At 40.6% G+C, this 142,613-nt stretch overlaps 10 protein-coding genes, 1 non-coding gene and 1 pseudogene across 15 annotated transcripts; 5 read left to right on the top strand and 7 right to left on the bottom strand.

Moving 5' to 3' along the window:
• Positions 1–15,132: 15,132 nt before the first annotated feature.
• Positions 15,133–20,827, bottom strand: LOC128450847 (glucosamine-6-phosphate isomerase 2). The gene is made up of 7 exons (XM_053434576.1): positions 20,716–20,827; positions 19,828–19,963; positions 19,614–19,715; positions 17,854–18,036; positions 17,545–17,729; positions 16,629–16,803; positions 15,133–15,625 (listed from the first exon to the last, which is right to left on the bottom strand). The coding sequence occupies exons 2-7, from the start codon at positions 19,949–19,951 to the stop codon at positions 15,567–15,569; spliced, it is 828 nt and encodes a 275-aa protein (XP_053290551.1). The 5' UTR covers positions 19,952–19,963; positions 20,716–20,827; the 3' UTR covers positions 15,133–15,566.
• A 3,047-nt stretch (positions 20,828–23,874) lies between these two features.
• On the bottom strand, positions 23,875–25,358 carry LOC128450716 (cytochrome c oxidase subunit 8A, mitochondrial). The gene is made up of 2 exons (XM_053434335.1): positions 25,161–25,358; positions 23,875–24,225 (listed from the first exon to the last, which is right to left on the bottom strand). The coding sequence occupies exons 1-2, from the start codon at positions 25,275–25,277 to the stop codon at positions 24,130–24,132; spliced, it is 213 nt and encodes a 70-aa protein (XP_053290310.1). The 5' UTR covers positions 25,278–25,358; the 3' UTR covers positions 23,875–24,129.
• A 1,158-nt stretch (positions 25,359–26,516) lies between these two features.
• On the top strand, positions 26,517–34,940 carry rrh (retinal pigment epithelium-derived rhodopsin homolog). The gene is made up of 7 exons (XM_053435170.1): positions 26,517–26,628; positions 28,763–28,953; positions 30,758–30,857; positions 31,542–31,695; positions 33,539–33,707; positions 34,511–34,689; positions 34,835–34,940. Exons 1-7 carry the CDS (start codon positions 26,517–26,519, stop codon positions 34,938–34,940), a joined length of 1,011 nt encoding a protein of 336 aa, XP_053291145.1.
• A 2,820-nt stretch (positions 34,941–37,760) lies between these two features.
• enpep (glutamyl aminopeptidase) lies at positions 37,761–57,247 on the bottom strand. The gene is made up of 20 exons (XM_053435438.1): positions 56,414–57,247; positions 52,129–52,270; positions 50,870–51,004; positions 50,653–50,773; positions 49,158–49,312; positions 47,507–47,620; positions 47,281–47,415; positions 46,754–46,819; positions 46,532–46,597; positions 45,759–45,919; positions 45,158–45,240; positions 44,902–45,038; positions 44,310–44,365; positions 44,080–44,230; positions 43,278–43,351; positions 42,955–43,059; positions 42,090–42,263; positions 41,407–41,547; positions 40,261–40,342; positions 37,761–38,654 (listed from the first exon to the last, which is right to left on the bottom strand). The coding sequence occupies exons 1-20, from the start codon at positions 57,046–57,048 to the stop codon at positions 38,508–38,510; spliced, it is 2,880 nt and encodes a 959-aa protein (XP_053291413.1). The 5' UTR covers positions 57,049–57,247; the 3' UTR covers positions 37,761–38,507.
• Positions 57,248–59,121: 1,874 nt separating this feature from the next.
• Positions 59,122–65,185, bottom strand: lrit3b (leucine-rich repeat, immunoglobulin-like and transmembrane domains 3b). The gene is made up of 7 exons (XM_053433789.1): positions 65,144–65,185; positions 64,102–64,283; positions 62,619–62,996; positions 62,309–62,394; positions 61,348–61,641; positions 61,192–61,251; positions 59,122–59,585 (listed from the first exon to the last, which is right to left on the bottom strand). Exons 1-7 carry the CDS (start codon positions 65,183–65,185, stop codon positions 59,122–59,124), a joined length of 1,506 nt encoding a protein of 501 aa, XP_053289764.1.
• A 923-nt stretch (positions 65,186–66,108) lies between these two features.
• fam241a (family with sequence similarity 241 member A) lies at positions 66,109–71,332 on the top strand. Its single transcript, XM_053434316.1, has 2 exons — positions 66,109–66,286; positions 68,008–71,332. The coding sequence occupies exons 1-2, from the start codon at positions 66,152–66,154 to the stop codon at positions 68,302–68,304; spliced, it is 432 nt and encodes a 143-aa protein (XP_053290291.1). The 5' UTR covers positions 66,109–66,151; the 3' UTR covers positions 68,305–71,332.
• A 555-nt stretch (positions 71,333–71,887) lies between these two features.
• jkamp (jnk1/mapk8 associated membrane protein) lies at positions 71,888–79,163 on the bottom strand. The gene is made up of 7 exons (XM_053434315.1): positions 79,041–79,163; positions 78,395–78,474; positions 76,527–76,681; positions 75,464–75,670; positions 74,610–74,791; positions 74,079–74,155; positions 71,888–73,407 (listed from the first exon to the last, which is right to left on the bottom strand). The coding sequence occupies exons 1-7, from the start codon at positions 79,042–79,044 to the stop codon at positions 73,189–73,191; spliced, it is 924 nt and encodes a 307-aa protein (XP_053290290.1). The 5' UTR covers positions 79,045–79,163; the 3' UTR covers positions 71,888–73,188.
• A 1,132-nt stretch (positions 79,164–80,295) lies between these two features.
• LOC128450778 (G-protein coupled receptor 135) lies at positions 80,296–86,949 on the top strand. 3 transcript variants are annotated; one of them, XM_053434440.1, is made up of 4 exons: positions 80,296–80,379; positions 81,483–81,779; positions 83,185–84,337; positions 84,448–86,949. In XM_053434440.1, exons 2-4 carry the CDS (start codon positions 81,673–81,675, stop codon positions 84,460–84,462), a joined length of 1,275 nt encoding a protein of 424 aa, XP_053290415.1. In that variant the 5' UTR covers positions 80,296–80,379; positions 81,483–81,672; the 3' UTR covers positions 84,463–86,949. The 3 variants fall into 3 exon arrangements, with proteins under 3 accessions (XP_053290415.1, XP_053290413.1, XP_053290414.1); XM_053434438.1 differs by having other exon boundaries at positions 83,185–86,949; XM_053434439.1 differs by lacking the exon at positions 80,296–80,379 and adding an exon at positions 80,401–80,833 and having other exon boundaries at positions 83,185–86,949.
• A 6,966-nt stretch (positions 86,950–93,915) lies between these two features.
• LOC128450378 (uncharacterized) lies at positions 93,916–95,057 on the bottom strand (annotated as a pseudogene).
• Positions 95,058–98,318: 3,261 nt separating this feature from the next.
• On the top strand, positions 98,319–127,220 carry daam1a (dishevelled associated activator of morphogenesis 1a). Of its 2 annotated transcripts, none has more exons than XM_053434643.1 (26): positions 98,319–98,919; positions 106,739–106,933; positions 107,063–107,152; positions 107,254–107,325; positions 107,641–107,735; positions 107,814–108,033; positions 108,603–108,716; positions 109,228–109,338; positions 111,090–111,193; positions 111,321–111,387; positions 111,783–111,900; positions 111,995–112,133; positions 115,362–115,420; positions 116,385–116,572; positions 116,663–116,920; positions 117,788–117,889; positions 118,057–118,154; positions 119,782–119,866; positions 120,249–120,355; positions 120,870–120,958; positions 121,097–121,265; positions 121,550–121,657; positions 122,177–122,237; positions 122,319–122,453; positions 125,403–125,573; positions 125,880–127,220. In XM_053434643.1, the coding sequence occupies exons 2-26, from the start codon at positions 106,754–106,756 to the stop codon at positions 126,072–126,074; spliced, it is 3,135 nt and encodes a 1,044-aa protein (XP_053290618.1). In that variant the 5' UTR covers positions 98,319–98,919; positions 106,739–106,753; the 3' UTR covers positions 126,075–127,220. The 2 variants fall into 2 exon arrangements, with proteins under 2 accessions (XP_053290618.1, XP_053290616.1); XM_053434641.1 differs by having other exon boundaries at positions 118,054–118,154.
• Positions 123,292–123,363, bottom strand: trnae-uuc (transfer RNA glutamic acid (anticodon UUC)). Its single transcript has one exon. It is a non-coding gene; the product is annotated as a tRNA-Glu (tRNA).
• Positions 127,221–129,479: 2,259 nt separating the features above from the next.
• Positions 129,480–141,833, top strand: LOC128451107 (mitogen-activated protein kinase kinase kinase 7). Of its 2 annotated transcripts, none has more exons than XM_053434877.1 (14): positions 129,480–129,913; positions 130,366–130,476; positions 131,482–131,547; positions 132,170–132,215; positions 132,423–132,561; positions 134,409–134,533; positions 134,814–134,942; positions 135,455–135,585; positions 137,746–137,824; positions 137,944–138,071; positions 138,147–138,285; positions 138,791–138,852; positions 139,261–139,376; positions 140,413–141,833. In XM_053434877.1, exons 1-14 carry the CDS (start codon positions 129,848–129,850, stop codon positions 140,582–140,584), a joined length of 1,509 nt encoding a protein of 502 aa, XP_053290852.1. In that variant the 5' UTR covers positions 129,480–129,847; the 3' UTR covers positions 140,585–141,833. The 2 variants fall into 2 exon arrangements, with proteins under 2 accessions (XP_053290852.1, XP_053290851.1); XM_053434876.1 differs by having other exon boundaries at positions 129,481–129,913; positions 137,941–138,071.
• Positions 141,834–142,613: the final 780 nt, after the last annotated feature.

Genomic DNA, 142,613 nt, shown 5'->3' with positions numbered 1-142,613 from the left:
GAGATTTGAGATATTCACAGATATTCCAGGGGACTAATTCAGGGATCTTGATGAGAAAAACAGGTATACACTGATCTGATTTATATCACATAGATTAATTGAATTTTCCTCTTAAAAGCTTGAGATAATATAGGATTCTTCTCATAATATTGGCTCATCATTAGATATTTTAAAGCTACACTTGGCAAGACTTTAGTGTAACCATATGTTCATAGTATCTATCACTTCAGATGGTGATTAGCCCTAGGACTTTGTTCTGGGCTAAAGGTTAAAGGTGTGGAGTTTAGTAATATCTAGCAGGGAAGTTGCATGCTGCAGCTGAATACACCTCACCCCACCCTCCCCTTCCAAACATAAAAGAGAACCTGTGGTAGCCTTCATTTGTCATAAAAACTCAAAAGTTGTTTAGCTTGTCAAGTTTGGGCTATAACACAAGTATTTATTATAAAAGCCGTTTCTAGGGTAAAGAAAACACCAATGTCTTACAATTTAGATGATCACACACGAACGAGACAACCACTAGGATTATTTTATATTCAATTACTGCAAATAATTCCCTTTCACCTAAGTCTTACACACTGGACCTTTAGTCTTATCTCTTGACTGGAACTTGTAACCCTAGGATTGAGGACCTAGGCTTGAAGTTTGCTGAAGTGTGAACTTCTTCCAAAATCTTTCATCGGGGCCTTGATTTAATCAGTTATTTGGATTGACTGTATTGATCACAACCCTCTGTTTGGGGACATCAACTTGGGGGAAATGATCCAGACACTCAGACAAACTCATCATAATGGATCCTGTTTAACTATACTTACACCAAATAGGAGCTGTTACATGTAAGATAATAATTTCAATAATGCCATTACTTTAGTGACATTAGAGACTCCAGCAGTGCTGTTCTACCATTGTCTTTCTTTGCAATGAAGTCAGAATAACAATTCTCAAATGAAGCCCAAGTCTTAAACTTGTGCCCTCACAAGTGTATGTATTTCAAATATATTTACAGAAATATTAAAGGTTTTTGAAAAGCTGTGTGTTATGGTCCACGATAGGGCTACATCCATCTGTCTCTCCTCTGTGTGTGAGAGTGTGCTTGTGTGTGTTGGCATGGCTTCCCCTGCAGGTTCCAGAGGACCCCTAGTGCTCATCATCTCATCAGCTGCTGCAGTAACAATACCCCAGGTCTTCCTCCACTCACTGTCAGTTTGTTCAATCAGTGTCAGTAGTAATATCTGCTCTGCTCTTGTGGTTTTTGGCTCCATTATTTATGATCTCTTGATGCAAGATCCTGTGTGAGATTTTGGCAATTTCTAACACCTGTTCTCCACTGCCCCAGGTTCCCTGCCTGCCTGCTCAAACATACTCTCCTTTGGATTCTTTCGGCTCACTGAGCGAATCACCATTGACACATGTCACGCTCTACAGCTCTTCAACTCAATTCACCTCTTCCCCATCTCATCGTTTCTTACCTCTGTCTGGTTTCCAGTAAACCTTTTCTTATTTCCGCGGTCTGCTTCACGGATCCTCATTCAAGACTAAATCACAACACTGTATTTAACTATTTTAAATTAACTTCTAAAATCAAGATGTCCAGGTGGTGTTTCATTCTGTTGAATACTCTTTGGACCACAGTACAGTCTTTGAGGTATCATTTTGTCTGAATACACCTTTTCCTGCTTGTGTGATATGAGTGGCTGCTCATATAATAATTGAAAGTATAAGAGTTAATTTGCTATACACTATTTTTCATAAAATAAAAGAAGTCACAAGTCATTGGTTTTGACTTTCAACTGTGTGTGGAAGTCATTTTGGATATTAGTCCAAGTGCAACTTTAATGGAATATTTAGCAACCAATCTCTGATGAATTAACAAAATAAAGTCAAAATCTTCATATATACCAATTCTGTCAGAATTAAGGCGGACATTTGAACTTTTATTAACAGATAAACACTCCCAATGTTTAATCCACTAATTGAAAGGCACATCCCTGACTCTATGGCATTTAAATGTTATTTAAATAAGAAGAAAGATTATTCAATGACAAATACAATGTCGTGGAATTTGATGAATATAAAATCTTTCTCAGCAGAAACAGGAACAGCTTTTTAAAACTAGTATTAAACTGTGGGAGTGCAAAACTCCCAGAAAATAAAAATGTTATCATAAAAAATGTGTTGTACTGTTTCTGTTGCACTTTTATTGGTAAATGACTGAATTCCATTCAGTACACTCATTATTTATAGTTATAATTTCTTTATGCTTTTGCCTCTTCCTTCAGGCTTACACAGCTTTTTACAAAGTTATACTGCTGAATTCTCCTGACCCATGGAATTTGTTTTCTAACTTTGTATCCTCTAGTAGCTCTTTGTGTGTGTGCTGGTGCAGTATTTGCATGCAGCCTCTGTTTTTAGCAGCATGAATTACACAGAACTGGGATGAAGGTGTCTCGTCCTGCACCAGATAATGAAAAGTGAGGATACTGACAGTACCTGGAAATGCCAATACAATTCAACTGACTGTTGACTGCACCTCCCACTGACGACACAAATCAATTATTACAGCCAGCCAAACTCACTTTCCAAGTTCAGTGAATTGAGCTGGAAATGAACTGAGGCTCATTGTCAGACTTCTAAAAGTCATCCTCTATGGCTGCTTCATATCAAAACCAAACTTCTGAAACCCCCTTGGAGACTGCAATAGTTATCATACTCCATTTATTCCATTATTTTGTATTATTCAGATTTTGGGATAGATGTGATACAAAGTTGGAGATGTGGGTGGAAGACAACCCACTCTAAAGATGAGAAGACATTTACAAAACAGCTGCTGTTTTTCTTGACATCCAGGAGATACAGTACATGATGTGTGAATTTACTCAGGGTTTGGTGCATAATGATATTGGCTTGTGTTGCAGGTGTAAATGAACATAATCACCATACCATCAACGACACTAACAGAATGAAAACTACAACCAGAAGAGAAACAAACCTGGTTTTAAGTTGCTATTTAAATAATTAACCTTTGAATCCTAGACTTTTTTCTTGGTTTTCTCTGAAAGGGATTTATTGCACAGATGCTTTAGCTAGGCATGTCAGATATGTATTAAAATCCTCAGGATTGGTTGGGCTGCTTGAAAGTATCAGCAAATGGCATGTTAGTATCACATATTGGATGTGTTCAGACCTCCTCACGTTTTGCACGCTATTGTGATATAATTTTACTACATTTGCCAAATGTTATTCAGAGTGAATAACAACTGTGGTCCAACACACCAACACAGAGTTTAAGCACAGTAGGAGATCTTGAATTAAGTACTAAGTGCAAAATGTATCCAATGAGACAACGACTAAAGAGATCAGGTGAAGAAGTGCCCTGTAAATGCTAGTTAGTATGTAAGGGATTTTAGGAGAGGACTTGCACTAGGAAGACATGAGTTTTATTAAAGATAGAAGGGTATATAGTTTGGTGATATCAATAAAGCCATGCAAGCGGATAATTGGATTAAAGGAAGTGGTGAATACTGCAAACGCGAGGGGGCCCCAGCAACGACCTCTGGGATTTAGGCATTCTGTGTCACAGTTCCTCTCAAGCTCCATCAGATTGGATGGGAAACACACTGTAAATATCCATCTTCAGGTGTTTCCACAGATTTTGTATGTGGTTTAAAGCTGGGCTTTGGTTGGAATGCTCAAGGACGACCAGAGACGTCCTGAAGCATTTTGTTGACTGGATACCTTCAGGTCATTGTCTTGTTTAAAGATATGCGCATTCTGTAGCATGATATCTTGAGGGAGCAATCTGTAATATTTGTTATTCTAACAGCTAGTTAGGAGGTCCCAGTCCGAAAGCTCAACTATGAGGATCAATTTAACAGAGTCTTTAATGTTATTATTTCTTTTGTTGTTAATGTGTAACGTTAGGTCCAAAACTGCTGGTTAAAAATAGGTGAATGGATTTCCAATTAATATTTGTGTAGAAAGTTATAAATTGCCAACAGTAATCAGGTCACATCACGGTAAAATTTTTCTCAGTTATAATAGTTTGATAGAAATGCATTGTAAGTGGACTGATTTGTGGCATTAGGAAAACGGTAATGACAGATTGTTGAAAATAATGAGGTCAATGTTTTCAAACCTATCAAATGTATGTAGAACCCATATTTGGAGAACTGATCATCTTATCAGGTTCATACTTGGCATGTGTATTGTTAGGGACCCAAGGAATCCCAGTGACATGCAATATGTTCAATATTAGTAAGCTTTGAATAAACAGGTGATCAGCACTCCGCGGTGGCTGGGACTCATCAACGTAAGTGACCTTGTCGATTACAATGACAGTTCAGTGTTCTGCCTACTGTGTTGTTTCACCAAACGTTAAGCAGCAGGTGAACAGCTCTTTGTGCAGCAGAGGTGTTGCAGCTTCAGGGTTCCGTGGACTGAGTCCTGTAGCTGCCCTTTACTTGTCACTGCTCAATTGCTGCAGGTCACTTTTACAGTTTCAGACAGAAGGCTGCAACCAGCATCACCACAGGCCAAGCAGACAATGCATTCCAGGTTTAGATTGGCCACCACATAGGTTCTCCAAAAACTATGAGATTTCTTCAGTGGGACCATAGGTGATAGATGGTAGTCCAAAGAAAATCCCAAAACATCTGTTTCCTCTTTATGTTGTGATGTTGTGGTAATAATATTCTGGTTAAACCTAATACCTATGATGAAAGGTGTGTGACTGAGCGAAGATGAGTCACTGCAAAATCTTAAGCTGATGAAGGTAGTTGCTGAAATCATAAACTGAAGTGTTGTGTTATGTTTCTCATTGAAATATAGTAGCTGAGGTTGATAGTGATGATAAAGTGTATGCTTTGCTGCTTAGAAAGTTTATCATCGTTGTGGATTTACAAAAGTAGTTGTAGGATAGTGTGTGTGTACGTTCAACACTATTACAGTATTTACAGTATGAATCCTAAAAGCGTATTATTATTACTTTTAATTAAATGTTCTTAACAAAAATTACTGTTATTTCCAAGCTGCCACTTCTCTATCACCTTTATTTTCCTGCTAGTTAATTTTTCTCCTGATCTCTAAATGGTCTTGTTTCTACAGAAATGTGTAAAGAGAGGGGTCCTCTTTTTATCGGATTCAATAGGGCATGTCTATGGCTCCGGGGGGAGACAGGGCTGAGGTGAGAGTGTGGTGCCCACTGTGAGTCATACTCACTCGCTGGATACTGCTGGATCACAAAACCTTTAAATAGAATATATACCAATGTGATGTCTGTGGTGTAGCCGCAGTGGGGGATACAGGTGAGCTGCTCCATAGGACATTATTCAGGTTCATACTATCAGTAAATGTGGCCCCTGGCTGTGCTGTTACAGGCAAATTATCTGCGACAGGCAAATTGCCCTCCGTGCCGATGAGCCGGATATTTAAAGACACCTATTCTGGTGATTTTAATCAGCTAAATAAACCGATGTATTCTTTCTGCTGCTCAGCCCTTGATGCTACGTGATTTGCCCAGCATGACTAGGTGAGATGTTTATGACGGCCAAAAGTGAGGGGTTGGATGACTGCTGGAGCTACACCAGGAAGCTTCTTTGCTTTTTTTTTTGCAAGATTAATTTCATTGATGAACGCCTGCCTCTTACTGCTTGAATTAAACTATATCATTGAAAGACAATTCCTAGCTTTATGTTAGGCCAATAGAAGTGCATTTCCCTGGAGATCCCAGAGTCAGTGTTGCCAACTCCTCAGTAAGGAAAGTAGCTATTGGCTCTCCTAAAAGTCACTAGATGTCGCTAAATCACCTAATTTGCATAATGTAATGGTCGCTATAGGACGTACAGAAAGTGAGAAAAAAACACTCTAAATATGTTTAGAAACTAAAATAAGCTTTCTTCTACAGAAGCGTATTACATTCACTTCACAAAAAAATTATTCTGTTTTTCTTGGATAATTATCTCGAAAATTCTGTTGATTCTTTTTTTTTTTTTTATCTTGCCATTGAAATAGGCCATCTCTTCTCAAAATAACTTTTGTCCAGTATTGTTAAATGTTAGAATATCAAATTTAATCAAAAGGCTGTTTTGTGGGGTGGAACTTCTAGCTCTAGGTCCAACCCTCCTCCTTTGATGTGCAACGCAGGACGATGTGCGCCACACGATGATGTGAGCCGCAGGATGAAGTGCGCCGATGTGCGCCGCAGGATGATGTGCGCCTCACGATAATGTGCGCTGCAGGATGATGTGCACCGCAGGATGATGTGCACCGCAGGATGATGTGCACCGCAGGATGATGTGCACCGCAGGATGATGTGCGGTGAAAGATGATGTTGCGCCACAGGATGATGTGCACAGCACGATGATGTGCGCCGCAGGGTGATGTGTGCCGCAGGGTGATGTGCGCCGCACTTAACAGTGCGGCGGCATTGCTAGCTCTACGTCCAACCCTCCTCCTTTATCCGGGCTTGGGACCAGCAAAATGAGCCAAAAGAGATACTCTGGCTGAGCAACTTTTGTTTTTCATAAGTTTTTTTTCAGGGTCCTGAAAGGGTTCAGTTTCACAACTTTCCAAACGGGAGATGTGGACTCTGCATCGATGAAGAGACTGATTTCAATGACTCATGACTGAAGATACATTGACACTTATATCCCGCTCTGTAAGCCAGGGCAGGATCAGCGGTGGCATTGCGCATGCGCGATTCATTTGCAGTCTGGAGGACGCGGAGCTTTGTCGCTAGTAGCTTTTGACAAAAAAAGTCGCCATGAGGGTTTGGAAAGTCGCCAGATTTAGCGACAAAGTCGCTAAATTGGCAACACTGCCCAGAGGACTGTTTATTTTACTACACATTGTAATTACAGAAGCAAAAAGCAGGGTTGTATCTTTAGAGAAAAAAAATAAACATAGGGTAGGGCGGGACTGCTGTCATTGGGCTGCCTGTTTAATCAGGCCTCACTGCATCATAATCATCATAATGAAGTAATTACTCAGTATTAACATATGCCATATTCAATCAGCAGAGTGGATTTCAGAGGTGCTGGAATGCAAACAGGAGTCTGTTTACCAGTCAGACTGCTACTTTGGGCCACTCTGAATTACCATCCTGAATCAACCAGGCAGAACTATCGTATATTCTATGTAGCCGAGAGGTCGATGATGTTGTAGAAGTTGTTGATGATGAAGAAAGGACTCCGAGGACCTAGTTCCTTCAGTATAACAAAGTTTATTACACAGAAGTTTCACAGGTCAGGACGGGCATCTAGAAACCCGGAGACATCACACAGCCAAATGGTGAAAATCTGACTTGCAGGGGTCTTACACACAGTTATATAGGAACATTGGTTCCGCCTTTGACTTCAGGTAAATGACGTCCCCTTATGGGATGTTTGACTAAATAAGGGCACGTTTTTGTGTCCGAACATGAAGACACATTGGTCAAAAAGATTCCATCCACCAGCTGGTCAAGACAACTCCCTAGGTCAAAGGTCATCCCAAAAAGGTAGAGAGTAAATAAGACAAACATCTGGTGGACTCTCTGAGAATTTCTGAGTGTCCAGAGGGCAAGCACCATAAGTGTAAGCCTATCATTATGTTTTAAGCACATGTCAACATGTTTTACTCTAACGAATACACGACAGAACAACACTTGCTGTTTGTCAAATGAAAATAAACTCTGAAGTAAAAGTTAAAGAGTGTGAGTCAAAAGTTTGGTTTCAACCAAAGTAACTGTAACTTTTTCAAGGAACTCAAAAGTTCCTGCAGACCTATTGTCCCCTGCAAAAGACCATGGGGGATATGGCAGGGAGTTGATGGGAAAAACGATGAGCACTTGAAACTCATTTCAAAACACCGGAAATAATCGACTTTAAACATTAAACCAATCAGGCATTTTCAGCTCTGCAAGCCCAACCCCTAAGAATCCCTGTAAAGTACTGAGCAGGGACTTTTTTGGAAGGTTAAAAGTTTTACCCTGAGATGAATTTAGAGCCTGATCTCTGTTGTAGAAACAGAGAGAGAGGAGGTGCTGCTCCCGGAGCCAGCATATGATGCCCTTGTGCAGTTCAACACTGACCTGAGCACATTCAAACATGTAGGCCAAATTACCACAGAGATGTGTTCCTCGAAGGGTCTTGTCCGAAAATGATTTTCCTTCCAAAAGTCAGATTTGGCTGGTTAACTAACAGCATTGTGTTGATTTTATTTCATATAAACTATCAAGCTACACTGTATATCATTGTATAATGATATATTGTAAATATATATATATACATATACTTGTAAATTCTAAAGCTAGTGCTATCCAAGTTTATCTTGTTTTGTTTAATTATATCCTTGTTTTAGTGAATTTATTTTCTCCAGAATGATACAACATTGTCATTTGTATAACATTCATTGTTTGCCATATTTTCTATTAAGTATAATTCTGTTTTCATTAATTGTTGCAACCAGTAGAAGATTGTGTGGAAAGTGTTTTCTTTCTGGTGTCAAACAAGTGATTTTACTGAATAAATCACTTAGAGTGTTAATCTGTTTTGTAAACTGGTAAAAACTGAATTATGTTTTATTTACATAACTGCTATTATTATATTTGACAAACTATATAAATTGAATAATGTGTCTTCAATAAGTACTATTCATGCAGTGTAGTGTACGGGGAAATATCTGATTATGTTAACATAGATTTTTGTAATTGATTAAAAATAATTTGTAGTATGTGTCACATTGTGTTACTTAAATAACATAGTCTGGATCCCCCACATTAAAAAAGTCTGATTGAATGGCGAATTAAACCATGACGGTCAATTCAACACATTGTATCTGAGAGTGCACATTCAAGTCTTAGCTATGACTGCCCCGCTGTGGGAAACGATGGAACTGCAACACGACGTGGCTGAAAGTTGTTTTCCCGGCACACATGATGTCAGGACTGAAAGTGACCCCGGACAAAGGACATGGTGGTCTTTGTATATTTTTTTCACAATAGATGAGACCTTTGAAGCAAAGGGTTCTTATCAAAGTTTTTATTGTCATCACAAATATGAGTAAAACACTAGAAACAGCCTGACAAAAAGGAGGAGAGACATAAAATATAAAAAGAAAACAAAAACGTAGGAAGGAATGCTGTGGCCAAACACAAAAGATAGAAATAAATCATACTATTAGACTGTAAACATTTCAAAGCGTTTGACATGGGTAAATAACATTTCATTTAGCTGACGCTTTTATCCAAAGCGACTAACAATAAATGTCATCGAACTGTTACTCATACATTTTTTTAACAACTCAATTGTCATTGAATTTTGTGAAGTCAAATCACAACTAACTAAATATGGTGTTTGTAACTCTGAGGTTCATTGGTGGCCGAGGGATCTGTCGATGAGACACACTAATCTCAAAGTTAAGTTTGATTAGTGGCTTTTTCAGACTTTTCAACCACATCTCGATCTTCAAGAGACTGGATAAACACTGCAAAATCTACAGGCTGCAAACACCAAAACTAAACCATTCACTGCATCCATTAGGAAAAAGTCAAAGGTCATCAACCAGGAGTTAGAAAACTGATAGCTGGGCCCCTGCCTGTTTGACTGAGGGCTCTGCTGCAGACAGATTTGTTTCCAGAGGATGTAGTGACTCCGCTCAAATCAATTCTAATCTTATCTAAAATTATTTTAGAATTGCATAAAGGCCCTCTGAATTGGAAATTAAATCACTTGAAGACTCACAGCCGTAGAAATAAAAAAATAGCAAAACCTTCAACTTATTTCAATCTCCTCAACCACCATCCCCCCAGAAATGAGACAGCATATCATATAGTGTGTATAGTACACACTGTGCTTGATTACTCTGGCCAGTCTAGAAAAAAACGTCATTACAGAGCCTGCAAGTCAGAGCTGTTGATTCCTCATACTGTATTTCCAAGTGTCTGGTAAAAACACAAAGCTTTATTATGCCCTTGTTCTAGAGTTGACAGTAACTAGCAGCTCAACATGTGATGACAGTGTTCTCTCCGTTTTCAAAGGCTTCCTCCTTCACTTGCTAATCGGTAAGCGTGCTGCGTCATTTCCTGTTTTCTTGCCACTGGTGGTGGTCGCTCTGCGAATTAGCTCCGCTGCTAAAACACAACTGTTTCTCTGTAGCACTACAGCTAAAATCACCGGTCTGTAGTTAAACACTCGCACATACCAACCCTTACTCTATCGTGCTTAGTGATTCTGTGTTCTGTTTGAGCTCACCCTCGCAGCTCTATAGCAGCGATGTCTTCTCTCTCTCCCTGTTGCTCCACTGCTCTCTCTTGCTCCGAGTGTCTAATGTTTACTTACTCCTCTGCCTCCCTTAACAGTAGTGGTACATGTAATAAATGTAGTGTGTTGATAGCGATGGAGGCTCGGCTTAGCGACTTAGAAGCTCGGCTCAGCAGCTTAGAAACTCCGTTAGCTGTAGTTAGCCGGCTCCCGCTAGCCGCGGAGCCACCTAGCTTATCACGTGGCTTAGCCTTAACTAGCAGTCCCCAGACTAGTCCCGTGCAGCCGGGAGCGCAGGGCAGCTGGGTGACAACCCGGAGGGGGCATAGTGCTAGACTTAAAAAGCCCACGATTAAAGAGCCACCAGCTCACGTCTCAAATAGATTCGCTCCACTCAGCGAGGCACCCGCTGATAAACAGACTCTGATTATTGGCGACTCGGTTCTGAGAAACGTCAGGTTAGCGACACCAGCGACTATAGTTAATTGTATCCCAGGGGCCAGAGCCGGCGACATCGAATCTAAACTTAAGTTAATGGCTAAAACTAAAAAAGGTAAATACAATAAAATCGTAATTCACGTCGGCAGCAACGACTCCCGGCTTCGCATGTCGGAGATCACTAAAGTTAATGTTGAGTCCGTGTGTGCTTTTGCTAAAACGATGTCGGACAAAGTAGTTTTCTCTGGCCCGCTCCCTAATACAACAGGTGATGACATGTTTAGCCGCATGTTGTCTTTTAACCGCTGGCTGTCGAAGTGGTGTCCTGTAAACGGCGTGGGCTTTATAGATAATTGGCTAACTTTTTCGACAAAACCTGGTCTTGTTAGGAGAGACGGCGTTCATCCCACTTGGGATGGAGCAGCTCTCTTATCTAGGAATATTACTCAGTCTATTACATGACAACCCATAGTTGGGACCAGGAAGCAGAGCTGCAGTGCTAAACACTTCTCTGCGCTCCCTCTGGATCAATCACAAAACCCCATAGAGATTGTGTCTGTTCACCGTCCGATTAAATTATTGAAATTAAACAATAACAGAGCGAGAACTCCACACAAAAATTTAATACAAATAAAAACAACCTCTGAAACAATACAGGAAACCCAGACTTTTAAATGTGGTCTTTTAAACATTAGATCACTGGAAAAAAAAGCTCTTTTAGTTAATGAAATAGTCTCCGATTACAACATAGATTTACTGTCCCTCACTGAGACGTGGCTACATCCTGATGAATATGTCAGTCTAAATGAATCTACTCCCCCCAGTCATATCAATTCACAGGTTCCTAGAGAAATTGGGCGAGGAGGTGGAGTTGCTGCTATTTTTAACTCCAGTCTATCAATTAATCCTAAACCTAAACTCAGCTACAAATCATTTGAATGTCTGGTTCTTAGTCTTCCACGCCAATCCAGGAACCACCAACAGCCAATCATATTTGCCGTAGTTTACCGTGCTCCGGTGGCTTATTCTGAATTTTTAAAGGAATTCCCTGAGTTTTTATCAAACTTAGTCCTAAAGACCGATAAAATTATTATTGTTGGTGACTTTAATATTCATGTTGATAATAATAAAGATTGCCTTAGCGTAGCATTTATTTCAATACTAGACTCTATTGGTTTCAGTCAGTGTGTGCACAAACCTACTCATTGTGGTAACCACACACTTGACCTTGTATTATCGTACGGTGTCGGAATTGAAAATTTAACAGTACTTCCGCGCAATCCAGTTCTATCAGACCATAATTTAATAACCTTTGATTTTTCAATAACTGAATATATGCCACTAATAAAAAATTCATTTTCTAGATGTCTACCTGATAGTGCTGTAGCTAAATTTAAGGAAATAATCCCAATTACATTTAAACCCGTATTAGCAGTAGATATAAACAACAAATTCTTTAAAACCCTGAGCTCCATTGAGATCGACCACCTCGTCGATAGCTCTGCAGACTCATTACGATTAACATTAGACTCAATAGCGCCTCTAAAAAAGAAAAATGTCAAACATAGTAAATTAGCTCCATGGTATAATTCCCAGACAAATGAGTTAAAACAATTATCAAGAAAACTAGAAAGGAAGTGGCGCTCCAGCAACCATGTTGAAAATCTAATAGACTGGAAGAATAGTGTTAAAGAATATAAAAAGGCTCTCCACAAAGCAAGAGCCGCCTACTATTCAAAACTAATAGAAGAGAATAAAAACAACCCCAGGTTTCTCTTCAGCACTGTAGCCAGGCTGACAGAGAGTCACACCTCCACCGAACCCAGTATTCCTCGATCCCTAAATAGCAATATCTTTATGACCTTTTTTAATGATAAAATTCAAACTATTAGAAATAAAATCAACCATCTCCTGCCCTCAATTGGCACTAATACCCTCCCAACAACAGAGATCTCAGAAACGGCTGAGAATCCTACCCATTACTTAGACAGCTTCTCTCTGATTACCCGTGATCAGTTTACCAAATTAATCTCAGGTTCTAAACCAACAACCTGTATCTTAGATCCCATTCCTACCAAATTACTTAAAGAAATTCTGCCCCTAATTGATAGTTCGTTACTTAACATCATCAATCTGTCATTATCATCAGGTTATGTACCACAGTCTTTTAAAATAGCTGTCATCAAACCCCTACTCAAAAAACCCACCCTAGACCCAGAGGTTTTAGCCAATTACAGACCAATATCTAATCTCCCCTTCGTCTCTAAAATCTTAGAAAAAGTTGTTGCCAATCAGCTGTGTGAGTTTCTCCGGGAAAATAATATATATGAAGACTTTCAATCGGGGTTTAGAGCCAATCACAGTACAGAGACAGCCTTGGCAAAAGTCACTAATGACCTTTTAATAGCCTCAGATCAGGGACTTGTGTCTGTCCTCGTTCTGTTAGATCTCAGTGCAGCATTCGACACAATTGACCATCAAATTTTATTACAAAGACTCAAACAGTTAATTAACATTAATGGAACCGCCCTTAACTGGTTTAAATCGTATTTTTCTGATCGCTCCCAATTTGTGCAAATTAATGATGAGTCATCTGTGCGCACCAAAGTTAACCATGGTGTTCCACAGGGCTCTGTGCTCGGCCCAATTTTATTCTCATTATATATGCTTCCACTAGGAAACATTATCAGGACACACTCGGTAAATTTCCACTGCTATGCGGATGACACCCAGTTATATTTGTCAATAAAACCTGAACAAAGTAATCAATTAACTAAACTTCGAACATGTCTCAAGGACATAAAAACCTGGATGACCCGTAATTTTCTCTTATTAAACTCAGACAAAACAGAGGTTATAATACTTGGCCCCAAACACCTTAGAGATGCATTATCTAATGATATAGCTGCGCTAGACGACATTGCCCTTGCTTCCAATGAAACCGTCAGGAGCTTGGGAGTGATCTTTGATCCTGATTTATCCTTTAATTCTCACTTAAAACAAATTTCTAGGACCGCTTTTTTCCACTTACGTAATATTTCCAAAATTAGACATGTCCTTTCCCAAAAAGATGCAGAAAAACTAGTCCACGCCTTTGTTACATCGAGACTGGACTATTGTAATTCATTATAATCAGGATCCAGCAGTAAGTCGTTAAAGACTCTACAGCTTGTCCAAAATGCCGCAGCACGTGTCCTGACGAGAACAAAGAGAAGAGAGCACATTTCTCCAGTATTAGCGTCGCTACACTGGCTTCCAGTTAAATCTAGAATAGAATTTAAAATTCTCCTCCTCACCTTCAAGGCCCTTAATAATATGGCGCCTTTTTACCTTAAAGAGCTGTTAGTACCTTATAAACCCGCTAGAGCACTCCGCTCCCAGAATTCAAGCCTACTTGTCGTCCCTAAATTCTCTAAAAAAAGAGTAGGAGCCAGAGCTTTTAGCCATCAAGCCCCTCGGCTGTGGAATAATCTACCACTTTCAGTTCGGGAGGCAGATACCATCTTTTCATTTAAGAGTAGACTCAAAACCTTCCTTTTTGATAAAGCTTATAGTTAGAGCTAATTAGTGCGCCAGAACGTTACTTGTTCTATTTTATGACACATGACACACGGAGCTTCTCTTTCCAGCTTCTCCTTCCTCTTCTCCATCCCTATCCCCCTTCCCCGGAATCCCTTTGCTTTATCACCCGCAGATCCAGGGCCTCTGTGGCCGCACCATGGATTGCGGTTTGTGGATCGTACACCGGGGGTCGCGGTGGTGGATCCAGTGTGGCGGATTCTGGGCTGATCGTGGTGCTGGTGGCGGACCCTGTGTCGCGTTGGCATTGGGCACGGGCGGTGGACCAGGACCGCGGTGGTGGCTTGTGATGGGTCCTGGTGGGCGGCGGTGGACGGTGACTGAGGACTGGAGTGGCGTCTGGTCTGGATGGTGGATCGTGGTCTAGATGGTTGCTGAGCATGGACTGTGCTTGCAGCGGGACTGCTTGGCATGTCATGTTGGGGTTGTCCTTCGGGATGTCTACCCTCATCAAATGCTGCTAGAGACTTTGATTATTGATGATGTTCTCCTACACGTGGCATCTATTGCACTTCTGTCCGTCCTGGGAGAGGGATCCCTCACATGTGGCTCTCTCTGAGGTTTCTACATATTTTTACCCTGTTAAAAGGGTTTTTAGTAGTTTTTCCTTACTCTTGCTGAGGGTTAAGGACAGAGGATGCCACACCCTGTTAAAGCCCTATGAGATGAATTGTAATTTGTGAATATGGGCTATACAAATAAAATTTGATTGATTGATTGATTGACTTGCGCCTGTAGTTTAATCACAAAGCGTAGGTAGGTCTACGCTTTTCAATTTACAGTTTCGGGAATGCTTTTTGATTTGGTGCAAACTGAGTGCAGGATGAGTCATCAAACAGTTCAAAGTGTTTTACAGGAAGAGAAAAGACCAAGATCATTTGTTTGATATTGTTTTTATAACAAGAGATAAATGAAAAGTTAACAAAATTAAAGCATTACATGGGCCCTTTAACATTCATCGTACATTATTTCAAACTGCAGTTTCATTCACAGACTGGGTTTATTTCCATACAAAACCAAGTGAACCAAACTTTAGAAGTTCCCTTTAAACACAAACTGCAGAACAAAGAACTTTAGAGGGAGAAGCGCCATTAATGTAAAAGGAACCTGATCATTTCCCCACTCACTGAGGATTGGAACTGTCTGGGGCTAACATTATCCGAAGTTCCTTAAAGTCCATGAATTGACAAAGTATATAGTCATAGTACAAAGCTGACCGGGAGTCAGCAGTTCCTCTGTATAGAACAGTACCAAAGTAATAATGTTGTCCATTCGTGTTGGATCCAGGAACCTTCAGCCATCTCCACTGTCTCATTGGTCCTTTATACTGAGCACCGGGTCCACCAGCTTGTTATGAACATGCATTAACCCTACAGGGCACATGAAAAGTAAAAAAAAGTAATTTAGATACACACAGAAAAAAAACAGACAATATTATTCCTTTTAAAATATTTTTGGACGTGTTGATGCTCAGTTTGACTTAAGACCACTCAGAATGACCTTTTTAGAGCTGTAGGGTACGTCCTTTAGTTTTTAGTTAATCATCAACTGTTTAGTTGCTAACAAACAGTATGAATTTTGACAGATAGTAAAATATCAACTAATAAACTCTTTAACATCTCTGCCCTTCTGAACACATAATCTCTACCTGCTTTCACAGTTAACAGACTGTCACTAACCCCACAGCACGAGGACATGTTCTTGTTTCTGAATAGTGTTGGTTATTGTGATAACCTAGAGTGCGCTCGTATGTGCACCAGTGACAAGCGAGGACAGGGGATACGCTATGTTCTGTCTGCCTGTTGCGGATGCTAAAAAACTGGATGGATGTTGATGTTGATATGAATTATGTGCTTTAATTTAATAACCTGTTTTTATATATCAACAATAACAATATGTGTATGTGTATGTGTATATATATATATATGTATTTATATATATATATTTTTATATACATACATGTTTATATACGTGCAGGATTTGGTAGAAGTCTCTCTTCTGATTTCTAAAATATCACAAAAGTATGAAGCTGCTTTGCTTGCACAGCAAAAACTAACTAACCCGTTTGGAACCTGACATTTCAGATGGTTTAGATCTGGTTATTCGCACAGCACCAGATCCAGGTTGGTATGAAAGCAGAGTTTGGTCCACCGAGTTGAAACCAGCATAGTTCTGCAAAAACGTCTACCTCCATAAAGGTGCTAATGTTGAGGTTTTGGTGAACCTGTTTCTAAGTGTTGATTCAACTTAATTCTAATTTTGGATGCTGTTGTTTGCCATTTACTGCCGTTGATTTGAATTGTGATTGTAACACTCATGTGTTATTGATATTTAGTCAACCCGATCTATAACCTATGGTTTAACATTTTGTACCTTTGAAGTACTTCACAGTCTTGACTCGCAGCTCCAGCGTGGCGTCCTCGTCACAGACAAAGATTGTGCGTGGATGCTGCTGGAAGGCTGATACTGTCCACATGTGGTTGACTCCCTCCTCTATGGCTTTATACAGAGCAAAGGCTTTGTGTGCTCCTGTGATCAGAATCATCACCTGAGAAGAGGACATCAACAGAGTTATACTCAGTGCAGCTACTACTTCCTGTAGATCCAGTTGAGTATGAACATGAAGCTGGTTAATATAAAGTGTGACACAGGAACTCTTAAGTAGTAACATCACTTGACAAGTGATCAGCGCTAAGCTCTGATCTGTGGAACAATCGCAAAAAGCCCAGAGTAAGTGAGTGAGAATGTTGACAATATATTTAATTATTGTTCTTGGACAAGTGCTACAGTAATAAAGCCAAACCAATAATAATAGTTATTGTTGTTATTACAACTGCGATCGTACATTGTCTGTTGCGGGTGTGTTTTCTGTTTTTCCCATGGTGAAAGTAGGCCTGACTTGGCGAGTACATGCCATTAAGACGAGGTGGTTATTTGTGGACAAAGGCAAATTTTGCCAAAAGATTGTGCAAGGGGACACTCATCTTCCAGTAGAGGGCAGTACTGCATTGCTAATGTACAAAAATACAGAGCTGAAGGCTCTTTCACCCTCAATGAGGTCCTTTCATACAGGTACATGTTTATACTTACATTATGTTAGCATGGAATAAGCCGGGAAGCTACACCTTACTGACATGCTTTTAAATATGATTTCTTATTGAATCTGACACAGGGTTTGATTTGTGTACATAAATAGTACATATATATATATATGTAGTACAGAATATGTTGCAGTGGTCAAGTAAGATGATGTTATGGGAGTAATGAATGAACTGCATTCCAATCTGACCTCTTTGGCTGCCATGACAGTTCCTACACCCACAGTGAGAGCCATGGTGGGAACCTTGGACAGGTCGTTTCCAAAGAAACGAGCGTTGGCCACAATGGTGTCCTTAGCCAGGGTTTTCACTCTGGTCCTGGAAACGAGGCTGGAGCCTGGCTCATTGAACGCAATGTGACCATCAGGGCCAATACCTATAGAAACACAGTGAGAAGGAACCAAAGCACTTTACATTACACAAGAGATTAAATCACCCTTATGTCATCTAGAATAGGCTCTGTTTTACTGATGAATTACAGCAGAAGAAACATGTCTGACCTCCAACAAACAACTCGATGCCTCCGGCCTTCGTGATCTGCTGCTCGAAGGCCTGACACTCGGCTTCCAGGTCGTCTACGTTTCCATCCAGGATGTGAGCGTTGGCTGGATCGATGTCGATGTGCTTGAAGAAGTTGTTCCACATGTAGGAGTGGTAACTCTCTGGATGAGCGCGTGGGAGACCTGAAGAACAAGAGGGTCGCCTCGTTAAACTAAGAGCTAAGAAGCCAAATAACAGCCTTCTTCTAAACCATGGGACCACAACTGAAATGATGCTAAAAATAAAACAGTCCAGAGCTAACCCATATAAACTGACCAGGAAACGTCATCATGCATAACACACATCTCTAGGACAGCCTTCTTCCAAATGCTTAATATAATGAAAATTTGAAAAAATCCTGTCTCAGAAGGATGCTGAGAAATTAGTCTATGTTTTATTACCCCTAAACTGGAATTGTTTAATTTCTGTATTATCAGGTTGTCCCAGTAAGTCAGTGAAAAGACTCCAGTTGGTCCAAAATTCTCTAGATGGAGAGATCATATTGCGCCTGTCTTAGCCTCTTTGCAATGGCTCCCTGTAAATCCTGCTCCTTACATATAAAAAGCCCTTAACAATCAAGTCCCATCACATATTAAAGCAGCATATTATCCAAATAGATCACTTTGGTCCCTAAACACAGGCTCTCTTGTGGTTCCTTCTTTCTCCTATCTCCTCCATTTCAACCCAACCTGTCGAGGCTCATGTCCCTGTCACACTGAGCCTGGTTCTGGTGGAGGTCTCTTCCTGTTAAAAGGGAGTTTTTTTCCTCTCCACTGTCACCAAGTGTTTGCTCATTGCGGGAACGGTTTCATGTCTGTCTAGAATATTGTAACGGTCTTTTCAAGATTGGATGAGCCTCTCAACACATTACTAAGAATTCTGTGTTTGCAAAGGTCAGTTTGCAGAGTTCCAGAGTAATGAAGTCAAAGTTACCTCTAAATGATGGAAGTGTGCAGTAAATTTGTCACCTAATCAAAATTGTATTTCATAATGTGCTGGCAACATTACCTCAAATGCACAACATCTATTATTTGTATGAGAAACAACATAATAAACTAAAATACATGCAGAAGGAAGTAAAGTGATGGTACCAAATATTTATCGGTGCATGTCTACGGAGACTGTTCACTTCCTATTGATGCCATTGGACTGAAATTAGCAGTAATTCACCTGCAGGCCAGTTGTGAAGTTGTCCTCAATGAATTGGTAGTGAATAGAGCTAATGGCTAAAATAATTATTTGCGCCTGCTACTGTACAAAAAGGATACATTGTATTTGAATTCTTGCAAATATACAATCGAGTACATAACAGAGTTGATATGAAAGAATAGTTGACGATTTACGATGTAAACTGTCATGTGGTGAGTCCGATTAAAAGTTGAAAATCTAAACAAAATTCTACCTCTCATATCACAATCATAAAGAGAATTGGCAGAACATTTGTTCACCCCATAAATGTAATGTGTGAGGGCAACAGCTCCATAGGGTTCCACTCAATCTTGACTACGCAACCTTGAGGTTGTTAGAGTGGAAGTTCTCAATATGTTAGCAATGCTCTATACCCTCTCTGAAGGTCTGACAGAAGACGTGAGTCATCAGCTCTGTTCAAATCTAATGCCACAGCATGTTCTCCCAAATATTTCAGAGCTGCTCACAAACTTAAGGATCCACCGGGAGATGAATAGGAGATTTGAGATGAATCAGTCAGCCTTTAACTCACCTACATATTCATCCATGTTGAAGGTTTTCACATATTTGAAAGAAATATCTCCATTTCTGTAGTATTCAATTAACTTCTGGTAGCAGCCGTAAGGAGTGCTCCCTGAAAGACATTAGACACATTAATGCACTCCACTTAGTTGTAGTGATGTTGCAGCGATACTTCACCCCTGAAAACCCTGGGGAACATCAGTGTGGGTGTGGACAGTGCCGACCTGTAGGCAGCCCCAGAGTGAAGCATCTGTCGGCGGACGGCTGGAACTGGATGATCTTGTTGCGGATGTATTTGGCTGCCCACTCACTGGACAGATCATAGTCGTCCAGAATGACCAGCCTCATTGTATCAGCTTTCTGAATGAATGAGAACAATAGAATTAATGATAAATAACAGCCTGGCTTTCCAATTATACAATGTCAATAGGATGGTCATTTATTTCATTTAATTTTCTAAGAGGCAAAATAAATCAGAGCACTTAAAAACATTTGTCAGCTTCGGTCCAGACTCGGTTTCAGACTGTTTCCCAGTGGGTTTACAGGACAGGATTAATACAAACATATAGTTTCATCTCACGCAGACTAAACTAGACATAGAGTAGAGAAGGAGTCAGAGGACCAAAGAGCAAGATGTTATGGCAACTGTGTGATTTGAGATCAAGAGCAACATAACCAACGTCTTATACACATCGATATATTGCTTAGATTGTGTAAAGTGTTGGGCCGTTAGAAACACGCCAAACTCCATTCAAAAAGTGCAAACTGGATGCGTGTCTGCTTGCCCATTTTCAAAGCTGTTAAGTGTCGCTTATTTAAAATATGATCGATAACATATCACTGCCTCAAAATGGCTGATTATGATCTGCTATCGATCTATGTATGAAGGTAGAAACGAATGCTCAGTGACGGAGAGCGACTCTCACAAACAGGACTCTGCTAAATTGTCAGATTTATCTATGGAGTTTGGTGAGGAGGTGGCTATTAGCATGTGCAATTTTAGCGACAAATTCGTCCTACGCACATTGAGTGAAACATGTCGCTGATCTGAAGTGAAACAACGAGGTAACTGTTTACAGGAAACAAACGCTTCAACAAGAGCAAGTTTTTACCTTTAGTCAGTGGAGAAAGACAGCTGACGAATCACGTCTGCTGTGTCACATGATCTGCTCCGGTCACATGATCCACTTACGGTCATGTGACGTCACCAAACTGCTTTGTTAAACCATAGACAAATAAAAAACAAACAAAAAACAATACTAATAATAACGATTGTTTTAAAATAATAACTATCATTGTTGTTGATTTTCTATTTGATTAGACCTTGAAGCAACAGTTACTCATGAGTTGGTTAGCATCATTTGAAGATTGAACATCTGGACAGTTCAGTGATTAAATAATATTATTAAGGACCAAGGGTGGAGGAAGTACTCAAAAAGGTAAAAGTACAAATAAATAGATCAAATGTACTCAAGCAAAAGTTCTACATCAACTTGTCTAACTGTGCTTGCAGTACGTTTTGTTTTCAGTAAAATGATGCAGGCTTTGTCATATTAAAAAAGAATGCTGCAAATGCTACTGCTGGAAACACATTGTCTATTAACAAATGGCTGAGTCTTGGCAGCAGCTTCTTCTGAATCTATTCCAGATGTTTATTTTTCACTATCCGCTGCTGCAGAAGGCGGAGTCTAATGTTAACTGTCTGATTTGATTGGATCGGTGAATAAATCCCACCCAAGGGTCAGGGTTACACAATGTGTCACATGTAACAACAATGCATTGTAAAAATGTAGTGGAGTAGAAAGTACTGATATTTGCTAATGCATGTGGTGCAGAAAAGTGATAAGTACCGAAAAATTTAAAAGAAATGCTGAAGTACAGATACATTAAAACAGTAACAAAGTAAAGCAATGTGTTAAATCCCATCACCATGTGTTTCATGGTTAGCTGGACGCATACTTTACATTCCTATGGTGCTTCAGTGATTTTCTTTTATAACTATACAGTGCCTTGCATAAGTATTCACCCCCCTTGGACTTTTTCCCATTATGTACTGTTACTAACTGGAATTCAAATAGACTTAAATAAACTTTTTCCCGTTTGATCAACAAAACATGCATAGTACTTTGGAGGTGCAAAATAAATTTTATTGTGACACAAACAATAATGAGAACAAAAAAGTTGACATCTGTTGGGTGCATAAGTATTCACCCCCCTGTGTCAATACTTGGTAGAACCCCCTTTCGCTGCAATTACAGCTGCAAGTCTTTTGGGGTATGTCTCTACCAGCTTTGCACATCTAGAGATGGAAAGGTTTGTCCATTCTTCTTGGCAAAAAAGATCAAGCTCAGTCAGATTGGATGGAGACCGTCTGTGAACCGCAATCTTCAAGTCTTGCCATAGATTCTCTATTGGATTGAGGTCTGGGCTTTGACTGGGCCATTTTAAGACATTAACATTCTTTAATCCAAACCATTCCTTTGTAGCTCTGGCTGTATGTTTAGGGTCATTGTCCTGCTGGAAGATGAACCTCCGCCCCAGTCTCAAGTCTTTTGCAGACTGCATCCGATTTTCTTCAAGGATTTCCCTGTATTTGGCTCCATCCATCTTTCCCTCTATTCTGACCAGTTTCCCTGTACCTGCTGAAGAGAAGCATCCCCACAGCATGATGCTACCACCACCATGTTTCACTGTTGGGATGGTGTGCTCAGGGTGATGGGCAGTGTTGGGTTTTCGCCACACATAGCGTTTTGCATTGAGGCCAAAAAGTTCAATTTTGGTCTCATCTGACCAGAGCACCTTCTTCCACATGTTTGCTGTGTCTCCCACATGGCTTCTGGCAAACTCCAAACGGGATTTTTTATGGATCCCTTTCAACAATGGCTTTCTTCTTCTTCCATAAAGGCCAGATTTGTGGAGTAGACGACTAATAGTTGTCCTGTGGACAGATTCTCCCACCTCAGCTGTGGATCTCTGCAACTCCTCCAGAGTAACCATGGGCCTCCTGGTTGCTTCTCTGATTAATTTTCTCCTTGTCCGACTCTTCAGTTTGGGTGGACGGCCTCCTCTTGGTAGGTTTGCGGTTGTGCCATATTCTTTCCATTTTCTTATGATGGATTTTATGGTGCTCAGAGAGATGTTCAAAGCTCTGGATATTTTTTTATAACCTAACCCTGCTTCATATTTCTCCACAACTTTATCCCTGACCTGTTTGGTGAGCTCCTTGGTCTTCATGATGCTGTTTGTTCAGTAATGATCTCCAACAAACTCTGAGTCCGTCACAGAACAGGTGTATTTATACTGAGATTAAATTGCAGACAGGTGGACCCTATTTACTAATTATGTGACTTGCAAATGTGACTTGTGAGTGCAATTGGTCGCACCAGATCTTTCTTAGGGGTTTCACAGTAAAGGGGGTGAATACATATGCACTCAACACTTTTCAGATTTTTATTTGTAAATAATTGTGAAATCCATGTAATATTTCCCCCCACTTCCAAATGATGCACTATGTTGTGTTGGTCCATTACATAAACTCACGATGAAATAAATTTTAATCTGTGGTTATACCATGACAAAATGTAGAAAAGTCCAAAGGGGGTGAATACTTATGCAAGGCACTGTACCTCCAAGTACCATCAGACAGACCAGACCTCATGTGAACATAAAGAAAAACAAGTGACCACAGCAAAGAATCAGTATCTTTACACAAACTCCATCTTGTACTGTTGACTTAAGTAACAGTTAATGGGCCTGTACTTTTTTTTTGACTTTGAGGGAATATTTTACTTTAGGCTGCACTATGTTCTGAAACCCCATTACACTGATATTTTATACATTAACCACAAACACTTATATTATGTATTGTAAGGAAATGACTAAAGAAATTATAATTACATTTTTCTGATCTCAGTTCAAATATTTGAACACTGCTATAAATAAACAAATGGACTATACACACATGTAGAGCTAGTCAGGTCATATGATCCACTCAAAGCAACAATTACTATAGTTCACTTGATCAACTGCCAGACCTTCGGGTTAGTGGATGACTCTTTCTAATCACTGAGACACAGCTGCCCTTAAGGAACATCCAAGAGGAGGCCTCCCAGTGTTTCTTCTGATAATCACAACTTGCTAATAATAGAGTTAGGCTTATCTTAGATGGAGTAGGGTTTATTCAAAGCGTGAGCTCAATTGAGCTCTCCTGACGACCAGCAAACCCCAAAAGCCTAATTCAAAGGAGCCAAAACACACAATACAAGCGTAGCTGGGTTTAAAATGTAATCTTGTAACATACTCCTTTATTAGGGAAATCATACAATAAAATTTTTAAAAGATCACATTCAATGTTTCATGAACAGTTGGTGTGTATCTGAGATTTGGAGTAGATAGGTTAGAAAGGTTGAGGAATGAGGTAAAACTATATTCTTGTCTGCAGCTGAACATCGATGGTTATGGTCCCAGGTGGTCACTGGAGACAGGAGGCTGTGGACACCAGGCAGCAATCTGTTAAAATGTTCTGTTCACGCTTTCTTCTTGTAGTCCTCCAGGTGGCACAGGATCCACCCAGATGGGCCCAGGATGGCCAAGGAGAACATGGTGAGTCCAATAACAGTCTCCTAGGTAACAGACAGAGTGTTCAGTCAACTTAATATAAGTGAAAATAAAGGTCAGCCAATTAATAAATGCATTAATGAATAGACTTTATCTACCATCTGTATTACTCTACAGGGTAGTAGGATTTGTAAAGCAGCCACAGGTACCTTGAAAGGTGCCATGTAAAACCAAATCATCATCATTATTACTATTATGTGACCTTGTTTTCATTGTTCTCTTTGCTGCCACTGGCTCAAACTAAGGCCTCTAAAGGATCTTCCCATTCAAACTGAATCCCGTTTCAGAACTGATATAGACTATAGAGTGTAGACTTCACTAAATGTTATTGAGTCAAGGGCGGTGCTTCTGTCTTAGTGCAAATGTACAAATCCTGCTGATAAAGTCATTGTCAACACTATAGGGTTCCATTTTGATGAATGTGGACAAAATAAACTCTGATACTAGTTTACACAATCCACGACAGAACGGTTGAATTAATAGGCAGCGTTAGCCTTAGCAAAGTTGAGTTTATAACTCAACTCTGAGTGTTAGGTTAGGAGATGTTGGACATGCTCATAGAGAAGCATTGTATATCTTAGTGGAGTCCTGCGGTAAAGGCGGAGGGACACTCCGGACTGACGAGTGTTTACGAATACAATAGTTTCATAAACAACTGTTAGCACAACGCTAACAGCTAGGGTGGCTAACCGTGTTAGCATTGGGCTCGCTAATGAAGGGAGAGGACAACACCGAGCTGCCGCTTAAAATTCGTACTCGCATACTCAGTCATTTGAAATACGTCACTTTAGTTAAATAGATACGTTAACGTTTAGCAATAAAACAGGCGCCCAGCACTGCCGACTGACTTTGACCTCGTCAGCCAAGGACAGCTAAAGCTTCTAGCTCGTCGTTCACTTAGCATGAAGCCAAGGTGGCTGAGAGAAAGCAGCACACTCACGAGGGGACCGATCTTTTCCTTGGCCGGTCTCGAGTAGAGAGTCGCCCGCTGAGTGACGGCATGTGACCGCAGGGCCGGAGCAGCACGGCTGGCGAGAGTCCTGAGGAAGCCCGGCATGTTTGTCTTGAGCGATAGAGTCTTCTCTTCTGAAAGAGCTGCTATGAAGTGAAGAGGAAGTGCTTCTGTGTCTCCAGCTTCAAATAGTGTCCAGTGAGCTCCACACTGCCACCTCCTGTCCGGGAAGGTCGATGACGCACCACCAGCGTCACAGTGATACAATATTTCACTAATTTATGGCTAAATGTGTCCTTGATATATTTGTTTACAAATTAATCTATTTTGCACTCAATTACACACTAATTCATGATTTGACTTTTGAATGGCCAAAAAACAGAGGACTTAAAGAAATTATTTACAATTTAAATAGTAATTCATCAATAAATTGTTTCGTATCAAAGAGGGGTTTGCAAAAACAACATGAAACGATCATAAGATATATTATTTATAATCACATTAGTAAAATCATAATTAGTGGAATTTAATTTAAAAATCTATTTTAAAAATACAGTTTAAAGGAAAAAATATTAACTCGATCAACAAACTGAATTTACAATAAATATATAAATTAAGAAATTAATAGCGCTGTTATCTTTTTCATTTTCATTCATGTTTTTGTGCAGTCTCGTTACCAAGAAACTTGGTGGGAGGATGATTTGGGTCAGGTACAAGCCCATATAAATTTGGTGCAGCAGTGGTTTCATGAGGGGACTGTTAGACCTTGGCGCAGATATATGTTCTCTGAGTGTCGCTCTAATTGTGACATGTTTTATAAAATCCATCACACGTTTTGTTATCTTTGGACCCTTTCCATTAGTATATTTAATATATTAAGCAACCTAATTTATACAGTGAATTAAGACCATGGGCCTTTCCCAGCTGGTAATCCAGAGTTGGTGTTGGCCACAGTGTGTTCATGCACTGAAGTGAATAGTCTTTAGGCATTTACACAACTTTAGTTCAGTTTGGTAATGATGCTCACTGGCCATAGCCCTACAGCTCCACGTGAGTGGTAATCCGTTCTTGTGCAGCCCTGTTGTTCACGTTACTTACACACAGCCTCCTGCTATCTGGGGACACGGGAGCATTGGTATGTAATAATCCCCCTCACGTTCACCCCCACCCAACCACCCAACAAGTCTCTTCAGATCTTAGATAGAAACAGCATTTTGCCATACTGGCTCTCTACATCTCCTCTGTTCCCATTTTGTTATCATTGTTTTTTAACTTCAATCCAAGACTGTCTGTTGGATTCTGCCGGCATTAACGAAGCGAACTCTTGTTCGAACAATTAAGAAAATGGGGATCGACTCTGGAGTTAATATTTCAGATGATGTTGCACCTTACGGAGGAAAAAGTGCCTTTACTCAAACGGAGCACAACATCGTGGCTGGATATCTTATTACTGCAGGTAACAGGTGGCATTTTAAGCATATTTTATTGTGACATATTATGTGAGTATTGTGTTTTCTGTAGAACCAAAGAATGTACCTCTCTGATGTAAGGGACGTGCCAAGAGAGTCGTTGTTTTAACATGAAGTACATTCAACACGGCTCATAATTTTCAAATGATCTGGAATTCAGAAATTGTTTGCAATGTTGGTGGTTTTACAATTTAAGACAAATAATCTCTATCGATGAACTATGAACACAGCAATGAGCTTATGTGATTTAATCAAAACTCACTGCTGCTTTCCCCAGTAGTGGGGGAAAAAAGAGGATAACATCAGTGAAAGATGGTGTTTTTGGTTACATTTAGGATAAAGATAATACTTCTAGTTTTGTAATTCTTGTCGTCATTGTTTTGTTCTTACCTAACACAACCTTAACATGGTCTTTTGAGTTGCTCACACTGACCACAAAACGAATTACTTGTGAGACAAAGAATTAAATACGTTGACAAAGACCATGTACAGTAATGTTAAGGATATTTTTCTAATTTAGTTATTAAGAAGACTGGCAGCAATAGTTGCTGTTGAAAATTTAAGTCAATGTGTTTGAATTGAATCTGTTATGATCTTGTGCTTTGTTTATTTTGTAACTGCTTTTACTAGGTATCTATTGGGTTTTACCTTTCCCAATTCACCTACTCTACTCTTATCTCTTGTGTGTGTGTGTGTGTGTGTGTGTGTGTGTGTGTGTGTGTGTGTGTGTGTGTGTGTGTGTGTGAGTGTGTGTGTGTGTGAGTGTGTGAGTGTGTGTGTGTGTGTGTGTGTGTGTGTGAGAGTGTGTGTGTGTGTGAGAGTGTGTGAGTGTGTGAGTGTGAGAGTGTGAGAGTGTGAGAGTGTGAGAGTGTGTGAGTGTGTGAGTGAGTGAGTGAGTGTGAGTGTGAGTGAGTGAGTGTGAGTGAGTGTGTGTGTGAGTGTGTGTGAGTGAGCGTGAGAGTGAGTGTGTGTGAGCGTGTGAGTGAGTGAGTGAGTGTGTGTGTGTGTGCGAGTCTTCCTGTTGCCTGCTTGCTTTCCTGGATACCTGTCGGTGAACCAGTCATCCTGTAAGGCTGTTAACATTATTGACAGTTTTGTCGACTTTTTCATAAATATTATGACCCATAGTTTATTAAAATGTTTTATTGAATATAGAAAATATTTATTGAAAAGCTTGATATTACAACATAGTTGTTTGTTTTATGAAATGCTTTACAGATTTCCAATAAAAAGTCTCAAAGAGCTCTATTCATGTTGATATCCTCAATATTTTACTGCTTTTCCAGTTTAGGAGGATTGTTTTCTTGGCATCATTGAAACAAGGAAAACTACTTTTATGATGTGATTCGGCAGCGTAACCGGTCAACTCACAAGCAGTGTGATGGAGAGAAGGGTCATATTGTTTATTTACCCCTTCCCTCTTCATGCTTCTTTTAAATTCCTGGTGATTCTTCATGTTTTTAAATTGTTTCCATTTTATTTCTACAAGACTTCAGAGTTTCTGTAAGCCTGATTTATGCATTTCAAAATATAAGCATTAAGTTCATCTTGCAACCTATATTTTAATATTCAAAATGCTTGTGGAATGCATGTTTAACATACTCAATAATCATTGTCAAGCAGTTACACACAGAACATAGAAGAAGTTAATGTTCTTTCTACATTAGACTGAGAAAAGTCTCTTTTAGAGCAGCTTAGAACAATTAAGTGCTTTTTCGTCCTCAGCCTCTGTGACTTCTGTCCAAATTCGGGATTCTATTCCATGTGCTGGCGAAATGATACGTCAAAATCTTTTTTGGTACATTTCAAGTGACGTTTGTTTTTATTAAAAAGAATATTGATTTTGTAAACATAGATGATTGTAAACTATTCTAGTCTTGAAATACCACTCAAAGCACTTCACATTATTTTTCTTTATGTTTGTATAAAACTGATCAATTATACATGCCTATATAATATTTTTATATATAACCCAAATAGGCAGATAGAGCCGGGGGAATAGAACATATTGAGTCACTTTATATAAGATAATCATATAAGTGCATTATAGTTCATTTGGAATTTTCTTTGTGTGTGTATACTTCAGTTCTCTGTTCTCCACATCTTCTCTTCTCTTCTCAGGAGTCATCAGTTTAACAAGCAACATCGTGGTGCTGCTCATGTTTGTGAAGTTCAAGGAGCTCCGCACGGCCACCAACTTCATTATAATCAACCTGGCATTAACTGATGTTGGAGTGGCTGGTATCGGCTATCCCATGTCAGCTGCCTCAGACATCCATGGCAGCTGGAAATTCGGCTACACTGGTTGTCAGGTGGGATACTAGTGTTCAATTGTAATGTTGCCGTGTTGGGTTATTCTGTACACACAATGTCTGTAACACATCTGAGGAAAATTGTCAATATATTAGGCTGTATGAATGAAACTGACTTATTTCAAATTTTGTAAATCACAGCAAATATAATGTTGAAATTAAGGTTTCAGTTGTTTTTTGGTGCATTGTTTTATTTCTATTTCTTTTACCAGATAAAATATATATAACTACATGTTATCTAAATGCCCTACATAGTCTCTGTTCTTCCAAAGCTTGAATACGACTGACTCGAAATCATGATCCCTTTGAGTCTTAACACGTGTCTGAGGTACACTAAGAAAGTCCTGGGAAAAGGAACTAAGTGCTCAGCTGGTCAACGGGGGAGTCAGTGGTGAGAAGTTAAAATAGGTGTAATATGTAAAATGTAGTCTGATTTGTCCTTTTAATGGACCTGGCAGCACCTGAGCTCTGCCTGGGTAATAAAAACTGGTTTACTGCTTGTTTCTCTGGATCCACAATTGGCAGGACCTGACAAGCGTCGTCCATCTTTATTTACAGTCTACGGTGTAAACCAGTGAGGTTGGACTTGGCGCCCTCCTCTGTTTATACCATCTGTATAATGGTTGCGTTTATGTTTGGAGGAGAATGTATGATATAAGGGATAAATAGTTATATTATCAGTTAAATAAGTATAGGCTATATACCAATGAGGAACCCTACGTGGCTACGCTAGTGACAAACTATCTCTGCCCGCCTGGGAAATTGGTACCACAGCAGTTGGTATCCTGTGCTGCCGGCCTCACAGCTAACAGCTAACCCCACAGCATGTAGAAATGATGTTACTGAGTAAAAAGCAGTAAAAAATGTGATTATGTTTGTTCATGCTGTTAACCCTGTTGTGAGTCACAAAACCATCCCCTGTACCACTGTAACCGTGGCCAGGACTTGGTTCTGTTGTATTTAAAAGGTGTTTGCTCTGTTAATTTGTTTATACATGAAGGTCTGCCACTATTTGCATTTAAACTCAGTAGAGTTTTCTCTTCTTTCAGTTTTTACTCTGTGATGATGTGAGAATCCTCGTGTTGTATAATGTTGCGGTCAATATATGTGAAAATTAGCATCTTGTTATAAAACTCTTTGCTATGACTTATGCTGAGCTGCCCATGAGACTAAACCTGTGAGCAGAGTGACGCACATTCACTCAGGCCACGTGTTTGGGTTATTTCAGCAGATTACGTTTTTCTTATGGTCAGACCTCGTTATTCAACATTGATAATGACCCATGTGATGCTAATCTAGAGGGAGAGAGAGCAGGCCCAGACCCAAACTATCCACCTGGACAGTGATGGCCTCCCTTTACATACAATATGACAGAGTAAAATAATTATTACTCACACCCAGCTCAGTGGATATGCCTCAACAGATCAATATGCTGCTGATACCAGCTGATTTACAGACTCACTGCCCTCAGCAATTACCATACAAGCCAATCTGTAGCCTGTGTACCAATGTTATTTGTCAGCCTGTAAGCTTGTTAGCCTCTAAATGTCACATCCAGCTGCTCAAGGACTTTGAAGAGATTTTCCTTACTTTACATGTTTTACTTTTTGGCTGTCCTGACTATATACATTGTTGGTAGATTGCTGTTTATTTATATGGGTTTTGTCTATTGATTGAGATTTTGTCCACAACTTTATTTGGCCCCAATATGCAGATTGTCAAACAGTTGCAAACTTAAAGGTAACATCAAAGCAGACCATTATCATGAACTCTCTGGTTATAACTTCTGTGTTTCCGTCTCCAGATCTATGCAGCTCTTAACATCTTCTTTGGCATGGCCAGTATCGGCCTGTTGACTGTGGTGGCCATCGACCGCTATCTCACCATCTGCAGACCAGACATAGGTATCCACTGACTGCTCCTTTGTGACTACAGAATACATTCACTTCACAGTGTGTTATGTACACTAAGCTAAAACAACGTAAAGATTAACACAAGAACATTCAGGTTTTGTTGAACCAGTTTTAGAGAGGTTTCATTTCAAATGGCTGCAGTTTGAACACCTTATCTCAAGAACCTTGACAGAACGTCGCAAATGCCGCGCAAATGTTCATTGAACTGTAAGAATGAACTGATTCGATTTTAGTGGTCACTAGTCAATGTTGCTGTGACCTCACGAAACACATTTATTGTCTTGTGAATGAAATATCTTGAGGACGCTTTGAGAGAACTCCATAGATGAATTGATTAGATTTGTTTGGTCAAAGGTCAAGGTCACAGGGGCCTAACAGAACATGTTATTGCCCTTATCTCAAGTCTCCCTTTTTTCTTGTTCTGACCAGTTGTCATTTGAACTCAGAGATAAACTGGTCAGATTTCATTGGTCAAAGGTCACGGTGGCCTTATGAGTGTGTAAAGTTTTTTTTAAACTGCACTTGTTGGCAGATATACACAAGCTCAAGGCGGTATTTTTAGGTTGAAACTAATCTGTTGCTGTTTAAACAAATAGACTTTCTTATTTCCACCAATGGTGTCAAACATGACAAGTTTTTCCTGACTTCCCTGATCTAAATGGTTTCTCTCTTCAGGGCAGAAAATGACGATGCAATCATACAACCTTCTCATTCTGGCAGCGTGGCTGAATGCTGTGTTCTGGTCCTCCATGCCCATAGTGGGATGGTCTGGATATGCTCCTGACCCCACTGGAGCTACATGCACCATCAACTGGAGACAGAATGATGCGTGAGTCATGTGTCAGTGCACACTTGAACATGGCTATAAAACGTGGCTTTAAAAACTATGAAGAACCAATAACAAGAAATAATGCCAAAATAACTCACTAATTCCAGGTCATGACCAGCTAAAGTCCATGACAAAAATAAAATAGGTGACGCAAAAACTTGGAATGGTCAAATTAATAATTTATTAAATAACTAATAAAAACAGCTTACAGTGCATTAAGTTATGAAGTGTGGCTATCAGTAAATCAGTAGAGTTGACATGTCTGCATACATGAAAGTGGCAGGATGGAGAAGCAGAGTTCTCTATTGAACCCCCCTCCAGAGAACCATTCATCTCCTCTACTTGACACTTGGTATGTCAATCATTCAATCAAATTTTATTTGTATAGCCCGTATTCACACATTACAATTCATCTCATAGGGTTTTAACAGGGTGTGACATCCTCTGTCCTTAACCCTCAGCAAGAGTAAGGAAAAACTACTAAAAACCCTTTTAACAGGGTAAAAATATGTAGAAACCTCAGAGAGAGCCACATGTGAGGGATCCCTCTCCCAGGACGGACAGAAGTGCAATAGATGCCACGTACAGGAAAACATCATCAAGATTAAAGTCTTCAAGATTAAAGATTAAAGTCTCTAGCAGCGTTTGATGAAGGTAGACATCCCGAAGGACAACCCCAACATGACATGCCAAGCAGTCCCGCTGCAATCACAGTCCATGGTCAGCAAACATCCAGACCACGATCCACCATCCAGACCAGACGCCACTCCAGTCCTCAGTCACCGTCCACCGCCGCCCACCAGGACCCATCACGAGCCACCACCGCGGTCCTGGTCCACCGCCCGTGCCCAATGCCAACGCGACACAGGGTCCGCCACCAGCACCACGATCAGCCCACATAACTCAGAATCCGCCACACTGGATCCAACACTGCGACCCCCGGTGCGCGATCCACAAACTGCAATCCATGGTGCGGCCACAGAGGCCCTGGATCTGCGGGTGATAAGGCAAAGGGATTCCGGGGAAGGGGGATAGGGATGGAGAAGAGGAAGGAGAAGCTGGAAAGTGAAGCTCCGTGTGTCATGTGTCATAAAATAGAAAAAGTTACGTTCTTCTGCACTAATTAGCTCTAACTATAAGCTTTATCAAAAAGGAAGGTTTTGAGCCTACTCTTAAATGAAAAGATGGTATCTGCCTCCCGAACTGAAAGTGGAAGATGATTCCACAGCCGAGGGGCTTGATGGCTGAAAGTTCTGGCTCCTACTCTACTTTTAGAGACTTTAGGGAACGACAAGTAGGCTTGAATTCTGGGAGCGGAGGTGTACTGTGTACTGTTAGGTGCCCAAAAAAGTGCAGTGTTGAATTTTGTGAGATTTGGGCCCATGATAAACAATATGTGTCATTAATCAGTGTTTCAGACTGCATGTAGCCACAACTTAACCACAGTGTGTTTCAATGGTGTTTCCCAATCCCCTATTTTGACAAATCTCCATGTACCCCAGATGCAGTGTCAATGAATGTTCCAGGGAACAACATCATCATTCATTGTAATCATCAAGTCATTGCAACTGGACTTTCTCGAAAACGTTTGTTTGAACTTTTACACCCAAGTAAAGAGTAGACTCTATTACATTTCTCAAAAATAACCATTTCACGACAGGTGTAGTGCACAGAAATCAAGAAGGCACAGTGACAATTGAGAAGTTGTTTGTATCAACACTTCTTGAAAAAGCTGGAAGCAACAATTCCAAAAATTGACCTGCACTGCACTAGTCTCAGTAAGGACAGGTACAAGCTATGTAATGATGTGTAAGCAGATACTGACTCTGCTTTTCCTCCACAGCTCCTTCATCTCCTATACCATGGCAGTGATCGTAGTGAACTTTGTGTTGCCTCTGTCTGTCATGTTTTACTGCTACTACAACGTGTCAGCCACTGTGAAGAGATACAAAGCCGGCAACTGCCTGGACAGCATCAACATCGACTGGTCGGATCAGATGGATGTCACCAAGGTGAGAACACATGAGCTCGCTCTCGTCGACTCTGCGGTCACTGAGATAGAGTTTGCCTCAGCAGCTTCAGTGTAGGTCATCATTTTAATGGCTGGACAAAGTCAAAATAGTCAATTACTAAAGGAGTGTTTTCTCTGTGTGTATCGCCAAGAAATGAGTGACTTGTGCAATGCTTCTGGGGTACATTAAGAAAATGGCAGAGAGAGTTTCCAGCCTGGATACAATTATGGTCACATTTTTGTGGTCATCCAGTTCACATGCTCCTGTAGTCAGTCTTTTCAACACTCTTTGCAAGTTGTGTATCAATAATGTTTCACATTCTGTGACCCCAATTTATTTTTTGGTGATAATTTGTGCCGTCCTTCCTATGTAACTTCATTTATTGTGTAGAGAAAAACTTCCAATGAGACTCAACAGATCCAGTCTAGACAATCTACAACAATGTTCATGTAGTGATTTGACTGAACAGCATGTGTCGATGAGTTGTAGGCCCGCTGCCAAGCTGATCTGACCTGTGTTGGAGAGTCTCATGAATACATTTGACACATGTAGCGTGTAAGTAGCCATTAGGTGTCCACAGATCCTCCAAGCAGACTCACATTAAAACCCCTGTGAATCTGCTTGACCAGGAAAACCAACACAGTTAAATAACTGAGCCCTTACCTCGAGATTTTTGTCTGGTTTGTTAAAATGGCCGTCTAAATGTCTGTCTCATATAATTATCTCAGCTCTCTGCTTTATTGTACATACATGTATTCAAGTGTGTAACATGAACGCTTAGTTGTCATATTGGTGGCCTGCAGATGTCCATGGTGATGATTGTCATGTTCCTGGTGGCCTGGTCTCCCTACTCCATGGTGTGCCTCTGGGCATCCTTTGGTGACCCCAAGACCATACCTGCCGCGATGGCCATCATCGCTCCACTCTTTGCCAAGTCCTCCACTTTTTACAACCCCTGCATTTATGTTATTGCCAACAAAAAGTAAGTGTTTTTCTTTACATTATTCTTTGATAACCACTTGATGTGCTTGTGATAGGTATTATTTGAAGTAGAGAGGGTGTACGTGTTGTAATAATATTTTAGTGGTTGGTGCACTAAAGGACATAAAAAGGGGCTTTTCTTTCAGGTTCAGAAGAGCCATAATAGGAATGGTCCGATGTCAATCCAGGCAGCGGATCACCATCAATACCCAGGTTCCACTGACAACCTCCCAACAACCTCTGACCCAGTGAGATGAAATTATTATGACTCTGTAATAACATACCCTGGCATTGAAGCCATGTATAGAAGATTGCTATGATGACATAACATCAATCACTGTATTTCTTTCTGTTGGAGCTATTTTTTGTGTTTTGATTACCTAATTGTGGTTTTTACTGTGTAAATTCCACTTTCTGTGGCATTGTAGTCATTGTTTGTGTTCCAGTTACTCAAATAACAAACTGACAATGAAAATCCTTTTGAGTATGGACTGAATTCTTCAACTATTTTTTAAATACTGTCCTATGCTTGAAAACAACCAAAGAAACATTAGGAACAATCTAATTTCTCCTTTTCATCATAACTAACATGCTGGTACAGAAGTACCAGCATCAGGAGAGAGGTGATCAGGTCAGAGGGAGGAAGTGCCAAGTAGAGGGTAAAGCAACAGGTCCTGTCACTCTATTTGCTACTAAAAGGTACCAAGATCTCCTGCTCTCTTGGCAGAGGACAGGGCTAAGAGGAGCGGCCTACATTGACCCAGGCCAGACTGGATTCAAAAGGCCCCAGGAGACCATCAAGGATAATCTACATTTTCCAGATTGGAAAAACACGGGGAGATCCAAGAAGTTACCAGGCTCAGGGGAAAAATAACTCCCCCTGTTATGTTTTCTGATCTCAGCAGAATTTTCTGGTAAGTGAGATGGGAAATTAACAGACCACTCTGTACTGCTGTGACTCAGAACGTCGGTGTGAGGAGACAATACCGATGTTTACCATAAGCTGCTCTCAGCTGTATTTGTCACCGTGAATGTCTGACTGAGAGTCTCAGGACTTTCTGCAGACACATCCTCCGGCCAGTACCCTAGAAAAAAGTCACAGCACGAGATCCTCAATCAATGTGAGTGAAAGGGTGTGTTGATGTTTTTTCACAGAACGATGCAAAGAATGAAAAAAATATATGTACAGTGCCTTGCATAAGTATTCACCCCCCTTGGACTTTTTCCCATTATGTACTGTTACTAACTGGAATTCAAATAGACTTAAATAAACTTTTTCCCGTTTGATCAACACAACATGCATAGTACTTTGGAGGTGCAAAATAAATTTTATTGTGACAAAAACAATAATGAGAACAAAAAAGTTGACATCTGTTGGGTGCATAAGTATTCACCCCCCTGTGTCAATACTTGGTAGAACCCCCTTTCGCTGCAATTACAGCTGCAAGTCTTTTGGGGTATGTCTCTACCAGCTTTGCACATCTAGAGATGGAAAGGTTTGTCCATTCTTCTTGGCAAAAAAGATGAAGCTCAGTCAGATTGGATGGAGACCGTCTGTGAACCGCAATCTTCAAGTCTTGCCATAGATTCTCTATTGGATTGAGGTCTGGGCTTTGACTGGGCCATTTTAAGACATTAACATTCTTTAATCCAAACCATTCCTTTGTAGCTCTGGCTGTATGTTTAGGGTCATTGTCCTGCTGGAAGATGAACCTCCGCCCCAGTCTCAAGTCTTTTGCAGACTGCATCAGATTTTCTTCAAGGATTTCCCTGTATTTGGCTCCATCCATCTTTCCCTCTATTCTGACCAGTTTCCCTGTACCTGCTGAAGAGAAGCATCCCCACAGCATGATGCTACCACCACCATGTTTCACTGTTGGGATATTGTGCTCAGGGTGATGGGCAGTGTTGGGTTTTCGCCACACATAGCGTTTTGCATTGAGGCCAAAAAGTTCAATTTTGGTCTCATCTGACCAGAGCACCTTCTTCCACATGTTTGCTGTGTCTCCCACATGCCTTCTGGCAAACTCCAAATGGGATTTTTTATGGATCCCTTTCAACAATGGCTTTCTTCTTGCCACTCTTCCATAAAGGCCAGATTGGTGGAGTAGACGACTAATAGTTGTCCTGTGGACAGATTCTCCCACCTCAGCTGTGGATCTCTGCAACTCCTCCAGAGTAACCATGGGCCTCCTGGTTGCTTCTCTGATTAATTTTCTCCTTGTCCGACTCTTCAGTTTGGGTGGACGGCCTCCTCTTGGTAGGTTTGCGGTTGTGCCATATTCTTTCCATTTTCTTATGATGGATTTTATGGTGCTCAGAGAGATGTTCAAAGCTCTGGATATGTTTTTATAACCTAACCCTGCTTCATATTTCTCCACAACTTTATCCCTGACCTGTTTGGTGAGCTCCTTGGTCTTCATGATGCTGTTTGTTCAGTAATGATCTCCAACAAACTCTGAGTCCGTCACAGAACAGGTGTATTTATACTGAGATTAAATTGCAGACAGGTGGGCCCTATTTACTAATTATGTGACTTGCAAATGTGACTTGTGAATGCAATTGGTCGCACCAGATCTTTGTTAGGGGTTTCACAGTAAAGGGGGTGAATACATATGCACTCAACACTTTTCAGATTTTTATTTGTAAATAATTGTGAAATCCATGTAATATTTCCCCCCACTTCCAAATGATGCACTATTTTGTGTTGGTCCATTACATAAACTCACGATGAAATAAATTTTAATCTGTGGTTATACCATGACAAAATGTAGAAAAGTCCAAAGGGGGTGAATACTTATGCAAGGCACTGTATATTTAATAATCTCAGGAGGAATAAGCGGAGCCATACACGTTGAAGACAAAGGTGAATATGTCAAGATAAAGGGATAACTCTGGATGACATCGGGCCCTGAGGCTCACCTGATACAGCACTTTTCTAAAATATATTACTAAAGAACTTTTTAAAACTACCCTGACACTTTAGGGTGTATCCTTTGGTTGGAATTGTTTTGCTCTGTGTCTCGCAAAGGTTGTGTGAAACACAGTAATAAAGCATAAGCATAAAACACGTGGGTTTTAAAGTCGTTTTAATTCAATTAAAAGAATACATCATACAAATATTTTGTCTCGTTGAAAACCAAATAATTCCGATTTTTTTACAAATTAAATTTACAAGAATTTTATAACAAGCAAACATAAATAGCCTTCTGGTGACAAGCAGAAACAAGAGCAGAAATGATTTATTATAAAAACTAAAGAGGAAAAGGATACAACGATAAACAAACAATGGCCTTTTATATTTTCCAACCAACATGATGAAAGAACAGTGGAGAGAGTGAGCTGCAAGACCACATAGTTTCACCTATCAATAACTATCACAGGTAATGTAAATGTAATACTCTTGTATTGCTTGTTTGTGACCCATGCCTCACCATGTTCAATAGTGGTGAAAGCAGTAGTACATTTGTTTTGCACACCTAAGAAAGGTTCATGACATTCTGGTCAATTACAGACTGTTGTGAAAAACAGCATCTACAAAAAGGGAATTTCACATATGAGATTAGGTTAAGTATGTATTTCGATATTGTGAAGTGCTAAAAACGTACATTTCTATTTCGAGACTTGATTTTTCATTATTGTTCCAGTGTTGATTCAGATCAGCAGTGCCCTCCTTATTCCATTCAAAAAGGAGACCCACACTCACCCTGTATGCGAATAGTCAAAGATCATATTTACTGTACTTGGGACAGTGCGTGCTCTGATTGTTAACAGTGACAATGTGCCTGTATCCCAGCAGTGATTTGCAATGTTGCTGTTTTAGGCCACATTGTTGTCCAGCCACCCTCTGATCTCATTCCCGTTCCTCCTGATCCATTCGATGTTGTTCCTCACTTTTTCCAGTGCCTGCTGCCTGGGCATCTCCCCCGCACCAGCATTCGGTGTTAGACTGAAGAAATGCTCCATCTACAAGAGAAGCATGGAAACATGTGTAATAAGACACGTGAACAAAAACGGAAGACCCTCTACTTGCTTTGACTCAAACTATACAAACACTCGCTAAACACTCTGTCCAAAACCTCATAGGACTTCTTTGAAAAGTATTGTATAATAAAAGTCAAAATGTCGATTGCAACATCTGAATCAACCGCTCTGAATCATAACCCCCTTCCCCACATGCATGAGTACAGTCATTTTCTCCAAATCATGACTGAGATCACTTCTGGCAGAACAGCACAAAAAATGTCCTGCTAGGTAATAAGTGTTTTATCCAAAGTGACTTACAACTGAAGAACAACCTTAAAGCTTACAGTGGAGACCATGAAGTAAGTACCACATGCACAAGTTCAGGTATAAAATACAGAGAAAGTACACAGTCAGTAAAAGTAAGGCATGTCAAGGTGTTAGAATGGGTGCTCTCAAAAGATCCAAGTCTTCAGGAAGTTCTTGATCGACATGGATGTCCCTGCTCTGACAGTATTTTAGAGAAACACAAATAGGAACAGTTTGTACTGTAAATGCCTTGTGTGCAGGAACGGCACTGCCCGACAATGTTCTGAAAGAGCGTAATGCTCTCTGGTTCTTTAAGGACTGGTTGGCTTGTATAAACAGCCCTTGTACATCATACTAGTGCAGGGACCACTAGAATACCCTTGACCCTTGAATTATCGTCAAATTCCACAAAACAGTAGAATGGTTGCAAGGTTCAACTTTTGTTCAAATGTTCTATGCCTACATAGGATTTCGCATTTCTCCTCGTAAATCTAAGGTTCGACAATTGTTCAAAGCCTCAATTCCAGATGGAGACTGAGCAGTTTGACATCCTGATAATTAAGGCGCACCCTACTGTCACCCCTTCGTGTTCAATAACCTGCAGTCTGATTCCCAAGTAGCATTGTTTTTCCTGTTACAGTCAATCAGCAGTTTATATTTTTGTAGTTTTATGATTGTAAGTTTGAAATTAGGTAATATTTGTGCTCTGTGAAAAGCATTCACCAGAGTGTCAATGAAATTACAAAAAGACAACACACCACACAGTAATGTTCTTACATGTACGGATACAAATTTACCCAAATGCACAAGTTTACTAAGTAAAGGTGCAACAGCAAAGGTACATTTTCAATTTAGGAAATGATATTAGGTCATATACGTAAATAAAAAAATATCATTTTTCTAACCCAGCCCCGTAATCCAAACCGACCCCGGCCAGTATCATCCATTACTGTTGAGGCCCACTGAGAGGATTGTTGTAAGAGATCAGTCTTTATTGAGGACTTTTCTAGTCTTGATTAGCACCAGCAGTGCTTTACAGTACAGTGTTTTGCCATTCATCCATTCACTCAGTGCAGTTATGTGCAGCACTCTCTCTATCAAACTGAACATGCCAGCAGTGATCTTCAGAGACTGAGATCGAACTGCCGACCTTCTGGTTAGAGGACGACCCGCTGAGCCCCAGCTGGCCCAGCCACAGCCATCTCAGAAGAAATGTTTTTAGTGGAATTCTTCTTGGAAAAATAAATATAATAACTATATAAGGTAGTGGAAGACAAAACGTATTAAGTACGGTGCTAACCTTCCACAGCTGCAGCTCTGTGTTGTAGTTGCTGCTGATTTGACTGAGTAGACGACCAAAGTTCCTGTCGTTGATGGTGTACCTGTCAGAAGGAAGACAAGTCGTTACCATGACCAGCTCAGTGTGCATGCTTTTCTTCTTCTTTTTACCACTCTACTCTTACCAAGTCACAAAGATCATTCAAGTGTAAAAAAAGGTAATCTCTGTAATGTCAGATACATATAGATACTGGTATTCACCATGTTCTTTGCATGGCCTTCATTTGTCAAACACTGGTACAATAGCACACCGTTCACATTACTGGATACATTTTTTAGTGAGATTCAGCTCATTCAGTGCCACATCTCTCCCTCCACCTCCTCCTCCTCACCTCCCCTTCAACTCTACCAGGCCCCCTGATGGAGCTTTTGGCTTCGTCATGTATGTCTACTACAGATCACACCCTGTGAGAGCCCAGTGATTAAAACACTGTTGACAAGAACTACCAAGGAACAAAGTATACGTTTTATCCCTGACTCCCCCTTTAATGTTAGTCCCATCCTGTTGGGGTTTGAGATGTTTTTAGGATAAAAATTACCAGCCGTGATCATGTGATCTACTGTAACAAGCCGGTTGGATTTAGTTCAGTGTAGCACAAGTCAAAGCTAACACTGTGTCAGGATACTTCTTAGTACACTGCCTTGTTGTACATGGTTTTCTGTTTGTTTGTGCACTTCACAAAAACAATAACAGCAAAATGTAAATGTAAAAGTCACTTGTCTTAATATTTGAAAATGGAGCCCTTTTTACATTAGTCAAAAAACGCACTACAACCCACCCCCTAACATGAACACTTGTGTTTTTTTAATCTGGAAAACAACATGCAACATTTTCTCTCACTGTGAAAAATGCAACATTGCCAAGACAGTGAGTTGAGAGAGATTCTCAGTTTCAAGCATGTTCTTGATGACATCAAATGTGACTTTTTCTATCAGATGATGACACTATGTGTGTCATCAATGAAGAATGCAAACTAAGTGTGTTGGTTTTGTTCTGGTGTCACCAAGGTGTAAAACATTGACTAACGCAGCCTAAAGATTATGTTTACTTTTGAGGTGCATTTAAACGTCTGTCGCTGTGAGCTGTTGTTGCCTCGTTGGCACTGACCTGTTGACCAGATAGTTCCAGTTCAGCGTGGTCCAGTCCCAGGCCATACTCTCTCCCAGTGGGTTAAAAGACACATATCGCACCACGGTGAAAAGATCCTGACTCCTTATCACATTCTCATCCTTAGTGGTCTCCAGGAGCCTGTGGGGCAGAAGAACAGTTTTCTCTCCATACACAGTTTTTACTCTTCATTTTAATTTTAAAGCAGTATTCAATTTTATGACAAATAAGCAGACTTAAACAGAGATGTTGTGACCTCCATTATACCTGAAGGTGGTTGAAGCAAACAGAGGATATTGATTTGAACTGTATCCCAAAGACCTGCATATGTCAGTGTTTCCTGTTGTGCTGTAAACTGAGCTGCTGAAACCGATGCTGTTGCTAATCTGTCACAATCACCTTAGGGGTCACATGGAGACAAAGACACCAGCAAGCTAGTAATATTTTCCTATTTTTATTGGTTTAGTTCATATTTAAAATCAATTTTTTTTAAATTTCTGACAAAACGGGCTAGTTGACCACATGTTTGCCGGGAGATGCTCACACAGTTGTGTTCTGGAGTGTGGTAACTGAGAATTTGTTGCTCATCACTGTTTCCACTATAATATTAAATATGTGGCTGAAATGATGTAAAAGAACTGGGTGATCAGGTCAGCCAAGTGAAGATGAGATGTTTTGATTACTTGTAAAGAAGTTTCACGTTGTCCACAGACGACAGTCCATACAGCAGCTTGTCCTTCTCTTGAGCCAAAGATGTATCTTTGTATCTCTGGAACATCGTGTTCCACTTGGCCTCTGTACCCGAGTTCTTCATCCCATATCGATAGACCAGTAGCCTCAGGTTCACTGCTACGCTGCTGCAGGTAAAAATGTCAAGAAATTTTCCAGCATGTTAAAAACTTGATTCTACAAAAAGAGCTGTATCTAAGTAATATTTCTCTTCACAACCAACTAAGTGGCTGTTTAGGACAACCAGAAAACTATGCATGTAATGCAGTCTGTGGGCGGGAGGCCTACCCACCTCCCTCAGTTAGAGAACTATTTGCACTCAAAGCAGGCCACCAAAATTTTGAGGGACAGAAACAACCACAAGATAATGTTAAGCAATGTCAAATTGACCTCGGCAAAAACATTGTTTTTGTTTTATATAAAATACAAAAAAAATGTATGAGACAATCTGAGAGTGTCAACAAAATGTACCGAGCTTTGTGCCCTGCCTTTGTCTTGTTTAAATGTTTACATGTGGCTCCGTGTGCGTATAATAATAATACAACAAATACGTGAGGAAAAAGCTGAAAAGGTGTTGCTTTTTATTACCTGGGTTTTAAATAGGTCAGTTTGTAAGGATCAGAGAACAATAGTTCATAAAAATCTGTATTTATGTTTTCATGTAGTTCTGACATCAATTGTTATGCAAATAAATAATACAAATACTACAGTACATTGAACTTGATGGTCTGTTACTTGAGAATACAGTGGAAATCACTTTTAAGATTGACACTGACAGAAATATATATAAATTACTGAAATGAAATGAATGAGTTATACCTGAGACTTCCATTAATCCAGCGGTCAAAAATACTGGAGGCTTCATTCAGAGCATCCTGATCCCCCATCTGACAAGCAATACTGAGCACGGTCTCCCTCAGTAACCTGCCAATCACATACAAGCCATTTGACATTGGGTGATAAACATCTGCATGGGTTAGCATAAAAGAACCAGAACATATTTTATTGAATGGTCCCAATATTGTTGCTGTTATCATGATCACAGACTGACTGTGAATAACACCAGGGAAAGACCTGAGGTGTTTACTTGAATGGGGATATATACAGTAAGTCTTGTTAAGTTTGCACTGCTCCCAGTGTACCTCTCTGTCTGAGTTCCTACATCGTTCCATCCAAGTCGTTGGGAGATCGCTCTGACGTGATCTCCAAAGAGTTTCTAAAGAGAAGAAACAAGGATGTGATTACACCAATTACTCCTCACTCATTGTCCTGTTCCCAGTACTGAGGCTGGTACTATGGTATAATGAAACCATCAAAGTCTCAAGGAAACACCTTGACAATGTAGATTGATCTGATCTGATGAGAGGATTAATACAAAGCATGACTCTTGATAAAAAAAAAAAAACACCTATAAAACTGACTGCTAACCACTGACTGTTTATTAAAAAGAATCATTGACTGTAAAAAAAGTTGGATGACACGTCTCCACTTCCTTCAACGGAATCTAAAAAAGGAGTGAAATATTCCGGGTACGGGTATAGCCATCTTGCACTAGTGACATCATTTGGATTCAGTCTGTGTAGTAGTGAACTTGAAGTCAAGGCACCGCAATGCATTGGCTCGACCCATCAAGAGTCTCAGCTGTCAATCATGATGTTTCAGGCCATTTCTGGCATCAAACAACTAATTCAAACTGATTAAACTAAACTTTACAGAAACATGAAGAATTGAACATACATCAGTTTGACGTGACCTCGCTAAAACTACAGAAAAGACCTTTGAGAGAAATGGGCACTTTTTAGTTTGTAGTATGTCCCACCCACTAACATAAGGGAGGCAGGGTTAATGACCTGTTCTTCCGTCAGCCACCAGGGGGCGATGGATGTGTGTATACTTCTTTGTTGGGAATGTGACAGCTACAGGACGGATTTGCAGCCTGCTTACCTGGAACTTTTTATAGAGAGCAGCATCGGCTACCAGCATGTCCCTCACATAGGCGATGGAGGAGGCCACGCGGTCCCACACTATGTAATCAGTCTCATTTGTCAGGTACATGGTCAGATTGAAGGCATTGCCGTAGTCTCTAATGTCCGCCCTAAACAATGAAATGAAAACAGTGTTTACAGTATGCACATGACTGGTAACACAAATGTGTGGTCGGGGAAAATTCTCACCGGGCAAGTGCAAAGACATCATCAATGTAGCTCGTACGATCAGCTGCATCAAACTCCTGTTGAACACAGTAAAGTCAGTCGAATGGAAGATTAACACATACAGTAAGATGATGATGCTGATGATGCTGATGATGATGATGATGATGATATGAAACCAAACTGTATCAGTTGTTTAAGATTTTTACATGGATTCATCATATTTGTATATCTCTACCGAATGTGAAAAAGGTACTAGCAAGGAAAAAATAAAAAAAACATGTAAGTTCAGTATGAAGAGGACTTATTTGCAGTAAATACTATGCCTACATAGTACAATAAATATTATGTTCATTGTAATTTAAATGTACAGATAGAGTAATAACTTCTTCCAGAATACAGTTATTAATGGTACACAATTTTTATAGTAAGAGTTGTGTGTTGTGTTTTGTTATTAGGAAAAGATTAAATATCACAAGACCATCTGCGATATTTCTATTTTAGAAGAAAAAGTCAAAAATTAAAATGTCAAAAGTCGTAGTTAAAATAGTTAATGTTATGAGTTTGAAAATATTTGATAATAATACATTTTTAGATTTTATTATTATTGAAATACCTTATGGTTGTTTTTAAGTTGTTCGCTGATCGTGCTCCACATTTGGACATCATGGTTGACTCTGTAGAATCCAATGTGATCATTGTTCACCTTAAGCAGACCATCCACTGAGGGCGTGTAGTCACTTATGACGTGCTCTGAAAATCAACACAGTCATAATAATGTTATTATTAATACAAATAATGATAATAATAATGATGTTATTGATTGATTTGAAAAGCTGATTATTTTAGTTTGAAAATCTTGTGATCTTTACCGTTGCTGTTCTTGTCAAACATTGTCAACATATTCTTGTCACTTTTCACAGAGTGCCATTTCACTGGGATAGTCCATTTGTACCTGTAACAAAGACACATTTTTGTAGTGACATAACAAACCTTATGGTGTAATTTTAAATCATTTTAGGACATTGCTACAAATACATTTTCATTTTATTGTTTAAAGCTGCACTCATTATCTCCTATTTGCTCTGCTATGGAAATAGATTTGGCACATAAGCATTTAAATACTACTTCTTCTGTGTCACCAGCTAGTTATTAATACTGGATTTATACTTGTGGTATCTACATGTGTAGGCTGTAAGGTTATACTGTAGTAAATGTGTTACTCCTCCACAAAAATGTCATACTTTGGGGCTGTGGTGTCCACACAGATACCACATGGGGGCTGCAACAACTGACTGGCTGCTTGTGCTTTACCCTACATATTCTGAATTTCCGTGGAGTTTGTTGACAATGAAGGCAACAATAAGGGAGATTGTCAGTGCTCTTCTTCATGTGCGACACGTGAAGTGTTGCAGAGGTGAACAGTTTTGGTGTAGGTATCTTAAGCAGCTCTATCCTCTTTGCGTCACTTACTCCAGCGGTGAAGGGGGCTGGCTGGGTTCAGCATTAGGATCCAGGAGGAAACGCTCCTGGCTCAGTTTGGTATTTGCTTCTGTGACAGACAGATTCAGTACAGGATAACCCATCTGATTGGTCCATGTGTCCATGACCTCTGCAACTGGCAATTTACTCACCTGCATAAATAACTTGTATTGGTTAATGTTCTGAAGCCAAAGTTTTGGAAAATCCGCATTGTTTATTTATTTCTGAGAGAGAGATGTTCAGATAGATATCAATTCCACATCTGTGTGCATATAAATTAGTACCTGGCATAAATACTGGAAACAGTGGGAAACAATTAGACTGGTTCTGTGCAATGTCAACAAAGCACTTGTTTTCATTACACACACACACACACACACACACACACATATACATATATATTTATATATATCTACAAACAGGAAAATGTGTGGTTTAAGAATGGTTATGTGCTGCAACCATTTTCTTGTTGAATAAATTCCAGGCACAGTAACTGTATGGATCTTTCTAGCAATGAAAGACTATGAGTCTATAGGTCTCTGGGTAAAGACGTATAAACCTTGGGGTATTTATGAACGTTGGACAGAGTCAGGCTGTTTCCTGCCTCAATGTTCTTGTTCTTGACTACACCTTGGTCCCTAACAAGCAGACATGAGACTTGATATCCATTCTCTCACCCACCTTCCTGACAAGAGCAGAAAAACATTCTTTCTTGGTAATTATACTTTTGTACGGAAAATTATTAGGATAAACGCGGGACATACATTTGCGAGAGACGCCCAGAAGTTGGCTGTTTTGGCGTTCTTGAAGTGGTAGTCTTTCAAATATTTCTGGTGAAAGAAGAAAACAAACAAACAAACTAACAAAAACAGTCTTTTACCACTCAGCTACTGGAGCACTTGAAGCGCACTAGGTGTCATCATTAATGAATTATTGGTCATAACTGTCAATGATTTGTCATGAAGCTGCAAGAGTGTCTGACTTACTCGACAGCCATCTCTGAACAGATCTTTACCCATCCAGTCCTCCAGCATCCGGAGGATGGACGCTCCCTGCAATAGGTTGGATAATTCCATTACAAAGGCTTTTTTCTTATTGCATGATACACAATGCATTTAGTCTGTATCTGGTTGGTAACGGTTTCAAGGCATCAGAGTTTATTTTGTTAAATTTTACATATCAGGAAAAAAACTGCAGTATAGAAAGTTTTTGGCCGTGAATCCTGAAGTGCATCAAAACTAACAGACCTCCTCATAATAAGCAAAGAAGAAACATTTTATCACAAGCAAAAGCCTTATTCAACAACTCCAAATAGTTATAATAATAATAATGATTAAAAATATAAAGGAATTCAGACTTTAATCATAAGAAACTGCATAGAACATAATACCAAAACAACATAATTACAAAAATGTACAATTCCTTTTGTAGCTGATTTGAAATGTTGCTGTGGAAAACAGGGTTTTTATGGACATTGACATCTCAACTGTGTGAGGTTTCTCAGGAGTCGTACCTTGCTGTATGAGATGCCATCAAACACGGAGGTGATCTCTGCTGGGGTCGACACGTCCACAATGATTGGATGGGAGGAGAGGAGGGCGTCGTCCACCATCACAGGAAGCACATCGCCGATGATCATAATGTCTCGCTGTTAAAAACAGGAAGACACAAGGTATGTTTCAGAGTAAAGACATCCTTTCTCACATGTCCACTGTCAGTGTGAGTCTGGTGCAACCTACCATGCCCCAGGAAGGTTCAGCTTTTTCCACACCGATGTACTCAAAGAAACTGGCAAAGCCCTCATTGAGCCAGAGGTCGTCCCACCAGTCCATGGTCACAATGTTCCCAAACCACTGGAAAAGACAACTAACGTGAGCATGGTGCTTTCAAACAAAGGAAACTTCAAATGGAATTCGTAGGAGGAGGATGCACAGGTTCCATTCTTGGCAGCTTTCAAACTGGGTTATGGTCTTTCAATGGAAAACAGTTGCAGATCACTGTTAGCTTCATTGTAGGTTGTTGTCCTTGTACGGTTGCTTGTAGCAAGACACATAACAACAACAATGTCAAATCCAGGATGACAGTAGTTACATTGTTACTGAGGTGTCTGTTGTTACCACAGGAACCTGTGCAGATAAGATGATCATGTTTGACATCTAATCACAAACAACAGCGTGGACAGTCTGGCCTTGCAATCCGTTCTGATGAACAAATCTGATTTGCCTGAACCCTGAACAAAGCTGAAGTTCCTTATGGGAATTGTTTCCCCCTCCCCCATGTTGTGCGACGTTTCAGTGGTTCTCACACCATTACATGTGATGCAGAGAAACGATTTTAAAAAAATGATAAAATCTCGTTTTCATAATGACCTCAATAATACACAATGTTTAACAAGCTTTGCATGCTAGAGCAAAAACAATAAGACTATACAACAGACATAGTCAGGTAGTATTAAATGTCTCCATGCAGTTATATGCGAGCTAACATTAACTGATACTTCAAATGCAAATTAAACAATGTTTTCTCCATTTGCATGTGTTTTGTCTGTTTGCACGTTTTGGTAAGTGTGTTGAACCCTCAGGGCCACCGAACTCACTGGTATAACTTTAAACAGTAAAACTTTATTGACTGCCTCAAGGTGTCTTATCTCCCATCACAATAGCTGACATCCTGGAAAGACATGTTCCCAGATCATGCCTCATAAAAAACCGTTTGAACAACAACTCGAGAAACATTTAGAACTTTTACAGATGTGAACTGTGAACTCATATAACCACTTGGTGTAAAATAAAGATAAAAGCCTTTGTAGAACTGTCAGTGAGCTTACTGGATGTATTTGGTTTCATCACATGTGGCTTAATTGCTGCACTGAAACTAAAATAAAGCTGATAACAATATGCTGTGTGTTGGAAACAGTTTCTGCTGATGTCAGTTGACTGATTTGTACTTTCGTAAGGCATCTGTTTCAATCATCATTGTGGTCTTAAGTGTTAAGTGTGTGCTGATGGACCAAATACCCTCACTTTAATTAAATTTCTGGCCTTTTATTCTCTTCCTATTCTCACAGCCCTGTAGATGCTACTCTACTAGAGTAATAACCCTCTGCTCTGAAATAAATTCAAGTAGAGTTTATTGGGATAAAATGAAAATTATAGGGACAGTTCTCGAGAAAATGCACATTTCAGATATAGTGTCCTGAATGCACAACATTGCACAATAATAAGGTTCTGACAAACACATGTGCCACATGGTTCCATGGCACAAATAAAATAGGCAAAGTAATAATTCATATTTCTGATTCGGTCACTGGGTGCATAAAAAACTGACCATAATTTGGATATTTGCGAGGTCATGAAAATATCCTGGATACAAATGAGTCGACAGTTGTACCTGGTGAACCAGCTCGTGGGCAATAACACTGGCCACTCGCTGCTTGTTGTCGGAGGAAGACTGCTTCTCATCGTACAGCAGGTTTGTCTCCCTGTAGGTGATGAGGCCCCAGTTCTCCATGGCACCGGTGCCAAAGTCAGGGATCGCTATCTTATCTGGAATGAGACAGCTCAGGGATGACATTCAGGCAAGCTCTTATCGTATGTTTTATGACGTTACTCCATTATCAACTCTGGTGAGACATTGATATAATTACTGACTCAGATTGTATCTTGATTAATTAATTACATTATCACCATCAAAGTCGGCAGGGGCTTTCTTCATTCCTAGAAATATGTTGCTGATATTTCCTTTAGATAAGAAATCCTAACAACAAATGACCCTCTGGTACACAAAGAGGAATCATATCTGCACAGTAGATTCTGATCACAGGGAGGTGTGGTGATTCGTATAATGTGAGGTGATATGACTTTATAGGTACACTTGAGTAGTTATACAACACTGTACTGGATACCAATACCCACTCTACTAGGGAGTTTTTTTCTAAACCTCTGCTCATACTCAAATAAGTCATCTGTTTTCAGTGGAAATAACATTATTGCCACATGCTTCATTTTGCTGCGTGGTGTTTTTTCTTCAGCTAGGTCTGTTAACACTGTCATTATCATGGGATGTCAAATTTTAGCTTCTCTGCTTTGAGTAACACGCTGTGGGCTGCAGACAAATTCACATACAGTAACTAAGGCCTTTTCAAACATTGCTACCTCAGCCAACTATGACTCTGAGGCACAGTTCACTGCACTGTAAAGTCAGGCAAGTTGATTTTACTTTTTTTTAAATGTGCCTTAAAAAAGGTTCATAACTAGAATCATTTCTCTTTAGTTATGTGAGGTGATATGACTTTATGGTACACTTGAGTAGTTATAAAACACTGTACTGGATACCAATTTCCACTCTACCAACCTTAATTGCCCCTTTTATTCTGATTCAAAAACTATTCAACGTTCAGAGTTTTTTCTAAACCTCTCCTCATACTCAAATGAGTCATCTGTTTTCAGTGGAAATAACATTATTGCCACAAGCTTCTTTTTACTGCGTGGTGTTTTTTCTTCAGTTAGGACAGTTAACCCTGATATTGGTGATATTAACTACCTTGTTCCTGTCTGGTTTTCAATTGTTTTGTTTCATTCTTTGTTGTTAAGCACTTTGTACCATTTTTAAAAGAAAACTCTATTATTATTATTATTTTTTTTATTATTATTATCATTATTATTATTATAATTATTTCTAAATATTAGTTTTTTTAGTAATACAAGTAAGATTGTAAATATGATTTATCTATGTATGTAAATAGTTTTGTTTACTCAGTCGAATTTAGCAAACTGATTTTCTGAGATAAATGATAATGTCCTTGTTGACTGGTTTTGAATACAATTTGGGGCTATTTTATTACCACAGTTGGGACAGGGATATGAATATGAATGTGAAAACATACCTAGTTTTGGGATGGAGTATGACATGTTGAAGTAATCCTCAAAGAAATCAAAGATGACCTTGGTCGTGTTGGCTGCGTACTCTGCAGTTCTCAACTGAGTTGGCTGAGCGTAGATTCGCAGCTACAAAGGCAGAGGAACAGCAAACACAGAATGTATCTGAATGTATACATCAACAGTATACATCACTATTAGCAATGGCACTGATGATAAACTCACAGGAATTCCTCGGGCAGAGGTTCGTTCCACGTGGCCGAACTGGTGCACCGCGAAACATACCAAGTAGGTACTCATGGGGACGGACTTCTGGAAGGAGGTCTTCACTTTATTGCGAGCCAGTTGTTGAGGGGGGCTCTGGAGAGGCAGAGAAAAAAAGGCTAATGGGTTAATGTGGATGTCACTCAGTCTGTAGAGCTGGGTGGATCCCCTGGCCCCAAAACACAGGCACAAGATTGATTCCTCTGCTGTTGGTATTCAAAGTGTTTACTCTGAACTCGGCCTCCCTCATCTTTGTTAACCTCAACCATGGGAAAGTTTGAGAAATCATACTCATTCCACCTACTGCAACTATTCTGAGTTCAGCAGGATTGTTAACAGGCCTCCTGGTAAAGTGATGCTGTATGTACCAGGAGGTCCGAGCAGAAATAATAAGGATTTCTCTTTTTACTTCATGGCGACCTCTAAATGTCTTCAGAGGAATTATGAAGCCCAGTCAATAAAGTCAACTGCAATAAAACATGTTGAGCAAAGATTCAGGGTTGGCAGATATTTCCTTCGCAAGTTTAATAATCAAGACCTGTGATGCAGTGAAGATCTTTTATATTGATTAAACAGGCTCACTGAGAAAGCAGGTGCACAGACAAACTGAAGGTACAAACTCAAAACAACACCAGAAAAAGGAAAAGGAAATAAGCAGGAACAGAAGGTAACAGGAGGGAGCAGACGTAAAGCATGAGGAAAAACCAATAGCAGCATGAAGCAGAATCAGAGAGAGGAAAAGAAGCACAGAGAATGTGAAAAGAGAACAAGGAGCGATGGAGCACACGCAGGAAATGCAACAGGGAGGCAGGCGGAACTGGACACAAATGAAACACACAAGAAAATGAAATACACATCATAACACATTTCACAATCCTGACAAATGTCTACAAACTATAAACTAATTAGAGTCAAAACTATCAAACTGAAACATGGTTAATTGTTAGGTTACATATTTTTACACTATCATATTTTCAAACAGTATGTTTCACTTTTACAGGAAAAGGGGATTTGGGGATGAGGACTACCTTGCTTTAGAGCTACAGGTTCACTGTCGACTCCAGCAGTCAAACCGGTGAAACTACACAGCGGAAGAATTTATCTTTGTGTTCAATGAGAGACAACCCTCCAGTTCCAGAGCCCTGGTTCTTAATGTGACCGTAACAAAGTGAGTAGAACAACTGATGGTATGATGTGGACATTTGAGTCCTCACTCCTACCTGCAGCGGCATGTTGGACAGAGCTTCATAGTTTGAATCATGAATGATGGAGATGTTGTATGTGGCCTTCTTGTTGGGTTCATCGAAGCAAGGAAATGACTTGCGGGCGTCTGTCGGCTCATGATCAGTCGCAGCAATCTTTCTGGTGATAAAGAGATAGAGACCAAATGATTACAGGAAGTGTCTGTGATCAGCTGTTTTACATCTCACCCTTGAAACTGGTGAGGGCCAACACTTTACAACAAAGTAAAATATCTCATATGCAAAGTTTGTCATCAGTGACTGAGACCACCTCTGATATTTGGGATGATTAATTCCACCGCCTGATCCCACAGAGAGACTTCTTTCCTCGCGCTGAAAATAGGCTATATGTCCTAACACTGCAGACTAAACAGACTTGACTCAGGCACATCGAGGTCAAGTCAAGTCAACTTTTTTTGTCATTCATCGTCATACAGAGTGTCCTGCTGAAAATAAGATCGTTCCTCAATGGCCAAAGTGCAGAAGATAGTGCAACATAAAAACAGGACTACAGACGTGGGTGTTGCATAAGTTTAACTAACCCTAACTCTAACCCTAACCTTAATAGATAAATAGTGAATACTACAACAGCAACACACTTCTTCCTCTCAGGTGTCCAGTCACATGATCAGAATATTGATTCAGCTGGATAAACAAGGACTGGAACATGCTCAGCATTAGGACTGAGGTGGATTATATTTTATATTTTCTAATCATGCTCTTACCACATACTGTCTAAACATATGTCACAATGACACCCTTTCAGTGATTATCAACTCTATCTGAATTTTGCTATGTTTTTTGTTTTTTTCCTTATTTTAATCAAGGAAGGTTTAGGAGGAATTAAAGGGAGCAGAATTTGACCTTCGGATACGAAAGGCATCTAAACAGAAACTGTTGAAGTGGCTCGCTAAGGCGTTCCTTTATTTTTATGTACAACAATAAACCTCATAAACTGTCTATCTCAATACACACTAAAATAATAAAAGAGCAAATCCCCTGGAATATCTGCCTCAGACCTGTACAAAGTTAAACGAACTTATTGAGCACCATCACTATCTCTTCTAACGTCATTAAGGTTGACCAATCTTTTGCTCAGTTCAAGGGCTCTGGAAAACCACTCTGGAGGCCAACTCAAAGCCCATATCACAAGTTAATCATCAACAGTGACATATACCAAGGAGATGCTCTGTCCCTGGTGTAATTACCTGGCCAACAAAGGAGATAGAGGCCACTGATATCAAGACAAAGATGCTCCTCACTGTGCATGGAGGGTTTCACCCCAAGTCCAGCACCCTGAGGCTGTACACTGAGAGAAAGGAGGGAGGCAGAGGACAAGTTAGCGTCAAAGCCACTATCCAGCAGAAACCCAATGATGATCAGGAGGAGGACGATGAAGAGGAACCATCATGGAATGACAAGCCCCTGCATGGCATGTACCACTGACCAATAGATGTGGCTGATATCAAGAGATCCGACCGGTGGATGGAAAAGGCTCGTCTGACAGACAGCACAGAGGCACTAATCATTGCAGCACAAGAACAACCCCTAAGCACAAGATCCATCGAGGCTAGGGTCTACCACAGCAGACAAGACCCAAGGTGCAGGCTGAGCGAAGATGCCCCAGAAACAGACCAGCAGTTAGTAGCAGGGTGTCAGATGCAGCCTGGGACAGCGCACACTGAGAGGCATAACAAAGTGGTTGGGATAGTATACAGGAACATCTGCGCCGAGTATGGATTAGTGGTGCCAAAGTCCTGATGGATGAGAACAACAGAGCTAAGATCCTGTGGGACTTCAGATTCCAGACTATCGAACAGCTGTTGGCTAAACAAACCGGACATACAGTGCCTTGCATAAGTATTCACCCCCTTTGGACTTTTCTACATTTTGTCATGGTATAACCACAGATTAAAATTTATTTCATCGTGAGTTTATGTAATGGACCAACACAAAATAGTGCATCATTTGGAAGTGGGGGGAAATATTACATGGATTTCACAATTATTTACAAATAAAAATCTGAAAAGTGTTGAGTGCATATGTATTCACCCCCTTTACTGTGAAACCCCTAACAAAGATCTGGTGCGACCAATTGCATTCACAAGTCACATTTGCAAGTCACATAATTAGTAAATAGGGTCCACCTGTCTGCAATTTAATCTCAGTATAAATACACCTGTTCTGTGACGGACTCAGAGTTTGTTGGAGATCATTACTGAACAAACAGCATCATGAAGACCAAGGAGCTCACCAAACAGGTCAGGGATAAAGTTGTGGAGAAATATGAAGCAGGGTTAGGTTATAAAAAAATATCCAGAGCTTTGAACATCTCTCTGAGCACCATAAAATCCATCATAAGAAAATGGAAAGAATATGGCACAACCGCAAACCTACCAAGAGGAGGCCGTCCACCCAAACTGAAGAGTCGGACAAGGAGAAAATTAATCAGAGAAGCAACCAGGAGGCCCATGGTTACTCTGGAGGAGTTGCAGAGATCCACAGCTGAGGTGGGAGAATCTGTCCACAGGACAACTATTAGTCGTCTACTCCACAAATCTGGCCTTTATGGAAGAGTGGCAAGAAGAAAGCCATTGTTGAAAGGATCCATAAAAAATCCCGTTTGGAGTTTGCCAGAAGCCATGTGGGAGACACAGCAAACATGTGGAAGAAGGTGCTCTGGTCAGATGAGACCAAAATTGAACTTTTTGGCCTCAATGCAAAACGCTATGTGTGGCGAAAACCCAACACTGCCCATCACCCTGAGCACACCATCCCAACAGTGAAACATGGTGGTGGTAGCATCATGCTGTGGGGATGCTTCTCTTCAGCAGGTACAGGGAAACTGGTCAGAATAGAGGGAAAGATGGATGGAGCCAAATACAGGGAAATCCTTGAAGAAAATCTGATGCAGTCTGCAAAAGACTTGAGACTGGGGCGGAGGTTCATCTTCCAGCAGGACAATGACCCTAAACATACAGCCAGAGCTACAAAGGAATGGTTTGGATTAAAGAATGTTAATGTCTTAAAATGGCCCAGTCAAAGCCCAGACCTCAATCCAATAGAGAATCTATGGCAAGACTTGAAGATTGCGGTTCACAGACGGTCTCCATCCAATCTGACTGAGCTTGATCTTTTTTGCCAAGAAGAATGGACAAACCTTTCCATCTCTAGATGTGCAAAGCTGGTAGAGACATACCCCAAAAGACTTGCAGCTGTAATTGCAGCGAAAGGGGGTTCTACCAAGTATTGACACAGGGGGGTGAATACTTATGCACCCAACAGATGTCAACTTTTTTGTTCTCATTATTGTTTGTGTCACAATAAAATTTATTTTGCACCTCCAAAGTACTATGCATGTTTTGTTGATCAAACGGGAAAAAGTTTATTTAAGTCTATTTGAATTCCAGTTAGTAACAGTACATAATGGGAAAAAGTCCACGGGGGGTGAATACTTATGCAAGGCATTGTAGTGGTTAAGGACAAAGAACAGAATGCTCGATGTGGCAATCCCAGCGAATAGTAACATCAGGAAAAAGTATCATGAGAAGATTAAGAAGTACCAAGGGTTGAAGGAACAGCTAGAACAGATGAAGGTGAAATGAAATGTGATCCCTGTTATAGCAGGGATGTCCCAAAACATGAAACTTAAACATTTATAAAATTCTATACTATTTTAATGAATGCTTTTGATTTTATTATCTTAACAAATTATAATTTGCTACTGAAGCAAATTTTATTAATCTTATTTTATTCTACTGCTATTGTTGAATTGTTGACAAGCTCTGCTCAAGATCCTGTGATTGGTCCGACAGTCCAAACCATCCAGTATTTTCCCACTGCAGACAAATCAAATATAAACTCATACCATCTCTTTCAGTCATGCCAAAAACCCTGCTGTTTTAGTTTAAACCAAACTGAAATGGACCAGACAAAGCCCCTCAAGATTTAAAACTTACCTGCTTCTACTTGGGTTGATATAACGAATTTGTATGCCTGTCATTCATCCCAGCCAGCATTCTGGTGACTGCATACATAAACCATTTACAGACATGACCTCCAGAGCATGTCGGAACTGACTTTATACCTGGGGACTAGCTGGAGAAACTCAACAGGAATTCCTTAGGTTCTAACTCAGAATTTGCATTTACACATACGGCCCTCTGGATGTCTGGAGGATCAGTGCACAATCTTAAAGCAGCTAGTGACATATTTGCTGTTGCTGTTTATGTTATTTATTACAGTTTAAATCTTGTTAACTTACTTGGTATTCCCCGCCTCGGTGTAGATGACCCTGTAAAATCCCACCACAGAGCCATTAAGCCAGCCCTGGAAGTCCAGACTCAGCACGTACACCTCTCCTGCGGCAGTGACTGGCAGCTCCTCTGCGACCTCCACCACCACATACTGCTGCGGATTGTATTCAAAACAGCTTTTCACTGGCAGCTCCCTCTGCCCCCCCTGGCTGTTCAGCATCTTCAGTTTAGGCATGGCACTGACGAATGTCTCTCTGATGTGGAGCCACAGGTGGCGGGTGGGCTTGGTGACTTCTACATGGATGTCCACAGTGCCCATGTAGGTGTCCTCTTCCATGTTCGGCTCCATGGTCAGGTCGTAGTGGACCGGGCTCACGTAGTTAGGGAGGCGGAAATTCCTCCAGTCCCCAGTGGCGTCCATGGAAGGTTGGCAAGGCCCTCTCGCAGGAGGCAAAGGGATTGTGGGGCCTGGCGTGGAGGTGGGGTCGGTGGTGGGGTTGGTGGTCGTAGCTGACCTGGAGAGGCCCACCCCAAGGCCCACCGCCAGAGAGCACGCCACCACCGTCACACATATGATGACAGCATGCTTACCACGGATGCAGTAACGCTTTTGTTGCTTCTCATAGTCCATGCTCTCAACCATCGTAACTTCTAAAACCTAAAAACTTCCCTGTGCTAAAACACCCCTTTGCTCACGTGGAGCGGTGTAAAGCTGAACTGAAGTCACAGCTGTAGGCTCCTACTGCATTTACTAGGTGAGCTGTTCCAAAGCTGGCCTCTGTGGTGCCTAAGGGGTGGAGAGAGGAAAGAGCAGGAGAAGTGAGTAGAGGGAATCTGTCAGAAAGTGTGGAGAATCTCACATGGAGCGAGAGATTTATTCTGTCCTCTGTGCTGTTAACACGCCTCCTCCTGTTAAACATCGACAAATCTGTCTGTAAATCAACAGCTTAACTTTCTGTCTGTCTTTGGACATGCATGTGGACAGAACGTCGGGGGTCTATTGCATTTGCTTTTTGGTCCACAAAATTCTGATTGCAACAGAGAGAAGTGTGAACGGCAACGCAACACAATGGCTGCATTGTGTTGCTCCACACCAGCAGGATTAACCGTGCAGAAAGGTTTCCCCTCGTTTCAGTATCGGCAGGGCCTGAAATCAGTGGTGTGCCATCAGTGAAAGCAAAGCAAGTCGTCCTCAACCTGTTAAAGTTAAGATAGTAGACTAAATGAGATGATGCCTCTGTAGAAGTGGTATCTGCCCTGATATCTGATCTCAGAATTGCACTCTGCATCGTAAAGGATCTGATGTTGCCTGTTTGCATTCATCTTGTAGTAGTATACTGCCCTCTTATGGTGGCAGCCACTAGACACAGCTGGACGCTAGCTTGACAAGCAGCCACTAGTCCTCATCATTACATAGGTGTGACCGCATTCAGTTGACAAAGACTGGGGTTTGTCTAGAGGAAGAAAGAACAGTTCAATTTGGGCTTTTTTGCATTGAGGATAATATGGGGGACCACAAGTGAAAGGAGGAATTCAATCTAAAATAAAATTACAAAAAAGATATTAATCCAGCAATAAAGTTCAAATTTCAAAAAAACTACATAAAGCCAAAAAAAATTCTCAGCAACAACATAATTAAAAAAATTCTATTCAAGAATTAATAAATAAATAATGGAAGTTTTCCTTGTAGCCTCTCCACATTATTCAATGTATTAAAAATTATAGAGACTCCTAAAAGCTCCCACAATGAGCAGCACTTTGGTGACTGTGGAGAGAAAACACTTCCTCATTAACTGGAAGAAACCTCTAGTACCAGAGTCAATGTGGGCGGCCATCTGGCTAGACCAGTTTGGGTGAGCAGAGAAAAATGGGGAGGAGAGGAGAGATGGTTGGAAAAGAGGGGAGAGAAAAGACAGAGATTGGGGGAGGAGGAGGAGAGAGGAGAAAGAGACCAGGAACAGTTGTGTAACAATCATGTTTCAGCTCTGATAGACTAGTTGTTGTAATGAAAACAATAAGAGCTGTTATTATGGATGTTATTAATGATAGCAGCAACAATTCATATAATAATAATAGTGCTCAGTGGATGATGGGAGTTCCCCCAGCAGTCTAGACCTTTAGCAGCATAACTAAGGGATGGTTCAGGACTCACCTGATCCAGCCCTAACTAAAGGCTTTATCAAAAGGTCTAACCTTAAATGTAGAGATGGTGTGTTTAACATTCACACCACAGTGAGCTAGTGACTTCAGGTTACAGCAGGGATATGGCTTCATGAGAGAGAGATACCTTTTAGGTTTCAGGTAAGAGGTGATGGTTTCTAGCCAAGAAACAAATAACCAAATTTATGATCTGATTTTGCAACCTGCTTAAATAAGGAAAGGATAATGAGAGTGGAAATATCAACACAGACTGAACAGTAAGTTGTGAACATGACTGGGCGTCGATCTCCAGCATGGAGATCGACTCACATCCGCTACAAACCAGAACTGCAGGTGCATCACTGACGCTACATCCAAGTTTCCATGTGTCACACATTTTACTTTTACAAATTGACAGTATGGCTCCTCAATGAACTGTCTATTAATCTACTGTGTAGAATGCTCCCCCCCCCCCCCCCCCCCCCCAAAAAAAAAAAAGTACACTTATACTACAGGTTTATAAACACTGATGTTTATTTGCATCTCCATGTCACTGACCCTGGCTACCTTCATCATATTACAGAAGTATTGCTGACAAAAGAGCAGTTGTAGAGTTGTTTGAGGACTCAGATGTAGACTTGGTGGACTTCTGGCTCTTTTTCTTTGCACTGTTCAGTTTAGGCCTTTTAATGTTCTTGTCTACAGGGAGTACTTTGGACACAATGTTAGGGACAGTCTGGATGTTGTTGGTGGACGGTGGTGGGATGTTTTGGAGTATCTGATTCCCCTTCACTGAGGGGGTGTTGGCAGTTCCTGGGCTCTGGTTTGGCTTCCGTTTTTTTGATTTGGATGGAGTCTTTTGGGACTTCTTCCTCGGAAGACGGAGTCTTGTGTTGCCCACTACCTTCAATTTAATCTGGGCTTCGGATATTCCCGCCATGTTCCGTGCCTGGCAGCGGTATTCACCAGCATCCTTGTATGACAACCCATTGAGGCTGATTATCGACCAGCGAACCCCCACTCGAGGAGATTCCTGCATAACTGGAACATAAAAGGGTTACAATCTCAGAGGCAATCTTTGACCCTAGACCCAAATATATTCAAGTTCTTCTCCAAATCTAGTAATACAATCCACCCCCAAGCCTACTCATTGGCAACAATTAGTTATCTGGGTTGGCTTATTGACTTTACTGTAACTTTCTGTCTGTTCAAATGGACCTATTGTGTATCTATATGTACAGTGTGGCAAAATAAATATTTTCTTCAGAGATGTTTAAGTTATTTGTGTCAAATTATTTTACAGTTACATCTGGTGCGAAAAAGTTGGGAGTTTGAGGAGGCACTCAAACTGTAGCATATTCAATTGTCTGTTATCACAGTGTGGTATAGAATTAGACAACACAGATCCCTGCAGAACCAAGTCCTACTTTTGTTCTGTCAGACCTGGTTTAGTCATGATACAGGATTCACACCTTGAGATAAATCTAAGCCCCTTTTTTCTATCAAGGGTCAATTTAATTTCATAACATCTTTCCTACTAAATGATTGTTTACTATTAATCGATTCTGATTCACAAGGTCTTAAAACGATTTGATTCAGTATTTATTTAGTTAAGGATCTTTCATTGTATTGCTTGGACATGTTTAACTGTGCAAGGAAACGTCTAAGTTGGGGCATTATTAAAAATATTAAGGTAGGCCTGTCACAATAATAATTTATATTGTTGGACGCTATATAGTTCCAGAATTATTGTGATGAATTGTCATGATTTTGAAACCATTTCATACCACTGATATAATGACAATTTTATAGCATAGTAATGCAAGTTCACCCTTTCCAAGAGCAATAAACTTATTTCTTAAGAATATTCAGTATGACATTTGAATTAAAAATATGTAAAGGGTAATAGCCACAAAATAAAATCAAGTGGACGCTCTTGGTTCAGGATGTATATTTCCAGCTCAGTAAACAGGATGGGGTGGTTAAGATTTACATTAGCTTTTAGGTTTTTATTGTATTAGGTTAATATCCCAGGATTTTCCTCTATTGTGTGTGTGTGTGTGAACTCCCAAACATTGGAGCTTATCAAATAAACAAAATGCAAACTTCAGTACTTTTCAGCTCCTGATAACTTGTGATGAGTGTTGGTGTTTATTTCTAAAGTGAGTTCAGCAGGAGTGTGGAGGGAGTCTGACACTCAGAATGAGACTCTGTCACGGTACAAACCAACCGCTGCTCTGATCCTGAAACAGTGGCACGAATAATTTATCATTGGTTGTTCGTCGTCCTGTATTTACACTTGTGTTGCCCATCCGTCAGTGTGTGAGTGAGCGGGGCCTGGGGCCTGTGTGTGGGTAAATCTGCCTCGCTCACATACTCAGAGGAGATGAGACACAGAGCAGCTAAATGCAGACGCATTCATGGCACTTCACAGATTTAGAGTCGCTGTTCAGAGTGTGTTGTCGTTTTTACTGTATTTATGAATTGCTTCACAGTACCGGATCAAACAAACCTTTGGATTGCATATGGCCCAAAGGCCGAACATTCCCAACCCCTGGCAGTTAATTAATGCACCATGACTCACTCCTAATGTGAACCGCATATAATATTAAATATATCTTGAAAGAGACAGAGTAGCACCACTTACAGCTCTCCAAGTTCCTGGGTAGCTGTTCAGAGTCCTCAGGGATCTGTTGCTGGCAACAATCTGTTAAGAGAACAAAATTATAATATAACTAATGCTCAGACATTAGTAACGTAAATCAGAAATGTATTCCCTTGAGACTAACCCTAGGCTACTCACCTGTGTAAGTTGAGGTTTTGATCCAGTTTAGGGTTGGTGTTGGGTAGCCACTAGCGTCACAGCGGAGGATTACGTTGCTGCCCAAAGGAGAAATGACTTTGGTGGCCGAAGGCTGGACCGAGGGCCTCATACAGCGGGGCAGCTCTGCCTGGGTCAGGAGCATCGCTGACTGACCCAGAGACCTGCTGCACATCAGAAACTGGTCCATGATAACTACTGGACTCCCAAGAGACATGGACAAGGACCTCACCATGGAGATCTGGCAGTCACATAACCAAGGGTTGTCATGGAGACCTGGGTATTCAGGATAATTTGACTTGTTAACACTGATGTCATGTTTGATAGCCTACTGTATGTGTCATGCACTGGGTGGAAAATGCCTGAGGACAACAAGTGGCAGGTTTTCAACTTTGCACATCAAAGTGTTTTCAGTAGGGACACATGAGCTGTCATATACAATAGATCAACACTCTTTCCCTCTTTAGGCAGGTGACAAATGTGTACAATTAATGTAATGTTCTCTTTTCAAAAATAGTAAGTGATGGAACCTTGTCTGCCTTTCAGCACATATGGAGAGGAACAAAGCAGAACTGCAAATTCTGTGTGCAAAGATTTCTCCAAACTTCTGAACTGACTGCTTCTATAGTGGATTGTTCAAGAGAACATTTCCAAGAGAGGAGTAAAACATGATGCTGGAGCTGTATCTGTCCCTTTTCTGAATTGCTTAACACTCACATTGTCATTATTTGACCCTTAATGTAAAAAATCCAAACTTAAAAGATCGAGATATTCTAGTTCAACATGTGTGTGGTGTTGTATAACGTTACAAACATTACAGTGAGTCTGATAGACCGTAGGCCTCTTTGTGTCTTTGCTAATCTACATCAGTTGTAGCTGCATCAGACAGCAGCAGAATATTATGTGTCCCAATTTCTTCAAAACATGCTGTAACATCCTGTACCCAATATTCTCCTCTTTACTTGACCCTCCTGTTGTCCTGGCAGAGGAAACCAGAGGTCCAGCAGCTCTGCAGGTAAAATAGTCAGCCTGAGGAGAGGAAATTGAATTACAGGATAGATCATATAAGAAATGGAAAGATGATAAGAAATACAGGAAAGAAAATTAAGCAAATGGAAGGAGAAATAAAAGCACATGGAGAGACAAAATGGGAAGGAAAGGAAAGAAAGGAAAGTTGAACACATCTATTGAACGTGACTGACTGCCCTGTAGTTCCTTACGTCAGGCTGGCTCCATGCAGCCTGTGGACCCACCTGTTGCTGGACAGGTCGAGGTAGGTGATGTTGGGGAGGAAGAGCACAGCGTGGGCAGGCAGGCTGGACAGACGGTTGTTGTGGAGTCCAAGAGTTTGGAGTTGTGGCATGTCCCTGAGACCCTCCCAGGGGAAGGATGACAGGAGGTTCCCATCTAGGCGCAGCTCTCGCAGGGCCTTGAGGTTGACAAAGCTGCTCGGGTGTACGGATGTAATGAAGTTGTAGACCAGCCCCAAGAACTGCAGCTCTGACAGGTTGTAGAAGGCTGCCCGGGGCACCCTGGAGATCAAGGTCTTCTCTAGACGCAATTTGACTGTGTCAGCTGGGACATTGATGGGAACAGATGAGATTCCAGGGTCACTGCACTGCACCAACCTGCTGTTGAAAACAAACACATATGTATTTATTCACCCTTCATGATCTTTGTTTATTTTCTGAAAGGTTATAGTTTTTAACTGTATACATAACGATAAATTCCTGTAACATTTTAAACACACATTTGTTGGTAGTTTTCTAACCACAATTTTTTTATAGGCCTTACATTGCTGAGTGCAGCTCTCACAATAACATTAGGAATTGAATTATCAGTCCTCCTGTTATATGGGTTTTGGAGTGTTTCATAATAGTAGAGGCTCTACAGTAAGTGCTTCTCATAAAACATTTACATGCACTCATTTACAGAAGGACAAACTTCAGCTTCCACTACCGCTTTGCTACTATTTAGGTGACAGAAAGAAAGAGAAAGATTACTTTAAATAAGAAATTAGCGTCTGCACATATTCAAGCAAAAAACTAAAGTAGATTTTGTTTAGATTAGTAACACTGTAATTTATTTAAACATGTATAGTTTAATTACAGAATAAAGAAATTGGAAAGGAATTTTTTTCATTATTTATTTATAAACTAACGATAATTAAACAATGTAAAATTCATTATTGAATAAATTATCTAATCAAAACCAATTATTCCAGTGCCTCTGTCTAGGTTCCACATTATTACAACCAGTAATGGACATGGTACCTTTAATAACTAAAATATAAACAAAAACCAAAGTGTATTTTATATTAAGAAATTTTATATTTCATGGTATAGATAAATTATTTGATTTCCATTAATTCACTGTATGTGGCATTGTTATAGCATTGATTCTCTGCTGTTAGCGGACACCAGATTTAGTTTTGATAAGATGACTGAAGTCCTGTTCCTGTTCATATTAACCACTTTTATACAGAATGTAAACTACTATGCACATGATGGACTGTACAATAACAATTCTTTTTTTCATGCAGGATGCTATTCAATGATTTGCAACATTTGTTGAAGTTTATAACATTTGTTGCATTAGCACTGTAGCGTTGGCTCAAATAGAGCCTTGATCATATTATTAAGATAAGAAAATAACAGGCTGAGTTCTATTCATGGAGAGACAAATCACTTAAACACGAACACACACACACACAGATGAGAATGAAGTCAGCCTCACTCAACCTGAGCTGTGTTGTTCCACTGCTCCCAAGCGTGCACGCACAAAAAGTCGGGCACGAGTAGACTGCCAACAGAGACGACTGCAAGATGTGAGCAAGGAGCAGCAGATACATCTTTCAACAGACGAGCACCGTTCTCCGGAAGGCCATTTGTTTCTCCATATTCCCAGTACTCCTCAGTCTGAGATTGTAACCAGGGTGCAGAGTGAAACAGAATCCCAGATTAGCTGGGATTACTCTGTGTACATGTGGCATGTAATCCCACGCCTCACTGTCAGAAGAAGAAATCACAACATCAAGGCCTGACCAAGCATTTAAGGCATCCCGGAAAATGTTAACACCATCACCCTGTAGAGTCCTGAAGACTATTACACATCTTTGCCCTGTTGAATATTGTTATATAGTGCTGAAAGTTAACACTGATTTTAATATAAGGAATAAAGCACTCATTAGTCCATAGTGTAAGAAATGCACACTTTAAAATCATAGAAGCCCTACATTCATAAATTTACTGGCATTAAATAAGTGTATGTACGTTTTTCGTTTATACGTTTCTCTGTGCATGCTCATTACTGGAACTGTTGGGAGTCTCTATAATTTTGGAAGGTCTCCATCTTACTATGTAAAGGGCCAACACATAATGTATGTTGTGATATGGCGCTATACAAATATAACTGAATTTAATTCCTAAAAACTGACCAATAATGTCATTTTGATAGATCATTACCTTATAGGCTGATATGGGTAATATGCTGTATGTGTTGTGACTTTGAAAAGGTAAGAAAGATAAGTCATGAAATCACAGGTACAGTTGTTGTGGATACCAACTCCTACTAGACATTGAATAGTGAATCATTTTGCCAAACACGGATTACTAAACAAATAAAACAGCAATGTCAAGAATTAAAACACAACATAAAATCCCACACATAAAATCTTAAACAGTAGAAGAATTGGTATGGAATGAAGACCTGAAAGAAAGACATCCACAGAAAGAAGATGGAGTGGGAAAAGAAGTAGAGAACAAATTAAATTCCTCACTGGATCTCGCTGGAAATCCTCCAAATTGAAGCTGAAGGACATCTGCAATAAACCAGACTGCGACTAATTGTGTTTTTAGTTACTTGATATATGATAATGAGAGACACTTACAAACAACTCAGCTGAAACAAAATAATAACAAACACATAGTAGCAATATAGAATTGCCAACAGGAATAATACATATAGTATCATCACTGGACACTGGACTGATAACAACAATATATAACTGTACAACACAATACCGTAGGCCGGATTAATGCTCTGTTGCGCTATTCTTTGACCTGGATGGAAATGTCATGGGGTCAAGGAAAGTGTGAAGGAGAAACATCATGTTTTTGATGATGTATTTTGTTGCAATGATGTGCACTGTAAGCTCAATGTGCTTCTTCTTCAGCGTTACTGTTGACTGGACAGATGTGGTCGCTAGTAAGTACAGTTTATATTTATGGATTTTTTTGGATTCTTTCATCCTCCCGAGAAAATACGGAAACTGACTGACTGAAAGCAGCTATAAAGGAGAGTCCAGTATATCCTATAAGATCAAATAAGGAAGCGCTGAAGCTCCTCGTAGAATTCATCACTGCTGACATCATCCATGGCTGACACCAAGTTATTTTCATATCAGGCACTAGGAAAAAGAAAAACGACAGTCTGCTCAACAGTCAAATTGTTTAATAAATATAATGTAGTGATCGGTGAGCCGGTCGCTCTATATCGATTTAGATAAATTACTCTGGAGCTCAATTTGAACCGATATACAGTGGCTGGTATTTTTGAAGTGATTTTATATATTTATGCATATTCTTCATTTAGTTGTTCTTGACTGACGGACAAACTTGATGAATAATAGAGTGGGGGGAGTCACGTCCACCGGAAGTTGGTTTTATTTTGAAATCTGTTCTTCAGCGTTCTTACCGTAATGCTCAGTAAAGAAAGGCACCGCTAAATAAATCTGACTGGCCCTGCCTGTGTTCCGGAGTGAAGACTGGCTCTACCGCAGTGGAAAATGTCCGCTGCACCGCCTGTCACAGACCGGCATGTTTGTAACCGACATGAACGTGAGGAGCCCCCGGCGCTGAACCGGAGAGGAGGCGGACACGCTGCTCCACGACAGACCGCCCCACACCTCCAGCGTCACCGGGTAAAGCAGCTCCTCAGCGGATCTCATGCTAACCGTGTCGTCCTACCGTGGGACCTGGGGGAGCAGGTGTCAGGGGGGTCGCGCTGTGTCGTAGCTCCGCTCACAGACGATCTGTGATCGTGCATCTTATTCATTCCAGTGAAGCTCCTGTTAAGACTAGCAACACCAGCGCATCAGCCAAGCTCCACTCAGAAATCTGACTTTTAAATAAACAAACGTTCTAAAACAAGCGGCACAGCACTTAAAGAACGTGACTCGTGCACATACAGCGTTAACATGATCAATTATATAAATCGGGACGTTTATGAGACTCAAGTAAGTTCCTCCTCGGTTAATAAGACCCGTCTGGTTTAATACACACAATGTGATACAGTATTTAACTCCACGTGAAGGGAAAAGTACTTTTCATGTAATAATCATTTCCTGGTCTGTTGGGCGTGTGTTTGGTTATAGGGCAGCTCAGCAGGCTAAGATGAGCTGCTCTCTCGGTGCTAACTCTGACATGTTCATCATAACAAGAGAAAACATCATGTGACAGATTCTCATCATGAGCTCAGAGAGAATCTGAACAAAGTCAGTGGGAAGCTCACAGGGAGTGTGGCATCAGCTTCAGTCTTTTGACAGGCGAATGTTATAGGTCAACACTGACTCCTTCCACCAGGACTAGAGGCTTAATGACCCCTGGAGGTCAAAGGTCATGTCCCCAATGTGACCACAATGGAAGTTCAGAATACACCAAGCAACATCCAGATCTTGGCTGGAAATGTATTTTTTAACTTTAGACTGATTTGGTGCCACTCTTGAATCTTTTTTTGGAATCATCTGACTTATACTTTCTTTACTTGTCATTGGCCAACCATTTAGCAAATTGTATCGGGACTCATGACTTATATATGACATGTATGATATAACGTATGATTAAAATCACTGTCACTCTATTTGACATAAGAGTAATTCACGTGAGTTTGCCTTCACTGAAATGAAACTTCAAAGTTTTAGTTTATAAATTTAAACTTCTCCATTTCCTGTAAGAGTTTCAGATTGATGTGGGAAGACGATTTTTGTTTGTGGTGATATTTGTTGTTGAAGAAGTTGCAAGTGCAATGCATCAGAGTAGGATTTGAGAAGCTATTTCCTGTCAACGGACATTTCAATTGTTAAAGTCTCCTGCGAAGGCCATACTAAATTGTCTATGCACAATTCGTTGCTCACCCCTTGTGTTTGCAGCAGTTTTTTTGTGACCATTAAAGCTAAAAAAAATGGTTTACACTCACTGTGCCTGAAGGGAATAACTCTTATTTTGAAGTTCAACAGCTCATAATCAGTTCAGTATTCACAGTCTCTGTTGCATTGTGCAGACGTATTTCCTACACTTATTTTTCATGGGACAGTGACATAGCATTATCATTTTACTCCCTACTGAAAGCTAGCACCTATCTGAGACTCAAAGTAGTCACAATCCCAATTAAGCATTCAAATTTAAACTGGTGAGTAAAAATAGAGTAGAAGTCCCCCCCTGAATCTAAAGTCAGCCCCTCTAAAGTTGTCATGAAGGAGGAATTTAGCTTCAAATTCTCTTAACATGATTCATTCTGATGCAAAGTTGGTTATTTTTCTTGTGGGGGCAATAAAGTCCTATGAGCAGAGGGAAAACATCTGGTCTAAAGGAGTTACAGTGTGAAGGAGCAGCTCTGTTCATATCTGTAACTTTGTCACCACAGGCCGATGGCAGCGAGACCCGACCTGGACCACCCATTGATCCCAGTGCCGGGTGGCCCCATGTGGAAGACCCCACCACCAGAGAGCCTCTGCTGGATGACTGTGAGCGGATGGGGACTTTGTTTGGGATGCTCAACAAGTGCCTGCGAGCGATGGGCTTCAGCCAGATGTACTTTGGAGACAAGATAGTGGAGCCGGTATTGATTGTGTTCTTCTGGCTGCTGCTCTGGTTCCTGGGTATTCAGGCCCTGGGACTGGTGGGAACTCTGTGCATCATCATCATCTACATCCAGAAGTAATGAGAGCCGACAATAGGCTAAGCCTGCTGTTTTCTTTGGTTAATACTTACACATGCAGGACTGTAATAGCAACGGATGTCATGACGGAATATTAGGTGGATTTATGGTTTTTAGGGGGGGGGGGGGGGCTATACTGCTCTGTAGTGATAGAGACAGACAGACCTTAGCTGCTTTCTGGAAATGCTGTAAAGCTTGTTGAGTCAGGATTCTTCAGGATTGTCTGGTCTGGAGCGTCTCCAGCCTCAGTAGAAAGCAGGCGAGCTGTCCTGCTGCCGCTGCTGATGTGACATAATGTTATCGATCCTGTGATTTAAAGGAACGGAAACACATGGTGGGGAAATGCTTTGTTTCTGTTTGAGTCAGAGGCCAAGAGTGCCTGTGCTCAGGAGATCAAGCTGCACACATCTGTGTGGAGTCTAACACTTTGCTGTCATACACTGTGAATGTGGCTTGCAGGGACAGCAGTAATATGACTTCAATCACTAAGCGTCAGAAACGGTGTCTGGAAGTAAGCTGACACAGAATGCATAATATGTTCTTGCGAAACCTTTTTTGCTGTAAAATGTTTACTCAGTTCTCCAAGCGCTCTCTAACAGTCTGTCACAAAGTCATATCTTTAAATAACTTTTGAATATCTTCTGTCCCAGCATTCACTGGGGAAGTATTAATTGGCCTGTGGTCCAAACTTACTTGTGCTATGTATGCACACTGTATTCTGATGAATGGAAAAGTGGAACTATTCTTATTGCCCTGAAATTGCACATGTCTACTAGATACAAGTAGAAGTCTTCTCAAGGGAGTAGTCAGAAGTGTGAAGAATGTAAATATGCCTTTCTCAAAGTCATGGAAAGGTTTGAAATTGGTAAAATGGATAAAACTTAAAACTGGGATTTGTTTTGGAAATGTGTTCAACAACAGATCAAATATTCTCATGCCAATTCAACTGTGGATTGACAGAGTACATTTTTATACTGGGTGAAACTTACAGTAAAGTACAGTTTGCTTTGTCTTCCAGTTAGTCTCACTGGTGTTCAGCTGAGGGACTTTACAGTGTTAATGTTTGCATAGAGCTGGTCAGGTAAACTGATGATGTCAAGATAAGCATATCACCCTGGATGTTTCTTAGGGCTTTGGTTACATTGCAAAATGCTGTGTATATGCAATATGTATTTTTAGTCTGCATGACATTTAGGTTAACTCGACCTATCAGCCTGCTTTATTTAAGGGGATTAACTCTAAGGGCCCTAACTACCTGGAACAGGGCAGTGCTGAGTGAAATGCAAATGTGCTCACCTCCATCTAAGCACCCATGGGTGTGCTGGTCTTAAAATGAGGTGTGGTCAGACACATTTTTGGTGCATGATATCTTGAGGCAGTGGGAAGAGACAGTGGTGCAGAATTTCACTTTTATTTGAATGCTCATTATCAGATAGGGATAGGCTTTTACAAAAGCAGATGCACAACTAGTGCACACTCAGCTTGTTGCACACACACACACACCACCCCACACAAACACACGCATACGCATGATCTCTTTTATCGGCAGAGAAATGTTCTGAAAGGTCCACCATCTTAATATGAATCCATCAAGGAGCCTGCTCACCTGGCCTATGAAGGGATTGGGAGCTGGTGCTCTAATTGGTGTGCTGAATATTCCTCCGAAAAAACACACCCATTCTTAAAGGAGTAGTTCACCCAAAACACTTTTGGATTTTCAGGGGTAAACAGCGTCGCAGGTCTTTTAGGTGAACTATGCCTTTAAGAGACTATAAATACACACCTTTGGAACCATGAGCCTGGTGCAGTGACAATATTTCCTGCAATTAAGCAAACAGAAATGGATTTAAATGAAAACTAAATGCGTTCTTTCCCATGAGTTTATATAATTTTAATAGAACCCTGAATGCCTTTTCAAATGCCCTGGGCAAGATGATGAACCTCAAATTGCCATCAATGTGGTTGTGGGATGAATAAGTTATATATCTAAGTATAGACGTACTGCATGAATGTGTGTGTCAGTAGGTGAATGTGGCTCAATGAGTTAAGTCCTCTGAGTGGTTTTTAAGACTAGAAGAGACATTTAGCGTCAAGCCCAGACTCCTGCAGTGCCCCCCACAGGGTCACCTGGGTTACACGGCCATAAGCCTCCTGCAAGTTTACCAAACACATGTTGTCTGGATGATCAAACTCCCATAATCCCCTTAGCACTCCTAAAGGTTAAAGAGCTGGTCAAGTGTTCAACAGTCAGGATGGAATGTGCACTGTTCCTCCTGAATCTAGAGTTTGACAATCAGTCTGAGCCTCCTCTCCAGCATCCAGTCACAGAAAGACCAACCCAAATGTTTAGTGTTCTGTGGGACGTGTTGCTGGATGGATGATTGTTCTTTAAGTCATGCTTGACTCCACAGTTGCTAACATGACCACTATCGTTTATGAGCCATAAGCAAGTGTACAAGTTCCCTCAACAAGATCTGCTGAAGTCACCACGAGGAGTCAACACTTTACTGCTCTGATTAAATGCATTCACATTAAGCATATCTTAAAAATATTTGACGCATCATTTCTCCCCAAAACTGTTCACTATTAATGGTTGCGTATGAATGTAGATGAATTGTGACAGGACATTAAATACATAACAGTGTGGGAACACGTGGAGCTGGATGTTGGTAGGGTTGGACCTTTAATTGTAATGATGGTCTCAGGTAGTTTTATACCGTTAATCACATTTCACTCTTCTGTTGTTTTTGTATATTGTGTTGACATCTTAAAATGTGCAGGCGTCCATGTGAACTGATCACACACTGTAGTCATCTCACTGATTCTAAATGTAACTGCTGAGCTTGGGGGAAGCATTACCACTCGCTCACTGAAACTCATGCTGCATCTACCCCACTAAGAAAAATCATTCTTGTTATCATAATTATTTGTTTATAAGGCATCTGTACTGAGAGTTTAATGTGCTAAAGAAATGTGGAATTTAAGTGTTTGGCACTTTGTATGATTAAAAGTTAGCGTTCCTAAAAATGTTCTTTGGGTGTCACTGTGTGATTATTGCATATTGCATAGAATCATGTGATCCAAGGCCGTTCCCACTGCCATGCTGCTTTCATAACTAGCCGTTTGTCAATTGTAATAAAACGCTGACAGGCACTTGTGTCTGTCCTGGGAGAGGGATCGCTCACGTGTGACTCTCCCTGAGGGCTCTGCCTTTCCGCCCCCTCTGTTCTTTGGTAGTCTTTCTTCGCCCTAGTCAAGGGTTAAGGATGTTGCACCTTGCACTGATTGTTAAGCCATATAAGGAAAACTGTGATTTGTGAATATGTACAAGTAAACTTTATTTGTATTAAATTTGAATGAACCCCACCATGCCGCAATTTGAATGACTAAGTCTAATGGGCACATGGTTTTTCTTGCCGCAACGTGTGTACTCTTCGGATGTGTTGAATGGAGCTGGATTAGATTTGCAGGAGACATGTCTCCAGTCTGATGTGAATAAACACCTCCCTGACAGAGGGTATGTGTTTATGAGAGTCATAAAGGTGAGTCATAAGTCCCTGAGTACAGGGTTCACTCAACAGACATGTTGTCAGTGAAAATTCAGACTTTATTATTACCGCCAAACATTTCTTTGCAAATGGTGCTTGTGTGGATGAAGCAGATCCCACTGAACACAAATATACTGATAATTACAAGCACTCTTATATTTACAATCATATACATATACACAACATAAGCAGCTTCAACTGATAACCCAATGAAGACCATTTGAAGAATCACAGCTTGGTTCAGTACAAAAGGACAAAGTAAACACAGAAACACAGGCAGGTGCTTCTATACACAGCTACAACCAAGTTCACTTAAATACAAACCACCTCAACTAACAGAAGTGTGTGCCTCTTGAATATTGTAATGTTTGTTCATGAGATACATCCCTAACGAGCTTTGAAAAAAACCCACTAAGATGTAGCTCCTACTACTCTTAACCTCAGGGTTTGTTTTATTATAAGAGTCTGCTGCAGCCAAGTTTTTTCGCAGCATCTGAGCAAAAGAACTTAACAGATTTCTAACATATTGCTGTCATTTATGGTCCAGCAGCTTCTTCCACTTGTTAGACCGAGGGTGGGGCTCAGCTCCTTTTATAATTCAATCACCGCCCTCTGAAGCTGGAATGTATCAATTTGTATTTCTGTCCAGTCTTCTTAATGGGCTTGTTTTGATCAAGACAAACTGATGAATTATAGTGATTCAAATTAAACAAAGTAACATTAATGTAGAAAAACAACCTTTATACATTTGTCTTGTGCAAATCAAGCATTATCATGTCATTTTCATTTGAGGAGTAATGGAGAATATTTCAGAAGTGGCTTTTCAAAGATGCTCAGGGATGTTGTTATGAGAGGAAAAGATGCTCAGCTCTGTCACCATAATGTGATGGTTCAATGAGACTCAGTGTCTCCTGGCTGAGGCAAACTTTTATTGCACTTTGGTATATACATGAGGCTTAGAGGAGGTCTGAGATACAAGGCAACTTTCACTACATTTATATGTACTGTGTTTTACAAAAAATATGTACAACATTGAATAAAGTGCTAAAAAAAACACCTCTCAGGACACTTTGGGATGATGTCAGACGGATATAAGACATGTGAGTGAGAAAACAGGACGTGAACTTGATAATAAATCAAGTTTTCTGCTCTTCAACAAAGTTCAACTATAAATAGTGACTGGTTGCTGCTTCTCCACTGGGAGCATTTGCAGTCTCAATCATTCTACACGGAATAGATTTCATTTGTAAAACTAAATGAGACAATTAAAACACACTGGATTACTAATGACTAACACACTGATGTCTGCCATTTCTATCAGACCTCTAATGGCCGCAGCTCAGTGGCCGTTGCCGCCCTCAGAGAGGATGCGGCTGGGCTCGGTGAACTTTGCCGTGAGGATGTAAAACAGGGCGGGGCCGGGCACCAGGGCCAACAGCGGTAGGTCCTGCTCCAGCTTGTCTAGTCGGGAGATGGAGATGATGCCGTACGCGTGGAGCAGCCAGTGGCTGAACAAGACGACCAGACGCTTCTTCTTAGCAACCAGGTGTTTGAAAGACTGTGATGGGGGAAGAACGGAGGAAAGAGGTTAGGACCAAAAACACTGAGATCAGCTTCCAACAGACACTCATCAAGTGCTCTATGAGTCTGAAAGTGTTTGTAAGGCCTAGAATTTAGAAAGTCAGAAACTAACAATGTTTTAAGAGAAATAATATGATGCAGTGAAAGAATAGTAAATTAAATAAAATGCAAGACGTATTCGTAAATGAAAAGTCTCACTCACTCCAGTATTAAGTATAAGCACCTATGCTTGAGAGTAAGGATGCCACGGTGTTGAAATCTTCCCACAGGTATTAAACTTGTGAGAACTTGTGAGAACTTGTAACCAATTACACCGGACATTTAACAAGTGTCTGTTGCTCAGCGTCTTTAGAGCGTTAACTAACTGAGATCTGTGACGTTAGATTTCCCTTGAAGTTGTGTGCAGTGTTCAATTACACAGACTGTGAAAGTCCACTTCTACCACTGATACACAAAAATAACGTTTTATGTCTTGAAAAAAAGGAAACAGATGGTGTGGCTAGCAGACTAACACAGCAAGCCCACTTTAGAGGAGGCACAAACTTTCAGTTCAATTTACAGGTGTGGCGACATTTTAAATGTTACTGCATACGAGTAAGATATGACTACTACATATGACTAAGATGCATGTGCAGTGATTGTTGTTACCTGTATCTCAGTGGCAGACATGTAAACAGCGAGTGTAACCAGAGACAGCACCAGCATGATGTAAGGAAACGCATAGTCTGTAAAAACACACACACGTCAACCTACACAACTAGTTATTATTTTAGGTGAGACAATACATGTGCATGGGTTTCAAATTATTAGCTAATAAATATCCCCAAACTTCCAGTTGATCACTTACAACACAACTATTTTGTTGTATTTCACATTCTCAGAGCGTAACAACAAACTAATTTCGAGAAAACCACCTTAAAGATAATGCATGTATTGTATATAGAGTTAAATCTAACCTGCTAATAGGCAAAGTGAAGTAAAAGACAACCTAACATGTTTTCTATCACTGGTCTGATAGAGATATTTTAAGCAAAATAACCCCAAATCTCAAAACTGACCAGTGCATGAAAAGGAATAACACCATAACCTGACATTTTTTAACAGCTGTGTAATATGGTCCCAAGCACATAAAAAAATGACAACTCTCCAACAGCTGTTCAGGCTGGTATATTAACTCACAGAGTAGCCCTCCTCCTACGGCCTGTAGCACTGTCAGGATGGGGAAGAAGTAGAGAGCAGCGTAGATGCTTTTGAAGCGGTCAGATTTACCCAGACCACAAGCTATCTTCTTCACCAGCAGAGGGCGCAGCAGCATCATCAGAACCAGGCAGAATGCATAGTAGATCAACACAATAGTGTAACTGGGGACAAAAAAACAGAAAGCAGTAATGTCACAAAGGTATGTTATGGTCTCAAAAGATGCTGATGCTGCCAAAGTTGGTGACAACACTGAGTTTCCCCTGAATTATCAATTATAAGTTGATTATTGGTAAAACATACATGTCACACAATACAGGACAAACAAGATTCATATCCTGCAAGATGTTGTATTAAGGTAAAAAATACTTTGACTTGAGTGGCTACGTTTATAAGGTTTATCATATGATAAGTGGCTCTACAGTGTGCCACAGAGTTTGTACTTTGTTTAAATAAATGAACAAAAATGTTCCACCAAATTATTTAAAAAAACTGCAAGAAGAACTATCTACAAATCATGTGTTATTATGATGCCCGACAGGCAGATGACAGAAATTCCCTGGCACCGCCGCCCATGGTAACCACAATTATCACAGTACGTAACGTGACGTAACGTGACGTAAAGACGTCATCACAAGCGAACAATATGACAACAACAATCTCCTGCGGCCAGCATGAGAGTCATCAGATTTAGAGGGTTAATTTACTTGGCAACATGTAAATACTGTTTCAAAGACTTCTCCTTGCTGCCATCTATTTGTTTATATGTCCCATTTTCTGTTTTCAAATGCATAATAAACACAATTTTTTAAAGCAACCCAGACATCAGCACTTACAGTGGGTAGACAGCCTCCTGGGTGCAGTGTATGGTGTTGATGTAGTCTGGGCTGGGGTTGTATAGCATGGTGTACCAGTCTGACAGCATCTGGACACCACAGGAGCGGATACTGAGTATTCCCACCGGATCGGTGACCAGCAGAGTGACCACGGCCGACACGCTGCACTCCAACATGGCTGTGATGTGCTGTAGAAGAGCGCTGGAACTAAACACACAACAACACAAACACACAACTAAGTTTCACACCACAGACTTCAAGCAAAAGATATGCAGAGTAAGTATTCCAGGAACAAAAAGAACAAAGTAAATGAGATATTTCGGAAGACGTAGATGGATTTAAATTGGCGTAAAAATATGAAGTTAATGAGGTTAAGGCAGAAGTAATATGACGGATTCTTTTTTTTTAAATATATATATATATGTATATATTTTGGAGGCTTTTTACTGCCTTTAATGGATAGGATTGAGAGTTAGCTGTAAACGGGAGACAGAGAGAGAATGGCCTCTGAGGGTTGAGGCAATGAAATATAATATACAGCGTATTATCATGGACTGATCACTTTATTTAAAACGAAGGAGTTTGCCTCCGTCTCAACACTACAAAAGAAACAAGTTACACTGTCGCTGCTCACACACATCCAGGCTACTTCCACACTGATGTGCTTTGTTTTAAATCAAAAGCCTTTTTGCAGTTTCTGACCTCCACCCTACTCTGGAGTTTTAAAGTGCTTATAACTCACTTTTAAAATCAAAGACACCAAAGTTCACCTCCAGATTGGGTCATCAGTCACAGGGTGACCTTTCTGACTCATGTGAACCTTTTTCTAAAGAAAACAAATGGGTTCAGGCAACATGGATAATGACTAATAAAGAATCCCTACTCTTACTTTTCTTCACTGCAGTTCCTCATTTGACATATTTTGTGCAACTAAGCAGACAAATGCAGAGAAGTTTACATGCCCAGTGAACGTGAATGGTCATGTGTGTTATTGTGAACTGAGATTATAGTCAATGTGTGTGTGTGTGTGTGTTTGTGTGTGTCATATTGTGCGTGAGCCCACCTCTTTTTTCCAGAGTACCACTCGATGAAGAACCAATGCAGCACCAGAGGCAACATGGCCATGAATCCTAGATAGAGCCAGTCGTAGAGATCAGGCGACTCAGCGCAGCGTTCACATACCTTCTGAAGGTTGGACCGCTCTCCACGAGGACACACCTGGCAGGATACACAGAGACGGCTGAGATTAGAACCGTGCACCCCCACATCATTGGATGCTTATGCACTCACCATAAGTAAAGCATATGAATTGGGATTTCCCCAGTTAGAAGATGTGCACCAGGCCTGCCGTGTCACTGTCTGGTAAAATAGGACTTAAATGAATTGACGCTTGTGCTCATGGTTGCTTGTTGTGGCTGTAGTTGGATTACTGCTCTTTGTTAACTAAGGGTAAAAGTGATAGGGGATTTAAAAATGTTTTCTTATGAACAGATGTATTTTGTGAATATCTGTGCATCCTTCCTATGATAACAGCTGGTTCCTGTTGGTATTTGAATTCATCCCTTCACTGTTCAGCCCATGAATGTTGTCCCCACACTTTTAGGGGAAAACAAATCTGAGATTTACAGTTTGGTTACCGATACAGAGATGGTGCCCTGTAATGATTCATTCCAATTAATAAAATTATAAGTATGACTATTTGTCGTGTATGGGCTACATGCAATTGACATACAGGTTTAATTTTCAATGCACATTCTTTACTATTAAAGTATTGTAAATTATTTCAATATAATATGCAACAAATTTAAGTAACTGATGAGGTTCAGTGGAAAGCTATATAAACCATTTGAGTTAAATACGTGAAATAGTGCTGAACAAAAAAATGTCAAACATGTGGTATGAGCAGTTCAAAAGTGAGGGGGAGAGAGAGGGGTCAGGAGAGGCTGAACCAGGTTGGTGAACCAGGCCCGGGGCATGGACCCAGGGAGCCATGTACAGACCCACTAGCTCCAATTACAGAGTTCATTTTTGATTCTTATTAAGATACCTTTTTTTATTATCGTCCTGTATCAATCATGCACACACACATGTTACATGGAATGGGGAAATTCCACCTCTGCTTTTAACCCATCCATAGGTAGACACAGCACACGGAACACAACACATACAAGGGCAGTGACCACACGGAGCAGTGGGCAGCTATATACTGTATTGGAAGTGCCCGGGGAGCAGATGTTATGCTCTTTCAGTAATTTACTGCTTGTCTCTGTCCTTCTATCATTCACTCTGCAAACCGAGCGCAGACATTGACTCAATTTACAAATTCGGTAGATTTTACCCAGTCTGAGAATGTCCGATGACTGACTGACTGTGTATGTGTGTCCGTAGCTGTTTACACACAAATATATATAGCAGAGGAGTCAGTGTGTGTGTGTGTGTGTGTGTGTGTGTGTGTGTGTGTGTGTGTGTGTGTGTGTGTGTGTGTGTGTGTGTGTGTGTGTGTGTGTTATGTGGCTGGTTACCTTTCGCTCAAGTTCTGGGACTATCATACAGAAGCTATGCAATTATTTTATAGTAATCAACTGCTTACAGTGATGAATTTGGCCTGAGACAAGTATGATCACCATAAGCAGCTTCCACTGTACTAGAGTTCCGCCGGGAGGCAACATGAAATTTGATGTAGGCAGCGCCTCACAATTCTCTATTTAGGAAAAACCCTGATGTGGTCTGAGTGATCAGATGTCAGGGCACATTAGGCTGTGTTCAGACCTGAAAGTAATGCTTTTGATCATGTCCCTCAGGACGAATGTTAATATCAGGTCTAAACTGGGTCATAGCACATCTCTTTCATAGCACTGATGGATGATAGACAATGTCCCATAGACAGACACAACATAGCAGTCAGACGTAGATATGGTGTTTAATACTCACACCACACTCTCCCTCCACTGATCCATTGACCGTCATCCTGCCACAGTACAGGCCTGGACACGTTGAGCTCATGGACACAGCTGTAGGCAAAGACACACAACTGAGTCAGCAGCAAACACTTTGACAGTTCAAGCACTTTGTTACAGGTTTTTAGGTATGAACACAAATTTGTTCATTCATTAACGTTAGTCAACATTCATATCTGGTAGCTAACATGGAGATGTGTTACGTATCTGACAGAAATCACATTGTGTCGGACAGAGGAGGAAATGTGCGTCCCTCGTTTTGTTACTGTCAGTAAATACAGGTGATATCTATGAAACAGTATTTCACAGTGTGAGCTTTCTGGAGAGAAACGTCATCTTAGCTCGAAACCAAAACAACCAGGGGAACTGAACCCAACTTCCGCCACTAGGATACAATTGCATTGTACAAGTCGCTGTTTAACCACTGTTTGAACACAATAGTGTCTTTATTCAAGAACAGAGACATAACCTAATGAAGCGTTCGGACTAGTACAGAGCAGTGGGATGGAGTTAGCTAGCTGGTTGACAGGTAGCTAGGGTGGCAAACCCGTTAATAATACGTGCGGTGAAAGACTTCTAAGAGGAGAACCAATCTCACATTAAAGACAAGTCTTACTTACGCATTTTGGACCGATGAAGACTAAAACTATTTCCTCGCCTCGGTGCTGCTAAACTGTTTTCTGTCGCTCTTACGATACACCCATCACTAAACCGGATGGGGACGAAAATACATGCAACACAAACAGGACCTCTTTTTTTTGTTTTATGAGGTGTTGCAAACATTGATCATAAAGTGCACACCGCCACCTATCGTACTGGGGTGTTACTACTTTCAACTTGAAGTGGTCCGATTTCGGTTTAAATGCATAATGATGTGTTGTGAACTCTATGAATCTATTTCCACAATAACAAAAAACAAAAAGCGAGAATTAGTTCTAACGTTTATTTTCAACAGCACAACACGACCTGTTAATGGAGGGTTTAAAAGTCAGGTAATATATTCAAAAGTCCCATTTAAACGTAAGCTCCATACCCCAGACTTGATTATACAAAAGTGGTGCATATTCTTCCAAATGTTAATAAGATAAGGCAAGATAAGATAAGATAAGATAAGATAACCCTTTATTGGTCCCATGATGGGAAAATTTGCAGTATTACAGCAGCAAGAGTCAAAAAGGCATCATCAAGTAATAAGTGCATGCAATACTTAAGTGTAAGGAATATAAAATATATACAAATATATTTGGGGAGTTGTTATTGATTTTATTTTTCTCAGTGGTTTGTGACTTCTTGGTCATCAATGTAGTTTCTGTTTTGACAGGTAGACAGAGATTAGGGGGGGGGGGGGGGCGATGCTAGTAATTAGTTTTATCACTCTTTAACATTGCAACATTTTCCACATTGTTGTGGATTCTTCCAACAACAATCCATTGATCGCAATGTATTGAATCAGGCATATTAAGAGGACTGATATTCAGGAGTGGGTGCAATTTTGTGCATATCAAGTAAAATATTAGGCTTTGGAAGAGGTACAATCTAAGGAGCAGTGCATATACTAACTAGATCATCACATGGATGATCACCACTGATCATAATTCATAGTGCAGGTTATCTGGTCAGTGCTAGGGTCAGTGAAGCCAGATGATGAAAACATATCCTGGGTTTGTTCCACTAATGAAATCACCAAACTTTCGTATTTGTACATGCAGTGATACACAGTCTGAAAATCCAATGTAAACAGTATTTTTTGGCTACAGCTGCCGACCCATACACTGTAAACGACTGTCTACCATGTTCACCGATGAACAAAAATCTATCACCAGTTACCATGGCAACTGTATTAAACGTCAGACGAAGCTGCGAGCACGTTCGTGTGGAGGGCGTGGCCACTGAGAGGGATCGTAGTGTCGGGAAGAGATGCACAATCTGCTCCACATCTGGAATCAGTGATCTGCTGAGGTACGTTCGTTTACGGAGACACTGAGGAGGAGGAGGAGGAGGAGGAGAAACGAGACGAGGCTGCTTTCCTCTTTCTCCGGGAGAGATCAACAGGGCGGCAGCAGCAGCTCTCTGACGATGTGTGTGTGTGCGTGCGTGTGCGTGTGTGTTTTTCTTCTCTCTGCTCCTCCCGCGACGTTAATGGGCTAAAAAACAACCTCCTCTTCTCATGAAGGACTGCACAGGTCCGAACGTTCAGCAGCGACACTAACGGAGTTGTGTGAACGCGTCATGGTTCTTCGTGGATACACAAGCTGCCGTGTGTCTTGAGACGTTCAGGCACCGTCAGGAAAACAGAGAGACAGAGAGACACAGTTTGTGTCTGTGTAGAAATAATGGCGGGCATTTTAGATTTAGCATGCTTAAGTAAGACCTTACATTATCACAGAATGTAATCAAATAACACAACGTCCAGGTGAGTTGTTGAACTGGAGGTCTGCATGGCTATTTTCTCTATTTAAAAAAACTTTAGCATAGCATTAGGCTACACATGAAAATAGATGCCATTCCTTACTAGCTTAGTGTCGCTAAATGTTTCACTAAATTCTGCATTTCACATTGTATCAGACTAATAACTGCTGAAGGTGATTAATTTAGTTTCAACTTGTATGTTTATGGAATTACAAATCTATTTCCACCAAGAGACTTGAGATGCAAAACAAACATCAATCTATTCCATCCGTAAAGAGCCTCTGATGGAAGCCTAGTATTGTTGTAAGCTCCATTTATGACATTTAATTAATGGGAAACAGTTGCTTAATCGGAACACGTGTATTCTTTATGAAAAGCTCCTGGGGCCAGTGACCTCTGATATTCTCAGAGCTTTAGTAAGTGCCACAGGGAATTAATGTGGCACAGACAAAATGAACAGCCAGCAGCTGATACAACATCAAATTCAACAATAGTTTAGAATATTAGTATATATCATTCCAAAAAGTGCCAGACATTACACTGTATACTTTGATCTCAGATGCTTTTATTTTAATCCTACATTTAAACTACTGTCACACAATGACAGATAGTTCAAACTAACCTAATTGGTTCCTCTTTGACTATTACCACAGACCTGCTCCTGTCTGTTCATGTTTTCTGTTGATGAGTATGGAGAAAAATTCAAACTACAAATGGATGAAGAGGAGTCACCTACCAGCAGCTATGTGTGAATCCAGGAAACCAAAACCGACGGACAATATTCGGACTGGACACATGTGAGATCGGGGATGAGTTTTGTCGTGTTGTTTTTGAACATTATCGATGGAGTCGACTGTTAGCACGGCCCTGTGGGGCAGCAACTACACAGCCGAAGACTCCAGGCCAAGCTTCACCGACCAGCTGGTGACTCCCTCACCTGTTGTGCCGAGGTAATTTACTCACCCATTCATCCAGCTGTCTGAGAAATTCAAGTTACATTTGTGTGAGTAGAGAGAAGCAAGTTGTTATTTTGCAACAAAGGGGCACATGCTAACTGGCACCTCTGCTATTCACACCATTTCCTGGAGCTGACAGAAATATTTTCTATCATATCGCCAAACTAACCCCATATCAGCTGAGTTACAATTAGCAGGAGAATAAGGGTGGTGGGATATTAAAGCTTGTATACATTTTATGTATGTACAAACCTTCTCCAGTTTTCAATCACAGACATTTAATTTCAGATGTGACACCCAAGTTGCAAGTACACTAATGGTTTGCAAGAGTCAAATTTCTCTGATCACATTTATTCTTTTCGTAGTTCCGCTTAAAAATGAATGTTCACTGGCCTCATTTCTGCTTTGTTTGGTGATTCAAACAGGTAGGTGGTAATTGACCTATGAACCTATTTTGTAGGCAGTATTAAGAACCAGGACACCATCTTGCTACAGGGATAGATAGCTAATGGTCTAGACTGACTTCACAGTTCAGTCCGAACCAAAATAAAGGTGCCTCAGACAACAGTGTGGACAAATGGACCAACATTTGTTCCAACCTAAAAAGATGGTCTCGGTCCAGTTGAAAATCACAGTTAACATAGTTTGCTATGTTGTTTTACTTTCGGACCATTTGAAGGAAGATGAGACAGCATTAAACAATAGAAGAAGAAAAAGAAGAGGAAAGATTTCTTGTAGTCTTCACCTCCAATGATATAATGTTTCAGTGATGACGTAGTTAATTTTGGCGTTAATGTTGGTGATTATAAAATTGAATTTTATTCATTCAAAAGGAGCGACAACCTTTTCATTGCACTTTATTAAAAAAGTAAACTATTACAATAAACACATTAACAACACACTGGGGACCTTGGTTCGATCAATGATAATGTGAAAAACTGCTCCTAGAAGTTGCTGCTTTAGGAAAATAATGTCAGCTGGACAAATACTTCACTTGCATCTTAATGGTGAAACACAAAATAACCAGGTGTCAAACGTTGATACTGTTATGATTGTGTCTGCAGAAGTTTGTGTAGAAACTGTCAGCTACCAAAAGCTTGCAACACACTTTGTCAGATGATTTATAATTTTGTATTATATTTAATATATATTAATATTTATATATATTAATAATAAATTGTTTGCCATCATTTCATAGTGTATTTAATTTGGCTATTAAGTGTGCTATACCTTAGAGATAGTGTGGTACTGCATTACACAAGTATTTGAGAAGTAGTATCAACACCCAGCCGTTATGACAATGTTTACGTTTTGAGGTGCTGTTGGCTGTTGTGAAAACATATTGTGCCCAGACTTTGTTGATTGCACAATGATTTCTCTTTCTTTTATGGTTCTTTAGGGTTGTTTCCATAGTGACCCACCTAGTAACCGCCACCGCAGAGGCCACAGTGGGAACCACAGGAAACCTATCGGCCTTCAGAGACGAAAGAGGGAACAAGCTCAGTCAGACCCACCAGGCATCGACCCCGTCACTGCTGAGTACCGCAGAGGGCAACTCTTTCCTGCAGGGCATCACAGTGGCAGCTCAGGCCCTGGTGCTCCTCTCCATCTTCCTTCTTTCTTGCCTTGGTAACTTTGCAGTCGTCATTGTTATCATCAAACACAGGCAACTTCGAACGGTGACCAACGCCTTCATCATGTCGCTGTCACTGTCCGACTTCCTCACAGCTGTTCTATGTCTGCCGTTCTCCTTCGTCATGCTCTTCAGTAAGGACGGCATCTGGATGTTCGGGGATCATTTCTGTGTGGCCAATGGATTTTTCAATACCTGCTTTGGTATCATTTCCACCCTGACTATGACTTTGATCTCCTTTGACAGGTACTATGCCATAGTTAGACAGCCACAGGCTAAAATAGGGCGCCAGAAAGCAACTCAGTTGTTGATAGCTGTGTGGGTGACTGCTGTCATTTTCTCTTTACCTTGGTATCTACTAATTCGGACACCTATAGAAATCCATAAGAGAGGGTTCTACCATTGCATGTATGTGTTCCACTCTGGGACTTCACGCATGGGGACGTCTTACAGCATCTGTCTGATCGTTATTTGTTATTTACTGCCCTTCTCCCTCATGTGTTTTTGTCATTATAACATCTGTAAGACAGTGCGGCTCTCAGAGATCCGAGTCAGGCCAGTGACCACATATGCTTACTTATTGCGATTTTACAGTGAAATGAGAACAGCCACCACAGTTCTCATTATGATTGTTTTTATAATTTTTTGTTGGGGGCCATATTGTTTAATGGGGTTGGTTACAGCAATGGGAGACTACAAATTCAACCCTGCAATGGACACAGTGGCCATCTGGTTCGCCTGGGCAAATGGAGCCATCAATCCTTTGATCTACGCCCTGAGGAACCCCAATATATCAATGTTACTTGGACGGAGCAGAGAGGAGGGTTATCGGACCAGAAATATTGCTACGTACCTTTCGAGCCAAACCCAGAACCGTGAGAGTCGGCTTAATCAAGCGGAGAGGATTAGGGACCGCTATGTAAGTCGCGTGGGGGTGAATAATAACAGCCGGATCTCCAGTTCAAGTCCTGGAAAAGGAGGAGAGGTGGCAATGTGGGCCTGTAAAAACCCTGCTGTGTTCTTCTGCAGGGACGGCCAGCCTGACACTGCAAGTCTACCCAACTCTGTCAGCACTCGTAAGATGAAGACAGCTGACACCAGCCTGTAAAATTCTGGAATAATTCTCAAACATCTTATAATGGTTTTTATCGTATCTGTATGTATTTATCATTATTATTATGGATACAGAGACTGCTGTCACCATTATCGAAAATACCTGATTTCTGTCTCGTCAGATCACAGAATCTCAAAAGTGTTAAAACCACCAGTGTTTCAAGAATCAACAGGATCATGATTAGTAATATTCATTTGCAGAACTATTCACACAATGGGAAGACAAACATTTTCAGTTATGAATTTATTTCAAGCAGCTGTTGTCTGGGATCCCGTCAATGATTTAGTGAAGAGCATCCTTGTTGAGAACGTGTTGATGCTTGCACTGCAAAGATCATCATGCCAGATATGTTGATGAAGCATGAGAAATTGAAAAACTGATAAAGGGTATATAGTATTTTGTTCCTTCCATGCTTGAAATGTATTTGTACTTTAGCCTAACCAACAAAATGACATCATTAGCCATTTGTTCGAATTCGTAAAAGAACCTCAAGATACACCCCCCAAACAATCAACCAGGAATTGGTCAGTGAAGTTCATCCATACATCCTCGCAGAAGAGGGGATTTTAAACCACTATAGCTGGCAAGCTAACCGCTAAAAAACTAAGCAGGGAACATCATTTCTGCTAGTTAGCTTATACAATAGACATATTTGTACCCTATGACTCATGCCATAGTTGTCAGCAGTTTATGTCTGGTAGAGCATGGTTATAAGTGGATGGTGCAACACAGCTATTATCCTTTTCTACAGAGGTCACAGCTAAGAAGATGGTTTGCTAGTGGATCAAGTGAGGAGTCCCAACAAGTGAGTTGCTAAGTTAACTGGGACTTTGTCCTAGTGGGCCAGTCGACTGATGAGACCACGTGAGACCTTGATGCGTGTGGGTCCCAGGACCGGACTCACTGGGTATTCAACCAACAGAACCTTTAGTATCATGCTGCAGGGATTGTTTCATATGTCATCACTGGTCAATTTTACATATGCCCCTCATAGCAAAACCAGCATTAAGTTATGATTCTGCTTGTCATGGTTGTGGTTTGGTCTTGAATTCAAAATGTGGTTGTTTTCTCTCTTGTTCAGCTCATTAGTTCTGTAGAAGCTCTGTGAAACTAAAATGGCTCAGTAGTAGTGCATACATCTGCCAAAGCCCAACAGATGCCTTACAAAACACAGTTCATTTCACTACATCTGGATTTCTTCAAAAATCTCCTAAAATATCTGATTTTTTTTAATGAGATTCATGGATTATTCTCTAAATCCTTTCTTACAATGTTATAGAAACTGAAAAAAATTGTCCCATCCAGCCACCAAGTTTCAAAGTTCAGTTGTTATTGTTCAATCTTGCTTATAACAAACCAAACAAATGGATATGGGTGAAAACAAAACTTCCTTGGAGTTAATCATTTGAATGACTTTATCTCTCATTATCCCATCATTTGTTTTATGGATATGTGATTATCTTTGAGTTTGAACCAGTGTTACAGCTGAGGTGAAAAGGCTGATATGATGTTCTGATTTGTTGGCAATGTAGTTCAAATTCCATACATTAAGTTTGATTAAAGAACATTGAATTTTCTTCAAAAAGCATTTGACAATGTTGTAACATTCAACAACTGCTGCATGATTTCAAAGCCGGAAAATATTTTTGCTGGAAGCATGACATATCCTTAACAAAATGGGTTGAATCATACAAGAAAAACCTTTTTTACAAACTGGACGTTTTGGCCTGTCAGATCCGGAAACGCATAGGCATTAAGAGTTGCAAAAAAGAGTTGTAATAATAATATTATAAAAGCAATTCTCCACTGTGCTGAATCAGCTCTGGAGAACAGTCCTGTTGCAACCACTATCTTCCTTTCATACAGGAAAATGTGCCCTGGCTTGTTTGTATTTCTTTAAACCAATCGCAAGAACGAAAAAGTTCTGTCATAGGGAACTTTTTTGATAGGGTATTTGTACGTGTGAAGGTGATCAATGCCTTAAAATGGGTAATGGGCCTGGCTAATGGCTCATCAACCAACAACACAAAAACAGTAAAAGACGCACATCAACTGTGTGATTCATCTTTTGCACTATGTCCAGCGTGTAGGTTGGTAGTTCAGAGGTTGTTGATGTTGTCGTCAGAGTCGGAAGTATCTCTCAGAGGCTACCAAAGGAGGACACATTTCTCTGTCATCAGAGGAAGTGTTAGTCTGACCTTGAAAAAAAGTATTACTATTCAGAAAATATGTTGTTGTATTCAGCCAAGCTCTGAGAGTGTTCACTTTTTAATGCTGTTGTAGCCAAAGCTGCAGCAGGGAAGATGATTCAGGTGCCAAGCAGGAAAGGGTTATATGACATATATATATGTGTAAATGCATTTTCATATCATCTTTTGTCAAAAATAAATTATTAAATTTTTCATCTTCAAATTCTACTTTTGTCCCCTTTGTGAAAATGTGTTTTTCATCCACCTAACCAGGCCAACTCCTCTTCGTCATGGAAAAAGACACTATCTTAGTGCTCATTCTGTATATATGGATTTATCAGGTCACATCCTTTCCTGCACCTAAAGGTCATCTACTCTTTGAAGACTGTAGAGTGCTATTTATAGACTAACACAGCCAGGAAAGCAAATTTGAGAGAGGACACAAAGTGACACTGAACAGTTTCATTAGTAACAAACAGACAGATTAATCCTTCCCGAGAACAGGTGAAGGAGAGAAATTCTCCTACCATTAAAGAGGTACTTTTAAGTTACATACCAGAAACACCATTTTATATAATATACCAAATAGAAATTTGTATTAAATCCCCAAAGTATGCTAGGTGAAATACAAGTTAATATCACACTGAAAGAATACCTCCGCTGATTAATGTAGATGTTACTGGAATTTAGTTCATCAAATTATTTTTCCCTCGATTCCTAGAATGGTTGTTTTTTTGATCAATCATGCTTCCCTGCTGTGATTGTTCAACTGGGAAAACAACTTTTTCCAGAGGAAGGCAAGTGAATTTTATTGGAAAGAATCTAAATGTTTTTTGGGGAAAAATTTATGCAGTACTATCATTTAAGATTGCTTTTGGATTTAAATAATTGCTCTTTGTCTTTGAATTTCAGGGCGATACAATCAAATACCTTTTCAGTGGACATTGATGATCTAGTTGAAACCTTGTCACAACAGACTTTTGTTAGCATGCCTGAACATCGCACAAAAAAGTCTATACTAGACCTAAGACTAAAAGTCTTCCTCTGTCATGTATAATGATGACCCCCATCAAACATCATGTTAGCATTATTTACACCTTTTTAATTTATACTGTTTATTTCTGTCTACATGTGTGAATTTGCCTTCATTGGTTTTGGAAAAGAGTGATGATGATGATCGGTCAGTGGGCGGCAGCACAATACTCCGCAAACTAGTCTGTAAGCAAAGTAGACGAAGCCGTCTCCCATCATTGTTTTTTTTCTTAAGGGACTGAATATGTTCCGTGCAGAAATATTTGCATTTCCCTTATGTCTACAAAAACTGCTTGTTTCACAGACTGCAGTTTTGTTTTGCTCTGATGTGGTGTGCAAATACTAACCGTATCTGCAATGGGTTGTTCGGCATTAACATTTTGTAACTCTAATATTGTTTTGACAGACTGTGCAAAGACCTTGAGAACATCACCACTCTACAGGAAGACACAGTCCAGTAATGGGTGTCAGATGTTCAGCAGTGGACGACAGGTACTGTGGCAAAAATGTATGTCATTGTTGCACAATGTCCTTTGACTCTGTTTACACAAGGTCAACAAAAAAAGGTTTGATTGTAAACTGATATTGCCACGAATTCATTTTATTCTACTCTTCACAAGGACCAACCAATCAAAATGTCTTGCAGAACGCCAATGATGGACTTTATTTGAGCATTAAGCAGCAAACACTTTAGCTGTATTGTCAGACTGGTGAGACAACAAGATGCCAACTTTAATGCAAATTTTTTAGTGTAACATACTGTTACCAAATTTAATAAAGATAAGGTTATTGTGGCCTTGACCTTTTGACTTTAAGGCAAATAATCACTTGGACAATCCAAAAACATACAGTAATGCCTCGGCGACTCGCTATTGCAGAGCCATTAAAATGTTAGTGTAGTAGACTGGATTTGATTGGTGTTACATTGGACATCTTGTATGGCTACACCCAAAAAAATATATTTGGTTTCAGATTCTAGATGGCAATAAGCAGAGACATCAACTCAGGAAAAAGATTTCTGTAGAAAAGAAAGCCTTGTATGTGTAAAATAAACCTTTTGTTTTTTATCATATATCCTCAGGCAGTACTGAGGCATTTACGGAGACGGGACCTGAGGGTCTACTCTGTGTGCTCAAGAGAAAATTGCACAAAGTTCAAGCTCAGCTGGCTGCAGCAGGTCTGACATATTCTGGAACGGCAACAATTTCTTTGGATGACTCCTACTCTGAAGAGGAAAACATGGCGAGTTACTTCTCCACTGATGAAGAACTGTGAGTGCTGTGCTTAGGTAAACTCTGTTGCTGCACTGCTACTGTTGCTACTCTATGGAAAAGTCATGGAAATCAATTGGTCAAAATGTGTATGAACCCTGTAGTATGCACCACAGAACATTACTCTGATATTAATGTATTTTTGTTGTGTTGAGGTTGGAGTAAACAGAATCCCTCCACTCACCAACCCTCCATCATCCCTGCCAACCAGCAGCCATCAGCCAACTGACCGCTTGTCCTCTCAACCAACCCTCCACCAGTCCTGACATGCAGCCTCCCAGGGTTATGTTGAATCGGGGTATGTTGTGTAGACATTTTTAGATAACCAACACAATAATTTTGTATTTTTACTAAGGTGTTACACAAGTAAATAATTCATACATGTAGGTCAGAGAAACTAACCTTTGAAATCGTTCTAAAGATGTGTGATGTTTGTGAACTTTGTTTCTATAATTGTCATGACATTACATCACATTACGTAAATTTAAATTTGTTTTGTTCGAGTTGTGATATTGTGCTAATAAATTGCAGTATTATATTCTTCCTCAAACTTTGCTTTCGTCAAAGAATGCTCCATTTGCAGCAATCACAGCATTGCAGACCTTTGGCATTCTAGCTGTTAATTTGTTGAGGTAATCTGTAGAAATTTCACCCCCTGCTTCCTGAAGCCCCTCCTACAAGTTGGATTGGCTTGATGGGCACTTCTTCCGTACCATACGGTCAAGCTGCTCCCACAACAGCCCAATGGGGTTGAGATCTGGTGACTGCGCTGGCCACTCCATTACAGACAGCTTACCAGCTGCCTGCTTCTTCCATAAGTAGTTCTTCCATCATGTGGAGGTGTGCTTTGGGTCATTGTCCTGTTGTAGGAGGAAATTGGCTCCAATCAAGCGCTGTCCACAGGGTATGGCATGGCGTTGCAAAATGGAATGATGCCTTCCTTATTTAAAATCCCTTTTACCTTGTACAAATCTCCCACTTTACCAGCACCAAAGCAGCCCCAGACCATCACATTACCTCCACCATGCTTGACAGGTGGCGTCAGGCACTCTTCCAGCATCTTTTCACCTGTTCTGCGTCTCACAAATGTTCTTCTGTGTGATCAAAACACCTAAAACCTTGATTCGTCTGTCCATAACACTTTTTTCCAATCTTCCTCTGTCTAATGTCTGTGTTCTTTTGCCCATGTCAATCTTTTCTTTTTATGAGCCAGTCTCAGATATGGCTTTTTCTTTGCCCCGCTGCCTAGAAGGCCAGCATCCCTCTTCACTGTATCGTTGACACTGGCGTTTTGCGGGTACCATTTCAAGAAGCTGCCAGTTGTGGACCTGTGAGGTGTCTATTTCTCAAACTAGAGACTCTAATATACTTTTCTTCTTCCTGAGTTGTGCCTCCCATTTCTCTTTCTACTCTGGTAAGAGCCCATTTGTGCTGTTCTCTGAAGGGAGTAGTACACACCGTTGTAGAAAATGTTCAGTTTCTTCGTAATTTCTCACATGGAATAGCCTTCATTTCTAAGAATAAGAATAGACTGGCGAGTTTCACATGAAAGTTCTCTTTTTCTGGCCATTTTGAGAGTATAATCAAACCCACAAATGTGATGCTCCAGATACTCAACTAGCTAAAAGGAAGGCCGGTTTTATAGCTTCTCTCACCAGCTAAACAGTTTTCAGCTGTGCTAACATAACTGCACAAGGATTTTCAAGGGTTTTCTAATCATCCATTAGCAAATTAGCGATTAGCAAACACAAGGTACCATTAGAACACTGGAGTGATAGTTGCTGGAAATGGGTCTCTATACACCTATGTAGATATTTCATTAAAAACCAGACGTTTCCACCTAGAATAGTCATTTACAACATTAACAATGTATACAGTGTATTTCTGATTAATTTAATGTTATCTTCATTAAAAAAAAACGTGCTTTTCTCTGAAAAATAAGGACATTTCTAAGTGACCCCAAACTTTTGAACGGTAGTGTATGATTTAAAGCCCATAAGCATGATCTGTTTTTTTCCCTGCTCTAAAAACAAATAAGGTTTGCTGCCTTCTAGTGGTCTTTATTTTCAAATCAACTGACTAGTTAATGGGTTTGAAATCATCAGCAGATAATGGAATGAAATGTTGCTGGTCATCAATGTAATCATGTTATTTTTGCTGATGATAAAGCCAAGGGGAATCATGTGGAACCCCAAACACTAATTGTTTTTTGTTGGAGTGTGTGTCCACTGTTTATCAATTCGTTGTTGCAGCCATAGATCGACAAACCCAGTTTTTGCATTTCCAGTAGTAAATGCATAGCTTAGGTAGGAGTATTTGGATGTTCACTTTTGCAACAATGCTAATATTAATACATATGTGGTCAGATTGAGAGTAAGTGTACTCTTGTTTTGCTCTTTCAGAAGCAACCATTCAATCACTGGAGGAGAGAAGTATTACCCAGTGCAGAAGGTTCTGAAAGGCAAAGGGCTGAAAGTTTGGTTTGTTGTAACTTGAGGTCAAAAAATTCAGTTGTAATATACAACACAATTTTGTACTGCAGAGATACTAACTGGATTTACAATCACAACAACTTCAAACTGTAAAATCATCTGACCATAGGTTTGCTTTTAATGGTAAACATGTTTTAATATTTTTCAGGGGAACCTAATGGAACTGGTGGAGCGGGAGCCCTGTTCCATGTGGTATGTACAATGTCTCTTAATTGGATTTGATTGTCCCTTAAATTGCTTAATGTTTACTGCAATATTACAATTACGAAATTAGTATTAAATATCGTTAGTTTATCTTATATAACAGTATGCATTATTAATATATAATATAAGTATAAATTATTTTCTTGACAATTGACTATTACAATAATCAGGTAATTTACACTAATCAGCTTACAGCGGAAAGCAGTGGCTAGATAGATAGAGAGATATATTACAACAGCATGTCAATATATATGCTGTGTATATACTGTATATGTACTCTATATACAGTATATATTACTAATATTACTATTATTTTTATTTGTTTAATTTAAAAGACTATCTTGCTGTTTCTTTAGCTTACTGTTAATTGGCATTTTTGGAATGTATTAAAATTTGTTTTGTACGTATGGCACATGAAAAACCCTTCAAACCTGAACGCCTTGTCTGAGTGTGTGAACTCCTGAAACCATTTGCGGCTGGAATGTTGTTTGCTGAATTTTATATATAAATTATATCATTGATTTAGCCCTTGCCTTATACAGTATTTCTATCATCTCTATACAGTTACAATAAAAAAAAACACACACACACACACACACACACACACACAAACTCGCCCGTTCCTGGTATTTCATGATGGCCTGATACGATGATGATTAAAAAAATTAACGTGACGTTCACTCACGTTCATCGTTACGTTCACGTTAATAATATGAAAACTGATTCGTTAAGTTCAGCGTTTGCGAAACATATGCACAACACTCGACAGTACAGCCGGCCGCGGGTGGCCGAACCCTGTGTGGAACCGAATTTGTATGATGTATTGGACGTTTTTGTGGCAGCAGTGTCCATCACTTTTAGCTGTCCTCTGGAAACACTTCCGTTGTGTTTTCTCCTCTATTTGCCGCGCTTTTTTCTATTTGCAGCACGTTTCTCTATTTGCTTGGCGTTTCTCTATTTGCTGCGCGTTTCTGTAATGTGTTGTGTTGTGTTGTGAAATTGATGAAGATGTTTTCTTACTTTGCTTGTGTTTTGTCAACTTGCATGTTTTCTTAAGTTGCTGTTCATTGAGCTTCCAGGGCCACCGTATTGTGTGATTGTGCATGTGTTTGGGATCAATAAAATGTATCTTATCTTATAACCATGAGGGAGATTAGTTAATACCAATAACTCCTGCCACAGAGGATTTACAATGCAAAGCAGCCAGAACATTTGAACACTGACTATTTACAGTAGAAGAGGAAGAGCTGCAGTTACATTTCCCTAAAGCAGCAATACAACTAGTACACAGACCTGGCCACTATTGAAAGCACTGAAGAAATGAAGAAACTTAAAGACACAGTTTCTGCCGCTGGTCACAGCTCAGAAGTTTGGATTGGCCTGTACAGTCATATTGACTGGAAGTGGTCAGATGGGTTCAACCAGAGTGGAGCTGAATATAGGAACTGGCATGATGGTTACCCAAACAGTTTAGCAGTCAAAGAACTCTGTGTGACGTACTATTTAAGTTGTTATGATCAATTCTGCCATCTAAAGAAACCATTTGTCTGCTACAGAGGTAATGATGTGCTTTTTATTGATCTTTACTATACAACATAATGTATAAGATTGTGTGATCTCAACAATCCCTCTTTTGTTAGAGGATTCTAACTTTGTGCTGGTCAATACAGCAAAGAATTGGACTGAGGCTCAGAGGCACTGCAGAGAACACTCCACAGATCTAGCCACTGTGAGGAACGACGCTGACAACTTCATGATAAATAACTTGATAATACCTCTAAGGGCATGGATCGGTTTGCACAGAGATCCTCAGATTTACTGGTCTGACGGGAGTGACTACTCATTCAGCTCCTGGTATTGGGGTTACAACCTATTTGGCTTGATGCAAGTCATATGTGGTGTTGCAGATTTGGTGAACGGAGGAAAATGAAGTTTATATTCCTGTGAAGAAAGAAAACCATTTGTCTGCTACAGCGTCCCAAGTGAGAATCTTTTTTGTATTGTTGTGTTGCTTATTTTGTATTAGTCTGACCAAACTGCCTTGTGGGCAACATGCAGCACAGAGACCAGAGGTTCCTCACTCTGTGTTTTAAATCAAAGATCTGATTATATCTATCTTCACAGGAATAACTGTAGGTTTCACAAAACTATACACCACATTAAATGTGTGTTTTGTTTCTCTCCTCGTTCTTTGTCTAAGCAGCAGTGAAGACGTTGGTGAAGGTGAGGGTGGAGCTACAGAACTCCTCTGTGAACCTGAATAACCATGCTGTGAAAGAACAGATTCTGAAAGAGGCAAGTCCCCAAAATCCAACCTGAAACATTAACTCATTCATAGACCCTGGATACATGTATTACAGAGTTTGACATTACATTATTACATTACATTTAATTTAGCTGACGCTTTTATCCAAAGCGACTTACAATAAGTGCATTCAACCTTGAGGGTACAGACCCAGGACGACAGGAATCAAGAAAGTACAATTTCTTCAAAATAAAGCAAAAATACAAAGTGCTATAACTAAGTGCCATTTAAGTGTTAGTTTCAAAAAGTTGTTAGTATTTTTATTTTTTTATTCAAGGTATAGTCGGAAGAGTTGTTAGTTTTTAGTTTTTCGGCAGAAGATGTGTAAACTCTCTGATGTCTGGATGTCGATGTGGAGCTCTTTCCACCATTTAGGAGCCAGGTCAGCAAACAGTCGTGATTTTGATGAGTGTTCAGCTCGCAGTGAGGGAGCAACCAGCCGATTAGCCGAAGCAGAGCGGAGTGAACGTGCTGGGGTGTAACATTTGACCATGTCCTTGATGTAGACTGGACCTGATCCATTCACAGCATGGTAGGCAAGAACTAGTGTTTTGAACTGGATGCGGGCAACCACTGGTAGCCAGTGAAGGGAGCAGAGGAGCGGAGTAGTGTGAGTGAATTTAGGTTGGTTAAAAACCAGTCGAGCTGCTGCACTCTGGATGAGCTGCAAAGGTCGGATGGCAGTATCAGGTTGACCTGCCAGGAGGGAGTTACAGTAGTCTAGGCATGAGATGACCAGAGCCTGGACCAGAACCTGCACCGCCTTCTGAGTGAGAAGGGGGCGTATTCTCCTGATGTTGTACAGCATGAATCTACAGGACCGTGTTGTTGCAGTAATGTTGGCAGTAAGGGAGAGTTTGCTATCGAGTGTCACACCCAGGTGGGTGGGGGTTAGCACGGAGTTGTCAAAGTTAATAGTCAGGTCGTGGCTGGGATAGTCTTTCCCTAGAAGGAAAGTAGTTCAGTCTTGTCCAGGTTAATGTTTAGGTGGTGTGCAGACATCCACTGAGAGATGTCAGTCAGACAGGCAGAGATTCGTGCTGCTACCTATGTTTCAGATCGGGGAAAAGACAGGATTAGTAAACAGCGTTGCAGCCAAATCCAATACAATTGAAGTAACTGGTTATCAACTTCAAACGTAAAAAACAACAGAAAATGCTTTCATATTGTTCTCTACAGCAGAAGCACATCCAAGGCCAAGCCAAAATCGCAAGGCACACCTGTAATCATACTGTATTAGTGTAAGACTCTTGTAATCATCCATTTTTACCTGCATGTTTTGTTAAGGTTTCAAGTTCTTCAATGTGTCAGACACTAATAATTCCCACCATCTGACAACTGCACAGTAAGATTAACTGATATCATAACTTTTTGTATCAGGGCTCCAGATACTCAACCCTTAACATTGGTTGCCTAACTTTCCCAAAGCATTCTCAAAAATGTTCACGTAAAACTATCACAATAATCAATGTTGTGTGTGTGTGTTTGTGTCTGCTCGTCACATTTACAATTTCTGTAAATACTAGGGTTGAGCCGATTACTCGGATGAAACGAGTATCCGGTACTGTACTTTTACGAGTACAAATCCGAGTAAAATGTGTCAATATCTATACTCCTGATGAATGAAAATCCTCATTGGATAGCTATGTCCAAATCATTCCTTGATAAGCCAGCCATACACAGAGCCGGGGGCGGCTCCTGGCATAGGTGACATAGGGAAATTATTTATAGCTTACATTTTTGTCTGCCTGTGTGTGCATCTGCACACAGTACAAAAGTTCAGCAAAGTTGGTATTTTAAGCCCAAAACTGATATGGTTTGATCAGAAGTTGCTATATTAATGTTTATTAGAAAACTATTCGCAGAACAGCCTTAGAATTGAGCTTCAGATCAATGTTTCTGATCACGAGAGTGATTTTAAAAACTTCAGTGAATCAATGAACACAACACATGCAGTGTTAAGAAGTATTATGTAAAACGTAGGTTTTCCTACTGAACATGCCGGGCATGGTGAACTCTGACTCAGCCAGTGGATGCTGAGTATGTTATAGATAACAACGTTACACGTTAGTATCCCTGTGGACAGAGTGGCTGTGACAATGACATGATTTTGTTATCACAGTGTGGCAGTGAACTTTTTATGGGCTCTGTGTAGGGGAAGAGCTCTGTGTGTGGCTGGCCTATCAAGGAATGATGTTGACACAGCTATCCAATGAGGAGGTTCATTCATCACGAGTATGGATATTGGTTGAACAGGAGATTGGCAGCAAGAATGTGCAAGTGACAAATCTGCCAAAAAATGGTGGAATGCAGTCATGTGAACAGAGAGCAGAATCTCAAGGTTAAACGCTGGCCCAAATCAGTGTTAGTAAGATATTCAAGATTAAGCGCTTGGTGAGTATGCATGTGTAAACTGAACAACGGTTTGTTTTTAGTAGTTTGTATTTTTCCTCAGAGCAAAAATAGGGAATGAAAAAACAGGCCACGGGCGGAATTGGATTTTGATATTTAATTCAAATTATTTGTTTGACCCGAATGATACACAGATTGACACTTCATAATAACCGCTCTCACCATAAAGGTCGATATACCTACTGTAAATCAGATGTCAGCGTGCTCCATTTCATCGATACTTGTCTGCTCTGTCTCACTTCAATTCTTCACTTGCTTATTTGAGTGCAGAGGTGCATTCACACAGTACAGGCAACATGTAGTGCACGCCAGTTAAACAGTTGACGTTGAAACAATGGACTCTCACCAGTCACCATCTTGGCTATGTATTATAAGTGAAGGACCCAACAACATATTATCAAATTTGTAAAAATGACAGCTAAGGAAGAGGCACACTTCATCAGCAGCGTATTTTCCATGTCACATGACACATGGGGAACCTGCATGAAAGTCAACTGTTTGCTTTTATGATAAATGGTCAAAGCAGACGGCAGGTCTGATGGCAGGCCACGATTGGGAAAAACTATAGACTGTATACAAAGATGGAGGACATGACCTTTCCCCAAAAGTGAAGCCAAAGGTTCTCCATCATCACCTGGTGGCTGGCTGAAGTATATGTCATAAATGCTGCCTCCTCCTTGTTAATACATGGGAGAAGGACCAAAGTTAAAAGTAAAAATTCACATTATATTTTTTATTCAAAGGTGGTTTATCTCATTTTATGTAGTTGTTATGACACTGTTATATGTTCAAGTGCAAATTTTCCCTGTAACTTGCGTTGCCCTGTAACTTTTGATAAAAATATTTATTACATGCTATCAAAATGCCATGATTGACCACTGAGACAGACTATTGATTGGTTGAATGGGTGTTTCACTGGTGAAGTGCTATTGTGGCTCCAGTACATCGCTAATGCATCAAATATACTAGATAGCAGCATTCGTATCAGGGATATTTTAGCCTAACTTCTGGATAATGGGAGAAATTGGAGTGTTGTCCATCTTTACTGTCTATTAGAACATTTTTACAATCATCATTACCAGTGGTGCACTACGTGTTAGTGCACTGACCGGACTATGCCTTTTGGAATGTAGCATATTTTTCTGACACGTGCTGCCTTAAAATGGGGCCATGTTTACTGTGTTCACGAGAACAATGATGGATGCCAAAAATTTATTAAAGCTTCATCCACAAAAGTTGAAATCTGTTTGCTGATGCTTTCAAAAATGGCAGAGGCTGCGGAGCTTCTATTTTTGTTGAATGGAAAGGGGAAATGTCCACTGTCATTATTTCTTTGCATGTCCTGCATTGACTTGCACAATTGTGTCTCCTAGACGTCACAACAACGTTAATATTAGCGTCTGTGTTGCTGTTGGCTAGCAGCAGCGTTTACATACTGTCTTCGTCACAACCGCAAGCTCACAATTTCCATTTGAAGGCGGCAACAATAAGGAAGAAGCATCACAGGCCTGATGACGCTTTGTCCGCCCATCCCTAGCTTAGTCACTTACAATATGCTAATTACAGAGCGTGGGCCATGTGAGCGCAACAATGCTAATTATGTAAAAGTTGGTAAAACTGGTTGTGAAGAGCTGAACAACAGTAAATGTGAAAATGTTTCTAATCTGCTGATCGACATCTGAAAAATCTATTTTTTGATATGATGAGATGCTACAGATATCACCATACAGACTGTCACCTCTCTCTCTCTCTCTCTCTCTCTCTCTCTCTCTCTCTCTCTCTCTCTTACACACACACACACACACACACACACACACTGTAGTGGGTGAGGTCAGGGCGTGACTGCCTCCACCAGGAATGTGGTCGTGTGTGTTTTGAACTCTCCACATACTTTATAGTCTCACTCAGGCTGATCTGTCAGTTTCCCTGTGCCTGACAGATACTGAGACTAGGAATAGAGAGGTAGAGAAGAACAGGCACTGTGTGGACATACGTGACGATTTCTGATTTTCTTGGACACCTGCACATTTCTGCCTAACTCCCAGGAAATCCCTCTTTGAATCAGCTCTTGGTGACACTTCCTTCTCTGGTGGATTTTGTATTTATCTAGTTTCTATATTGACAAACTTTTTGTGGATTATAAAAACGCCTTCAGACACTGATTGGACTTTTGAAGTTTCTCCGCTGAAAGTCCCACATACTCATTCAACTTCTAAAAAAAAAGGTTAGGGTTGAGATCTTCGCCTCGACATCATCTGCATTGTTGCGTTCTTTCTTTGTGTTGTTTAAAACGCATTCAGAGATTGTCTTTACTGATAACCAGCTGTTACAATGTTGGAATGACATTCGAGGTCGAGCTGCACTGATGGCGGAGTGAATGATCTCTTACTACAGATATTCATTTGACACCTGACTGATGCTACACATCTTGCTGAAGCTTAACATGCTGTCTCACTGGATCACATAGAGGAGGATATTAAAGGTAATTTTTATTTTTACAAACATGATCTGGCATTAAGTACCCCTATACTATAAGTGTGTTGCTGTACTCCATGAATGATTCTATTGTTCATTGTTTCAAGACTTGCTCTACACCTGTTTTACACTGCTGTAACCCATATCCTCACTTTGGGAAGGATTCTCCAACAAGCTTAAATCTGAATTTCCAGAGGTGTCCTTTGCCCCTGCAGTTTTTACATGCCATTACAGTGAAAAGTATTGTACCGTAATCTGTTTATACCTTCCCCAGAATGTCAGTATATCAATTACATGCACTGCACACTGTACAACACTGTAGTAGGAATCAGTAACTATTGGGACCACACTCATTCAATATAAATTAACCTTAAAAGTAGTGAACTGAGACGACAGTAACAGTTACTGCTGTGTTACCGCGGATGCTGATGATTTTCTGGTCTCTGAAACCTGATTAATCCTCTGTGACAACTCTTTGGATTTCAAATGTACACATGGAGACGTCTGGGGGCATGTTGGTGCAGTAGTCAACTCTGTCGCCTCACATGCACAGCAGGAACCTTATGGGCTTGAAAGTTGCGACCACCTTCTGTCTGGAGTTTATGTGTTCTCATCGATTTCCTCCCACAGTCGACTTCCAGGTAAACGGAGAACTCTATATTGCCCATAGGTGTGTATGAGAGTGTGGATTATTGTTTGTTTCTGCATGTTGGCCCTGTGATGGACTGGTGACCTATCCAGGGTGGACTCCGCCTTCGCCCAAAGTCACCTGGGATTGGTTCTATCGCCTTGCAACCCTCAAAGAATAAGTGGCTTTGATCCAATCATTTGTTTCAGTTGAAATGATTAAAATAATATTAATTCGGAATTAGAATTAACCGTTGGGAAACACCTAGAGTCTCCAATATATCTAACATACCACAAAATTAAAGTGTTCAAGATTTATGCATTAAGAGAATGGGAATGGATCAATCTTGTTATTGTGTGCAAAAGGTTATTTAGGTAAAGGGAAAAAATGCATTTAAAATAATTAAAATAAGGAGAAATTGAAATATGTCTTGAAACCTTTCTAGATAATTTGATTGATTTCTCTTTAGCACATTTGGAGCATTGATTTTTTGACTGGCTGGAACTTTTAAAGTGTGGTTACACTTAACGAGAGCCAAGGGTGACAAAGTTCGTTGCTACAAGTTCCACAACTCTTTTGCATGTGAATGAAACACGAGCACATGTCATCTACATCCAGTTTAAGTCCATCACATATAGGCGAGGAAATGTTCTCCACTACTGCCCATAGTTCATGTCTCGTGGTCCCAGGTTTATAACGCATTCAGCAGCCTGGAGCCCACATATGGAGTTAACTAAACTAATTACATAAAATGGACATGGGTTAATGCTTTACAGTTACCATTAAGCAGCTCATGCAATGGGTGTATACATATATTTAGTCTGACATGTTCAGAAAATTATCTAAGCGGCTGTTCAGGTAATTTTCAGGTCACTAATAGCAGGGGTGGCTGTAATGAGTGGGGGGCTGCAGACCACAATCAAAACACTGTGAAAGAAAAAGTCCGGAATCACTTCATACAAACCTGATAAGAGAAGCACCAGGTCAATGACTGTTTGTGAAAGCAATGCAAGGTTATTGCATCCAAAGCAGAGCAGACAGGTGAGAGGAAAAGAGCACTGGTTTCATCTGACTGAATTATGGACCACACAATATTGTGGTTACATTTTCTAATTACATACAACAGTGGGGATGGGATTTATCTCCAGTTATCACCAGTTTCCTTCATGGTATTCTGAGCTGCAGTGATAAAATAAGATTGTAAAGGCATAAATTTCCAGTAAATAAACTATCTCTGCATAATAACTGTGGAACAACTAAACAACACATCACCCAATAGATGTTACCCACACACCATTCAACTTTTGTCATGATCATAAATCAACATGTCAGTGCGACTGAGCTTTAGCATTTGTTGATTGTTGAGCTTTAGCAGCAAAAACAGTCTGACATTATTATACCTATTTTTTCTGCATGAGTATTAAGTGTAAATTCTTCGTATTATAGAAAATCAGACATTATTTCTGGTTGTGTAGTAGTGGATCTGATGATGTTGCTTGTAAGTAACAACTCTAGGATATATTGATAGATATAAAAAGGTAGGAAAACGCAGATATGTTAGCTTTGTACAGATTAGCCAGATAACCTTTTAGCACACGCCCCAGCTGTTTTAGGATTATTAGGATAGGATCATCAGAACATAAATAAGGCTTACTCAATGAAACTATACATGGCCAAGAGCCAGTGTCACTTTTGTTTACAGTGAGAAAAACACAGAATAAGAGTATTCAAATGCACGACTCAGAGACAGAAGTTTAAAAGATCAGTCTTTACTTGCAAACATTGGTCAGTACACAGGCTGTCAGTTAAACCGGCCAAAAATAAAATCCGACAAGGAGTGGACAGGCCGAAAAACTGCTAGGAGAAATGCGATTAGACGTGATGTTCAAGATAAAATGATAGATAGGAAGGGGAACACAGAGGTGGTGAAACCAATGAACCACAGGGGAAACCACAGGCAGCAGACACACAGGAATGTGAAACCGTGAGAGGAGTGACTAAAAAAAAAAACAGGAACAAATTCAACCTAGCAAACACGGAAACATGACTGAGGGAGAGAAACGGTACATGACACAGTGCATCCCTTAGAGCTGTGGAACTGCTGTTCTGTTGCTGACACTGACCTGTGACCACTGTGTGGAAGAGGGGCAAGAGAAAACACAGTGGCCCTGCAGGGATCCATAAAGAATTGATTAAACCCTGCAAACTCTGAGCAGGGTGGTTGAGCTGGGCATCTGGATGAACAATAACTCTGTCATCAATCCATACTGATCATTATTTGAGTCCTGCAGCAACCACTGACATGCTGTTATGTAAAAAAACATTTAGGTGACTGAGACGAGGACACTGACTCAGTGTTTGTTCCAGGGATGTACATGTAAAAGCTAATTTCCCTATCTACTAAATGGAGATTTGTAGAGACAGAAACTAGTCAACTTGTCTAAGTAAGATAACTCACAGAAAACTACTAAAACAGAGAACAATGTCGTTGGCGTCCAAGCCAGTGTCACAATGTCATATTGATTTGTTGAGTTTGGCTGATTTAAACTACTAGAACGAGCAGCCTTCCCTCCTTGGTTGACATCCATATGCCTGTGCTGAATGTGGTAACGCATTGCTCCAGTCCAGCTAATATTATAGTTATTCTTTATTTAATTTTTAAACATAACCAGGTTACGTGTTCAAGCCTATCTTTATATTTGTCATCTGTGAGCTTCTGTCAAACCTGCTACTTCAGTTTCTGGCCAAACTCCTTGAATTTGGTGTTTAACAAGGTCTGCACAAATACTACCAGACATATATCTGGCTCTCAGTGAGTCAATCTGTCCGGCACTTTGGTTTGGACAAAAACTGTATTTGTTTTTTGGATTTCATTAAGTACATAATGATTTCTGGCCTCTAAATGCAAACATGGGAAGAGAAACAGAAACAGGTTTGAGATTTTTATTGTAAAAAATAGAAAGAAATTAATGACAGCTGGTAGACGGACTGGACAGGGACCTGGGGCTGGGGTTTGACGAGCTGGGCAGGCATATGTAGAACTGGTTTCCTGATAATCGACCAGTGGAGGCAGATGCCGAATCTGATTTGTGTTTTCATCTCTGATTTTAGTTGTTGAAAGGATAATTTTCAGATTACACTTTAACCTAAAACTGCCTTTTACTGTTTTTTTCTGTTGTGTCTGCAGACAAGACAGTCAACTATGACTTTCCTCGCAGCAGATTAACCATTAACTCCGAGCATTTCATCATCCCTTGCAAGGCTCAGTTTTTACAATATATTCTGGAGCCATTATTGAAAAACCTCCTTTTAATGAGGTAATGTCCACCAGTCTTTGTACAAACTGGATAAGGCTTCGGGTGGCATTTTCTGAATCATTCACAACAAGGTTGATTGTCAAGTATCTTTTGACCTCTGGGACATGTGCCGGAATCGCATCAACTTTCACATCCAGGTTACACCATTGACCCCTACAGAGAAGTTCTACAGTACATTAATCCATCTCCATTTTTTCTCATTCCATTTGATGCTTTATCTTCTAATTTTTCATCATTGTAGTGGCTATAGCAGAGGCAGTTAAATGGATTGCCCCCAGACAGCTAATGATTAGATCCCTGGCTCTTCAAGTTTGCGCGACTTGACTCCTTGGGCAAGATAAAGGACCCCAAAATGTGTGAATGGGATTAAAGCGGGATAGAGAAGCACATGGTGCGTCAGAGCAAGGAGGTTCTAGAAACTTTGAGACCTGAGAAAACATTTACACTGTTGAAATTGACTCTTTGTTCTCAACAGTATACCTTTCCCCCTCAAGTTAATTTGACAATGCAACTTTATTTGTGCTGAATGTGCATGTACTACCAGAATAGAAAAAATACAAATGTCTGCACAGTTCTGTACTTCTTTGTTTCTTGACATTAACTATAGCAACAGACACGATGTAATCATCAGTAGGCTGTTGATCAGGAGGTAAAGAGGGTTGTCGACTAACGAGAATGTCAATGTTTTCATCCATCAGCACCTACAGTCTGCATTACCCATGGCAAAATACTTAAACTCCAAATAACCCCTGATGGCTGAGTCCAAAGTGTTTGAATGGATTGTAATGTGGAAAATGCTGCTAAAACCTTAATCTTGATGATGTTTTCCTACACTTGAGATCTATTGCACTTCTGTCTATCCTGGGAGAGGGATCCCTCACACGTGGCTCTCTCTGAGGTTTCTACGTATTTTCACCCTGTTAAAAGGGTTTTTAGTACTTTTTCCTTACTCCTGCTGAGGGTTAAGGACAGAGGATGTCTCATCATGTTAAAGCCCTACGAGATAATTTGTGATTTGTGAATATGGGCTATACAAATACAATTTGATTGATTGATTGATGGAAATAACACTGCTGTATGAATTTGTGCATGAATGTGAATGTACTGTAAAGTGCTGTGAGTGGTTGACAAGTCTGGGAAAGTGATTATTTTGATGACACACATTGCAATCCAGACTACTTGTGCTGTCTTTGCTTGTGTGGCCTGAACCAAACAGCAGGTGCAAAGGAGAATAAATGTGTTAGTCCTTTACGAAAATTAATCTTTTCCTGATGTCCTACTTTAACTTGCGACAGATTTCAATGGACCAAGAAAGCATTACTTATCATTAAATGTTCTAACCTGTTTGAACTGTTGGCATTGATGCCAATTAACTTTAACTTAATCACAATTGAGCTAATCACTGATTTAGGAATATAGAATGAGTCATTAAAGCAAAATCAGATCAAATCTGATAGATTTGAGAATAGGTTAAGATAAGAATTTGTTTGTTCACACCATGACATACTGAAGGAATAATAAGTGAGATATGATTCAAATAAAGTGCTGCACAAGTGTCCATTGGAGAGAACAGACAGCAGGATGCTGTTGATCACTGTATCCAAGGCTACCAATAGGTCCAGCAAGATAAAGATAAAAAGCTGCTTTCAGACACAATGCTAGCAACCACTGGTCATCAGTGAAGGGAGTGGAGGAGAATTGTAGTGTGAGTGAATTTAGGTTGGTTAAAGACCAGTCAAGCTGCTGCATTCTGGATGAGCTGCAGAGGTTGGATGGCACTAACAGGCAGACCAGCCAGGAGGGAGTTACAGTGGTCTAGGCGTGAGATGACCAGAGTCTTGACCAGAACCTGGACCAGAACCTGCGCCACCTTCTGAGTGAGAAGGGGACGTATTCTCCTGATGTTGTGCAGCATGTATCTACACGAGCAGGTTGTTGCATTAATGTTGGCAGTAAGGGAGAGTTGACTGTCGAGTGTCACATCCAGGTTACGAGCAATCTGGGTTGGGCTAACATGGAGTTTCCAAAGGTAAAAATCAGGTGGGAGAGCCTTTCCCTGGAAGGAAAAGTAGTTCAGTCTTGTCAAGGTTAATGTTCAGGTTGTGTGCAGACATCCACTGAAATATGTCAGTCTCGCAGGCAGAGATTTGTGCTTCTACCTGTGTTTCAGATTGGGGAAAAGAGAGGATTATTTGGGTGTCATCAGCATAGCTGTGGTAGGAAAAGCCATGTGAGTGAATGACAGAGCCGATAGAGTTGGCGTACAGAGAGAAGAGGAAGGGACCAAGGACAGAACCTTGAGGGACACCGGTACTGAGAGGACAAGGTTCAGACACAGATCCTCTCCAAGTTAACCGATAAGTGCGTTCGTTGAGATAGGTGGAGAGCAGGGAGAGAGCAGAGCCTGAAACACCCAGGTCCTGAAGGGAGGAAATACGGATCTGGTTGTTCACTGTGTGAAATGCAACAGAGAGGTCTAGAAGGATAAGGACAGAGGAGAGAGAGGCAGCTCTAGCAGTGTGAAGTTGCTCTGAGACAGCAAGGAGGGCAGTCTCAGTTGAGTGGCCGGCCTTGAAACCAGACTGGTGAGGCTGTTATGATGAAGAACAGCCTCACCAGTCTGATAATCAGTCAGATAATCACTGCAAGAGGAGCCCAGCCTCTACCAGATCCAACATATTCGTGTAACCTTGAAAACAAAAGGTTGTTTGTTTCTCGCTTAGGATACAATCCATAGCTGTGTACTAATAGCAGATATACTGGACCTGTGTTGTCTCGGTACATATATGTTACGTGTATTTCAATGGAAAATAAAAGTCTTATCCATAAACTATCCATAAATTATATTTCATACAGTATGTAGTTGCTGTTTTATTGTAATGTGAAAGGGTTGAGTTTATGCAGTGCATATAAAGATGGACAACACATCTCCATTTCCTCCAGTTGTGCAAATATTAAGCTAAATTATCCTGGAAACGAGTTCTGCCATTTTATGCTTTTGACATAACTTGGAGCCAGAGTGTATGAAGTTGTAAGGATGGAGCAGGGCTACAGTGTCAACATTCTGCTGAAACAAATGCTCAGCCAATCACAAGCCAGTCTCAGCTTTCCATCATGGGGTTTCACTCCATATTTATGACATCAAACAAACATATTAAAACCAAACATAACGGGAACATTTTACATTCGAACATTTATATGAACATTTATAAGAAAATATTTAATTTGTACGTTGACGTTAGTTTTGTCTATGTCCAATCCACTGACATGGAGGCAGGTTTTTATGAGCGATAGTGCAACCTGCCACCAGGTGGCTATGAAGTTGATTTGGCTTCACTTTTGGGTAACTGTCATGTCATAAATCTTTAAATACAGTCTATGGTCGAGAGTAGCGTATCACAACAAACGACCACACATAAACTCAATGTATAACTTAACAAACTGTACACTGTGTTGCCACTCTAACTTGGGAAATGTAAAGAAAAGCAAATTGTTGTGTCTCGGACTTTGTACCATCAGCACTTTATTACTATAGGGACTGAATATGCAGTTGTTTTGTAACTTCACTGAAACTATTTCTGTAGTGCAACAAACCAAATGATGAATCACATTCCTTATTGAATGACCATACACAGGACGGTGTTGTAAGTGCACTGAGGCACACCTCGTGATTCACCTGAGCAGGAGTGGTTCCAGTTATGCCTTATACATCACACCCAAACGAATTTGTGTGTCTGAATGTGTTACTTTGTGCATGTGCTTGTGTTTGATCATGTCAGTGTTAGTACAAAGGGGATATTTGTGCAACCTTTGGAGACCTGGATAACTAACCACACATTTCACTGCTGTGATTATTCTTACCAGCCAATACTTCTGTTTAGGTCCCTGCTGTAACCATGGCATCCCGGGTGAAGCAGCCCCAGGGGCGCAGCTTGTCCTCTCTGTTTTCTTGCTGCTTCAAAGGAAGGGACCAACCAGAGATCACCTACTGCCATGATAACATTGTGGCTTCAATGGAGCCCACCTTGCCCATGCCCCCTCTTCAGGAGCTGGACTCAATGTTCACCGAGCTGGTGGTGAGTACAAGGCGTTATTCGAATGCTCAACACTTGAGTATGTCTAAGTGCCTTCAAACATCCATAAGTATTTAAGTGCTTTTCTTTCACATCATCCCTCTGTATCCTCATTGTGTCCTTCTATCCCAGGATGAACTGGACCTTACAGGGGAGCACAGGGCTGCCATGTTTTCTTTACCAGCAGAGAAGAAATGGAACATCTACTGTAGCAAGAAACTGGTAAGAAACTATAAATACACCAGAAAACATATCTCTGCAACCTACAGCGTACCGTTTATGCATCATGACCTCATCCGCCTGTGTGTCTGTCTGTTTTTCAGGAGGCAGAGGAGAACAAAGGAGCAACAAACTGGCCAGAGTTTTATATTGACCAGCTCAGGTCCATGGCTGCCGTGAGTCACACAAGACATTCTGTTTTCATCCTGCATTACCAGTTCATTCACAGAAAAAAATCATTGACATATTTTTGCTCCATCACCAATTTTCTTCATAAAATTAGAAGATTATATTAATTAGAAGTATATAAATATATATAGTACTGTCAAAATGTTACACATGGGGCTTTGATAGATATAGTTATTTACCTTTATATACTGTATGAATGAACTATACTAACATTTAGTTCCACTAAGGAGCCAAAGTGCTGTATGCCAAACAGTCTCCATTATTGGCTCTGAATGAATTATTTTGTTTGACTCCATATCCAGAGGAGGTCTCTACTGGCGCTGGAGGGTGAGGATGAGCAGGGAAGACTTAAGATCGTCGATGGTCTTAAAACAGCTCTGAGGACACAGCCAATGAGGTATAGTTCCACTTCTAACACACATGTTTCTGTGAAAAATAATTACCTCCAACTTTCACTCTGACTGATCTCCCCCAGGTTTGTGACACGATTCATTGACTTGGACGGCCTGTCGTGTATCCTGAATTTCCTCACGTCAATGGACTATGAGACCACAGAGTCTCACATCCACACCTCACTGATTGGCTGCATCAAAGCTCTGATGAACAATTCACAGGGTCGAGCTCATGTCCTGGGTCACTGCGAGAGTATTAATATCATCGCACAAAGTCTGGCCACTGAAAACATCAAGACCAAGGTACAAACATTACATAGCCTACTCTGTGACTTTCTTTATTCTCAAAATCGTTAAAAAAATCTTTAGAAGCGGAGTGATTTGATGAATGTCATTTTGTTTGTGCATGCTGGTTTGAAATTAGGAACTAATTTGTTAGGATCAGTGAATGGGCCCATCTGGTCAACATGTCTTGCAAGATAATCAATCATACAAGTACAAAGTGTCGCAAGGCAACTGCAACATGACCACAAAGACAAGTAAGACAACCAGAACATGACATAAATGAGCACAAAGACACAAAAGCGATTTTGATGAGATGAAAATTGACTACAAGATAAACTAAACAGCCACTAAGAGACACAAAATAACCACATGACATATATAAGAACAAGAAATAGAAAAAAAAACACATTGACATGTAAAATTACTACGAGAAATGAAATGTGCACAAAGGGATGGCACTGCCCCAGCCTGTTTGTGCATTGCAACTCATGTTGGTTTCATTATGGATTTTCTTTAAGGATAAACTTTACTCAGGTTTTTTTTCTTCTTCTTCTCATGTGTAACTGACCTTTCCTCTCTCTTCTTAGGTTGCAGTGTTAGAGATCCTTGGAGCCGTGTGCCTGGTGCCAGGAGGCCATAAGAAAGTGCTAGAAGCTATGTTGCACTACCAGAAATTTGCCTCAGAGAGAACACGTTTTCAGGTCTGATTTGTTTTTGTTTGATATCTTTTCATTTTCTGCAAGGGCAGATTTGAAAGGACGAAATACAGGCGATTCATCAGATTTCTTGCCATGACCACTCATAGCTTAACACGCAGGACAAGTATTTTCTTTAGGAGTCAAAACGCTGAATTGGGATGTTACAAAATAAAGTAAAATAATTTAAAAAACATTGATTCAAATGTTGAATTAATGTGATAAAATGTGTACACCCATTAGGTATCTTTCAGATATTTAATACTTTGCTCTCTGTATTGCTTGTCTCGCCTCTGTCCGTCCCATTATTTGGAATCATCCTCTTCGTGGTTGGACAGATGAACATACTGAAAGTGTGTGACAAAAAGTGATTAGCTACAGCCAGACCGACAGACCAGACCAGAAAATTCATTTTGAAACTCACCTGGTGTCAAACATTCAAAATACCGGCAGCAAGTTCACTGTACCAAGACAATTTACAAGTCTATAACCGGAGTTTTTTCTGTCCTGTGTGCAGAGCCTGCTAACAGACTTGGATAGATCCACGGGCCGCTACAGAGATGAAGTTAATCTGAAGACTGCCATTATGTTCTTTATCAACGCTGTGCTCAGTCAGGGAGCAGGAGAGGTAATGAACAAAATGTCTCTGTGTGTTGTTTTTTTATATTTTTTCTTTTGGTGCCATTCCTACGCTCCTACATCCTAAGATAAGATAAGGCAGGTGTTAAAGTTTGTATTTTAAAAACACCTAAGATGTACTTTATTACTTTCCCACCAAGAATGTGTCGCCAAGCCCCAAGTCCACTTGTCTTAGTGAAAATGTAATTTTTTGGCGCCACTTAGTAGTGGCTAATTTGGTGTACTAGTGATTGTGTGTGTGTGTGATGAGAAACTCAAACGTTGTGTCTAGGGATGCACCGATATGGAAATTCTTGGCCGATACCGATACCGATATTTAAAATAACAATCTGGCCGATAGCCGATACCGATATCGATATTTGTTTATTTTCTTTTTGTTGTTATTCATTCACCCTTTTGTGCCAGAAAAATAATTAAATCATTATTTAAAAAGCACTATTTAAAAAATGTTCAGCCCTTCATCACTCTTATCTTTTAATGACACAAATTGAATCAGATTTATGAAACAATCTTTGATTTAACTAAACTTTATTTAACAGAGACATATAATGACCATTTTTCCGCAAGTTGAAATGGTTCCTTTGGATCTTAATGAAATGACTAACATATTTTGGTCAAAATACCACAAGGATTATTTAAAACGGCACCTTTTTACCCTGTCTAAAACAGCCCTGTTAAAGTATCATTATAGAGAACGCTCTTCTCTTTCTTTTACGGTAGCAGTATTGGCCGTTTATTAGATGTGTTACGGCTTCTGTGTGTATAACGTATGTTGTCAGTTCCCTTGTTACCTGTGCATGAGACGGATGAATAGAGCAGATGCACATGAGAATAATGTACTTAAACAGACGCTACGCTCATACTTTTTACACCAAGTTACACTGCGTGAGTCAAGATAACTTAACAAGCCCTCCTCAGTTTTACCTGTTTTTAGTGTCGGGCATAAATCACATCGCGTCAACACCCACCGTGGCCCTTCGCGATGCTTGTTTTAATTAAACAGTCGGATTCCCCTGGTCCGCACCAGTTCTCAGTCAGCTGCTAGGCGCCAGCCGGAGGGTTCCCCCAGCGGTCGCCGTAGCTGAGGTGATCCGCGAGAAGGGCCCGACACGCGTCCAGAGTCGCCGCCGCCGACCGCCGTACCCGGTCCCCTCCAACGGCCCGCCTTCCGCGCCGGCGATGGACACCGCCCCGCGGTCCAAGAGAAAGAAAGCCCCCGCACCAGCGACGCCGTTAGGCGCCACCGGATGAGGACCTCCCGGTGCCGCACACTGAGCCTCTGGCCGCGGAGAGGAGGGCGACGGAGCGACTGCTCCCCCAGCTGCGGAACGGGCCCAGCGGTTTTACAACAAATATGAACATCGGCCAATGATATCGGTGAAAGTCAAGTTTATTACCGATAAGCCGATATCAGTAAACGAGGCGAATATCGGCCGCTACCGATGTTCGGCCGATAAATCGGTGCATCCCTAGTTGTGTCTATTTATACTCGAACTTGTAGCATACTGTATGTTGATAAGTCTACTGAGGGTTGGTTGAGTAAATGGTTCCTGCATCACTCTAGAAGAAGATAGTCAGGATGACTGGCTCTTTAACTTTCAAGGACTGATTCTACTCCCAGATGTTTTCTGTTGGTGTTTGAGAATCCTGCATTGTCATTTTATATAACATCAACAATAAAAAAGATGAATATGAATAATATATGTGTTAATGTTGTGTCCATGTGTGTGTGTTCCACAGACCAGTCTTGAGTTCCGTATCCATTTGCGCTACGAGTTTCTGATGTTGGGCATCCAGCCAATTATTGACAAACTACGTTCACATGAAAACGCCACCTTAGACAGGTACCGTACATCAGGTGCACCTCAAGGTGCAAACATGGAACTGTATCATGGAACTAACAAATAAGCACCAGGCCACATTAATTGTACTTTCTGAGTTTAGTATTCACAGCTTGTTGTTGTCTTCCAGACATCTGGACTTTTTTGAGATGTTGAGGAATGAAGATGAGCTTGTGATTTCCAAACGCTTCAATGCTGTAAGTCATTTAGAAAAACCTCTACACTTTCCAAATGCTCTAACTTTATGTCAAATCCTTCAGATCCATCTAAATTTCAAACTTTTATAGATATTTTTTACATTTGATATTTCAAATTTTTTACATCATTCCAAGCAACTTTGTTTTTTGTACACACCACGATTTTAGGGGATTAATAGAAACCAAAGACACCTAACAATAATAATAAATCATAATAATTAACAGTTATACAAGCTGCATGTTATTGGTGCAAGTTTAGGGAGCTGTGTTTTCCAGTCCTTTATAATCAAACCCACTGCACATCTTCAGCATGTCATATGTAATTTGAAAATACAAATCAAATATGTACTGTGTTATAAAGCCAGTAATAAATGTCCTCTGCTACCTTGCCTCAGGTCCATATAGAAACCAAAAGTGCGAGCCAGATGTTTGAGCTGATCAAGAAGAATCTGAACCACACTGAAGCTTACCCTCACCTCCTGTCAGCGCTGCAGCACTGTCTCATGATGCCATGTAAGACTGTCTGGCTGCCTGCTCGCCTACAGTTCACTGAATGATCCATGCTAGTAGAAGTTTCTCTCTTACTTGTCTCATTGTCTGTCTGCAGATAAACAGAACACCACCACTCTTCAGTACTGGGTGTTGTTGGACCGGATAGTTCAGCAACTGGTTCTGCAGACGGACAAAGGTGAAAACCCTGACGTCGCTCCGCTGGAGGACTTCAATGTTAAAAATATTGTTCGCATGTAAGTTTGCAAACATTTCCTGTAGAGGCGGCTGCCGACGTTGCTAAACACGACAAAATCAAACATTTTAATTTGCTATTTATCGTTGATACACAAATTTGATTTTGTCTCAAAAATACAACGAATCACAAATATTGGTTTAATCCTTATTTAACTTATTAAATATTTGTATATACAGTGTCTTGCATAAGTATTCACCCCCCTTGGACTTTTTCCCATTATGTACTGTTACTAACTGGAATTCAAATAGACTTAAATAAACTTTTTCCCGTTTGATCAACAAAACATGCATAGTACTTTGGAGATGCAAAATAAATTTTATTGTGACACAAACAATAATGAGAACAAAAAAGTTGACATCTGTTGGGTGCAGAAGTATTCACCCCCCTGTGTCAATACTTGGTAGAACCCCCTTTCGCTGCAATTACAGCTGCAAGTCTTTTGGGGTATGTCTCTACCAGCTTTGCACATCTAGAGATGGAAAGGTTTGTCCATTCTTCTTGGCAAAAAAGATGAAGCTCAGTCAGATTGGATGGAGACCGTCTGTGAACCGCAATCTTCAAGTCTTGCCATAGATTCTCTATTGGATTGAGGTCTGGGCTTTGACTGGGCCATTTTAAGACATTAACATTCTTTAATCCAAACCATTCCTTTGTAGCTCTGGCTGTATGTTTAGGGTCATTGTCCTGCTGGAAGATGAACCTCCGCCCCAGTCTCAAGTCTTTTGCAGACTGCATCAGATTTTCTTCAAGGATTTCCCTGTATTTGGCTCCATCCATCTTTCCCTCTATTCTGACCAGTTTACCTTCACCTGCTGAAGAGAAGCATCCCCACAGCATGATGCTACCACCACCATGTTTCACTGTTGGGATGGTGTGCTCAGGGTGATGGGCAGTGTTGGGTTTTCGCCACACAGCGTTTTGCATTGAGGCCAAAAAGTTCCATTTTGGTCTCATCTGACCAGAGCACCTTCTTCCACATGTTTGCTGTGTCTCCCACATGGCTTCTGGCAAACTCCAAACGGGATTTTTTATGGATCCCTTTCAACAATGGCTTTCTTCTTGCCACTCTTCCATAAAGGCCAGATTTGTGGAGTAGACGACTAATAGTTGTCCTGTGGACAGATTCTCCCACCTCAGCTGTGGATCTCTGCAACTCCTCCAGAGTAACCATGGGCCTCCTGGTTGCTTCTCTGATTAATTTTCTCCTTGTCCGACTCTTCAGTTTGGGTGGACGGCCTCCTCTTGGCAGGTTTGCGGTTGTGCCATATTCTTTCCATTTTCTTATGATGGATTTTAGGGTGCTCAGAGAGATGTTCAAAGCTCTGGATATTTTTTTATAACCTAACCCTGCTTCATATTTCTCCACAACTTTATCCCTGACCTGTTTGGTGAGCTCCTTGGTCTTCATGATGCTGTTTGTTCAGTAATGATCTCCAACAAACTCTGAGTCCGTCACAGAACAGGTGTATTTATACTGAGATTAAATTGCAGACAGGTGGACCCTATTTACTAATTATGTGACTTGCAAATGTGACTTGTGAATGCAATTGGTCGCACCAGATCTTTGTTAGGGGTTTCACAGTAAAGGGGGTGAATACATATGCACTCAACACTTTTCAGATTTTTATTTGTAAATAATTGTGAAATCCATGTAATATTTCCCCCCACTTCCAAATGATGCACTATTTTGTGTTGGTCCATTACATAAACTCACGATGAAATAAATTTTAATCTGTGGTTATACCATGACAAAATGTAGAAAAGTCCAAAGGGGGTGAATACTTATGCAAGGCACTGTATATATATATATATATATTAGGGATGCACCGATATGGAAATTCTTGGCCGATACCGATATTTAAAATAACAATCTGGCCGATAGCCGATACCGATATTTGTTTATTTTCTTTTTGTTGTTATTCATTCACCCTTTTGTGCCAGAAAAATAATTAAATCATTATTTAAAAAGCACTATTCATCACTCTTATCTTTTAATGAGCACAAATTGAATCAGATTTATGAAACAATCTCTGATTTAACTAAACTTTATTTAACAGAGACATATTAGGCCCATTTTCCCGCAAGTTGAAATGGTTCCTTGGGATCTTAATGAAATGTCTGTAACATATTTTGGTCAAAATACCACAAGGATAATTTAAAACAGCCCTGTTAAAGTATCATTATAGAGAACGCTCTTCTCATTGATTTACAGTAGCAGTATTGCCCGTTTATTAGATGTGTTACGGCTTCTGTGTGTATAACGTATGTTGTCAATTCCCTTGTTACCTGTCCATGAGACGGATGAATAGAGCCGATGCACATGAGAATAAAGTACTTAAACAGACGCTACGCTCATACTTTTTACACCAAGTTACACTGCGTGAGTCAAGATAACTTAACAAGCCCTCCTCAGTTGGTCGGGCAGAAATCACATCGCGTCAACACCCACCGTGGCCCTTCGCGATGCTTGTTTTAATTAAACATTCGGATTCCCCTGGTCCGCACCAGTTCTCAGTCAGCTGCTAGGCGCCAGCCGGAGGGTTCCCCCAGCGGTCGCCGTAGCTGAGGTGATCCGCGAGAAGGGCCCGACACGCGTCCAGAGTCGCCGCCGCCGACCGCCGTACCCGGTCCCCTCCAACGGCCCGCCTTCCGCGCCGGCGATGGACACCGCCCCGCGGTACAAGAGAAAGAAAGCCCCCGCACCAGCGACGCCGTTAGGTGCCACCGGATGAGGACCTCCCGGTGCCGCACACTGAGCCTCTGGCCTCGGAGAGGAGGGCGACGGAGCGACTGCTCCCCCAGCCGCGGCACGTGCCCAGCGGTTTTACCACAAATATGAACATCGGCCAATGATATCGGTGAAAGTCAAGTTTATTACCGATAAGCCGATATCAGTAAACGAGGTGAATATCGGCCGCTACCGATGTTCGGCCGATATATCGGTGCATCCCTAATATATATATATATATATATATATATATATATATATATAGATATATATATTTATTTTTATTTTTTTTCTTACATCTTTTTCAACACCTCTCTTCAAAATGGGAAATTTGTGCCTGGTAGAAAATACATGTAGCTCCATGAGAATGAGTTTCCAGGGGAATAGTGGACAAGCGTCCGTTTTTGTGTGCATGCGTGTGTGTGCACACGTGTGTGTGTGGTGTTGGTGGTGAAAGGCACAAACTAACTTCTCATTTGTGTTTGTATGTGTCTTTAGGCTCATCAAGGAGGGTGAGGTCAAACAGTGGAAAGAACAAGCTGATAAAATGAGAAAAGGTAAATACACACATGTACAGCATGTACAGCATTAAAATGAACAAACTTGACCGGTTGTACAGTTTTGCTTTTCCTCATCAGCTGATTATGCAGCAGCAAGATTTATATGTAAATTTGTCTTCAACACTCAGCTTCATCTTAGTTACATGAATGAACAAATACAATCTATTTGAACTAATAATACACAACTCATTGTATAGTTCTTACACATCATTCAAACAGCTAATGAAATCAGAGTTAACAAAGCTAGAGTCCAGCAGAGGTTAATGTTAACTTAGAACTACTTTGGTTTATAAACATACTCACAATCATTGGAGCTGGTTAACCTCTCTATTCATGAGTTGACCATCACAAAACAATAATGCATGGTTGCTAGAAGGACACCATGGAGAAGCTGTTGCTTCCCAGAAAACATCATTGTGACCTGAAGTTTTTTTTCTACAGAGCTAAAATGCTCCTCTGGATGGAGGTCATTTTTTTTTCGAAATGCATTTTTGAAATATGCATACACATGTGAAAACAACCATTGATTTTAGAATATCTGAATAAGCAGTTCTGTGTGAAGAATGGTCCAAGCACTGTGAGCATTTGATGGGTGTGTTACAAATAACGTAAATGTTTGCGTGAATGAGCTTGCACTCATCACATAGTTAATCATTTAGATGAAGATCAGGTCCCAATTAATAACCAATTATATCAGAAAATCAGGTAATTCCAGGAGGCTCTTAGTGTTTTTCTTGCCCCTGCAAATGCTTAGTTAATGCTTTGCCTTTAACAAATCAAACTAAACTACACTTGCTGGATACCTCCGGGACCGAGCTGGTAACACAATGCATTTCCCAAATCACAATCAATGTCTTCCAGCCTTTGTATTTCAAGACTTATACCTCCAATAACTCAGCCCCAGTTGGTAGAGCGAGAGCTCCTGTGAGTTTCTAGCTCTCTCACCCACTTTTTCATCCAGACCAGCAGAACTTACAGCAGCGTTTTGAGAAGAAAGAGAGGGAGTGTGAGGCCAAGAACAAGGAGAAAGAAGATATGATGGCGATGGTGAACAAGATGAAGGTCAAACTGGAGCAAGAGGGCAACGACCACAAGCAAGCGAAGCTGCAAGTGGCAGGACTGTCTGCTCGTCTGCAGCAGCTCAGCTCTGTATGTTCATCATCACAATGAGCTTGCTCGTCTGTATGTTCAGAACTTGTTGTCCTTGTTTTGCTTTATTTTCTCTTGTTATCTTCTTAGAACTCCAGCATTCCAGGAGGACCTCCTGTGACTTCTGGAGGTTTAGTCCCTGCTGGTGTTGCCCCGTCCATCCCCTCTCCTCCTCCTCCACCTCCTCCTCCTCCAGGTGGCCCACCATCTTTTGGAATGGGCCCAGGTGCTCCTCCTCCTCCTCCTCCGCCTCCTCCTCTAGGAGCTCAACTTAACGCTGCCCCGAAGAAGAATATTCCCCAGCCATCCAACCCAATGAAATCATTCAACTGGAGCAAATTGCCTAAGGTCTATTGGTGCTAATTACTATTACTATTGATACTGTCTTTATTAACTACAGCCAACTGCTGATGATCCACATTAATTAGTAATTACCATTTATGTATCAATTTCTTACCTAAACTAGATGACAGATGTTGGACATGTCAACTACTGACATCCTGACCCTCTTGACAGCGTAACAGAACTTGAGATGCATCAGCATCTACACCAACAAATAATGTTTATCTGAATTTTTCAGAGGCGAAGAGCTTGTTCAGCCATATCCTTAATAAGAAAATGTGTCTCCTATACATTGAGCAGGTTTGGATTAAAAGTTGTGGGTCTCCTTTGCAAAACTTGACAGGTGTTGATTAGTTAGTGTCCTGCTTTATAAAAACCCAATAACTTTATAAATCCTACACATGATTATGTATAACAGTACTTAACTGATAGCTTATTATTTATTTATTCAATTATTTATTTTGTCATTCATTCATTTTGAGCATAAGTGATCAGGTTTGCCATGTAAAGGTTTTGTTACTCATTTGTTACAGACAAGGAGAAGACAACTGTGTCCTTAACTTCCTTTAAGGTTCAGTGTGTAGGATTTAATGGTCTGTATTTATATAGAGCTTTTCTAGTCTTGATGACCGCTCAAAGCTCTTTACAGTACAGTTTGCCAGTCACCTATTCAAACACAAATTCATACAGTGCATCTATGTGCAGAACTTTCTCTCTACCATATCAATCACATGCTAGCGGCCCACTAGTGAGGGCCAATATGTAGTTCAGTACCTTGAGGACATATCAATATGTTGAATGGGGGAGATTGGGTTATTAATTGGACCTCTAATCAAATTGATGTTAATAACATTGTTTATTTCTGGAAAAAAGACTGAAGGAACCATATGGAAAGAGATTGATGATGTGAAGGTGTTCAAAGAACTGGATCTAGAAGAGTTCCAGAGGACGTTCTCAGCTTACCAAAGACCACAGGTGACATAGTGAATACTGCACGGACACGAAACATACAATTACATACATTGCATTTGACGTATCAATCCATTGATATGTTATCGAATATATTTTCCCTGTTCCCAATTATCGCGGGAATGTGTTGTATAGTTTTTTGTTGCTGTCTGACTATTCTTTTCATATAGCAGAAGGATGCTGAGGATGATCGCACGATTGCCAAGAAGGTCAAAGAGCTCTCAGTGATTGATGGTCGCCGTGCACAGAACTGCATCATTCTGCTCTCACGGTCAGTGTGTGGACACAATTGTTGCTGCTGGAAAAGTGGATATCGCTACCTATGGGCTTATTCCACAAATTATGGCATGACCATTGGGTCAGCATCTCCATATGTGGTCTGAGTGATTTAACATCTCCTTGTCTCATCTTGGGTGCATTCACATCTCAAGTTAGAGCTGTCCACTTGGGATCAGATCAGTTAGGACAGATGTTAATACCATATGTGAAAAGCACCTAAATTGACCTCATTCACTGTTTACAGAGAATGTGATTATGATTTACCTCAGTGCACCTTCACATCTGGTGCCCATGGTGGGTACTGACCATGACCCAACAACTTCACCAGTCCACTGCCATATTGAACTCAAAACAACAAGGACATTCCTGCCTGAAAGTCTGTAGTTTAGGCTTCTATGTGTCCAGTTTTTGACCTGATTCTATCAATTATCAAATGGTTCTGATAGCATAGAGAAGGAGTGTCATCCATTGGCTGTTCTTGTCACTGATTATGGGATGAACATTTTACAGACACAGAAAACAGAGGCCTGTATGTTTTTGATTGTATTTGAGTTAAGAACTAGAACAGCATTCTGCTGAAGAGTCCTAGTTGGATTGGTTAAAATGTATTAAGTACTTCTCAGGCCCAAGCCCCAACCTCCACAAGGTTTAGTGGAAATCAGGTCTGTGCCTACCTTTTTGTAATCCTGCTAACAAATAAATAAACCAACAAATAAATCAACAAACAAACATGGGTGAAAACATATCCTCCCTGTTGAAAGGTAAAATACTGATTTACAATACTGTTTATGGTTTGTATACTAGCATAGATGTTATATTGTTTCTATAAAGTTATAATAACAGTAGTTTATTTTTTATACTTTTTAGTAACAGAGGTTTCACACCCTCAACAAACAATATCAAGAACTTAATTGATTGGTCAATTTGGTTTAACAGTTACGGTACAGATCCATATAAAAAGAAAGTATAGAAGGGAAAAATAAGAGGTACATATATCTAGTTTGCTACTATATGTATAGAAAGAATAATAATAATATATATATATATATATATATATATAATAAAATAATAACTTCCAAATATGTATAATACAGTACATACAACAGCTGAAATATCAGTAAAGAATTTATCTACTTTAAATTAATCAGCTACATTTAAGGCGTTTTTTATTTGCTGCTATTTGACATCGGTCAGACATTTTATTTAGTTTTGGTTTAAGTTGCCTTGTTTTCTTTTTGTAAATTACATATTTGATACTACCAATGGGAGTCACCAAAATCAATTTCACAAATGACACTCGACATAGGAGTTTTAATATTTTGGTTCCATATCAGTGTGGTATGTGTTAATTAAGGATATTTGATTCGCATATTGTTTTGTTCTCTGATTACAATTTATTTAACAATCTCAGTTGCTACATCCCTGTGGAGATATATTGTTTTACTTGGATTTCCCAGGTATTAATGATTTAAGGAAGGTTTAACAAACAACAGAAATGACTTCCTTCACAGTGTTAAAAAAAACACATCTCTCTTACAGCCTCTACACAAAGCCAGCATGGTAAATGCAAAACGTGTAAGTAATTCACAACTGAAATACAATCTATATCTGTGTTACAGGTTAAAGTTGACCAATGAGGAGATCCGACATGCAATCCTGACCATGGATGAACAGGAGGATTTACCTAAAGACATGCTGGAGCAGGTGCTTAAACGCACACATTCAAAGGAAAACAACCCGCAGACACACATCCCCATTCCTAAACATTGCATTGTGAAGAGTAGGGGGAGCATCTGTTCTCCAAGGCTCCTGCTTTATTTGTAAAATCCATTCGAGTGCCTGGCTGTTGGAAATTCCTCCACACCAACATGTTGATATAACGGCACTTTTTTTTCTATGCTGGGAAATTTGGTGTTCAGTGTCTTGCCCAAGGACACTTCGTCACTGATAATAATGGATCGGTTTAGAAAGGTCTCTAATGGAAAAATGGAAACTACTAATTTAGGCTCATATGTCTGATAATTAACAACCAACTGATTGACAAAGTTTTCTGATCGTTTGTGTGTATGTGTCTTTGTGTTTGAAGCTTCTGAAGTTTCTTCCTGAGAAGAGTGACATTGAGCTGTTAGAAGAACACAAGCATGAGCTGGACCGTATGGCCAAAGCAGATCGCTTCCTGTATGACATGAGCAGGTACGTACCAAAATAACTTGTGCTCTGATCACAGTTTGACACAGTCATTGGAATTTTGGTTATTGAAGCAGTTTCTTACCATCAGAAATGCTAAAAGCAGAAATCCCCAAGTTTAATAAATTCCCCTGTCTTACAGCTTCTACAAAAAAAAAGGAAATGTTAAATTTCACCAGAGGAAAATGTAGTTCCCTGGGGGAAATAAAGACTCCCTGTCTAGAAAATGCTGTTATCGTCCATATCTAGAGATTAATACCGTCGAATTTCCTACAACATCAAACATGTCATATGAACTAGTTCTCCTCCGGCAGTCCCATATGACATGTTGTTCCCTCGCAACACATAAATGTTAAAGATTAATCTGCACAAATGGTTTGAACAGCATTCACAGAGGAATTTTGATTATTGGGTCATTCATTAAACGGATATAACATTGAGTTACACTCAATAAGGCTCCACCTCTTCCTGCTGGTGGATAAATATTCACAGTTGTTGTCTGTTTTGTGTCCACACCCAGAATCAGCCACTACCAACAGAGACTGCAGGCTCTCTACTTCAAGAAGAAGTTCGCTGAACGAGTGGCTGAGGTCAAGCCTAAAATCAAAGGTACCCTCCCTCTCTCTCTCATTTCTCTCTTTAAGCTCTGTTTTATGTCCTCTGCTGAGGACATGATACAGTACTAATTTGCAGTTATGGTTTGAGAGCTGTGTGTTAACATTTGCCTCCTTCTCTCTATGGTTTCAGCTCTGTGTCTCGCGTCCCGGGAGGTGGTGCAGAGCGGGAGGCTGCTCCAGCTGCTCGAAGTGGTTCTGGCCTTTGGGAACTACATGAACAAAGGGCAGCGAGGAAATGCCTACGGCTTTAAAGTCTCCAGTCTGAACAAAATAGCCGACACCAAGTCAAGCATAGACAAGTACAGTTCTCAGCGAGGCTTCCTACGTCATTAGCCTTTTTTCATTGAAGACATTTTGACATATGGAAGCAGGAAACATTCTTGTGCCGACAATATAATGAGAGATGGCTGAATATTAAATACACCTGTGGATGGAGTGATGGTTTTTTTCTACTATTATGAGTCAAAATGTCTCCTGGGATAAAATAAGGCCTTTACACATGTTCAACAATTTTTTTTCAAAGAAGTAAAGAAAAATGAGAAGTGTTCGTTGATTGATTGTCAAATGTGTGTGCTGTTCGTAGAAACATCACTCTGCTCCACTACATGATCACTGTACTGGAGAAGAAGTACCTGGGTGTGGTGACCTTCAGTGACGAGCTACAGAATGTGCCAGAAGCCGCTAAAGTCAAGTAGGAATCAATCAATCATCAATCAAATGGAATTTGTGTAGCCCATATTCACAAATCACAATTTATATCAAAGGGCTGGGAATGAAGTAGCACACACAGACACGCACATGGCCATGAAGGGGATGGGATGAGACTCCAATGATCTAAAGGTTTAAAAGCATCATGATTTAGCAGTGCTTTATATTTGGGGATTCAGTGTGTCTCCTCGGAGTCTTGAGGCTTGACAACAAACACTGGGCCACCTTTTGTTTTCAGCCGAGACTCTGTGAAAGATAGACACCTGTTTGAAGTTCTCAAGCAGTACATTTTTGGAACCAGTTAGGAAGCGAGCTTTAGCACTTTCAATACGTTTTGTGAGAGATATGTGTACAAGGTCATATATATATGCAGTGTATAACCTGGCCAAGACTTTGTAGGATTCCATAAAGTCACTACACTCAGCTGTTGGTCCAGTAGTTCCAGTTGCAACTCACCCTAAAACCACAAATAGCATGTGTTTGTTTTACTGTCTCCCGTCAGTATGACAGAGTTGGAGAAGGACATTGGCAATCTGAGATCTGGTCTAAAGAGCGTAGAGGCGGTAAGTGAGCTCAGTGGAGAGCCTGAATATTTTGTAATAATGTCCTGTCCCTCTGTCTGATGTCCTGTGGTCCATTTGTAGGAGCTGCAGTACCAGAAGGCTCAATCCTCTCACTCTCCTGCTGACAAGTTTGTCCCTGTGGTCAGTCAGTTCATCACCGTGGCCTCCTTCAGCTTCTCCGAGGTAGAGGAGTCGCTCACCGAGGCCAAAGAATTGGTGAGTGGGCAACAGATAACTGCCATTCAGATTCACTGTCTTATTCATTGTGCTTTAAAAACTTTCAATACCATCAGAACCAGTAACCAGAATTATAGTTGAACATCTATGAGAAATTCTGGATTAGACTTCCAGTTTTCTACTACCTTCAGCTTGATATAGGGATAGTTCCCCGAAAAACTCATTATTTACTCGAATAATATTGTTGCAGCCAAATCCAATACAATTTAAGTATCTGGTGACCGATTCTTCAAACGTAAAACAGGACAAAATCAGAAAATACCTCCATACTGTTTCTGTGGTGTCTTCCAAGTGTCCGTAAGCAAATTCGACTCAAAAAGCATACATTACACTATGTTTATAGCCTGAATGTCCTCTGATATCCTCCTCTGGAGCCGCATTCCCGTTCACATAGCACACACGTTCTTGCCCAAGGTCACTTGCAGGGCACTCTTTTTTAGATTAGATTAGATTCAACTTTATTGTCATTGCACAGTACAAGTACATATACAACGAAATGCAGTTTAGCATCTAACCAGAAGTGCAAAAAAAAAGGCAGTAAAAGTGCAGAGTATTGTGCATAATATCTAAATAAATAGGAAGTACAGTTAGAAATATAAATGGAATATGAACAGTATTAAGAGGTAAGGTATGATATAAGAATGATGAATAAACTATGAGCAGGATAAATATATAAATATGAATACACTATAGGTGGGATAATACAGTAGTAGAAAAAATAACTCTAGTGCAAATTTACAAATGTTAACCGGCTGGAGGAGGGTGAGTGGCAGTTCAAGCCAGGGCGGAGAGGGGATGTAAAGTCACTAAAGGCGAGTTCCCATACCGGGAGTTGAACCCGGGCCGCCTGGGTGAAAACCAGGAATCCTAACCGCTAGACCATATGGGACTGGTTACAATCTGCTAGCATCGGAGATTAGTTGTAAAAATGTTGTAAATGTTGTGCAGTAGTGCTTAAAAAGTGTTACCATAGAATAGTGTGCCTTTAGGCACTCAATAAATTTGGTTATCAAAATAAATATAAAACATTAATATTAAAAATATTAATATTAAAGAAAATCCGACTGTGGTCTCTGGTTCGAATCCACGGAGTGACAACAAAAACAACATACCTGGATGGACAACACCTGGATCTGTTCCACACTGTCAAAGTGCCTACCCCACCGTCTACGTGCCCCTGAGCAAGGCACCTTGCTCCCCGGGGCGCCGTGCATGGCTGCCCACTGCTCTGTGTGTCCTCCTGTGTACACCAGATGGGTCATAGCAGAAAAACAAATTTCCCCCCTTGCATGTCGTGTGTGTGTGTGCATGTGTGTGGGACAATAAATGTATCTTAATCTTAATCTCAATCAAATAAACAGTCTTGCTTAGCATGTATAATTATTAAGCCCAGATTATGTTACCAGTCTGAGGGAAAAGGAAAAGAGGTTGCTGTCCAGTTTGCAATTCTGTGACGTCTCCTGGCTTTGTGGTCGTAGAGTTCTCTGCCTTAGCGTTACTGTGGAGACGTGTGCTCAGATGCTGGTTCGAAGTCCTTACCTGCAGGACATTGAGTCGCTGCTAGGAGTGTTGTAGAGCTTGAAGGGCGAGGAGGTTTCCTTGAGAAGATGAGTTGGAAAGCTGCACCCTTGCGTTCCTCTCTTTGGATGCGAAGAGAAGGGTTTAGCTGGATAAATTCGATTTCTCCTCTCGCCGATGCAGGAAAAGAGGCTGGCTGCCTCCCTGCTGGAAGGTTGTGGAAAGAGAAAGAGTTTGGGGCAGAAGTCCCCTTATATTGGCCCGGTGACCCACAGGTCATGTGGCCAGAGTGACCAATAGGAGTTGACTTTTGTGGCTTCTCACACCTATGCGTGAAGTTGCTGAAACTAAAGGAGCCTGTTTCCCGCTGGGAGACTGAGTTCCTTGACTTTCTCAGAACAAAGAAAACATGTTGCATCTTGGGAGATTGAGTTTCCATCCAGACATGCTGCATGCTTGTTTCAAGTTTTGACTGAAAGAAGGCCTGTGGTTTGCACAAAAACCATGTCCCAACAGAAATGACACTGTTTTGAGTTGAATTTGAAAAGTGTTTTACGGACCAAACTCTTTTACTGCACCTCCATCAGCATAGTGGTGAATTGACAATGAGTGATTTTCATTCTTCAGTGAATTATCTCTTTATTCTAGGCCTAACCCTTAATAAACATACAGACATAGGATTGATATTCATCAAAACATCATAACGAATGATGCTAATAAGCACATTAGCCAAATTGTTGTAATTTTCCTTTAAGATGGTATTGGGCCTACGCAAATGTGAAGCGAATAGCGTGAATCAAAGTTTACCAACGTTGCTTTCCAGGGGAGCTATGCTGCAATTTGCTTCACCACAGGAAGGGGATGTTGTATTTGCCTCCTTGCTCATACAGATTGGAAGTGAACAGGATGTTGCTATATGTGTGACCAGTCCGAATACTTATGTTTGCCTCCACATTACATTGCAGCATTCATTTCACACCAGTATATCGACCAAAACAAATCAGCTGGCAGATGCCTCCCATTTCCAGTTTGTATCAAGTGATTATTTTAACCTGATGACATTTACACCTAAAAAAATAGGTGTCTCCAGTGTCCATACTGAGATCTGCTAGAGATATATAAAAAAAAAGATAGAAGAAGAGTAGACGAATACAGTGACAATGAATGAAGCAGTTTTTTCTCTTTTTTCGTTTGGTCTTGTGTTCGCGCCATCCATAGCTGTCTTCAATAACCTGAGGACTTAAATCACATTTCGTCCTTGGGTCTATTACACCTGTACAGTCATGTGGTCAAGCTCCAGTCTGATAATTCAAACGCCAGGTGTAACTGGGACATCCCTGTCATGAGGGCTGTGGGATCACAAACACACTTTTAATTGTCACTCTGCTACCTCTTTGTCTCTTCTTGTAGTTTGGAAAGGCACTGAGACACTTTGGAGAGGAAACATCCAGCCTTCAACCGGATGAGTTCTTCAGGATCTTCGACACTTTCCTCGTGGCGTTCTCCGAAGCCAAACAGGACAACCTGAACATGGCCAGAAGCAAGGAGGAGGAGGAGAAACGGGCACTCATGGAGGCACAGGTCAGCAGACATTAAGAGATGAAGAGAGGGATGTGCGGTCAGCAGATGTGAAAACATTCTTTTGAAAGGATAGGCAATTTATTACAACTGCTCTGGACCAGCTGTTTGTTGGTGGTGCACTCTTTTGAAAATGTTGCAATCTGCACAAACTTTAATGGTAACTTTTGAGAGCTGAAATCTATGACAACACCTACCCACTATCCATTGTCTATTGATCACCTCATTCATGCATGGCTAAATGTACAGTTAAAACATCCTCATCCATCCTCTCCCTCTCACAATCTCTGTCACTCTCTTTGCCTCTAGCTTAAGCGAGACCGAGAGCAGAAGGCGAAGAAAGCCAAAGCCAGTGAAGAGGAGGGCGAGTTTGATGACTTGGTGTCGGCCCTGCGCTCTGGGGAGGTGTTTGACAAGGATCTGTCCAAAATGAACCGCAGAAAACAAAGAAAACTCAACTCGTATGAAGGCAGCCGAGAGAGACCAGCAGCTAAATTGAAGTAGTACCAGGAAACTTCACGGACAACAGTATCTCACTGGGACTGTCCCATTGGGGATGTCTCCATAACAATATGGTCAAACAGGAAGTTAATTATCTTAAATCCACTTTCATGGTTCAAGGTTGTGCAGATACATAAACTATATACAGTATGCAGAAACAACCTTTGCCTGCAAGGATTTTTGTACTTCAGCCATTTATTGTGTTACCAATGCTTTGTGGAGAGCTGAGGCTAAAAGGACTATTGGTTGCTGATGACATTTTATGCTGGACTTACATAAATGTGTTTTGTGCGTCTGCCGTGTGCTGATGTTGACACACAACATTAGAATTTGGGGCTTCTTCCCATCAGTGCTCGATACAATGCTGAATAGAAGTACAGTGCGCACAGCCAGATGAGCACTCACCAGGTTCAGCAGCTGCATCTACCCCCTCTTTCCACAATCATTGGTGGTTGATGACAGGCAGGAAATGTATTTGCATTAACTTAATTTTATTGGTTTGCGCCTGCAGATAAGTGTTTGTTTGAGCAAGATTTGATTGGCTCCTGCAGCACTTTGATATTTAATAATTTCATTAAATGACGGTCTGTAAATATATAGAAATTGTATCCAAAATGCATTCATTAGGTTGCTGCAGTATTTTTCGAACAAATACTTTTTGTGTGGACTCCTTATAGATAGATATTTAACAGGGAACATCTTCGTGATCAGTTAATGTGGTCATATATTTTAATATGTGTAAAGTGATGAAATGAAAAGTGATATTATTAAGAATAATCACAGCACTATAACAAGGCTCAAGCTGCTCGTGAATTACCAGCTGCTTTAAAATGGTGTCCAGCAGTGTTGTGGACCTTTATTTATCTGTTTCTGTGTAGAGAATGTGGCCTTTAAAGATTGAATGTCTTGTTTTGGTAGAAACTGACAGTTAACATGTTGAGCATCTGGGACCATGTGGTACCTCTATGCCAACATCTCAGAGGATGGAGTGGCTTGTGACTACTATATTTTCATGATTTCTTAGCCCATGATCTTGACACATTTATCCACTGGAAATAAATATATATTATGCCTCTTCGGTCTGTTTAAATGTTGTGCTGTGGTCACAAATGTCAAGTAAAAGTGGTAATAAGAATATACCGATAATGACATGTTTTTTATTTGTCTGTTTCTTTTATGTTTAAAGAACAATTGTATAGGATAGAGCAACAACTACTAACAAAATAACAATAATGAATAATCAAATCTACTGTGTCGATTCAAGTTTGGTATATATCATAATCCATGTCCATGGGGAAGTGGCCTTGTGAGATGTACCAGACTCATTTTTAGAAACTTTTCACTTAAAAGGCTAACATATTAACAGCTTTAGAAGTATTTTTCCAATTTAGCAGAAAAAAACAAGTAATAAATGTATTAGTAAAGGCCTCCAGGTTTGATTTTGGAGAAGTTATGTCAAACAGCAGTATTCGATTATTGTGTTTGTTCACTTGTTAGCTGTTTAGATTGGCCCAACTGATGTGGCCACTTACAGTAGTTGACGTTCCTATGGAGAGAATGGAGATCAACCTCTATGTGAGAAAGTGGTATGGAGTCCCAAGAGGTCTGATCATCATGTATGGACACAGCATCATCGAGCTGCATATCTCAAGTCTCGTAGAAGAGTTTAAATGCACCAAAACAAGGCTGGAGAGGACGCTCTCAGAGTCCTGCGACAAATCTTTCAGGCTGTTGGACCATCATCAACCTATGACGTCCTTCCCTCACCACAAAACCTGAACTAAGATCCATCCTGCCCACTATGATAAACTCCAGCTACCCTCAGGCACATCCTCCCTGGTTGTAAAATAAGTCTCTACCAAGTTAGGTGTACGTGGAGATACAACCAGGTACTCAAATGCCTTTTAGCAACAATAGAAACAAAATAACTGCTACCAATGCCTTGCCATCAAAACCTCAAACTCAGTTAAAAAAAAAAAAATATTTGTCTGTGAGGGGGGACAGGGACAGTGAGGGCCTCCTCCACTGACCAGGAGAGGTCAGTTGGAGCAAGCCAGAGACTGGGAGCTGTTGGTGGATGTGGGCCAGCGGGTTACAGTCCCATCACATATTGTCACTACCCCCCTAAGACCTGAACTGATACTCTAGTCCAATACATCGTCCACTTTGTAGAATTGACAGTACCCTGGGAGGATAAGGATGATGAAGTGAATGAGAGCAAAAGGCTGCGGTATGCAGACATGGCATTTGAGGCACAACAACGTAGTTTGAAAGCAAGAGTTTGCCCTGTGGAGGTGTCTGCAGGGGTTTCCGACAGCAGGTGGCTCAAAGATCTGGGGATCAATGGACAACCCTGCACAAGACCATAAAAGAAACATCACACACTGCAGAACACTGCAGCCAATGGCTCTAGATCAGAAGGAAAGATCCCAAATGGGCCCCAAGCTGCTAGGGACATGCACCTAGGTCTGGTCAACCTGTGGTGGGTCTGCCTTAGAGAGTGACTTGTGAGTTAAAGGCTGAAACACCTGATGAGGATAAAGCACACCACTGAAGATTTGTACCTAGCATCTGCTGCTCACTAATATCTGATAACATCCACTTGCAGCATGCATTAATTAGTGCGGTAGAATGTAAAAGGGATATTCTCCCAAAAAAAAGACATATAGTCTGATGTCTGATCTACTGAGCGGGCCACAAGGTTTCCATTGTACTGCCATACAAGCTAGCAGCCAGTCAGATTTACCTTTAGCCCCAATGTAGCCCATAAAGTTCAGCCTGTATCATTAATGTCAAGGCTAAAACACTCAATGACGCTAAGTTGCACAACTGAAGATATGTCCCTAACATCAGCTGGTGGCAGCTAGCACCTGCCAACATCTACTGATAGTTGGTAACTTAAATTATGCAGAAGACTGGGTCTGATCTGATGGACTGGAAACAAACTAAGGGGTGGTGAGGAGAGGATTTTTTTCAAGGCCCTGGTCGTATAGGCTATTATAAATATATATTAATAATAGATATAATGTATTATTATTATAAGTATGTAGGAAGACTTAATATATTTTGCAGTTTCTACACAAATAAATATTATTAACACCCTAAAGCGCAAACAGCCACAGCCACAGCCACACACACACATATAGAAATAACAGACATATAGAAAATTAAGAACTAATGAAACACTATCTCATCAATTTGCAATGAGGAAATACTGGAGTAATAAAAAAATAAAAATGATGATGATGATGATGATGATACATGTCCATTGATGATGATGATACATGTCCATTCAACGGGCTTTGGGGTCAGAGGTTTATGAAAGTTCTGGTGATTAATGATTGCAAAGCTTTGTCGCCTCCCCGTGGAAACTCCGGAAGCTGCAGAAAGGAAAACAAAGCTGCATTCAAGAGCGCGAGTCCGTCCGCGGAGCGCTGTTGTGATCGCGTCATTAATCTGATTGTTGAACTAAGTGAAAACCTAATGTGATGAAATCAGCTCGACGGAGTTCAGTCCGCCTCGTGCTGGGTTCAAGTGTCAGAGTGTCTCCCGGTGCTCTTCACTCCGGCTGCTGTGAGACGTTCACAGACACTTGCATGGAATGAGACAACAGCCCTGCTTCTGCTCACTTCCTGAATCCACAACAACAGACGGAGCGCCGCTGTGTGTCAGGAGCAGACGACACACGCCGAGTTTGTCTCGATAGCAGCAACTTTGAGGCGGTTTGAAATCCTGCATCGTCGGTTTGCGTTGACGAGTGTGGCCGCTGCTGTGCGATGGTGGAGGCTCCAGCTGTCTGTCTGTTCGAGGACATCCAGTATGAAGACATTCAAGTGGAAGCGGTAAAGTTACAGAGGCGGCAGCAGCAGCTTGACATTAGCTCTGAGCTCCAGGCTGCTGGGTTTGTTTCAGTCCAGCTGTTTGTTTCATTCTGTGCCTGAGCAGCATGAAACTCAGCTGCTCTCACTGCACGATGCCATGTAGAATACTGTGAGAGCTGAGCCCACCGAGGCCTGCAAAGACCACCACACATCTCCCAGGGGTTCACACACACCGACCACAAGGCCCCAGGTTCACTAGAGACTGCCTTAACTGGAACATGTTTTCAAGTGCAGTAGAATTCTCTTCATACGTGTGAGCCAGCTCTCCTCACACTGGAGAGGCTGTGTTCTCTTTAACAAGGCCTGGTTGAGCTTTTTGGGATATGAGGGGTTCCTGGGCCATAATAAGTTGGTGCACAACCATCCTGGTGGGTTTCGTCCTGGTGAGTTATGTCCTTGTTGTCTTTCTTCAGGCTGTTGGCAGAGGGACGTTTGGAGTCGTCTTCAAGGCCGTGTGGAAAGGAAAGGATGTGGCCATCAAGACCATCGAGAGTGACAATGAAAGGAACGCTTTCCTGGTCGAGGTACGGTGATCACCTCGGTGAAGCCCACCACTCCAACCATATCCCGACTCTCCAGTGCCCACTGTCTGAACTTCTAGATACGTCCTACATTTAGCGGGAGAATAAGTCCCTTTATGTCAGAGGAGGCTTTCTGTAAAAGATTGACATGTGATAGCACTCCGCCTTTTTTCACTTTCACCGAGGAAAGTTGAATCAAAGGCAACTAGACGTAGTTGTACAGAAGCGTACAGAAACTGGTAGTAACATCTGTCATTAGCAATTGGGTCACAAGTAGACAACGCAAAGTTCAGGTCTTAACACATCCACCTGTGTCCCGAGATCCGATCCCTCAAACCAAATTCTGTGGTGGCCACATTCATTTTACTGGGCCACACTGAAGGACCTCCATTTTTTATCTTTTCACTGTTTTACATACATTGGATAACTTTGAGGTCACTACCAGGATATTAACCCTGACCGACACTTTTTGATTTAGTATTTCTTTTGTTTTTAAAATGGGTGAATTTATGAATCACTACATTGCAAAGCTGTGAGGAGCACATGTACTCACTTAGGCCCTCTCTCTACCTTGTGTGTGTCCAAAACTCATTCCATCCCATCTTAACTCCTCCAAGTTGTTGCTCTGGTTGATCGTGCTGCAACCACAGTGCGTACAAAACTCCACACTTGCCTCTCTCACTCTCTCACTCACTCACTCACTCACTCACTCACTCACTCACTCACTCACTCACACACACACACACACACACACACACACATACATACACATCTCTAATTCTCTATTGTGAAAACCGTAGTTTTTTAATGATTCTACTGTCGGATGGGAACTGACAAACTTAGAGCCATCCTCTTGTGACCGGTTCTCTCAGGGCAGACGTTAAAACCAGGGCTAAACCTTGAGAATTAAGTTTTTATATGAAAACCCATCACAGTCAAACACACTCACTGATCAGGTGTGTATACTAATGTGTTTTTTTTGCCACCTGCTCTCTTGTGTTTGCTCAGCTCCGCCAGCTCTCCAGGGTGAATCACCCCAACATAGTTAAGCTGTATGGCTCCTGTGACAATCCGGTGAGTATCACAGTGATCATGGCTAATGCTGAGTCAAACACAACATAGCTCATCATGAAGACTTTTCTGATTCAGGGCAGTTTTGGCACATACAATTTTTATATTTAATTAATAATAAATAAAATAAATTAGCAAATAGATTTCGGAACCTTATTCAATCACCCCAAATCCTACTAGATGTAAAATGTTTAAACTGATGAACTTTTTTGTTTTTGCAACCATATGCTCATTCTGAATCTTCTTTTTTTTCTGAAAACATATGGCAATGGCAGAAAAGTAATGAAGATTGGAGGAGGTAACAATTTGCCATTGCTGCTTACATGCCTGAACCATGAATTTTCATGGTTGATAAAAGGTTGATAAGTAATGATATGCATTGTAATTACATGATATCTGGATATAAAATGACCTCCGACGCAAAAACATGAAACATAGCTTTGCAAGTTTTAACGCATTCAAAAATAATCCTGGTAAGCTAAGTCCACATATCCTTCGACAGGGATTTATAATGTCCTGTTCACTCTTCAGCTCGTCCTGATCTGTAGGAAACTGACTTCTGCAGCTCTGAAGTCACTGTAATGATCTCACTACTGAGGCACAGTAACATGATTTGTGATTTCAGGTCTGTTTGGTCATGGAGTATGCAGAATGTGGCTCTTTATATAACGGTAAGTCATTATGCAGCATGCTTATGAAAACGTTTTTTTTTGTGTTAAAACACACATTTTAGTAGATTTATGTAATATTTTGGGCAAAATATATAAAAAAAAACGACACCAATGGTGCTTGTGTATTTTCAATGGAATGATAGTAGTCCACTTGTGGGCTCATATAGTGATGTGTCATTCTTTTCTTGTCTCTTTGCTTGACCTCAGTCCTTCACAGTGCCGACCCTCAGGCCCAATACACATCGTCTCATGCCATGAGCTGGTGTCTGCAGTGCGCAAAGGGAGTGGCCTACCTGCACGCTATGAAGCCGAAGGCCTTAATTCACCGGGACCTCAAACCACCAAAGTAAGACTTAATTAGCAAACACATAGTAGTCACACAATTCAGACTTACTGGAAGAACTCTGGAAACTTTGGTCGATGTGTCTGTCGAGCTACGCATTAAAAGGTTAATTTTGTCTGAAGCTGTTTTCAGACGTGACCTGTGGGTAAAGTCTGGAGAATTGGCTACAGAGTTTACCCAGAGTTTGTCTTTCACACATGCACAACTCCGAAGGAGGTTCTCTGCACCGTTCACCACAACAATAAATCCTCCACATTATGTAGGCGAGAGGTGGAGCAGCTGGGTGCAGCACAAAGAAGCAGGAAGTGATATGTTAGCACTACCGTGTAGATCATGTGATCACGTCCGCAGCCCCCTGACACCGTCGTCAGCTTTTTCATCGGGAGATATTAGTTTTTTCCATTTTGGCATCTGTCGTGCGTTACAAGCGTCATCAACCCCCCCACTCGCTCGCAGCGGGGATCCCCTTCTGGGCTCATACATTGGTTTCTCCTGATTTTCAGCAGACTTTACATTGAGGCCAGGAGGAAGAAGTAGTCAGCCGATAGTTTTGTGCATGTCTGAGTTTTGTGCATGTCTGAAAGCAGCTTGATTCTGTCAAGATGTACAGATGCTGCACAATATATCGAAAATGTATTGTCATCGCAATGTCCACATGTACGATATAAGTATCGTAAAAGACTGCTTGAACTGCGATAAATATTGTTCCATGTACCGTGCATTCACGATCTGCACCTGGCCAATCAGATGGAGCCCTGCTGCCGTAGATAATAATCTCAAGATATTCTGATCATTGATGGGTTTTTCTGTCAATGAATCATGTTTAAATGTTGATTTGTTTGAAATGATAATATCACACCACAATATCAACCCTGATCATCACATAATGATCGATACTGTTCTTAATGAGTTAAATCTTTCCTCAGAGCAGCGGATTCATCAGCCGTCTTCCTCGGGCTGCGGAGCTTTCCATGGACTGTTTTATGTTTATTTCTCGAAAGTCATATCATCATCGCGATATTCATATTCCACAAGATTACCACGTTTTCCGAATATCGTTAAACTTCAAAAAGTAGCTGGTGTCAACTTTTCACCATTTAATATATCTTTTACTTTTCAGCTGTTCTGTCTGAACTCAAAAGTTCCTACCTGCTTGGTCTTGAATATATGGGTAGATGTGTGAGAGTATACCAGGTTATCTGTAGTATGTATGTCGCAGGGTTCTTTTTCATCTGCCATTGATTGTTGTTTTTCAAAAATAGGAAAACAAGATTAGTGTTTTTATATAACCGTTCGCTTTACATAGAAAATGAGAAGTCCAGGACTGAAGTTCTTGGACAAAAGCAGCTCCTTTAAAAGCAGCAGCCCCTCCCACTACGCTTAATATTTTTATACCTAAATACAATCACACTTATTCTGCTCCTGTAAGGGGTCTTAAGCAATTTAAGGCAGACATTTTCTAGATTACAAACAAACATTATTTTGTAGTTCATGTGACCACAAATGTGTGCGAGATCGACAAACATGATAGGATTAAATGTGACTCCCCAGTTTTGCCCATCACCACTTCGAGGCCGGATGAAGAGGCAGAAGAATGGTGACAAAAAAATGTGGAGTTTTGTGTGTATGTATGAGAGCAGAGGTACCAAGTGAGCCCCCTTGGCTGTGCTACTGAAACAGAGAGGTGATAATGAAGAATGGCTAAGTTTATTGCCTGTTCAGTGGTTGTGTGTGTTTGTATGCATGTGTGCGTCTGTGTGCACTGCCTGCAGTCAGTGACGGACCTGCTCTGTCACAACGTAACACTTTATTTTCTTAGGTCTCTAATCTCTGTCCACTGTCTGTTTCAGTCTGCTCCTTGTGGCTCGGGGTACAGTGCTGAAGATATGTGACTTTGGCACAGCTTGTGATATCCAAACAACCATGACCAACAATAAAGGCAGTGCAGCGTGGATGGCACCGGAGGTCTTTGAAGGTGAGAGACAAGCACGACCGTCACTTCTAATTATCGATTGATTAAAGGCCGAGGCAGGACATCATTTGGTTTACAGTACATCAAAACCAGCGTTGGATTTTATCATCAAAAGCTCCCTTGACATCTTCGTGTGTCTTGTACGGAGTTGGAATTTTGACCCTGATTCTCTATTGATCTTGCATTTTGTTAAAGTAAGACCTATTTATTCAACTAATTGTTACCTTCATTCTGTGGCTGATGCTCTGATACAGTAAACATTGTGCTGATGTGTATTCCTCAGGCAGCAACTACAGTGAAAAGTGTGACGTGTTCAGTTGGGGTATTATCCTGTGGGAGGTCATCACACGCAAGAAGCCCTTTGATGAGATTGGTGGCTCAGCATTTTGTATAATGTGGGCTGTCCACAGAGGTGAGTGGAATCCTAATACTGACTCAAAGGTCTAATGTGAAATGGTCACGAACCATTGAGAATTAAAAGGACACATATAGAGGTGTGTTTTCTATATGTTGGGGGGTACTGTTGGATTTGTAGAAAGGTAATGAAGCTGTGTCAAATGTGATAAATGTTTGGAGAAAGTGGGGTTTTGGAGTCGGGTCGGACCGATGGCTGAGAGGAATCATGATGTTGAGCCCCAAGTGTTTATCATTCTCTGCTCATTTAGAAGAGTTTAAAACCACGACATTCACTCAGGAGCAAAAATCAGCCATCAAACTTTAAAGAAATTAAAATGTGACAGGTTTTGTGATAATTATCATTATAAACTCATTCAAACATTTCGCAATATAAATGTGGGCCATATCATCCAGTCCTTATATAGTCATTGAAAAAAAAGAAAAACCCTAATAATGTCAAAGTAGGTTTGACTTACAATGTATTTTATTGTGATGTTAAATTATTACGTTCTTCCCACTCTGTACCAGGTACACGGCCTCCTCTCATAAAATACCTCCCTGAACCCATCGAGACTCTGATGACCCGCTGCTGGGACAAAGAGCCCAGCCAGAGACCGTCTATGGAGGAGGTGGAGAACACCATGAGCCATCTCATGAAGGTATAATCCCGACTAGAAACCCCCTCCCTAAAAAATATTCATCGTAGCTGGACTAAGTAAGAAAGTAACTAAGAGAGTGATGGAAATTGTGATCAAATTACACCATAGGTTGGTCAGCAGAGTTTCCTCATCAGACCTCGCTCTTTCAAAAATGAATTGACATTAAGAGTTTTTATTATCAGAGCCGTCTAGTGACTGTTTTATTTAAAAGCACTTAGTTACTCTCCAGACTTTGTGGACTGACCTTAGCTACTTTCCGTAGGAGAGTGTCCAGTACTGACCTGCGAGCGAGAGGCTCACTTCTCTCAGACCTTGTATTAACATACATCCTGAGCGATCCGATCACAAGTGGACGATATAAAGTTTGTCTGTAAACGTGGAACTGGAAATTAGACAAACTTTACCGATGACTGTTTAATGTCCCATTGAGCTGATGTCTGATTTGCTAACAAACACAGGACTGAAACTGGCTGACATGAAGCAAAATGCAAACACGATGGCCTCAATTCCACACATTGTCTTCTGTACACAGGGTTTTGACCCTCTCTTTTTATTTCCCCTGCTACGCGAGGCTAATCACACCCTAACTCCACATTGGGTGTTTGTTAGAGAAGGCTAAAGAAATCAGAGATGTGCCGAGCCTTTCATACTAAGGCTGAAAACCCCACTTCTGAAGATATTTGAGTATATTGTAATAAGAAGGATTAAGGGATTTAATGTCTTTAATCCCTTTATTGTGGGTCAAAAAGTAATTGCAGATATATTTGAAAAAATCTTCCACTGACTTTAAAATTACCCTCATTGACTTCATGTTTTTCTATCACTGTAGTAGTGAGTCTGTTTTTCATTGGGTTCAGCTTGTAATGCCTTATTTTGATGCAAACTGGATGATGTCATCTTTTTCCGTGAGTCTGGACGAAATAGGGCTGTGTGATATGAGCGAGGTCTGGAGCCCTGCTCCATTGCAAAAAGCCAAGGCAGAAGAAACCTACTGCAATAGGAGAGCACACACCAATCAAGTTAAGCTCAGCTTGGAACAGACAAGGAACTATGGACGATGATGCCACAGTTCGTTTGCATCACCAGAAGTAGTTTTTGGTGAAGTAAATTTTTTTTCACACATGTCCTTTTAACAGCAGAACGGTTGTATCCTACTGAGGTTCGAGAGTGGAGAGTCATCTTCAGTGTTGCAGAAATAAGCAAACGAATCGACAAAAACCATGAAGAATTACATTGATTGCACAGAGAGGGGACAACTTCATTAGAATGCCTTTTTTCAGAAAACACTGGTGGTTGCATTTGGACGATTGTGCAATAAGCATTATCGAAAGTTGCATTTCCCTCCTATACACATGTACACTGCTGTACATTCAAATCATCACCAAAGCATATAGCCCATAAAAACAATTGAAAGGGTCAAAGTTATCCAACTTAAACTAGATAAATAATGATTTATCTTATGAGCTGAGTAACATGTATAACGAAATTCCACCTAAGAGTTGCTGGTAGTCTTGGCTGCAAGAGCAGGCTGCTATTGCAACCGATACATCCCACCGACTCCCATGCTGACCAGTAATTTGGGGCAATGAATGAAATGATTAGTTGTGTTTATCACAGGCTGTCAGGGCTACACACACACTGTTTTTTGTTCTTTCAGATGACTTTCATATATTTTTGGATTGCTATTGGGATCAAATATTTTTAGGCCGCAAAAAAAACACAATTTACTCTTCTGATGATTTATTTTTTTAAGAAACATTAGAAATGGACAACTCTTTCTGGAAACTCCTCTTTTCTTCTTTTTTCTGGAAGAATAATGATATCGTGATCACAGATGTAATGATCAACACTTGAATGTTTCCTAGACAAATACTGTTTAAATAATTTGGTTCTAGTGATCAGTGTTGATATTTGGCATTTTCATACATGTATTGACCGTAAAGACTTTAATTTTTTGCAGTTTTTACCTCCAGAAGCTGTGCAATCCCAGTTTTAGTTATCAACCACTTACAGTGATCAATTTGGCCCAGACAAAGGTGATCACTGTAAGTGGTTTCATAAACTTGGTAATGGTTTGTAATACTAGTAAATACCCTCTAATGCATGTCCTCATAAAGTGGAGTTGTGACGAGTGACATGTGGTGTCTTTGGATCTCTCAGTATTTCCCAGGTTGTGAAGAACCACTGCAGCTGCCTCACCAGTCTTCAGCCAACAGGATTTCATCAGCCACAAGTTCAGGTAGCTATCTGCCTTGCTACTTTTATCAATGCATGAATATTGAATATCTATAAATAGACTTGTGTGTGTTGTTGTAGCCAGAGAAAGTATTTTCATAAATTCCTCTGTGCTGGCAGCAGGTTCATACGCCGACTACACCAACAGTAACAGAAGTGACGACAACGCGGATTACAGAAACTCAGAGGGCAGAGAAGAAACCCTGAAAAGCTCTGAGGCCAAATTTCCACTTCAGTTCAAACCTTCAAAGGTAATATAACCTTTACGAGTTTGTTTTCTTCAACCTCTGCTTTAGGGTTTTAACTTTTTTGTTTATCTCCCTCAGACAGCCACATTGCGCACTGGTTTGTCCAAGGTGTCCAGTGTGGACAGTCAACCAGGACGCTCCCAAAGCCCCACCTACTGCAGCAGCCCTGTAACCACCACTAACCAATCAGAGCTGAGGATGACATTTAGTCCAACAGGTAGGGAGCACCATGAGAAAGACAGGCTGATGCTGAAGATGCAGCCAGGCTGGAACTTGCTGCACTTCCAGCATTCTGACAGAGAGACAGATGTTTCTGGAATTATTAGTGAGGTTTATCAATATTACAAATATTATTATTTTAGAGAATAAGAAGTTCCAGCTGTGGTAAGCTCTCATCATTGTTGAGAAGCAGACCGGTCTGATTTAGGCCTGCATAAGAAAAGTATTCAATGTTAGCATTTATGGCCAACAGGTGGCAGAGAAGAGACCAGACTTTGGCTTTCTTCTTATCTTAATCATATAAGTAAACGTAAAGATGCTAGTAGCTTATTATTGAACCATATACTTTTTTATTATCCTATACCCGACAGTTGCTAGGTAAATAAGAGCTATGAATGCTAGGCATAGTCACTTATGACAAAACCTACTTATACCAGATATCTGCTTACTGTTATCAGCCCTGAGATTTCATACTTCGACATATTGTGTTTGTGTGTCTTTAGCTACCAATGGTGTAGACAGCTCTATTCCCATCGCCTACCTGAAGCTGGACCACCAGTTGCAGGTAAGTTAATAATATGATATAAGGTTGTTTTGATAATCATTGTCTTATTTATTTATATATATTATTACTAGCTCACAAATTATTCATTGAATTAGTTCTAGTCAGATATAATACTAATAGTTCAGAATTTTCTGAATCAAGATTCAACAAACATTTAACTGAAGTAAAAAACAAAGGTTGTTGCCTAAATAATTGTCTTGCTCGGATATTTTAGGGTTTCATGAGATTCATTATTCAGTATAAAACCATATTTCCAAATTCCACCAATTTTTGTCCTGATATTGCTCTTGATGTATATTCTACAAAATCAGGGCACAAAAACTGACAAAATGTGTCTCCCACCTGTTGTGGATCTAAAGCTTGTGTTCCACACTGTTAGTACTTTAATCACTGGACCTGTGCTTTCAGCCTCTAGCTCCCTGCCCAAACTCCAAAGAGTCCATGGCTGTGTTTGAGCAGCACATCAGGATGGCTCAGGAGTTCCTCAAGGTCCAGTCGGAGATCACTCACCTTGTCCAGAGGAAGTAAGTCGAGTCACAGATCGTGTGTTAGCTTTGAGAGAGCTAAACAGAATTGATCATAAAGGATTTGTAAAATCCATCTGCTGCTAATCAGCTGGGATGCATCTGTGTGCAAGATCATTTGGTAGTCATGGGCCATTTTCAGACAAGACGTCCAGAGGAAGTCTGCAGAATGGCTCCCCACTTTCTCTTCACCTATGTACAATACAGTTGGAGATTCTCCGCTCAGACGCATTCACATGATTCAAATCTCTGCAGCTTTCAGGTGAGGGGTGGTGCAGCAGGCAGAGGCAGGAAGTAACTAACTTTTACAACATACGTTTGTTTACAGCACATCGACTTCCACAAGTATTCCACAGGCGATTCTTTCTTATTTTTATATTCTTTAAATGTTTGCATCAACACACCCACCCGCTTGCATGTGAATCGGGGGGCTCTCACTCTGGCATTTGCGTTCACGCAGACAGCCCCTCTGGAGAATGTTCGGAGGATCTCTGGAGTTCAAGTGTTTACAGTATCTGGCTCATATTAATGTATTTATGGATGTGCTTTTAATGTACAGTCATCAATAAGATACATTGGTCAGCTCAGCCGTCCAGTGACATGAGGTAGACTACTTTGTTTTGGTCAATAATATTATATGAAGTTTTAGTCTTAGCTATTGATTAATGGTGATCTCTCATTTAGATTACCCAGTCATTCATCATTATTTGGTATGAATTACATCATGATGATATCTTTATGACATGGCATTATAACAATACAAAAAGTTAGCATTGCCTAATTATGGTATATAAAGCGTGTTCGCAGGATATATATGATGCTTTTCATTGAACTGCTGATAGAGCCAGGCTAGTTGTTTCCTTATGCTAAGCTAACCTCCCCATGTTTAGTCATCTCACTGAGATGACTAAAGCAAAATGAGAGAAATAAGCATATTTCCACAACTGCTGAATGAATCCTGGGAGACCTGTTTTACATGTAGGTGCACATTTACAGTGACAGTGATGGAGTCTCTGCGCTGCTAACCTCTGCCCAGACAGGAGCTGATGTCGGAGCTGGAGGTGGACCAGGGGGAGCAGCACTCTTCATCTCGACTCATCCAGGAGCACAGGAAGCTGCTGGAGGACAACGGCCACCTGTCGGCCCGCTACCAGGGCCTGAAGAGCAAACTGAGCCTGATAAGGAGTCAGAACCAGCAGCACAGCTAGAACAGGAGACGGGGTCACAGCGATTCATCTACACCTTCTCTGTTGTTTTTACTCAGCTCTCTTCTGGACTCCCTCTTCTCATCATGGAGGAAATACGACACTACCACAGAAAGAGAAAAGTAGGGAAGCCCATCATCCTGAGAAAATTTGACATTTACCACCTCAAAGCAATGTATCAAGATAACATGATAATTAAATCCAAAGCTTTAAAGTGCGCCTGAAATGTAAGTTAGTTTTGTAATGAAAGAGAAAAATGATAAAGCAGCTGTCACAGATGCTTTGTGTGGTTCAAACCTCCGAGTGGGTTTTTCCATGATATCTGAGTGACAGCTGAGAGCTGGTATTGGACAAACCTGCCACCATGTTAAAGTAAATGGCTGGTGTTTTGAACCTGGGGCTTACTCTCAATCATTTAGTTGATTCTTACAACTTGTAAACTTCACACTCACCTCCACTGTAAGGATTTGTAAAAACCCAACACCTGGACAGAAACATTTCATTTCAGACATTTATGTCCAGAGTTTGAGCACCCCAAAAAAGTATTTCCATTCACACAAATAAACCCCAACTGTTTATGAAAATGTTTTGAAGAAACAGCTTTAGGTGTCAATTCCCTGTGAGGTTATAAGTGAACTTACCTTTTACCAAGTGAGTTGTATTTTGTTGTATTTTCTTTTTTTAATTATTGAAAACTGACTACAACTGATATTTGTAAATCCTTCTTACTTTTATATATTCTGGTTATTACAGCATTTGTATTGTGTATTATGAAAAGAGGAAAGGCGGGTTGGGCTGAATCATGTTACTGTGAATACAAGTGTTACCAAAGCAGATCTGCTTCAGACACATGCTGCCTGCGAGAAAAAGAACAGCTGTGTAGAAAGGTTGTTGTAAATAACTGTAGAATAATGAACCTGACAGACTCTTATCTGTTAACGTTCTGTTGTCTTTAGTTCCTTTTTACTTATTTCACAGAATTGAATTAACATTATTCTACACTGCACTATCTGGGTGAGATCTACAGCATGTGATGTAGTCTCAGTTTAGTTTGGTGATTTCTATGACAGTGCGTTCCTCTGGCACTCTGATTGTTGTTAAAATGCAGTTGTTCAAACGTTGCCTTAGGGTTCTTGTACAGTTTATTTTCTCACATCAAGTTATTTCATAAAATACGACACATTTCTTCAGTGATTTTAAAATGTACATACTGTACCTATATGCTTTTATAAAGTAAAGAAAGTGTGAAGTATTTTTCTCAATGTTTTGATTTAAAAAAAAACTGCTGATGTTTCAAAAGTGCTTTTAAAGTTCCACCTGTCCGTCACAGTAGGACACCTGAGTGGAGGTGACATGATGATTTACTGACGCACTTGTTCTGCTGTTAGTTTGAGAGGTTCCAGCACAGATGATTAGAAATGTCACCCAATCCCTTTAAATGAGGTGACAATGACATCATGCGTTGAAATAAGTGCACATGGCAGTGAAGTGAACCATGAAACTGCGTCATAGCCAATTTATAGTTTTATCATTTTTAAAAGTCCCAAAATCTTATCTCAACCTAGAATTGTTTTAACTCCATGACAAGAGTTTGTGTTCTCATCTGCGTTTATTTGTTAGTAGGATTACACAAAAACAATTTGTACCATGAAACTTGGTGGAAGGATGCAGTATGGTTCAGGGAAGAATCTGATGATGCAGATCAGGAGGTAGATCCAGTATTGCGGCGCACATCGTCCATCTTGGCGAACATCATCGTGCGGCAGACTTAATCCTGGCGCACATCATCACTGCACATCAGCCAGCAGCGCACATCATCCTGCTGCGCACATCATCCTACGGCGCACATGCTACTGCGGCGCACATCATCCTGCGGCCATTCCTCCTGCGGTGCACATCGTCCTGAGGCGCACATCGGCGCAAATCGGCGCACTTCATCCTGCGGCGCAAATCATCGTGTGGCGCACATCGGCCTATGGCGCACTTCATCCTGCGGCGCACATCATCGTGCGGCTCGGGGGGCAACTACCCC

The sequence above is a fragment of the Pleuronectes platessa genome, chromosome 11 (assembly GCF_947347685.1).
Source record: "Pleuronectes platessa chromosome 11, fPlePla1.1, whole genome shotgun sequence".
NCBI classification, from domain to species: Eukaryota; Metazoa; Chordata; class Actinopteri; order Pleuronectiformes; family Pleuronectidae; genus Pleuronectes; species Pleuronectes platessa.
Note: the sequence above shows the minus strand (reverse complement) of the source record. Positions and strands in the feature narration are given on the sequence as shown.

What these genes read in the sequence shown, in the direction of transcription:
- jkamp (XM_053434315.1), bottom strand. An exon ending in CAGGAGGCTGTCTACCCACT is followed by an intron (nt 74,792 to 75,463) that starts GTAAGTGCTGAT and finishes TTTTGTCCCCAG; the next exon opens with TTACACTATTGTGTTGATCT. An exon ending in TGTCTGCCACTGAGATACAG is followed by an intron (nt 73,408 to 74,078) that starts GTAACAACAATC and finishes CCCCCATCACAG; the next exon opens with TCTTTCAAACACCTGGTTGC.
- rrh (XM_053435170.1), top strand. Translation starts at nt 26,517, where the DNA reads ATGGGGATCGACTCTGGAGTTAATATTTCAGATGATGTTGCACCTTAC. An exon ending in AACTGGAGACAGAATGATGC is followed by an intron (nt 31,696 to 33,538) that starts GTGAGTCATGTG and finishes TTTCCTCCACAG; the next exon opens with CTCCTTCATCTCCTATACCA. An exon ending in TATGTTATTGCCAACAAAAA is followed by an intron (nt 34,690 to 34,834) that starts GTAAGTGTTTTT and finishes CTTTTCTTTCAG; the next exon opens with GTTCAGAAGAGCCATAATAG.
- fam241a (XM_053434316.1), top strand. Translation starts at nt 66,152, where the DNA reads ATGTCCGCTGCACCGCCTGTCACAGACCGGCATGTTTGTAACCGACAT. An exon ending in CACACCTCCAGCGTCACCGG is followed by an intron (nt 66,287 to 68,007) that starts GTAAAGCAGCTC and finishes TTGTCACCACAG; the next exon opens with GCCGATGGCAGCGAGACCCG.
- LOC128450847 (XM_053434576.1), bottom strand. Translation starts at nt 19,951, where the DNA reads ATGAGGCTGGTCATTCTGGACGACTATGATCTGTCCAGTGAGTGGGCA. An exon ending in CATCGAGTTGTTTGTTGGAG is followed by an intron (nt 17,730 to 17,853) that starts GTCAGACATGTT and finishes GTGTTTCTATAG; the next exon opens with GTATTGGCCCTGATGGTCAC. An exon ending in CTGTCATGGCAGCCAAAGAG is followed by an intron (nt 16,804 to 17,544) that starts GTCAGATTGGAA and finishes TCCTCTTCTCAG; the next exon opens with GTGATGATTCTGATCACAGG.
- LOC128450716 (XM_053434335.1), bottom strand. Translation starts at nt 25,277, where the DNA reads ATGCCGGGCTTCCTCAGGACTCTCGCCAGCCGTGCTGCTCCGGCCCTG. An exon ending in AGGAAAAGATCGGTCCCCTC is followed by an intron (nt 24,226 to 25,160) that starts GTGAGTGTGCTG and finishes TCTGTTACCTAG; the next exon opens with GAGACTGTTATTGGACTCAC.
- enpep (XM_053435438.1), bottom strand. Translation starts at nt 57,048, where the DNA reads ATGGTTGAGAGCATGGACTATGAGAAGCAACAAAAGCGTTACTGCATC. An exon ending in TGTCCAACATGCCGCTGCAG is followed by an intron (nt 51,005 to 52,128) that starts GTAGGAGTGAGG and finishes CTGCCTCTCCAG; the next exon opens with AGCCCCCCTCAACAACTGGC. An exon ending in TGGATTAATGGAAGTCTCAG is followed by an intron (nt 42,264 to 42,954) that starts GTATAACTCATT and finishes TTTTACCTGCAG; the next exon opens with CAGCGTAGCAGTGAACCTGA.
- LOC128451107 (XM_053434876.1), top strand. Translation starts at nt 129,848, where the DNA reads ATGGTGGAGGCTCCAGCTGTCTGTCTGTTCGAGGACATCCAGTATGAA. An exon ending in ATGGCTCCTGTGACAATCCG is followed by an intron (nt 131,548 to 132,169) that starts GTGAGTATCACA and finishes TTGTGATTTCAG; the next exon opens with GTCTGTTTGGTCATGGAGTA. An exon ending in CGGGACCTCAAACCACCAAA is followed by an intron (nt 132,562 to 134,408) that starts GTAAGACTTAAT and finishes TGTCTGTTTCAG; the next exon opens with TCTGCTCCTTGTGGCTCGGG.
- lrit3b (XM_053433789.1), bottom strand. Translation starts at nt 65,185, where the DNA reads ATGTCCTTCAGCTTCAATTTGGAGGATTTCCAGCGAGATCCA. An exon ending in AGGATTTCCAGCGAGATCCA is followed by an intron (nt 64,284 to 65,143) that starts GTGAGGAATTTA and finishes TTACAATCTCAG; the next exon opens with ACTGAGGAGTACTGGGAATA. An exon ending in AGTAAAGAGGAGAATATTGG is followed by an intron (nt 61,642 to 62,308) that starts GTACAGGATGTT and finishes CTGAATACCCAG; the next exon opens with GTCTCCATGACAACCCTTGG.
- daam1a (XM_053434641.1), top strand. Translation starts at nt 106,754, where the DNA reads ATGGCATCCCGGGTGAAGCAGCCCCAGGGGCGCAGCTTGTCCTCTCTG. An exon ending in GAAAACGCCACCTTAGACAG is followed by an intron (nt 111,194 to 111,320) that starts GTACCGTACATC and finishes GTTGTCTTCCAG; the next exon opens with ACATCTGGACTTTTTTGAGA. An exon ending in GCACTGTCTCATGATGCCAT is followed by an intron (nt 111,901 to 111,994) that starts GTAAGACTGTCT and finishes GTCTGTCTGCAG; the next exon opens with ATAAACAGAACACCACCACT.
- LOC128450778 (XM_053434438.1), top strand. Translation starts at nt 81,673, where the DNA reads ATGGAGTCGACTGTTAGCACGGCCCTGTGGGGCAGCAACTACACAGCC. An exon ending in CCCTCACCTGTTGTGCCGAG is followed by an intron (nt 81,780 to 83,184) that starts GTAATTTACTCA and finishes ATGGTTCTTTAG; the next exon opens with GGTTGTTTCCATAGTGACCC.